Source organism: Populus nigra, chromosome 16, assembly GCF_951802175.1.
Source record: "Populus nigra chromosome 16, ddPopNigr1.1, whole genome shotgun sequence".
NCBI classification, from domain to species: domain Eukaryota; kingdom Viridiplantae; phylum Streptophyta; class Magnoliopsida; order Malpighiales; family Salicaceae; genus Populus; species Populus nigra.
In genome coordinates this window covers 9096924-9230979 of record NC_084867.1, presented here as the reverse complement: position 1 = coordinate 9230979, position 134056 = coordinate 9096924, and the positions used below count along the sequence as shown (strand labels likewise).

Below are 134056 nucleotides of genomic sequence, written 5' to 3'. Positions count from 1 at the left end.
GAAGTTACGAAGCCAAGTTTGAATACTAAAAAAGTATTGAGTCCATTTTTTCTGGCAAATATTAGAGACTGAAGTGCACAAATAGGGGAGAGATTAAGCCTTTTTTATTTTCTTAATCCCTTACTTTTTTATTTAATCCTTTTGCATTGAGTTTTTTGTTTATTGGACTTGATTTGTTTTTCCTAAATATGGAAAATCCCATAATATTGAGAGAAAAGAATATGACGTGTTTGATACTCGAATTTACAAAATAAAATAGAATTTTATTAGTTTAAAATAATTAAGATTTGAGAGATCAAGTTTGAAAAAATAAATGCTAGGGATTAAAAGAAAAGGGCAGGGCAAATTAGACTAGTGCGCGAGTGGGAGGTACTTCTCGCATTTAAGATCTTCATATTAGAATGGTGTGCGGTGGTGTTAGCGACTCTTTTTTCTTTTCTTTTTTCTTTTCTCTCTCTTCTCATGATTTGAGCTAAGCCTGTCAAAATTGAAAGGTATACTGCCATTTTTTTTTATCGAATTTGGACCTCAATTTTTTAATTTTTATTTGTTTTGTTTTGAACCTTTTGTTTTATTGATTTTTTTAATTTCATCCATTAGTTTTTGGTTTCAATTGATTATTATATCAAATTTGATCATTATTTTTTTGCTTGATATTTGTTTTGAATCCTTTTTTATTTGATTTGTATATCAACTCATCTCTCAGAATTTAGTTTCATTTTATTTTTATGTGAAATTTAGTTTCTATTTTTTTATTGCTATTTGTTTTGTATAATTTTTTATCAATTTTTCTTCAATTTCATCTCTCAATATTTTGTTGTTTAAAAAGTTGACTTCATGATTTTGTTTTGTCTTCTATGGGGTAATCACGACCTCATGATCTGAGTCATGAGTTTGAAAGATTATCTTGAGTTGACTTTGATCTGTTTTAGATACTTTTTTATAATTGATTTTTTTTTAATCACACCATTCAATATTGAGTTTGTTAATAATTAGACTTCATGATTTTTTTTTTACTTTCTCTTATATGAGGTTATCTCGATCTCATGTATTGAGTTGTTGACTTAGCAAATAAACACAAGTTGACTGAAGTTTTTTTTTCATTTATTTTTTTAACTGAATTTTTTTAAAAAGGTTTTCTCTTCGTCATTGAGTTATTTAAGAATTGAGATTTATACTTAATTTAATTATTTTTATAGGGTTATATCAATCTCATAACCAAATCATGAATTTAGCAAGCTGACTCGAGAGGAGTTGCGTTGTTTTTTTTTCATTTTTAATTTTTTTTATATATAATTATATTTTTAAATTAACTAAGCTTATTGAAACTATTCAAGTCAATCATTCAAGTCTTGGATTTTTTTTTACTTCCTTAAAACCATTAGCATCATTAATCATCTTTTTTTTTTATGTTAGGAAAAGTTTGGTCCTACTCGCGATGTAGTACAACCCACCAATCTAGTTTGTTTTCTAAAAGTACGTTTCAAATAAAAAAATATTAAATTTTGTTTTGTATTTTGATTATTTTAAAATGAAAAAGGCTGAAACCCTAAAATTTTCTAAACAAAAGTATGAAATTAGTTGATTTTCATTTAAAAATATATTTTTACAAAAACACATACATCATATTGCCAAACATACATCTAGTTTTATCTTAATATATTTTCAACATATATATGACTTCATTATTTACCAATTTGTAAATCTATCATGATAATGAGTCTTAACAAAAAGATATTCTCCAATCAACTTTCACTCATTACAACAAAATCTCTCCTTAATCAAATATAAAGAAAATTATTTCATATAAGAATTAATACATAAAAGATCATTTTTCTTGTATCTTCTTTAGAATTTGATATTTCTAACACGATAGCACGTGGAAATGTATTTTCATGTGTTCATATAATATGATGACACACCCTTTTTTAGATAAATTGATTAACATTATAATTTATAATTATAATTATATTATAATTATTACAATTACAATTACAAAGAAAACTAAATTTTATTTTGATTTCATTGTGCACATAGAGAGAAAGGATAATTGATTTGTATTGCTTTCCTCTTTAATTGTTCTAAGGAGATGTGGCCAAATGACCACTATAATCTTTTTCTCTTTTTTCTACTCTTTCACTTTTTCCTAATAGTCACCGTATTAAACTTTTCTTCTTTCTTTCATCTCCTCATCTTACCTATCTTTCCTCTTTAAACCAATGATGTGGTTTCTCTTTTACCAACAATCTTTATCACAACAACAAAGTCAACTCCCTTATCATCTCAGACTCTCTCTCTCTCTCTCTCTCTCTCTCTCTCTCTCTCTCTCTCTCATTCACACACACATACATACAAACACAACCACAAAATCAAAGCAAGAAAGTTTTTTTAGGTCATTATCCAAGCTTTTTTTTTTGTTTGATTTTAATGGGTGTTTGTTGATTTTTAGGGTGATTGGTTTAATTTTTTCTTTTAAAGTTTCTTTGTATAGGTTGATTAGAATGCTTAGTTTTAAGGGATTAAACTTTTTTATATATATATATATATAAAAGGGAAGAAATGTGCTTGTTTTTTTATTTTATGAGTGCTTACTCATAGCTATGAGGTTTGTGATTTATCTTCTTCATGTTATTTGTTACTTGGTTCTATTATTGGTGCTATATTGTCTTCCCTGAAAATTTTTCCCCTTTCCTTACTTGGCAAGTTTTGTATTGGTTCTTTTGTTTCGGAGCTCTTTTGTTTCTTTTTTTTTTAATACAAGGCTATTGTTCTTTAGGACTAGGGTTATGATGTGCAATGTAAGTCTCTTTTAATTCTTTCTCATTGGTTATTGAGTATGTATGTTGTTTGTTTTATCGTTGGCTATGTTTATTTTCCCCTTATATCTTTTTAGTTCAATTGTGTGTTATATTCATTGTTCGTTGTTTGAAGGCTTATTGAATGTTTTCTTTTTTATGTTCTTTTCTTTGTTATGACATTGATTTTTTGTTTTTTGGATGCATATTTCAGTGCTCTATATTTGCTCTTGAAGATTTTATGGCTTTGTTTTTTTTTCTGTTTTTTATTTTTTTTTGCTTCATATTATTGGCTTCTAGGTCATGGGTGGGTTGTTTATTTTTTAAAGATTCAACATGTCTAAAGATGTTTAAGGTAGGGGTGGGGGTGTGGCTATTTTTTTTTATAGAGGTTTTTGTTTGAATAATAACCTTTGGGATTTGAGTTTGTTCAGTTGGTTGGTTATTTTATGATTCTTAGTAATCCTACACCGGTTTGTTGGTCGATCATGCAATTTTTTTATGAATTATTCTATTTTACATTTAAAATCTTTTTTCTTTCGCGAATCTTTTTTTATTTGTGTTTACATCCATTTTCAACCTTTATTTTTGGTACTCTTGCTTTTAAATAGAAGCTGTCATTTTCAAGTTTTATCTTTTAAAAATCACTACCTTAATAAGATTTAAAATCTCTACCATTTTTTTAGTAAGTTGTAAGATTGTTATTTTAAGGGTACACAACTACTTTAATAAGTTAAATATGTTTTTTTCATTGTGTGTTTATGTCTATCTTACACATTTAAACTTTGATTTCTTTCTTGATGAGTCTTGGCATGTATTTATAATGCTTTAGAATCTTTCCCTTTGGTTTAATAAGGTTGTTCATAAATAGGTGGTTATCTGACTTATGATTTCTCAATGTTTATTGTTCTTTTTTCTTTCATCTTTCTAGGCATATTGTTTAGCTGTCTAATAAGGTTTTTTTTTTCTACCTTTGTGGTTTTAAAAAGTAGTTTTTAGGGTTTTATTTTTATGTGGATTGTCATTTTTATATATTTGTTTTTTAAGGGTAGTAATGTTAAAGTTATTTGCTTTCATGATTAGTTTCTTCATTTTATAATGTGCCTATTACATGTGGTTTTTTTTTCATGTTTACATTTTTTTGGTGGGTTGAGGGCGTTGAATTCTGTAATAGCGAGTTAGTTGCATGATATAGTTTTATTTTTTTATTTATTGTACATTATACATTACATGCTTTATGGATTGCATATTTAGTTTTTCTCATCATTTTTTCTAATTTTATTTTGTTCAACATCCTTAATATTACCTTTTTATTAGGGTCATTAGAATGTGTTTATTTTGCTTAATTTTTTTTTGTTGTCATGGCAAGCTTGACATGCTCAACTATGATTTTTCCTTTTCATGTTATTACTAGGTTTAAATGACTTTTATTATGGTTGATGTTTATGCCAATTATTGTCAGCTGGTCTCTTAGGTCTGAATGACTTTGCATATTATAAAAACATTACTTGCTTAATATTATCCTCAAGTTTGCACCCTTTAAGAGAATTATAAGATAGGTAAGACATCTATATATCTCATTATAAAGCATATCTTGGGCTTGTCAAACCACCTATTTGGATTTTCCATGATCTATATATTTTTTTCCAATACTAGGATTTGTGACTTACTTCATCATTTGTCATGACCAATCAACCCTTTTCTTTTGAGGCACTTCCTTTCTAATAAGCCCATTATGGTTTGAGATAACAAATATTATATTAACTTTAAGGAATAGATCATCATCCACTTTTATCATCTTTTTTTAGAACATGAATGCATTCAAATTCTAAAGCTTAATTTCTAAATACTACATAACTATTAATGTCGTATTTCCAAAAGTCATGCCATTTATAATATTATTTCCTTTTGATTTGATTAATGATGAAGATTATGTGATTGCTAAAGAGCTTAGTTTTCACCCACACATTAACTAATCAAGATCTTTTTAACTCTTTTGATATTAAAAATGTACTTATTATATTTAATTGCTTTGAAAACTTTGACTTTTTTGTTACCAGGTTTGGGAGCCTTTTTTGATTTTTTTTTTAATATTGTGATCTTAAATGGTCTTTCATATTTTATTTCAGTGACTGATATGAGTTGCTATTAAACCTCCTTATATTCTTTATGAGAATCTAAATTAATTAGTGAATAAACATTCACGACATTGTATAAATAACCAATAAAGTAAGTCCCCCTTTGTGGTTTCTCTTTTACCTATTTTACTAGCATTTTCTCATAATGGGCAATATTATTTGTGAGGGTATATATGTCTAAATACTTGATTCCTACAAAACTTTTCCTTATATTTAACTACATTCTCACTAGCAATAACTTCATGTATTTTTACTTAAATATAACTATAGTGAATTTAGTTTTCAATATCTTAAATTGTAAGACATAGTTTTCTATTACCTCTTTTAGGTCCTATACTATTTTAACCAAGTCAGATAATGTAATCTCTTATATTATTATATAAAAGTGTTCATGAAAACGAGTTTCATCTCTTTCTAACTATTGATCGAGTTGGGTGGCAATGTGGAGTATTAGTGAAAAGCTATTTTGGTTACTAATAAACCAAATGACCTTAGCTTCTTGAAAGGGTTGACTGTATTATCACTATATTGATTAGTAAATTAGTGATGTGCTTTCTTATTGATTGTTTATCCTTTTAGAAAAAAATATTTGAAATCAATAATTTTTATTTCTCTAGTGATCACGTACAATCTATAAACCCATTTAGAGTATAAATAATTGCAAACAAATCTTATTGTTCATCATACTTTTAGTCTTATCTTTTTTAAATGTTGGTTTAGTTATGCTCTATTTATCTCTCTTCTCTGTTACTGATATATAGAAGGGAATTGTTGTGCTAGAAGATTGAGGTTTCCTTATTGTAAAACAGGTTATTGGGTATAGAATTGCCTAGTAACAAGTTATGCTATTTGATAAAAGCTATGCAGGGCTAAGTAGTTGGCTTATGGTTGTTTGTAAGCTTGAGAAACACTTGACCTATCAAGAGTTATCATGCTAGGGATAAGCTACATCTTTTATTGTGTTTGATATGCTAAAAAATACCTTTTTATAAGAGGTATACTCAATCCATACACCCTTAATAGAGTGCTCGTTATTATAGAATCCCTAGAATTTTCCTTTTAGAAGTGTATACTTATGTTATAAGGTATTTTCTAATAAAGTTCATTTTGTAACTTATTCAACTAATAAGATATGGATGCATGATTCGATTTACTACCACTATGTTGTTATGACAGGTTATGATAATTGTTTTCCCCATATCTATTTAGAAAGCTCTCATATCAACATTAGAGGGGGAGCCATTTTCTTCTTTGTCACTTATCTCTCAAAGATATTGTAGAGAGAAACACATGCAAATCAATTTTTGAGAGTTTCAGGGAGGTTTGAGTGAAGACAGGTCAGATTGGAAGCTATGGGATAAAATTAATGTCAAACTTTAAACTGAAATTAAGATTCACAAATGAGAAAATTTGAGGTGAATGTCTTTATGGAAAATGTGGTTAGTGATGTTAGATTCCACATGAAACAAATCTTACCCTATTTAAAGTTATATAACTCCAAATATGGATAGAACACTGGAGAAAAGTAAGGTTGTATCTTATAGGGCAGATTCATACACCATTATATTTCAATGAGTTTAAGTGTGTAAATGACAAAATTAGGTTTAACCATTTTCACCAAAGTTGTGTATTTGTGTCTTAGCATACTAAAAAAAAGACCTCGTTTAAAATGGAGTTCAACAACTCTGGTGAGGAGTAAATAAACAATGTTGTGATACCTTGTTATAAATTGTTAAACATAGTGAGTCTAAGTATGAAATTAAAAGAATTATTTTTTATACAAACAATGAGTATTTGGATTGTAAATAATGTATTAATAGAAAGTATTTGTATGGTTCAAGAGGGATAAGATCTTCTGTTGATGGAGCTCACTCGACTGGAGGAGAAGGTATGTAGAGTCTTACCTATAATTTTATGATGTCAATTAAGTTTTTTGCTGTAACTATAAATGCTATGTATGAAATGAATCCAGATGAATTGTAAATAGTTACGTGAAATAAAAATACGATTGGATTGCTTTCACTAAGACAAAAACCAATGTTATGCTTATTTTCGAAGTTATTCGAAAACCAATGTAATTGAGTTGTTTTCACCAAGATGAAAGACAATATTGTGATTGTTTTCAAAGTTGTTTGGAAACTAATGTGATTGGGTCGCTTTCGCCAAGATGAAAGCCAATGTTGTGATTGTTTATGAAGTTGTTTGGAAACCAATGTAATTAGATTTCCTTCTTAAATATAAAAGCCAATGTTGAAATTGTTTTTGAAAGTTGTACGGAAATCAATGTGATTGAGTTGCTTTTGCTGAGACAAAAACTAATATTGTAAAGTCTTTAAAATTGCTCGAAGACTAAATATGTTTTGGTTACTTTTACAAACACGAAGGCCAATGTTATGTTATTGCCTAAGCTATTTTGAGAATTATGGTAAATTGAGTTGTTTTTGATAAATCAAAGGTCAATAATAAGTCGTTATGAAATATTTGATAACTATGTAAATCGAAGTACACTAATGAACTTGAACTTGAGAGTAAGACCTTACTCATGTCGAGTACAAATATCTTGGTATATTATTATTGTGAAATTTATAACTATTATTCATGAAACTTTCTATAGGGTTGGATAATAAGAATTGGTGCTCTCACTTTCATATATGTTTAGAAGACAAATTATATTATAATACGAACTTATTCTTAATAAATTTTTGTTACAAGACCTTTTCGTATCGGCGAACCTAATTGTTAGGTTATAGTTGGCCTTTAGATTCAGAACTTATATTGTACATGTAAATAATTTTGTAGACCTAACTAAAAGCTCTCTCTTACTCTCCCTCCTTCTTTAATGATATTTTCTATCTATGTTTGGAATTGTGTATGAAATCCATATATAAAATATTATTATGCAAGTTGGTGTATATCCTTACATGATTTTTCCATGGCATGCATTAATAATATAACCACGTTGTATGTTGGACATTAATTTTAATTCATATAAAAAATAAACAAACAAAAATAAAAGGTACACATAAATAGTAAATGGATTAATTAGAGATTGAGTAAGGTAAGCACAATATATACATTCATGGAAGAAAATTTTAAAACATGTGGTTAGATTGTACCTTTTTTTTATAATTCAAAATATAAGCGTATGAGACTGGATTTATTACCCTTTTAGATTTTATTTATAATTAATTTTTTATGGGATTAACATAATGTAATTACTGAATGGTACAAGATATAGTAAGGGTTGGAAGAATATATGGGGTTGATTTTTGGTTGAAATGATGTGAAATAAGGTCTAGGACAATTGAACCATGTTTGTAATAATGACTTGTAACATGGAAAGAGTAGTTGATAACTTGGTATGTTAAAATATAGAGGAAACTCTGTAAAACTTTTAGTAAAATTGTTAATAAATAATGGAGAATGACTACATGTATAAGTGTAAAAAACAAATTGTCATAATAAAGGCTTATATTTAATGGAAATGTGTAAAATTGCTGTAAAATTTCATGTTTTAATATCCTCTTTTTGGCGGGGTGTTACAATATTTTCATAAGCAACCTTGTTGGTTGACTGAAATTTACCACAACTAGTTGTGATCATCATAGCACACAATTTGATATACATAATATATATATATGTATGGTTACGTATGGGGTATTGATTTATCAATATAGTCATCTAAGGTTAGTGGTGATGACCCTATTAGAATCAATAAACATAAAGGACTACATAAAGACACTAGAAGTGTGTTTAGATGTAATTTTGTGTTATAATGGTGAGTTAGACAATAAAGACCCATCTTTGGGCACGTCTGTCACTAGTTGATTCTCTAAAATCTAAAGAAATAGTAGGCTCTTCATAGTTAAAAGGCTAGCATGTCTTCGTTGCTTGTGCAAATGATGCAACCATATTATTCAATAGTTTCACCCACATTTAACTAGTGTTTTGCCTATGTTTTATATATAAAATGCCTTGATATTCTTTGTTTTATGTTTTGAAGGCACTTTTGGATGAAAGATGCAAAAAGGAGTAAATTGGAGATAATTGGCAGATTTGACCTTCAGTCGATGTTTTGTGCAGAGCGTGAGCTCTAGAGGTTGAAATGAAGTGATTCCAGTGGAATTAAAAAGGTAACATCCATACCTTTCTGGACATCTAAGGCAAGAAAATAAAATAAGGAAGAGCATGGAAATCGCAGCCTTCAAAGTCAAATCTCGCAATCTGCCAGTGTTGACCTTTGGCCATTCCAACTTGAATATCTGGAGCTAAAGAAGTCCAATTGATGCAAACTCAATTTTGTTGGATTCATGACTCAAAGTTATATAAACGCTCAAAATTTCAGCCAAAAAAGATGTCATATGAGGGAGATATGATTTTTCAAAGATGACATCTGAATTCTGCCAGCAAACAGGTTTCGTGAAGAAACGAGTCCAAATGACATTCCGAAGCATTTAAACCGATATCCAAGTTTTTATTTCAGCAATTTAGCTCCTCTAAATCAAAGCTTGAAGATTTCATGCAAGGCTATTTCTCCTTTTTAGGAAAATAGTTATTGAAGTACTTAAATGTAAACAGTCTACTTAATGGAGGACTATTTTGTAAAATAGAGACCTAGGGTTTCCTAGGATATAAAAAGAATGAGAGAAGAGAAGGGGAGCAGCCAGCCAAGGAGAGAAAAACACCCCCTTCCTCTAAGAAACCCTAAATTATGCATTCTTTCTTCTTTTTGATTAGTTGTTCAACAAACATGCAAGGCTAAACACTTTTTCTTGGTTGCAAGGACACGGAAACCTTCGGATTTCAAGAACTGTGAGATTTATTTTACCTTTTCTTTTCAGTTTATATGATGAATATGTTTGTTCTCCTATGCTTATTTTTCCTATGATTGTTTATTTTAATTGCTACAGCGGACTCTAAGTTATTATTGTAGACAATCTATTGTTAAGTTTGATATCAAAACCGGAGTTGTGGTATATGAACTTGTGAAGCAACTGAGTTTAATAATTGTGGCGGATCTACGTTATTAATCTTAGGGAGAACATTCAATCAAATCAAACATAGACTGCGGACAGTTATGTTTTCTTGATTAATCAACTTATCTAGTTCTTAAGGCTGCCATTGAATTAAATTACTAGTGCGGACACTGTGGTTGTTTGATGGTTAGGGCTAGTTATACGGCGGATCCGTTAACTAACCAATGTTAAGAAGAGATAAATATTCAGAATATAAATTGATGTTTCGTTTCCATGATCAGTTCTGATTTCTGTAGGTGGATGTGTGCTTGTGACCAAGGTTTGTTCTCTTGATAATTTTCTGATTTTATTAAATTTAGTTTGATAGTTTTCTGTTTTCTTTTGCTTTAGCCTAGATAACGTCCAACCCCCCCCCCCAAATTGCATATCATCTAGCATAAAAATCTGACTTGAATCTTCCTCGTGGGATCGACCCCTTGCTTGCTCTATACTATCTTGTGTGTTGTGTTTGAAGCTAGGGTAATTAATTTGTGCGACCGCGACATCGCAACAAATTTTGGCGCCGTTGCCGGGGAAGTAATTTTAGTTGATTCTTGTGCTATTATTTTTATTTGCTGTGATTGTTATTTCTTTTTCTGAAAAAAAAAAACAGAATTTTTGTTTGCTGCGGTACTGTTCATTACGGCAGCGGTACTGTTCAAAACAGATTTTTTGGTGGAATTAGGTATCGGCCATTTGTTTCCTGAAGGGAAACGACGTTCTAAACAGGACTAGTGGTAATCACTAGCCCCACCCTATCGAGGCCAAATTCCGCTGTTTTCTAGGGTTTTTAGGCAGTTTTTGTTTTCTACCGTAGGATTTTCGTACAATTTGCATTGTTTTCGATCTCTTGTGTGGTTGGTTTATTTTGAATTTTCTTGATGATTTATACCAGTAACCCGTTCTACTAATCAAATTCAAGTGCATTTGGATCTCGAAATAGAAAAAACTTTACGCAGGTTACGAAAGGAAGCTCGCCTTAACACCATGGCTGTTGCACGACAACAAACACTCAAGGAGCTTGCTGCTCCTAACGTGGAAAATCAGCCATTGTGCATAAACATCGACAATAATGTAAACTTTGAGCTCAAATATGGTTTTATACATTTGCTACCAACTTTCAATGGTCTTGCAGGAGAAGATCCTTATACTCATCTCAAGGAATTCCATATGGTTTGCGTTGGCATGAAACCGAATGGAGTTGATGAAGAACAGGTTAAGTTGAAAGCTTTCCCTTTCTCTTTAAAAGGGGCAGCAAAAGCATGGTTTTTCTCTATTCTCCCAGGTTCCATTGGAACTTGGAATTCCATGAAGAAGATTTTCCTTGAAAAGTATTTCCCAGCATCTCGAGTTGCCAACATAAGGAAAGAAATATGTGGGATTCGACAATCTCATGGAGAGACACTTTCCGAGTATTGGGAAAGATTTGAGCAACTGTGCATTCAATGCCCTCATCATCAAATACCCGATCAGCTGCTCATTCAATATTTCTATGAAGGATTGATGCCTACTGACCGTAGTATCATTGATGCTGCAAGTGGAGGGGCATTGGTAGATAAGACACCTGAGGCTGCACGCCAATTGATCTTAAACATGGCAGCCAACTCGAAACAGTTTGGCACTCGTGGAGACTTCGCAAATAAACGAGTAAATGAGGTAAGTATTTCTAACCTTGAAAATAAAGTTAATGATCTTACTTCTCTTGTGCGTTCTTTGGCTTGTGGAAATGTGCAGCAGGTGAAAGTTTGTAGCATATGCTCCTTACAAGGACATGCTTCGGATATGTGCCCAACGATGCAAGAAGACTACATTGAACAAGCTCATGCAATTGATGGAGCATTCAACGGACAGCCCCAGCGTAAATATGATCCCTTTTCCAACACGTACAATCCCGGATGGAGAGATCATCCCAACTTACGCTACGGCAACCCATCCCAACAAGGCAATCAAGGCCGACAGTTCCATCCCCATGGATTTCAGCCCCAACAAAATTATCAAGCAAGACAACCCCTTCCATACACAAACTCCAATGTTATGGGGTCATCATCCAATGATGATCTTCGTGAGATGATGAAAACTTTGGCTTCTAATACTGTTACCTTGCAACAAAATGTCATGTCTTTTCAACAGGAAACAAGGTCAAGTATTCACAACTTGGAGAAGCAAATGGGGCAAGTAGCTTCAAGTGTGGGGAAATTGGAAGCACAAATGAATGGAAAATTGCCCTCCCAAGCATTGAATCCAAAAGAGAATGTTAGTGCGATCATGCTGCGAAGTGGGAAAGAACTTGAAGAGAAAAGTTCGAAACAAATTGAGATGGAGGAAGAAGAAGAGATAGAAACTGAATTGAGTACAAAAAAGAAACATCCTTCTCCTCCACAAATTAAAACCACGACCAACACTCTAAAGATAAGTCCTCACTCAATGAATTCCAGTTTTAAAACAATTGCACCTTTTCCTGTGAGTTCTTCTAGGTCAAAGAAAGAGGACAAAGAAAAAGAGATTTTAGAGGTTTTCAAGAAAGTAGAGCTCAACATTCCTTTGCTTGATTCTATCAAGCAAATTCCCAAATATGCCAAATTCTTGAAGGAGATGTGTACTACCAAGAGAGCTTTCAAACTGAAAGGTCATGAAACGGTAAGTATGGGTGAAGTTGTATCTGCTGTTGTTCAAAAGAATCTGCCTTTGAAACAAAAAGACTCGGTGCGTTTACTATCCCATGTGTTATTGGTAATGCTAGTTTTAAAAGAGCTTTGTGCGATTTAGGTGCATCCATTAGTGTTATGCCTAAACATGTTTATGATTCTCTTAGTCTAGAGCCTTTGAATAAAACTAGTATTGTAATACAACTTGCGGATCGTAGTTTTGTTTACCCACTTGGTGTGATAGAAGATGTCCTAGTCAAGATTGATAGTTTGGTTATTCCATGTGACTTTTATATTCTTGATATGGAACATGATTCTTGTGATTCATCAACCAACACTCCTATATTGTTTGGGAGACCATTCTTGAAAACTGCCAACACAAAGATTGATTGTGGTAAGGATACCTTGTCTATGGAGGTAGGAGATGAAAAAATTGAATTTAATTTTCATGATGCAATGACATATCCTTATAGCAATGTTTATTCTATCACATGTTATGACCAAGTTGATAAGTGTGTGCAGCAAGTTTGTGATTTTGATAGTGAGGATGGATTAAGCGTAGCTTTGAGCTATGGCTATGATTTTACCAAGATAGAAGAGATGGACAGGTATATATGTGTTCCCCAAAACATGCATGAATCAGCATTGACTTTGCAAGCTTTGCAAACTGTTCCCCATGATGCAGGAGTCATTCACCCCATCATAGACAATGAATGGGTGGCGCCTATCCTTTTAGTGCCCAAAAAGATTGGAATTACATTGGAAGAAATACGAAATGATGCTTATGAGAATGCTAGGATTTACAAAGAAAAGACTAAGAATCTTCATGACCGAATGCTTACAAGAAAGGAGTTTCATGTTGGAGAGAAAATCCTTCTTTATCATTCGCGTTTGAAACTTTTTCCTGGAAAATTGCGCTCTTGTTGGATTGGACCCTTTGTTGTTTCTAATGTTTTTCCTTATGGTGCAGTTGAAATTACAAGTTTAGAAACCAACAAAGTACTCAAGGTCAATGGGCATCGCTTGAAACCTTTCTATGAAGGTTGGACGACAGAACTCACCGCTTTTGCGGAGTTAGCTGAACCAATCTATGAAGAATAAGCATGCAACATGTCGAGCCAATGACATAAAACAAAAGCGCTTACTGGGAGGCAACCCAGCACAAAAAAAAAATAGATTTGCTTTCTTTTTCCCTTGTCTTTTATTTTTCGCATTTTACTTTATTTTTGTCATTCTCCAATATTCCTTTTCTTTTATTTTAACATTGAGGACAATGTTATGTTTTAAGTGTGGGGGTATTGGGAGAATGTTGGTTTTCTAATGTTGGTTTTCTAATTTTGGTTTTCTTTGTTATTTTTCAAAATAAAAAAAAATTATGTTTGATCTTTTGAACTCCCATTGGTTTTTGAGAATATGAGTATTATGTATGAGAATTAGTTGAGATAGATGAAGATATAAATCGAATGAAGGAGTGTGCATGCAAGTTTTAAGGTTTAATTGGTTTAGGGATTGACTTTGAGAATATGCCATGTTGACTTTATAGTGTTATACCAATGCAAGCTTTTGAGCCTTCAACATTATATTCTTTGATTGTGCCTTCTTTCAATGATATGTATCTTTAGAACTTGCTTCATATCTTGTTGAGATTACATTCATATTACATACATACATGAAGATGATAAAGGCATTAGGAATTTTAACCATTTGAGCCAAAAAGCCAACCTAAAGCATATTATCCTTAGTAAACCCCTTTTGAGCTTGTTTATCTTTTCTTTGCTTTATCCATGTATAAGCCTTAACTTTATATATGTTTTCCTTTTCCCTTGGCCAAGGATTAGTAGAGCATATACTAGTGATATTTCATGGAATTATGGTTGGAAATTATGTGAAAAGAAAGAAGAAGTGATGTTTGATGAAAAGATGGGCAAAGTTGCCAAAGGTAAAATAAAAAAATAAATAAAAAAAACAGAAAAAAGAAAAAGAAAAAGAAAAAAGTGTTCCTTTATGTTCTTAAGATTTTATATTGAAAAAGCTTGAAATCAAAAGAAGTTAAGCATTGGTGATTAAAGATGGAAAATTTATGTGCTTCGATGGAATATCTTGTTTGAAATATCATTTTTCAGAATGCTCTACTTTCTTTGGTTTGAACCTTTTTCTTTTACTCTCTTTTACCTCACCTTTACCTTAGCCCCATTACAACCAGAAAATAAGACCTTTTGATTCATGCATTATTTGTAATATGTTATTAATGGAGATGAGATTGAAGAGCAAGCTTATAGTAGAACATATTCATTGATTGAATTTGAGAGATTTAAACACATAAGCCCTAAACACGTGAGTGTTGGAGTGTATATCAATGAGAGGACCTATCACTTTGGCATGGTATAGATTTCATTTAAATCCCGACGATTAATTAAGTTTTGAAGTTTGCATGTAAATAAATTCATGAAAATTTATACTCTTTATCCTTCTTAATTGTGTTCTTGTTTATAATGCATATATTCTTGGATATTGATGGGAGATTAGAAGATTAGTCATAGTGATTTCATTTAATTTAACTTCAATTTGGTTTTACCTATCCTTTCTCGAGGACGAGCAAGAGGTAAGTGTGGGGGTATTTGATGCAACCATATTATTCAATAGTTTCACCCACATTTAACTAGTGTTTTGCCTATGTTTTATATATAAAATGCCTTGATATTCTTTGTTTTATGTTTTGAAGGCACTTTTGGATGAAAGATGCAAAAAGGAGTAAATTGGAGATAATTGGCAGATTTGACCTTCAGTCGATGTTTTGTGCAGAGCGTGAGCTCTAGAGGTTGAAATGAAGTGATTCCAGTGGAATTAAAAAGGTAACATCCATACCTTTCTGGACATCTAAGGCAAGAAAATAAAATAAGGAAGAGCATGGAAATCGCAGCCTTCAAAGTCAAATCTCGCAATCTGCCAGTGTTGACCTTTGGCCATTCCAACTTGAATATCTGGAGCTAAAGAAGTCCAATTGATGCAAACTTAATTTTGTTGGATTCATGACTCAAAGTTATATAAACGTTCAAAATTTCAGCCAAATACGATGTCATATGAGGGAGATATGATTTTTCAAAGATGACATCTGAATTCTGCCAGCAAACAGGTTTCGTGAAGAAACGAGTCCAAATGACATTCCGAAGCATTTAAACCGATATCCAAGTTTTTATTTCAGCAATTTAGCTCCTCTAAATCAAAGCTTGAAGATTTCATGCAAGGCTATTTCTCCTTTTTAGGAAAATAGTTATTGAAGTACTTAAATGTAAACAGTCTACTTAATGGAGGACTATTTTGTAAAATAGAGACCTAGGGTTTCCTAGGATATAAAAAGAATGAGAGAAGAGAAGGGGAGCAGCCAGCCAAGGAGAGAAAAACACCCCCTTCCTCTAAGAAACCCTAAATTATGCATTCTTTCTTCTTTTTGATTAGTTGTTCAACAAACATGCAAGGCTAAACACTTTTTCTTGGTTGCAAGGACACGGAAACCTTCGGATTTCAAGAACTGTGAGATTTATTTTACCTTTTCTTTTCAGTTTATATGATGAATATGTTTGTTCTCCTATGCTTATTTTTCCTATGATTGTTTATTTTAATTGCTACAGCGGACTCTAAGTTATTCTTGTAGACAATCTATTGTTAAGTTTGATATCAAAACCGGAGTTGTGGTATATGAACTTGTGAAGCAACTGAGTTTAATAATTGTGGCGGATCTACGTTATTAATCTTAGGGAGAACATTCAATCAAATCAAACATAGACTGCGGACAGTTATGTTTTCTTGATTAATCAACTTATCTAGTTCTTAAGGCTGCCATTGAATTAAATTACTAGTGCGGACACTGTGGTTGTTTGATGGTTAGGGCTAGTTATACGGCGGATCCGTTAACTAACCAATGTTAAGAAGAGATAAATATTCAGAATATAAATTGATGTTTCGTTTCCATGATCAGTTCTGATTTCTGTAGGTGGATGTGTGCTTGTGACCAAGGTTTGTTCTCTTGATAATTTTCTGATTTTATTAAATTTAGTTTGATAGTTTTCTGTTTTCTTTTGCTTTAGCCTAGATAACGTCCAACCCCCCCCCCCAAATTGCATATCATCTAGCATAAAAATCTGACTTGAATCTTCCTCGTGGGATCGACCCCTTGCTTGCTCTATACTATCTTGTGTGTTGTGTTTGAAGCTAGGGTAATTAATTTGTGCGACCGCGACATCGCAACAGCAAACTATTCATTTCGAGCAATAGAGATGAGTTTACTTATACTTTTTTAGAGGCATTTTTTAATGGCTTCTAGAATATATTTTGAATTTTTATCCCATTAGTCATGCCAATCTTTTATGTTGTCAATTAACTATACTTAGAATTGAATCTTCGACGAGGCAACAACTACCTCTAACCAAGCAAAGTGAGGATTCTAGACCTTGGACACTCAGTAAAGGTAATATATACTTAAAACATCGATGTGCAAAGAAAACACGAGTTATAAAGAAGAATGAAGGAAATTTAAGTGTTGAAAAATAACAAAGCATTAAGAAAAACAATAAAGGTGATAAAACCATCCAAGAAAAAAAAACTATTAGAATTTCAAAATTCTGAATATATAGGGTTAATCATCATTTAAAGTAGTATCTGACTTTATTTATATTATTAAAAACTTTGGATCCTACTTACATAAGTAATTTTAATCCTATTAAAGCAATCATATTATTCTATAGTCTTACCCATATTTACCTAGTATTTGTTCATGTTTTATATATAAAATGTCTTGATAATCTTTGTTTTATATTTTGAAGGCACTTTTGGATGTGAAATTCGAAAAGAAGTAAATTGAAGATAAAATTCAAACCATATTCCAACCTGTGTCGAATATTGGCAGATTTGACATCTGATCGATGTTTTATGCAGAATTTGAGTTGTAGAGGTTGAAATGAAGTGATTCCAGTGGAATTAGAAAGCTAACATCCATACCTTTCTATGCATATATGGAAAGAAAAATAAAAAAAAAGTAAAGAGGATGGAAATCGCATCCTTCAAAGACAAGTCTCATATTTTGCCAATTTTAACCTTCGGTCATTTCAATTTGAATATCTTGAGTTAAAGAAGTTCATTTGATGCAAACTCAATTTTTTTGGATTCCTGACTCAAAGACCTATCATCCTACCAAATTTCAGAAGAAAGGGAGCTCATATGAGAAATATGTGATTTTTCTAAGACAACTTTTAAATTCTGCCAACAAACAGGTTTTGTGAAGAAATAAATCTAACTTACTTAAATGTAGATTGTTTACTTTGGAAATGACTATTTTTATATTTTTTTAGGAGAATACAAACGAATTGGAGGGATGTGGGGATTAGGGTTTCCTATCGAATAAAAAAGAAAGAGGGGGCGGCTAGAAAGAAAAAGAAAAACTCCACCCTTTTCTCTTATACCCAAAATTATGCTCTCATCTATTCTATTCATTAGTTTTTCAATAGAAATGCAAGGCAAGTTATTTTTCTTGGTTGAAAGGATATAGAAACCTTCGGGTTTCAAAAACTGTAAGATCTATTATATTTTTTTTTCAATTTATATGATGAGTATGAATGTTTTTCTATGTTTATTTTCTATAATTGTTTAGTTTGATTGTTAAAGCAGACTGTAAATTATTATTCTAAACCAATCTACTGCTAAGTTTGCTATCAAGACCAGAGTTGTGATATTTGAACTTGTGAAGCAATTAAACTTAATAATCAAAACCAGAGTTTTAATCTTAGGAAAAATGTTCAATTCAATCGAACATAAATTGCATACGGTTAAGTTGTCTAGATTTATCAACCTATTTACTATCTAGTTCTTAAGGCTGCCATTGAATTAAATTACTAATGCGGACATTGTGGTTGTTTAATGGTCAACGTTAGTTACACTACGGATCGGTTAACTAACTAATGTTAAGAAAAGATAGATATTCAGATTATAAATTGACGTATCATTTTAGTGATCAATTTTGATTTTTGTAGGTGGATGTTTACTTGTTTATTTAATTTAGCTTGATTAGTTTGTTCTGTTTACCATAGCATAGTCTAGATAACCTCAAAACCCCCCAACTTTGAATAATCTAGTATAAAGACCTGAACTAGATCTTCTTCGTGAAATCGACCCCTTACTTGCTCTATACTATCTTGTTTGTTTAAGTTAGGGTAATTAATTTGTGTGACTGCGGCATTGCAATAAATTTTGGTATCGTTGTCGAAGAAGTGATTCTAGTTGATTCTTATGTTGTGATTGTTATTTATTTTGTTAAAAAACAAATATATATAAATTCTAGCATAATCTTTGACTTGTTATTAATCATTATGTTGAGGACTCGCATTTTGAATAGGAATATATATGCTTGGTTATGCACACATCCATACTTCATTGGTTGATCAGTTCCTTTTGAGCGATTGTGACTTTTAGTCTCTTGGTGGGCTAGTTAACTGCTCCTTCTATTCTACTACTTTTTTAGTTGATACTCTTTCACCTCAGTCAATTCTTCTTATTCATGATCAATTTTAAGCTCTCTTTTCCTATTTTGCAATGAAAAATCTTTGCTATCTACCTTGTGTAAACAGATTGACAAAAAGAGAGGGAGACACAAAAGTCATAGATTTAATATTTATTCATCGTGCAAAGGTTCAAATAGGTGTATTGAGACGTAATATGGAAGAGACAACAAGAACAAAATCTCATGGAGATTAATGGTTCATTGTGCAATATAAGGGTTTTAATAGGTGTATTGAGATAGAATGTGTGGAGAGATCATCCCACCCGTAGCCAATGGTATTTTGTTGGAACTCGATTCAGGGGCAGGGTTATGTAACCACGGGAAGGAAAGAAAAGGAGAGAGCGTCCCACCCATAGCCAGACTTTATGGAAGCAACAGCCCCAAATGCAGGGGTTGCAACGTTGCCTGATACTTGAGCATCAGCACGCCATCATAGCAGTTGGCTTTATTAATATGCAATTGCTATAAGATTGGGTAGACCAAAAACACAAGCTATAGAACCAAGATAAAGATACTTTGAAATGATTTAGGTTTTAATGCGCAACACCATGCCCATTCTTATCACCTAACGCCTCCAAAAACATGAACCTGCAACACTTGGCACCTGTGCTTCATAAAATCACGGGAACAACCCTTGACCTTAAAGATTTTCGAGATGCATTCCAACTCTGGATCAGATTTCTCCGATTATAGTGGTTCAAAAGTTTTAATTTGAATCAAAGTCCTCAAAATTGAAACCTGAACAAAAATACAAATACAATTTCCATAATGAACCATCCTCGCAAAGCTTCAACCAAACTTACATGACACAGAAAAATTGAACTGTAATAACAGCTACCTCTTATCCTTAAAGACAATCCAACACCAAGAACTGATGGCACAAAGGCCAATTTTCAAACATGATAGCAGGAGCAATATTTTTGAACAAATAAGGGCCACAAATGGGAAAATGTCATAAACAAACCTATATTAGTTTAGAGTTCAGACACCATTATGCGAAGGTAGTAGCAAAGTTGGGTAGAACTCGGTGTGTAGCAAATAATCTACACCAGGTTAAAAAATAGAATAAATTAAAAGGAATACAGCATCCAACTAAACCATATGCCAGAGCAAGAACGGCTTGAGCACCAAAATTCATGAACCAATCTGCTTACATGTACGTCTTTAAAAGAGAATGAAAAGATGAAGAAAGATTGCTTAACAACAAAGCACATACAAAGGGCTCCTAATTCTCAGAATGGTTGGAAAAGGATGATTTTGCATCCAGCAGTATAAATTGTCAATCCGATAGACATATGGACACCAATTTCAAATGTCTGGGCAACATGGTCACAGAATGCAAGTTTTCCATTGGTTAAAATATCTACAAAGGGGACGGTGAACTGAGCCACCCAGTACAAATTCAAGAATATAACACTTAATGACCCTGGAAAGATTCCTTTTTTAAGGTACAACGGTACATCGACAGGGTGGTGGTTGGAGATTGAACATCAAATAACTCACTTACCACCCATCCTTGAGATCACAAGTTAGCCGATCTTTTGGAGTTAGCCAACATCCAACCAGGAGAACTGTAATTGAAAACACAACGAAAATATAAACACAATTACTTGACCTGTGAACAGGAGCCTAAGTGCAACTCATGCCCAAAAGAATGCAAGTTAAAAAAAACATTTCCCCCTCCACTTGATCAGAAAAGAAAAGGCTATAGCACAGCTTCAAATCATGAAACACAAAGAGCACATATATTTACAGAACATGACAAAAACTTACAGGTGGATCACTGCATTGTGTCATTATTCATCCCTTCTGCCAGGAGGATTGCTTATAACCATCCCATCCACCCTCTGGTTCCTTCCTCTTAAGAAAACCTCCACTGGTCGCCTGATACATCCTCGATAGCTCCTCTGCATGGGCTTGTGAACTGGCAACAGACAGCTGCCTCGATGCAAGAGCTGAGGTCTCATTTCTACCTTCAATATCTGCACCTAGAGGCCCGGAATTGAGATCTAGACCCTGCCTTACCCATTTCCTACTGCTCTCCACAGCACCATTATTGTTACTGTCTGGGAGGTTAACAGCATAAGGCCTTGGATAATGGGATGAGACCACACCAACTTGCGCTACTACTTGAGAAGGTACTGTGGGAAAGCAAAGCCTCCCACCAGATGATGAATCCACATACGATGCTGAACCACCTGAAAATGTAGCTGAGGGAAGAGGGAAGCTGGTCCCAAAAGGAAAGACAGGATACTGAAAAGGAGTAGATGGAAATGGCACTGCTGGAGAGGACGACAACACTGCTCCCCTGTAGACATCAGGATTAAATGGGTTGCTGCCAGTAGAGGAAGCCAAGATCCGTTGAGGCCCACCAGTTGCAACTATAGGGAAAGGCTGCTCTCCTCTATCATGCAAGATAGATTGGATTGTGACAGCAGGATACGGATTCCCTTGAGGAAACCAGGACGGGAAGTTTCCCATTTCTGTACTGTTCATTCGAAGGCTAGAAATGGATGGTTGGGATGGCACAACGTTTTGGGCATGCCGCCCAAGTTGTGATGGTTCGGCACTCACCTCATCGACAAGAGGGCCATCATTCAAATCAAAGTCCCAGCAACCACCAACCTTTCCGTTTAGAAAACCACCAGATGATTTGGCGGGATGTAGTGGGGCATCCAGCCTCCGGCCAATGCTTGTTAAGTGATTGCCAATATCACTAGCTTCATCTGCTCTATTCAAATCAAGATCAAGTCCCCCAGAGCTTCGAACAGATATTGAACCCATCAGTGCATCACGTGCACAATCATTATTCTTTGCAAGGTCAGAAACAGAAACTGCCTCCTGAGCAGAACTTCGTGAAGCCAAATCCTCAAGGATTCTTTCATCAGGAACATTCAAGTCAATATCTAACAGGGGGCGACCAGGCTTGGAAACCATTGCATCAGGTAGTGAGATATTAGCTGTACCTAATGGAATCTCCAAAGATTTTCTAGGTTCAGCTGGCCGAAATGCACTTGTGGCTGCCGATCCCTTCCAACCAAGCTCCCGTCTACTCTTAAGTAAATCCTCTGGTGGAACAAAGGGCCCTTTTGCAGCGGCAGCTACTGTAATGGAAGCAGGAAGCCCACTAGACACAGAAGAAACAGGTAAGGGCAAAGGGCTAACTAGCTGAATCGCAGAAGAGCATCCAGGTGCTCTCAAGTCACTCGACTCCCCATATTTCCCATCATCAGAAATAAAGCCTTCATTCAGATCAAATTCAACTTTTGCTTCCAGATCCGATCCCCCTGTAGCAGATAAAGAAGAAGCCTCAGCAGCATCAGATGTACATTCCTCAGTTTCATCAGCTCCAGTGCCAGCCAACTTCGACTCTGTTGACCTTACTATTTGTTCTGGTGCCTGAAAAAGTATGGGTGCTGCCTTGTGGGCAGCTGGTCTGGTACTACATTGCTCATCGACCTGATTACCTCCCAGGCTCTCCACTTTGCACTCACCTTCATGATCAGTGGCAGCTGATGCTGTATTACTTTCATTTTCAATTTTATTTTTCTCAGTAGAATGACCCCTGCCATCAGTTTCACCAGCCTTCACCTCATGCAAGTTTTCAGAATCCATATCCTTGCCAGAACTAGAAGGTTGGAGCACTTCATTAATTGTTCCTTTTGCAAAATCAGACAGCATAATAGCAGGTGGTGCTGGCTCTGCCTTAATAGAAATGTTCAGCTCTTTATTTATATTTTTCTTGTTCTCAGCATCAAACTCTACACGATGGTTTGATGATGATCCTTCCATTGCTTCAATCGCAACTTGCACTCCTGTATTGTTGATATCATTAAAGACAGAAGAACCATGCAACTTTTCTTTGTCATCAGATATGCCACCTACATTTGATCTGCCACCATCCTCTTTCTCCCACGGTTCTTTGCCCCCACAATTTGATGTTTTCACTGCTGTGCTAGCAGAGGACACAGCAGCTACTAATGTTTCCTCTGATTTCAAATAACTTTCTAGGCATGGTTTGGCAGTTTGCTGCACATCCACATGGGAAGAATTAGGAGGTCCACTGAGCTCCCCTGTGCTTTTTTCTTGCGAAAACAGAACTGTTTTAGCCTCTGTGTTCTTGGACAGTGAAGTACCATCAGTAATACCCCGCTTCTCATCTTCATAATCAACACCATCAACAGGCTTACCTTGGCTTTGAGCAGGATCATCACATGGAGATGATTTTGCTCTCAAACCACTTGGCACACAGGGATGCTCGATAGGCATGTTTGTCCTTGGAGAACCTGTCGGTGAAACCATATCAGACTTGGACATCTCCCCAGCAGCTACACTAGCAAGGAGATTCATACCAACATCATCACCAACTGACATTGATGCATTTCCTTCAGAGTACTTTGCACAACTTTCAATCAAAGCATTCATGGAGCTGAAAGAAGCATCATTCAACTTCCCCAATTTATGTTCACACACAGTTGAAGTAGGTGTAGCTTTTGAGACTTCACCTGATTTTCTACCATCATCACCTATCCGACCATGCTCTTCATCAGGAACAGTGGCAGGCGACCCAACTCCCTCATCTGATCCGGTAAGCACCTCTTTGAAATCATTGCTTTGCCACGACTCGGTCTTAACATCAGATGTAATATTAGCTCGATATGAATCATTTTTTTCCTTCAAATTATGATCAAACTGGTCATGCCTCTCCGAAATCACAGGAGAAGAAGCTCTGCTATTCATGACTGATGCGTCTTCGAAAGTTCCTCCACTGGAACTTTGTGCCGGACTGCGACCTCTATTGGGAATTTTAACAATAAATTTATGGCCATTCCCCTCTGTCATGGGAACATCAAGTGCCTTCTCACATGTCAAACTGGAATGTGACAATTTTTCTGAACCTGAATTTCTGTGCAAAGAAGAATTTCTGCTCGACCCAGTTTCCTTTTGGACACCAGATAGAGCTTGGCCTTGAAAGCCATTGACTGATTTACGATGCCGCAAAGAACCAACAATGATCTTACTTGCCGTCATTGAACCAGCAGTCGAGCTCCTTGCATCCTCCTTTCCAGAAAACCCCCCAGTTTTGGCATGGTCACTGGAACAGGATTGACTATTGTTGTGGGACGGGCTAGAACTGCTGCTTTTCTCATCCCTTGCTACTGTTGGAGATGGATCGGAGGCAGCACTCGCACCAGTGTTTCGGGGTTGTGCTTCCTTTGAGTTATTACCCACTGATCCAGGTGAAGTTGTCGATCTTACGGGTCCAGGGGATGTTGATGCGGACTTGGTAACAGTATCCCCCTGTACAGCCTTGACTGAACCAGTTTTCGAAGCAGAGAGTTGCACAACTGAGCTCTTCATTGCAACCTCAGAGGATACACCAGATTGTCTGTTCCCACCATGAGGAGCTTCAGAAAGACGTGATCTAGCAGGCCATGGGACACCTTGGTTAGAGGCAGACTTTGCATTTGCATCCATTTCCGCCTCAACACGTTTCTTCCATGTGTCAACTAAGCTCCTCGCTTTCTTCTGTATTTCCAAGTTCTTATGGGTGCGCAGAAGATTCACAGATTTGCCAATATTACACATTTGCAGAGCATGAAGATTTACAGGGAGCTTATCGAGTGCCTGAAGTAAAACTACCAGAAATTCCTCAACTGATTTATCACCATCCTTGGGGCTACCATCACCAATCTTCCCTTTATGGACCTCCTGCAGCCATTCATCAAACACCGGCAAGCCTCTAAGCTGCACAAACTGATTTAGGCATTCAAACTTATCAGTGGCTGCTACCACACCAGCAAGAATTGACCGACCAACCAAGTCTATTTTTTTCTCATTTCTCTCAGGGAGCATTATATGCACCAATTTCTCAACCCCTTCAGAATCCACAAGTCCTCCTTTTTCTGTAAATTTAGAAACCTCAGATTTCCACATGCTTTCTGGTCTACTATGGCCAGAATCCCCATCATCCATTTTTGTAAAGCGCTCTCGTTTCACAGGCTCAGAGCCCTGATCGCCCCGTTCTCTTTTCTTTCCCTTACCATAAGAAGAAAAGGATGAAACACTATTCTGTACACTATCTGAAACAGGTTTTAACTGAGATGTTGATGTTGGTCCATTCACTGGCTTTGGAGAGCGTCCACCTGGTTGCACTGTTACATGCATTTCTAAGCGTGTCTTATCCAATAAGTGATCTACTTCCTCTTGACGTTCCTGTGAAAAGAAAAGGAGGAGAAGGATTAATTACCAGAGTATTGACAAATCAAAGCAAAAAGTCAAGAAGCACATCTACCACTCACATTAATATAATCCTGATCAGTTAGCCACCATAAACACTTGTTCGTAACGTCATAAACTCGCCGGCACACAAATGAGCAAATCCCTGATGGAAGTTCAACACCTTTGGGAAGGAACGCAACTTTACACGGATGGAGTAATGATGCAGCAGGAATTTCATCCTTATGAAAGGAATAGAATATTTCGTTTGGCACAGCTTCCAAAAGGATGCCTTTGCCAAGCTTTACTTCAGCAGGTCGATAAAGCCAATTTACACCTAACTTTAACTTGTTCTCTTTACCGTTAGTCAGCCAACGAATTATTCCAATGAATGGCGGGGAGTCCTGGGGTGGTTTGAACAAAGCACAGTCTCCAACACTGATCTTGCGTCCATCCTGTTAGGGGAAAATACAAAATGGGAGTTTTGGTGAACTATTATGCAATTTGTATAGTAAAAAAGAACTAAACAAAATTGCATCATCATTTCAATAAGAATAAATAAACATTACACAAATACAGAGATGCAGAACTTATCAAAACAGACCTTTGGCAAAACAATATAATGGAATATCATTACTTGATTATGCTATCTAATTATTCTAACATTTTGATCAACATTTATAATTTTGTGGATTCAAAAGCTCCAGCTTCAGTAAATTGATAAACCATCCTCTCTCGGTTTCAATAATTAAGCACTTAACAAAATCAAATCAATAAAGCTAACTCAACATCGTTCAGTGAAAATTCTCATATGAAAGCCTGAAAGAAGTCATCAAGGGCGATAAAGATTTAATTGAATCACTCTGGTTTCAGCTTGTATACACAAGGAAAAAAAACTTTGAATGAAAAAGAAAAAAAAACGTTTCAAAGGAAGAAAAACTGATTTTTTTGTTCCAAGTAATGGTGGGCAGTTAAAATTAGCACACGTGTGACAGCAGAGAGTGATGGGAATTATTGCATAAACTCACAATTTTGGAAATCATCAATTATTTAACCAGTTGAATTTTAAACCACCTTACCCAAAAGTCTCTAGCCCAACCAGATATCACATACTATGATATTGGATTTCAAGAAAGAAACTTCTACAACAGTCACACAGCCCCTTCCTAAACTATTTAGATACTAAGAAGGCCCCAGGGATCCAATAGCATAACAGCATCCTGTAATTAAAATTTTCACAATCAACAGACACAAACAGTACAGACCCCATATCAAGAATTCCAAGACAAATCTTTGCAAACCAAACCTTAATGCCAAATATACCTGTATACAGCTTAATGCCAAGCCAAACCTTAAGCTATCTAATGCTAAAAATTGTATAACACCTGCATACACTCTAAACTCATGTAACCAATCACAAATCCATATTTACTGAAGCTATCTTACAAGAACTGAGGTAAAAATAATTTCAACAGCTGGTACAGCTTTTATCCATAAGAGTAATGGGACTGAAATTAAAACATGAAAAAAGGGGCATGCTTGAAGGTATGGGGGTATGCTTTGGCAATTTAGTCAGCGAAAACATGAAATATAGACAATTTAACCAATTAACCCCAAGAAAATCCACAACTGACAGTTTATATATTTATGTATCTTTTGCACATCATGAACTTGTTGATGAATTGCAACACCAACATATCTCACATTGTATCCATGCTTACAGGAGCTATACACTCAGAATTAATACTATTTTGAGGATGAAGCTAACTAGCTCAACAAACAACAGCACATGTATCACCTTTTTTACTATAAACCATATACAAGCCTGACTCTTTTTTTAATTCATAAATCCAGGAAAAAGATTTTCCACCAACCCAATTTTGCCCAAAGTTGAAGAAACGTCCTTAAAACATAAAACAAAAGAGAAACCCTTCGATTTCGACACACCAATTTGTGCCTATACATTACAAAAACCCCATAATAACTCAACACCTCCCAGAATACCATACAATCAGTGTAAGAATAGCAGCATCAGCACCAAGAAACCCTATAAAAACTCCATATACAATCAGTGTAAGAATAGCAGCATCAGCAACAAGAAACCCAATACAAACTCCATGAATCATATATCGCCAAAGCACAGTCATGGAGTCTCAATGTCAACACCAAGCAAAGAAAATCAAAACTCTCAAAGTCGAGCTCATCTCCCAAAAGTTCCTATATCACACAGGCAATTTTCCCATTGCAATCGTTTATCCAAATCATCCACCAATACAATCCAGATAACATAGAATTACAATAAAATTGATCCAATACCCCCTCTCAATCCCACAAATGTACAATAACCCAATTAACCCTCCATCCTGTCCCGCCAAACAAACAAATCAAAACCCCAAAATGTTAAATAAAAAAAAACCCCAAAAATTAAAACAGGAAAAAAAAAAAGAAATACCTTGAAAAACGAATTAGAAACATCATCACCAGCTACAGCAGAATTACCACGTGTGGGACCTGTCCACATGTGCCGATGATCCTTTTTCCTCTCCTCACCTTCCCTTCCATGCAGCATAGCCTTGCATTTTCCCCCTCGAGTACCATCAATCCACCACTCTCCTTCCAAGAAATAAAACCCAAAATCCAAACTTTTTTCTTCGCTTAATCAACCGATTCTATATAGATCCGGTAAAAGAAACCCTAGCTTCTTCAATTCACCATTAGCTAATCTAAACCCTAATTTCTTTTTTTTCCCTAATCGAAAATAACTGCGATTCCTTCCACCAAACGATCCAATTATATCTCCGGATCCGTTAAATTGAGAGAAAAACTCGAGACCCCGCTTCGATTTAGAGAGAGAAAATCGAGAATCTAGAGAGAGAGTATCGAGGAGAAATAAACCTAAAATAAGAAAAAAGGGAGAGAGAGAGACGGCAAAAGGATAGGTGGAGTACTCCTCGCGTACTTGGTAGAGCAGAGGCGGGCAGATTGGGCAGGGCTTCGGGTAGTTTAATAATGTGTTAATGTTACCTGACTGTGAGGGAACTAGGATTTTTAGAGAACACCAGTGGTGGTGATTATTATTTATCAATTAAAATATTAAAAGAAAAAACCTGACTGTTACTGTTAACTGAATTTAAGGGATGGGAAGGTATTTGTCTTTGACTTTTTTTTTTCCGGCCTATTTTAATTTATTACTAAATTTAAACGTCGGGTCAGAGATATGTATGGCATGGCAGGTTAATCACTTAAAATTTGTTTTTTTTTTTTTTCCTTTTTTCGGGGGGGTTTGGGTGGGGTATGATAGGGTTACATGGAGGGTAGGTAGTTGGATTAGCTAATTTTGTGGAGGGTATAAGTGGAAATTCGGGTGGTCGGGGGGTGCAAGTCACATGTGGGCAAATGATGAAGAAGTTAAGGTTGTCTTGAGTTGTCCCAACACAAATCGGTTAAGTAAGAAAAGGATGATGTAAATGTTGTGTTTTTGTCAAGAAAATGATTTTTCAGGTTTCTACGCTTTGCTTTTTGCAAGCCCCGTCCATCCTTCTTCTTCTCTCTCTTTTGTCAGTAAGTACAAGTCCGGTCTTTGATTTTTATTTTTTTTTTGGGTTCCGTCCACCGGCTCCCAACCTTTTTCCGACCTATTTTATGTTTTTTTAAAAAAAGAAAAAGATTGTGGGTATGCTTCGGCCACCGGTGTAAAAGTCCAAAAAAAAAGAAAAAAATCTTTGGATTCATAGATTGTGTGTGGAAGGAAGTCATTCGATTTGAAAAATCCTACACCATGTATTACAGGATGTTTGGTACAAGATTAATACTATGCCTAAGCTTGCCAAGTTGCGTGCGTCAATGACTTGGACATATCATTTTCATAGTGTATGAAATCCGTGGGTATCAAATCATGTTGTCCTTTTCACATCATAGACATCATGAACAGCAACTTTCGAACGGTAGGGGATGGCAACTGTAACATGGTCATGTTTCTATGATATGACAACAACCAAAAAAAAAAAACTAAAACAAAAATCAAATTTATTATGGCAATGGAATATATTTTATTATTCATTGCTATAATATAATTATTATTTTACTTTTATATTAAAAAAATAAATTTTTTGGTATTGAATGTATTTATCAGTGTTTTTTTTAATTGTTTTTTAAGCATGGTAAAGTTATCTAATTATTTTCCAAGTCAAGAATTCTAAAACTAACATAAACGGTTCTTTTTATTTTTTGAAATACAATAAAATGACAAGTTTATCCTTTAAATATAAAAAAATTTAACTGCGTCCAGGGGCCTTTTGGTCTTTTCACTTTGTTTTTTTATTTGTTATTATCAGGTTCATCGAGGGCAATTTAGTCTTTTAATAGGGATTAATTATTATATAAATAGAAAAAAATATTGACGATTGTGGCGCATCCTTGTGGCCATATATGCCTTGATGTCGTCTCATTTGAAGTGTCATCGCTTTCTTTTGCTGTTGGTACAATGAGTGTCAATGGAGGTGGGGCAGTTTATCGCCAGCGGGGCTTTCTTTTTTTTTTCCTTTTTTCTTCTCCCCTTCCCCGAAAATTACAAGTTGGTCATCTTTGTTGTTAATATGTCAACTTCACTTCTTATTCTTTTAATTTTTAATTTTTATCATTTTAATTCTCTGAACCTATATGGAAGTCAATCAGCCAAGAATTCCAGATTTTTAACAGTAAATATAGGGAGAAATTTGTTTTAGAATTTAAAATGAGAATTGGTTTTAAATGGATTGGATTTTCAACTGCAGATATGTACGACAAGTTTTTGAATTAGGGTAGATAACAAAAATATTTGAAAAAAAAAGAGGAAAGAGAAGCTGTAATTTCTATAATTACAGAGTTTTTTATTTCTTTATGTATTTTTTTACTTGTTGAATTGCTATCAAGGTTGTTAAAATTGAGTTTGTGTTTGAGAAATAATTAGATTATTTATTAATTATGATTTGCTAGTTTTCTTATTTTAGGGCTACGATGTAGTCAATGAAATTTTGACATGAGTTGAATATGGTTGTATTGAATATCCTTTGTTAATTACAATTGGATGATTTCAAATTTTATTCTTGTCATGAATTGCATGCTTAAAATGTTGAATGAAGTAATGAAAATTAAAGTTCAATGTTGGTTCATGAATTCATCAAACCTTAGTAGTGTGGTTTAGAAATAAATACAGAATTTTGCGACCTACATTTAAGAATTTCATAGAGTATAATGAATTTTTATTAATTTTTATCATCACGACAATAGACATAAGAATAATAGATATAGGTGTTATACCTTGAAATAAGATATCACATAAAAGAGAGAGAGAGAGAGAGAGAGAGAGAGAGAGAGAATTTGGTCATTGTAATTAGCAAAACATTAATGCAAGCAACCATTTAAACTCATTGAAGAAATTTAATTGGTGAAATCAAGCCATAGGAACCTTTCATATTTAATTTTTCAAGTAGAAAAATTTGTTGTCAATCACAACAATTTTTGTCTAAATAATATAAAAGATTTTATATATTGGTACTTTAATCTCCTTCTTATGAAAATGATACTCTTTTGACATATTCTATTTATCATGACCCATGCATTTGTGGTAGAGTCTAAGGGTCATCATTAATCTGGTATAAACTTTAACATGCTCGTATACAGTAAAATTTGATATCAACATATCATAAAAGTTTGTCTTACAGTATACATGACTAACTAGTCCTGGATTTAATAGCTAGTTGTTTCCTAAAAGCATAAGTACTTTATCTAATTGGATGTTTGGGATTGATTGTTGACATATAGAGTTCAGTTTGACAATGGTTTATGTTAAACATCTCTTTGTCTTATATATCACTCTATTTAATAGGATTTCCTTCATCTTCTAAAAGATTGTCTTCATGTTATACGAGTTTGAATGGTTAGTTTATGATTGGCTTTATATTAATTGTAATGGAGAGTTTCTCTATTACTTGATTTTTTATAAATTCTTGTCGGACTATTTAAAAAAGTATAAATAATGAGAGTTTTTTATATAGAGAATATATGTTTCTTCATGCGTGTATATGGCATGTTAGACATGGTTTTAATGGCTACAAATTAGCCTTTACTACTAATAATTTTAAAGATATCAATTAACCTATTTGGTTAGTGTCATGGATTCTTCTATAGCAAGGATGGGTAAAGTTTAACATATATGGAAACTTTCTGGGTAGTCTATTTTGTAACCATCTTGATACTTTATAAAGGTTTTTTTTTTTATCAATATTGGTTGTGCTATTATCATGGTGGAAAAAATATAGGGCTTCTGGCGAGCTCTTTTATTAACTAAGAATGTTGGTTACTCTCATCTTATTTTTAAGATGAATTTTTTAGAGGTTTTAAAATGTATTTATACTATTTCTCTTTTTTTCTCTCATCCTAGTTTAATGCTTATTCTTGAGATTCAAAATCTTTTTTATAGAACATAACAATCTCAAAGTCTCAATGTTATATGGAAAAAAAAACATGACAAAGTCTGGAGTAAACTTATGAAGATATCAAGGTTTTTCCATAGTAGATTGATGGGCTTCAAAAGTTAATGAATATGAGCTTTGTTAAAGGTTCACAAGTTCATAAGTCTCAAGTATTATGCAGGAGACCCTACAATGCTTAAATTAGTAAAGATATAGAAGGAATGTTGCCTTAAAGGTTTTATATGGTATATAATGAACGAGAAGAGAAAGTGTTATTTATGTATTAATAGTCCTCTTCTTTGTCTTAATAATTTATGAGAATTTATATATCTATGAATCATACTAATTTGCATGGAGTAGAGGGTAAAAGAAAGAATATCTGAGTGAAATAAATCTAGAGGTTAACTACTTTTTTTAATTGTTTAAAAGAAGTTTTTATAAATTTAGATTCTAACCAAATCTCAAACTTATGATTTTTATCAAAAACTATACTTGGAAATAATTTATGGTTAATTAATCTTCATATAGAATTATAATTCACATGATTTAACATGTCATACCACATATCACAAGACTCAAGCAAATAAAAAGAAGATGCATTATTCTTTTTATATAATTCATATGACCTTCCCTACACAACTTAAAGGTTGATGAGTTTCTCATATATTTGTAAGTAGAAAACATCATCTTCTCAGCTCATATATATCTTGTGACATCAATGTCAACCCATTATTACTTATGATTATTGATCATGTAGACTTTGAAAATAATAATAGATAAGTTCATTTACAAAAGTTTATTTATGAGGTGATCAACATTGTTGACATTGGTTTAAGCAATCCTTTTTATTTTCCCTTAGTGACCCTTATTTATATAATCATTGGTCAAATGCTCATTCTTATTGCAGATAAAGCATTTTCCATTGAACATCTTGGTGATTTATTTGTCTTTCATAGCAAGCTTTTTCTTTTGATTTTAATTGTGGGACTTCACCATTTGTGCTATAATATTTGCTTTAAAAGAATTAAAAGAGATGACTTTTTTTTTGACAATTTGTATCCTTTCTCATCCTTAACCTTAAAATAAGGTCTTCAACTCTCATTTCCTTGTGCTTATGTTTAAGGTAGTTCTTGAATTCTTTCGTGGTAATTTTTCAATGATTATAGTCATTTAGAGATTCATTAGAAATATACCTTCATCATGTATATAATGCAAGATGAGTTGAAACTCTTTAACTTGGTTTATCATTGTCTTTAGGTCAACATCTTGAAATCCAAAAAAATTAACTATGAATTTCTTTATTCCAGCATCTTTATAGCCTTGTAATTTTTGTTTAAAGCTTCTCATAGTGTCCTTACACTCTTGATTGAACTATACACATCATAAAATGTATTATCCAATCCATTCAAGATGTAGTTCTTACACACAAAATCAGTGTAATTCCAAGCATCCACAGCTACGACTGTAGTGGGATCAGATTCATCATCTAATAGCTTTGATGTTTTTTCAGTCAAGAATTGTTAAGTTCAAGGTGGTCGGATAAAACATCGTTTGTTGTCATCTTTTGAAGTTCAACCTATTCAACTTTTAAGGTTTCTCATTGTGCATCACCGAAGGTTGTGGTGGAATCCTCATTACCGAAATAATACTTGTCGAAGCAATAGTGATTGCGGTAATCAAATTTTGAGTAGAAGATATGATTAAATCTATAAAAAATAATAATAATCAAATATTTATGAATAAGTTTGGGCTCTTTACATGCAAAAAAACAATAACAAAATAATATGCTTGTAAAGCAACTAAATAAACACTTTATAAAGTTCATAAAGGTAAATTCAAATCATGCACTAAATCCTTATAAATTCATTTAAAGATTTTAAATAAGTTGCATGAACATATCAACAAGTTTGCAAAACATGTAATATATATATATATCAACAAGATCTTTTTTTTTAACATATTAAGCAAAAATCATAAATGCTCAATATGCTCATCTAAATTCTTACTATGAATATCATCAAAGTAATCAACCACAAATCTACCTATGAATGCACACTATATACAATTCATCAATGTCATTAAATTACTATGTATAATAGTAAGACTAAACAATATGACAAATCATTTAAACAATCCATATTTAAAGTTATTTTTCCCTCCATACCCCTTTTTCATCTTAATTTGATGATAATCAATTTTCAAATCAATCTTACTAAACATACAAGATTCATGCACTCATTAAAAATATCATCAAGTCTAGGAATAAGATCTCTATACTTTACTATACTATTATTAATTGCATCATTTATCAATGGCAAACCACTATGAATGTCATTAGAAAATATATAAGAAAATTTTAAAAACAACTTAGAACCTTTATTAAAGAGCCTTAACAAACTATGATCGACCTGAAATTTTAACCAAGATAAAAAAAAAAGATATCTGAAGACTTTTGGCAAAATTTCAGCTTGATTAAACAGTTGGATAAAAAGTTATGTTTGTTGGTGTAAAGCTACGTAGTAGGACAAATTAAGCTCAAATCCTAATTTGATTGTCCTATATCATCTTCAAAATCCTGTAACAAAGATATAACAATATTGGGAATAAAAAAATCAATATTATTGGTGTTAAAATATGTCTTCTTATACACATGTAAAATCATAAACATGTTAGAAAAATAAACACTCTTGATCTCACTCTTTTTTGTATAGAAACTTAAATGTTTACCGATATTTTCTACACTATTTTCTTTTCTCATCCTCATTTTCTTCTCTCTATTCTTGGCTTCAATTGACTTTTTTTCTCCCTTAGCTAAATCTGAGTCTTTTCTCCTTTTTTGCTATTTCGCTAAGGCTCACTTTATTTTCACTCTTTAAACTCACAATCTCGTATGATTAATTCTCACAATAAAACTCATTTATCTCATGTTTCATATAATTTATTAGGTTTTTCATTCTAATAGTATCATTATGCCTTTTACCACTCTATTCCTATATTTTGGTTCTTCAAAGTAATTTAGCAATTTATCAAACAATTAACCAAACTACGCAGTGATTTATTTTATATTTAAAGACTCAAGAATCAAGAATTATTCAAACTTTTCAAAACAAAACTTGAGGAAAAACTTACTAGTGGCAATGTAAATTTGTGTGAATATAATGATGAAAATGAAGACATAAAATAAAAGCAAGAATTATTATTAAAAGACAATGAAAACTATGGAATTCAAGAAAATAAAGAAAACATCTTAAAAAAATCAAGAAACTAAAGAAATTGATGCAAGATAATTCTATTCTACCTAAATTTGCAAGAAATTAATCAAGATCACTAAGAGTTTCCAAGATAAGTTTTGATTAAACCCTAGTTCATGTAGGATCCAAAATTTATGAATTGCGTCTTCATGAATCCTTTCAAGATTTGCAATTTTGATTTTTTTTAAAATAGATGTCAGATTTCTCAAGTCACAAAGATGAACATAATTTTTTGTTTTGTAAGTAGTTTTTCAGTAACTTCAAGATTTTTTCCCTATCAAAAACCGATTTTCTTCTTCTTCCTTTTCTTTTAAATTGAAATAATTAATCAAGAATCAATCTTTTTTTATAAGTCAAGGGTAGAGAAAGAAACCAAGAAAAAAAAAATTAAACCCTAGATATGGTAAGATCTAAATAAAACTCTAGAATTACTTGTAACAATGAAAATTAAAGATATATAACTTGAAATTAGTCTTGCTATGATACCAAACTAATGCGGAATTGTCTTTTAGATTGCTAATTTGAGTTTTGAAGAAGAGTTTGCAACTTGATCCAACAAGAACCTTGCTTTGGAGAACCAAAGTTATATGCAATTGATCACCCCCACCCTATGCCTATAACGATACGCGAACGAGAAGTATATATCACGTCGAAGTTGATCAATCATTCGAAGAGTTTGCAAGTTCAATGAAGAACTTGATTCAACCACACAAAGAGAAACAAAACATATAATATGCGACAACTTTAGAGAAAATCTCATAAACTAAATAAAAATCTTTGCATAGAAGTATTTATATGTAAATCTTAAAACTAATGGGTCAAACATGCACTTAATTTAAATAAAGCCCAAATTAATTAAAATAAGGTTTAAAATAATAAAAATAAATAAAAAATAGTCTAAGATTATTTTTCATCATTTGCCGCAAATGATATTGAAAAATACCCAAGATAAATAATTGTTGAAGAATCCATGCTAGTAAAAAAGCCTAATGCTTGTAAAATAAGAATTAGTTTTCGGCCAATTAATTCTTCTTCTTTTATATGAAATTATGATAAAATAAGTAAGCTAAAAGTTGTCACATAAGTTCTCCATAGCATTAAAGACTTCTTATATTAAGTGGAATCCATCACTCTTAAGAAAACAATTTTTTTTCACACTTTGTTGGTAGGTTTTAGGTTCAACTTCAAACACATCGTTCTCTCTCAAACGGATGAATCGTATAGTAAGCTTACCATATGTCATTGAAAAAGATACAGATATCTAGTTTTCAACTAAATTAGAATCGTATTAAAAATCCTCTTGTAGCTCCATTTATTATCCGAAAAGTAGATAATGGTTCATACTGACATATTTGAATCCTTTTAACCCAAGCTTTTTAATTTAGCCCATTAAACTTTTTTTGGATTCATTTCATTTTAGATCTTAGAATAGATACAATAAACATTTATAATGGATCATTTGATATCATAGCCAAGATTGTATCAATATGTATGTATATATGTATATTATTTTTAGTGTTTCAACTTGTCTATGTTTTTGAATAATTGATCTGTTAAAATAAAATCTTGTTGGATTTATATTTAACTAAGTATGAGAGTTTTGGTAAAATTCAATATTTATATAAACTTAATATTTAGTTTTTCATTGGATATTTAAACTATCAAATATTAATAAATATAAAAACAAACATATATTTTTATTAACGAGGAAGCCTCGAGCTGGTGGAGGTATAACATCGACTGCTCAAAATCTTTAAATTGACCTTTATAGCTTTAACACATAATACTAATGTTATAAAATATATCAATGCTAAATAACATAAAATAAGTTTTATAAATCATTCCTAACTTATATAATACCCTATTGGGATTGTTATCAAAACTCTAAAAATATTTAAAAACAAGCAAGAATAAAAATAAAACTCAAAAGTAATATAATAACATCATAATTCATCAATTTATTAAAATACTTAATTATTCTTTTTGTAGGTTATTTTTCATCATTATCATACATTAGTTTTGACTTATTTGGGTACAGAATTCATAATATTTACATTATTTTTTGAAATAAAAATATAATAAAAATGATCGATATACAGTATAAATAAAATTGATCTATTATTTAGATAAAATAACTCAGAACTACTATAACAATGATAGTAATTTGTGGTGAGAAAATTATTGCAATTTTGTAATATTAAAACGTAAATATTAGGGTATGATATCTAATGATATATTTAATTTCCATGGAATATTTATCATATAATCAATGTAAATCAAGTTTTTAAAATTGAAACAATAAAATATTTTTTTAATGGTAAAAGTAAAAATTCTTTCATCTTTTTTGTTTCTTTTATTTTTGTAATAAATAGATGGAAATCCCTTAGAAAAAATTGAAAAGTTCAAAAATTATACTTCTTTTATTTATTTATTTTATTTTAGAGTGGTGATGACTAGTTTGTGTGAATAAGAAATCAAACAAATTATATGTTAAAAAATTTACATAAAATTATTTATATTTTTTAAAAATAATTTAATAAATATTTAAATTTATTCATGTATAAAAAAATTCATAAAATCTGTTCAAGGTATAAAAAAGGGACTACAAAATAGTTGAATAATACTTTTAGAAATCACATTCTATAAACCTAGTAAAAAAGAAAGACAGGGAAAACGAAATAAACAATCTACTGGCTTTCGAGGGGGACGGCATGGTTCCTGTGATCTCGGGTCTAAGTTGAACTTTGGGTCATTGGGCTAATCTAACAAACTTTCTGCTGAGCCTTTTTGAGCTCATGAGCTGGACCACTCAGCCACCAAACAATGGACCTTTGAGCTCATGCTTGTAATTATTGGGCTTCCTTCATTCCATTCAATTTCAGCGCTACACCTCCTTTCCCAGAAATGAAAAGACGAGACCCTTTCTCCTTTTATTATGGCACGTGTCAGGACATCTACAAAACTCAAACAAGGGGAGAGAGTGTGGAGAATTTTAGGTGCTCTTGCAAAACTAGCCTCGGTGCTCGGGTTTTGTCCTGATAATGATTTTTTTATATATAAAAAGATAATATTTAGATATTAAAATAAGATTAAAAAAATATAAAAAATTATTTATGACAAGCATATATCAATACTAATTAAAATTAAATTAATATGGGATATAATATGTTAAATTTATACTTCAGGTTATGTGACTGCAATAATCAATATAAAAAGAATTATAACTTTTTTTTTAAATAAAAATTATTAGTTTTTAAACTCATAACGGAAGTCATTGACTTGAAGCCTCTAATATTGAAAAACCATGTAGTTTATTTTTTAATAAATTAAATATTAAAGGATAAAATTGAAGGTAAAATAAAAGAATTTCAATCATACAAAAATTGAAAAAAATAGTAATTCAAAAAATAAAAATAAAAATTATTATTACTATTATTACTAATAAATAATATCATTATTATTATTATTATTATTATTATTATTATTAAAATTACTATCATTATTACTACTACTACCATCAAAATTATTACTACCATCAATATTATCATCACAACTATTAATATCATAACTATTAATATTATCATCATCATCATTGTTACTGCTACTATGAAAACCACTACGATTACCACTATTACTATTATTATTATCATTACTAACTTAACTATCATCATCATTATTATCATCAATAATATTATTATTTTCATTACTAATTTTTTTATTGTTCTTATTATTATAATTATTTTCATAACTATTATTATTATTATTATTATTATTATAAACATTATTATTATTATTATTATTATTATTATTATTGAAAAAATAAAAACCTTGAACTTGATTTGAAGGATAAAACCGAAAACTATAAAATTTTTAACAAAAAAGCCACAAAAATCAATAAGAAATCAAAAGAAAATGGACCAAATTGAAATCATTATTATTCTCATTGAAAAAATAAAAAAATCATAAACTTGATTTGAAGAGTAAAATTGAAAGTAGTAAAAACTTTGACAAAATGATAAAGAAAAAAAAGAGTGAGATTCAAGTAGAAGGACTGGATCGAAATATATTGTATATACAAATTAGAAATTTAAATTGAAAATAAATAAAATTTTAACAAAAAAATGACAAAAATACTAAAATTAAAACTAAAAAGATTGAATTTAAAATACCAATAACAATAAGGACTATAGTGTTTTTCTGGTGATAAAAGAGAGAAAAAAAGAGTTACACACGACAAACTATTTATATTAACTACACGTGCCACCTATTATCGAAGAGAAGAAAGGAATAAAAAGATACAGCGGAAGCTCAATTTTTTTTTTATCATTGAGAGTTGTCACACACGCTGTCCAAAGGACATGATAGCTCTCACACACCTAGGTGTGATGTGAATGCGCTATCAACTTTTCTTAATTAAAAAATATTATTTTAATATTAAATTACAACATAACCCTCAACCAAACTAACAATTAAAAATTAAAAAACATTAATACCCCTAATCCATATAAATCAAATCTCTTTGATCTAAAGATACATGTGTAATTGCATTGTGTATTAAAAATAAAAATACCTAAATACTCACTTTCACTCGAAATAATTGATTTTGGATATTTTAGTTATTTTATTAATGATTAAAATGATGAATAGATGAAAACACATGGGACATGTATCTTTTTTTTATATTTTATCTATTACACTTTTATAATTTATATACAGAAATATAAGTTGTCTATTTCTATTTATAGAAATGAGAATTTGTGTTCCATAATTCTAGCTTTTGACCGATTATATGTTATGACTTGATTTCCACAGCAGGTTAATGAGCATTGACTGATTGTTGGCGTGATCTTCTTTTGTTGAATGTTTAGTTGTAACCGAAGGAGTTGGCATGATCCTTTACATGATGTTGGCTAGCCTTGATGGAGGTCGGCTCAGCTTGGCACAAATCAGTCTGGGTTAGCTGTCCCTTGCTCGTTAACGACTCTTAGACTAGAAGACAGCTGCGATCGTCTGCCTTTTCTTTTCAATCAATTTTTCGCATTTTGATGGCTTTGGGTCAGGTGTGCTACTTGGATTTGGCTCAAACTCTCTTCCTTGCTCAGCTCTCAGCTTCTCTTTTGGGTTGGACTCAAGTTGGAGCTGCTCTTCCAATGCCCAGGACAACAACATCATTGTGCATTTAATGCACCAGCCTCTTGCGCTCGCTTTGGGTCTTCCCTGACATTGGGAGAGATGTTATTGTTTGGTAAGAATTACCATCTTTTTTATTTGGGACAATGGTTGTGCTTGGGTTTTGGTTTGTGTATTACCTGGGTTTTGTTTTGTGGTTTGCTGTTAGTGGGTTTTGTTCTTTTCATGTCACTTCAACATAATTTTTACGTGCCTTTTGGGGTGTATTTTGGCTACTCATGTACCTAGCCTATTAGGTTCTTTCTTATCAGATTTTGAGGTGGTCTTTAGCAAGTTGGCGGTCAGCACCTGGACTTCCCAGGCTCCTTTTGCCGCTCTCTGCATTTCAGCCTTCGTTTGGTCTTGATTCTTTTTGCATTTTGTTGATTTCTCTTCCTTGGTTGAGGATCATGTTTGTTGTGTTGTTTCTTTATGTTGTTTTTCAGGCCACAGCTTCCTCATAAATCGGTTGTGTGTTGTTCGCTTTGGTTTGCAGGGGCTGCTTAGTTTGTTTGGTAAAATGTGAGTAGCTTTTCTCAGCTTTATTTCTTTTTAGGCTTCTTGGCCTTCTCAACATTTAGTCCTGGAAGGTTTTCTCTCATTCAATTGTTGGCATCTTATCCATGTCAATCAGTCCTAGCCATGTCATATTTATACGAGTTGGACTTGGATTTGGTTCGGTGCTTGGGACATTATTGTCAGTGGTTTGCTTAATGCTTTGATGCTTTCCCTCTCCTTAAAATTGCTTGGGACAAGCCCTTTGGGCCCTGTAATTTAGTTGTTGTCTCTTTTGTTCTTTATAAAAGAATAGATTGTTTTGTTGGCATATCAAAAGAACTTATCAAGTTGGTTGTTGGTGACGTATGTCGTAGATTCTGTTTGTCTTTTGAGATTTGGTTGATAAGTTCATGGTGCCAGTGTTAGTGCCTGCAAAATTGCTGGGCTGTTTTTGGGTGACTCTGCTTTGTCTTTTATATAAAGGGAGATGTGAGTGAGATGATGTTGTTGGAATTTCTTGTTATAGGGATCAGAAGGATACCGATTTCCTTTTTTCTGTGTTGTTTGCATTGGTTGGCGAGAAGAAACATGTTGGGAGGATTAATGTCTCTTGCTGGACCTTTGTTTTCAGACAATTTGTTGCTTTTTTCAGTCTCTTTCACTGGGAACACATTTTATAGATTTTGTATCGGTTGTTCTTGCTCTATCATGGCTTATCAACACATTTATCTCTCTTTTGTTTAACAAAGGGACACGTAACCATTAAAACAAAATTGAACTCTCATATTTATTTCACATTCAACTTTCATTCTATGAACATTCCATTTCCAAGTCAATCTGTTAAATGAGAACAAACTATCATAGTTTTCTGAACACATTTACCTCTCATTTGTTTTAGCTATGCTTGGAGGGAACTTTGCCGCTCTCAGCCTTCTGTGATGCTGTTATTCATGTTCTTGGTAGCTTCTCTTCCTCATTACTTCTTCTTCCTCCTTTCTTCTTCAAAACTTATTGATGGCTTTCATCGTCTTAATTGCTGCAGTTGCATACCTCGACTCACTCTATCAAACTTGCAAGCAACTGCTCTCAAACCCCTCTCAGTTTCAGTTATTCATAATTTCCAGAGGTTTGCTCCTTTTTTTGGTGTTCTTTGCCACAGTCAGCAATGCTTTTGCATCTGCTCTTTAGTTTTTTTTTTATATATATTTTCTAGGCTTTCTTCTTTGACTCATTAAATTAATAAGAGAGTTAGTAGTTCATGGGAACCCTATGTTCGGTTTACTTGGGCTATGTTCTTTCGAATTCTCAATTCTTCATTGATTTGCTCTCGTATATGGTGGTATTTATCACAAGTCACAGCACCGAAACTATTTTTTTTTAAAAGAAAAAAAATGTGAAGTAACAGCTGAGACACCCACTCGACGCTAGTCCCAAAATAAGTACCATAACTTTACAGCAAGCAAATGAAATGCAGTCGGTCACAAGCTGAATATATGATGGGCACAAATGACCGTTCTTTCGAGGAGACGGCTAGATTTTTGCAGTCTCTGTACCTTAAGAAGAACAATGCAAAGTCTTAATGAAAATAAATGCACAATGATAAGTGGGGCAAGAAAAAAAAAACCCCTTTTATCATTTACAATTGAGGAAAAAACGAAAAATATAACTCTTTATCTTCACTTGCTATAAGGCTACTGTAACCCTATGTTGAGTGAATGTGGTTTTTTTTGACTAATTAGCCTACCGTCGATTCATGGCGGCTTCAATCCTGCTGTGAAAGCAACTTGGATAGACTTGTGCTTGCTTTTCCATGATAGACAAAAAATTAACATCACCTGATATTTACGGCACTAGGGCCTAGATTTTTGTTTCGTCTTAGACTATGTCTTTAAAAAAAACACAGTTTCACTCTTTGATGTCAATAAATCAGTGGACAAAGCTCGGATTGAATCCATTGATGGATTTTCTTTCAAAGAGGACCTTGCAGTCCCGTATATTGCTTTACTTAAGTAGAGAATAGCTGTGTTCCCTGCTATCATTTTATATTCTGGTGATTCATGAAAAAAAACTCATGAGTTTGTTTTCAAAGACGAGGTTCAAATCTTTGAGATTTATGCTGGTTTTTCCTTTGACAACAATGCCATTTTTAAGAACTACACTAAATGTTTTACAGGTGCTTCTGAATAAGTAAGCAAATGGTCAATGCTGGATTATAGAACAAGAATGGAATTGAAGAGTGCTAATTCTTATTCATGGAATTGTGTTCTGTGGTTTCGTTGCTCTATTATGCAGTGAGAAACTTTTTTTTTTTCAGTTTCTTACTTAATGATTCAATTTTCATTTACAGGACGTGTAGCTAAGTAGTCATGCATATGCTGGATTTTTTTTTGCAGCTTGTGCTAAAACTCACTTCCTTTGACAGTATTCGGCTTAATTCTTGCTAGCACTGTTATATCCAACTCCTTTTAATTTATTGCGCACCTTTTTGTTCAAGAATCATTGGATAACAAATATGTTTAATTAAAATAGCTTCATATTTTCTTTTTTCACTTATTATGCAAGCGTTCTACGAATTCCATTTCACTTAGAGATACTATTGCTTAACCACTGCATTCATTGCCTTTTAATGAAACTAGATATCGCTTGCATGCTATGAAAGTTCTTCCTTTTCCCCCTTTGCTATGCGATTTAGGTTTCATGAATTTGAAATTGGCGAGAAAGCCTGTGGCCGTGCTCGGGCTATCCAACTTGTACATAAAATTAAAACATGTGGTGTTTTTACTGTTCATAAAATAATGTTTATCTTCTAATATTTTATTGTGATTATAATAATGTAATTTTTATAAATTCTCAATTTGATCCTTGAATTTTATTTTTATTTTTCTTTTGTATAATTGAGCCATTTTGAGATAAAATTAGAGCTCAATTGCATGTTTTTTTTTATAAGGAATGGTTGAATTTAAAGAAAAGGGATTGAAGTGAAAAAAATGGGTAACATAAGTGGTGAATTAAAATTTTTTGTTAAAAACTCATTTAAGTCCCTCATTTAGAGATTAGGTGATTAGTTCCTTGAATTTTACAAAATTCAATTTTGATATTGAACTTTATTTTATTTATTTTTCAGTTTTTTTTGGTCGGAGGATAGAGTAGATTGTTGGATTCTAGTTTAGAGAGAAAAAAAATGTTTATTGGTGAGAATTTTGGTCACCAAAACAATTATTTTTTATGTTAAATGGTTTCATATTATGAGGGGAGTTAAAATTATGTGTTTTTTTTTACCTTGAAAACACTTAAAAAATCAGATCTAAGCTTGAGAAGTTTTTTTTTTGTTTCGGGTAGATTTCGGGTTTTATGGTGATTTTTTATATTTTTTATGGTCATGGATTGGTTTAACAAGGTCTCTAGAGTGTTTTCTAGGTGTTTTGGAAAAAAAAAAGGTTGAAAATGAGTTTGTGGGTAAAGAAAAAAAGGACTTCTATTTTTTTAATTTTGATTTTTTTTAAATAATGCATTGGTTGATAGTTGTTTTAAATAAATCTTGGGTTTATGTTTTAATTAGTTTGTGATGATTTTTTAATGATATTGAGTGTGTTTAGTTTTAAAAGAGATATGTATGATTCATTTGTGATTTTTTTTTATTTTATATAGATTAAATTTGTTTTTTTTTAATATTGATTTTTTATTAGTTTTTTTCATATGTGCAACCTTGTATCTTTTTTTTGTTTTTATTCAATAAATTTTATGTGTGTCGGTTTTTATTATAAATTTTATTTATTTTTCTCTTACAAATTTATTTTGATAGAGAAATTCATTAAACACAATAAAGTAAATTACTGGTGATGCGATGTTAAATATTTTGATCTTCATTTGTCGCTTAATTTTTTACAACATCCCAGTATTATGTTGGTGATTTATTTTTTTGATCGTATATTTTTTTTTATCATGTAATTAAATAAAAAATAATTTTGAAAAAAATTATAATCGCATTGTAATTCATAACCCGGTTTATCGGTTTGACGAGTTCAACCACTGGTCAAATATGTTTTTTTTGTGTCTCGTTAATTGCTTTTAATAGTTTTTTTTCGATTTTATCCTTCAATATTAGATTGGTTAGGAAATGAACTGCATGATTTATTTATTTTTATTTTATTTAAGGTTATCATTGTCTCAAATAAGTTTTTAGTTTTAGGTTGGTGTTGAATTTTATGACCATATATTTTTATCATACAATTAAAAAAATATCTTATAAAAAAATTATTAAACTCAATGGAGTCCATAAATTTTAAGTATGTCGGTTTTTGTTTTTACTTCCATAAATATCTTCAAAAATTATAAAAAATTATCCTTCAATATTTTTGTTTTTACTCATTAAATTTTTAAGTACGTCGATTTCTATTATAAATTTTATTTATTTTTCTATTATAAATTTATTTTGATAAAGAAATTCATTAAACACAACATAGTAAGTTATTAGTGTTGCGATGTTAAATATTTTGATTTTCATTTGTCGCTTAATTTTTTACAACATCTCAGTATTAGGTTGATGTTTTATTTTTTTATTGTATGTTTTTTTCTTATCATGTAGTTAAATAAAAAATAATTTTGAAAAAAAAAATTATAATCTCACTAGAGTTCATAACTAGGGTTACCTGGTTTATAGATTTGACCAATTCACTCACTGGTCGGATATGTTTTTTTTGGTTTTATGACCCATTAATTGCTTTAATAGTTTTTTTTTGATTTTATCCTTCAATATTGGATTGATTTTGAAATAAACTGCATGATTTTTTTTTGTTTTATTTAGGGTTATTATTATCTCAAATAAGTTTTTATTTTTAGGTTGGTGTTTTTATGACCATATGTTTTTATCATATAATTAAAAGAATATCTTATAATTATTTTTTATTAAACTCAATAGAGTCCATGATATTATTTGTTAGGGAACTAAGATCGATCTAATATGTCTTTATGAAAAAATTATCATCTTGAAGTTTTGTTAAAAGTTAAGTTATGTTTTTACTAGTCATCAAGCCTGCATCTTGATTCATGAAATCAATCAATTTAATTTAAGTAAGTTTTTACACAATTTAATTTGAAACTCTAACAAAAAAATTAGACTACAAGATTTCAAAATTAACTAATTAAACTATATTTAATAAGAGAGTCAAAAAAATCTCTCCGTGCTCTTAATAATTTTTTTTTTATTTTTAAAATCTTATCGAACCCGTAGTTAATCACGGCAAAAAAATCTATCCAAACAAGCAAGCCAGTAACAACAATAAAAGCTGAAATATGGGAATTCGTGGACTCCGAGGCAGAACTGGAAAACTCTTCCACTCAGCAGAAGCGGGCTCTATCAAATTTATACACGCCTCTACTCTAAAGCCCTACGACCTAAATTGGCCATTGGTATTTAATTAATGAATTTGTGGTTAAATCTTAGGACTCAAGGGAGACAGAATGCACCGTTTAATTAACCACATCTCCAGAGAATCAAAAGCGCCAGGGAATTTTGCTAAAATCGTGGGCCCCCCCAGCAGGAAATGGGGTGCCCCCTGAAAGCGACGCCCACGTTATCTCTTTTGTTTTCTTCTTCATCCCCTCCCTCCCTCCCTCCCTCTTTCTTTTCACTCAATTATCCCAGACTTTTGCTCATGGCCGTGTCTTATTGTGTCGGTTGTTATTCTTAAAGTATTGAAATAGTTTTTTTTTAAATTTATTTTTAATATTAAAATAATAAAAAATATATATAAAATATTCAATTTCTTTTAAAAACATTTTTGAAAAGGAAAAGTAATATTGCTTTAACAGTCTGTTTGGAATTGTGGTAGTGGTTGCGGTTTAAAGTATTTTTCATTTAAAAATATATTAAAATGATATTTTTTTATGTTTTAAAAATTATTTTTAAGATTAACACGTTAAAACGATATTAAAATATATATATAAATAATTTTTAATAAAAAATTAAATTAAATTTTTTTTAAAATATTTCAATTGCATTCCCAAACACGAAATCTTTCATGAAAACACATCATTACCCATATCTGCTGCCATTACTTTATTTGGTATAGTTTTGCCACCATCACCATGCCACCTTTTTCTCGTTCTAATGCCCTTAATTAAGGTTAGGTTTGGATTTGAAAATCACTTTTGAGGCTCCTACCAATGTTATCTTGACAGGCCTCCAATGGCGAGCTAAAGTTGATAGAGAACCTACAAAGATTGTCCCAAGAAGATGACAAAAATTAACCAGATCATCACGCGGCTGTGTTACCAAGAATCGTCTCCCTTTATTTTTACCCCTCCAAAAGATCAACAAAAGGCGTCCATGGCAATCAATTTGTGTCCACCTAAAGCAAGATAGCATGATTGAATTTGAAACAATCAGTCGATCAGGTGGGTGCAGGAATTGGATAATTAACGAATGTGAAGGCTTGTCTCTTTGTTAATCATCAATTATGCAGAAATTAACATCCTAATCTTATACTTGGCCAATAAAACGCATCAAAGATCACCCAACTCTTGTGGTTTTCAGTGTTCCCTTTTCTTGGTTTTCTTATCTCCCTTGTTCCCAAGAAAACAAAATCATGTTTCTTTCTATCCATGGCCGACGTAATGGCTAAAGGGAGTATCTGGGAATATCATAAATCACCTAATAGCTTGTTTATGCTCTTGGAATGCAAAAACAAACAAGAACTGACTGCAAAAAAAACACAGCTCTGCAGCTCTGCAGAATGCAGGCATGTTTACTATAAATCTTGGTTACTGATGCATAAAAATAATGCACATTGTCAGTGCTTAAATTCATGTGAGATTCCATTGTCAACGCGAGGAACTAGAGATAGATTATGTATAATAAAATACTCAGCAGCACAGAGCATCACAGTCATTCTATTTAATTTTGGACAACTAAAATTTTTTGCAGATAGCAAGATTTGCTAAAATCCACGCTCTCTCCAAGTGCACAATAAATTGCAAATTGATGCCCAGGAGACGGTTAGATTCTAATGGAATGGGAGACGTAGAAGTAAGAGAGAATTAGCTACCAGGTAATTAAATTTTTTTACAAAAACTAAGTTGGCTCGTGTTTTATCATTTAATATTAAATTGGTTAGAAATTAAATTTAAATCTAGAATATTATAGGTTGTAAATTTAAAAAATTATTCCAAATTTAAGATATTTATCCAGATTTGTTTTTCTCTTTTTTATGCACATATATTTTTTAGTTTCATTTTTCTACAATTATTTAATTGAAAATTAGGTTCTATTATTTTTTTAATTTATTTTATATAGGATTTTTTATTGATTTAAAAAATAACCCGAGTTATCTCATATCTTTTTATTTATTATTTTTTTGTTAAATTTAGTTTTTTTATATAAAATTTATTTTTGAATTAAATTAAATTAATTGATTGAATATAAATATGAGATATTAACTTTATAGTATCTTATTTAGTTTGCTTTATGAGTCATTGCTCTGATAATGTAATGGCACTAGAATTATCTTGGTGATGGGGTAGTGTTTATAACGGATCAACGATGAGTCTTTAATAAGTTTTAATTTTTATTTCTAAGTATGTTATTAAAAGCTTGTTTTTTATAATCAAATATTGTTAATTTTATTTATTATCAATATTTTTTAATTATACTATTAAATTAAACAAGTTTATTAAATTTATTAAAGTTAATCTCAAATTATTTTATTTCTCTGAAAATATCGGCATTGTCTAGATTTTTTTTTTACGGTAGAAAAGATTAGATTTAGCCATAACATGACTAGAACAACCTAACTCGCGTGTGACTAAAGTAAGCTTTTAAGTCATCAGTCCAATCATTAATTTTTTCAAAACATAACATATACGTGTACAATTAACTCTATTCACAAAATTACTTTAAATTTTAAACTCATCATCGAATGTAATTTTAAACTCTATTAATCACAATTAATTCTATTAATATTTTATCATCAATATTTTTTTTAATTATATTATCAAATTAAATAAATTTATTGAAGCCAGTCAAGTAAATAAATAAAATCTGAAATTATTTTATTTTTTAAAAAATATTAACATTGTTTAAACATAATTTTTTATAATAGAAAATATTTTTTCTAGATATGAAATTGAAAGCTAATTTAAAAAAAAATTAAAAAAAATAAAATTTAAGTCAATTAAGTTAATATGTTAAATTTTTGGTTCAGATCATAAGAATAAGATAAATTCATAAAAAATAAATTAAAAAACATAATAAAATCTAATCCCAAATAAATTGATTTAAAAAAAATATATATTATAAAAATATAAAAAAATATTTTATAACGAAAATTACGTAGAGATGAGGTCAAGAATGCTAGTCGGTGCAGAGCATCCATGAATTCAAACAGGAATCTTCCGGCCCCCACTCCATCCATCCAGCTCTAAAAGCTGTTATTCAAGTTGCTCTCCTTGCTTCTTTCTTAATTTTCATCCCAAACATCTTTTACATGTTTTCTGAAGATTGGATCATGTATCCAATAATGAGATCATGAAATAAGAATAAGAGCACAAGAATCCAGCCGAGAAATTGCTATCAAATTTAACAGTTTTACCGACGGTAAATCCCGTCGGTGTTCAGTAAACAGAGTTTAACAATGGATTATGTCCTCACAATGAAGATGGTCATGAAGTCCTTGACCCTCTCCTCTTGAAGAGCAAGCCAAAACGAAACTCATTGCCTCCAGGGGTGCCGGAAACAAGTGAAAATGTTAAAAGAGTCTTGTGTATTAATACGCAATTAAGCACTAACTCCAGCACCAAGTCTGCAGACAACACAAATCATGCAGATGAATATCGTAACAAAATCAAATCTGCTGGAAGTAATCTTCAAAGTAGAAGACAATATCCACACCTTTAGTTCATCTGGTGTAACTGTAGTTTTCCTTCTCATTTCTTTCTACGACTACTCTTCCTAAAATCTCCTACTTACATGAATCGACCACCTGGTTTCTCTCACCATCCATTTCCTGATCATATTTTTCTCTTACGCAAGGCATCAAACAAGCTCCATGTGCATGGTTTGTTGGATCAAGCCCCAGACTAATTCTCTCCCTTTAACTTTATCGGCTCAAAGAATGATTCCCTTCTTCTCATTCTTAAAATCGCTTACATAATTCTCTTTTGTCTGGATCTATATGGATGATATTCTAGTCACTGGCCTACATAATGAGGATATTCACAATCTTATCCACCAGCTTCATACAGGATTTGCTTCCAAGGACCTTGGTAGTTAAGTTTCTTATTGGGCATTGGGGCGTCTCCCTCCTCTCATGACATCATTCTATATCAGCACCGTTAAATTACTGACCTTCTTCACAAAACCAACATGCTTGCTGCCAAATCAGTCTCATCATCCATGGCCTCCACCGTCAAATTATCATCATTTACGGGTGCACCATTTTCTGATCCAACCTTGTATCGCAACACAACTAGTTCTCTCCAATACCTCTCATTTACTCGTTCAGACATCTCTTATACTGGAGGCAAGGCCTGACAATTCATGTATTCTCCATCTGCTGATCATTGATGCTGTTAATGGAATATTACAATTTCCATGACTTTTATTTACCGTATTGTCCAAATTGTCCCCAGCCTCCTCCAATAATTTAACGTTAGGTGGAGGACACCTAGACAGCACCCATAGTGCTCTAACTTTTAGAGGCCATTCTCGTCTTTACACGACAACAACGTGTGTCACTTATCAAAAGCTTTACACTTCCTAGGGAGTCAATTACTATTAAAGAATCACATAACAAGAATGGGTGACTTTGTTTTTCTTTTTTTAAGGTGTTTTTTTGAATTGTTTTTCTTGACGAATTATTAAATTGATTTTTTAAGTTTTTTTATGATTTTAATATATTTATATAAAAAATACTTTTATAAAAATACTCTACATTACATTACTAAATAAACACTAATAATAACCATATATAATCACTAACATAAAAAAACAACGCAATTCTTATTAGTTTTTTTTTTATTAATATAGATATTTAGATTAATTTTTATGTATATCGACTAATTTTATAAGCTCTGAAATTAATGACTATGTAAGCTTCTAGTAACCATTAACTTAGTTGATTGGTTGATTGGGTTAGAATTAATTTATATAATATTATTTTAAAATTTTTTAAATTAAATTAATTTTTAATTAAATTGACTGAATTTTTGAATTGACCAGTCAGGTGGTGTAGATTTCACAGAATTAACTCCTATTACTTCTTTATAAAAACATGTTAGCAAGTGATGAATGAATAATACAGCATTAAATAAAGTTAATTGGCTAGAGAGTAGCTCCTTCGGCTTCTATAAATAAATAAATAAATGATAAGAGAGAGAGAGAACAGAGAAGCTTTAGCTAATTGTAGAGAGAGGGAGAGAGAGAGAGATTGTAGTAATGTCATGTTATTTACACTCTGCTGTTTCACACCATCCACACTGTTTTTGATGGATATTACTTTCTACTTTATAATCAAATAAAAAAAGGCGTACGGGTTTTTTTCTCCCTTTCATCTTTTAAAGAGAAGAACACCTTTTTTATCCTGTGGAAGGGTGTGGGGTACGTGATTAGTAATTTTACTTCAGATTCTTGATTTTTGCTTTCACAGACAGGGGAATAGCCATTGTTGAAAAAGGCACCTTTTCTTCTTCACCTTTGTCATCTTTTTTTTTCCCTTTTCTTATTATATACTTGGTGGGTAGTAAGTAACTAGTAAGAGTTGAGTCACTCATCACTGGTTCTTGCCGCTGCTCACATTATTGAGTTGAGTACTGTTTTTGCTTCTCTGTGAGATTTGGGATCTGGGTTCTTCTTCTACTTTCTCACTTATCTTTTGTTGCAGTTTTTCTTTCTTTTTAAAGAGAAAGAAGGAAAGAAAGGAGTGATGGCTGGAGGAGGAAAGGCTGAGGAGCCACAAGCACATCCACCAAGGGAGCAGCTTCCTAACATTTCTTATTGCATTACTAGTCCACCACCGTGGCGTGAGCATTCTCTTTCTTTTTAGAATCCTGTCAATGAATCTATTTTTTTTAAGTATAATTTGTTATCTCTGAATCTTGTTTTGGTTGAAAGTTGCTTTTTTGAGCTTTCTTTCTATCTTTATCTTTATGGTATATACTCTCTTTTCAAAAGGCTAAGTGCTGTTTATGTTCATATAAACTTAACTCCTTTTTCATTCAAGATTCTGGTACACTAACCACCTTTTAAACAAAAACTACTTTTGTATTTAATTACATTGTTTTTAGTTTCTTGGGCTGTTTTAATGTTTATTATCTGTTGATTTTTTTTTTGCGATTTCCATTTTAAGGAAATCTGTTGAGCTATAAGAGGATCTGTTCTGTTCTGTTCATTTTTTTTCCTTCAGATTTATTTTTCTGGTTGTAACAATGTTTGAAAATGGACAGGGTAATTTGGTTTTCGATTATTTTCATGCATTATTCATAAGGGTTTGCTTGCATTTGATTATTTCAAAATTGTGCGCTGCAGCGGAAGCTATCCTACTTGGTTTCCAACATTACCTTGTGATGCTTGGAACTACTGTTCTCATTCCTTCTGCTCTCGTTCCTCAAATGGGAGGTGGAAATGTAAGACCAAGGGAAAAATAACATTATACTGATAGTTCTTGTCTATCTTAACTAACTATGGTGATCTTGAATCTTACGACTTACGTGGCAACTGTTGTTTTTGTAGAAAGAGAAGGCCGATGTGATCCAGACACTTCTCTTTGTTGCTGGTTTGAACACATTGCTCCAGAGTTTGTTTGGCACTCGTTTGCCTGCTGTTATTGGAGGCTCTTACACCTTTGTCCCAACTACAATTTCAATTATCCTTTCTGGTCGATTTAGCGACGAAGTAGATCCTGTTGAGGTTTTATTTCTTATCTATTTTCTGTTATATAAGGTTGTCTTGGTTTGGAATGTCAAGTGACACCTGTCTATTAATGATATAGAAGAGCTAGTGTTAGTTCCCATGAAACCTTTTGTTACACTGTATTTCAGTCATTCATGTGAGAAACACAGAGTGGGCAGGGGTATATTATATACATTTACCTGCTCCCTCTCGCCACTTTAGCCTTACTGATGAATATCCCATTAGTAACTTGATGAGGACTTTTGATGCCTATACAGAAGTTTAAGAGGATTATGCGTGCAATACAAGGTGCTCTCATTGTTGCTTCTACTCTTCAGATTGTTCTAGGTTTCAGTGGACTTTGGCGTAATGTCACGAGGTTAGTTCGGAACCTGAACTGATGCTTATATTTTGGCAGTGTTTGCACCCTGTTATCAATTGCATTTGATGACAAGCAGATATAATTATTGGTTAAGATATAGAATTCATCATCTATGTATTGTGAGTCAACTGAATTTATGAATCAAGGAACCCTGGCTTATCACGTAGCCCTGTTACATCTTTCTGCCATATTCGATGTTCGCTTGGGTAAACTCTGCATCAAAGTATTTTTTTTTTTGCAGGTTTTTAAGTCCACTTTCAGCTGTTCCTTTGGTAGCTCTCGTTGGTTTTGGGCTGTATGAGCTTGGTTTTCCTGGCGTAAGCTCCCCTTTTGCTACATTTTCATGCACATGCGTATTATGTTTAAAGATATTGTTACCAGTTGGGTATTAAGTTTTACACTGAAATGTTTAGGTTGCCAAATGCGTGGAGATTGGCTTGCCAGAGCTTATCATCTTAGTATTTGTTTCACAGGTATTTATGTTGATGTGTTCTGGATGCATTCTTTGTTGCTATTTTGATCATGCCGTGTTCTGTCATCTCTTGCTTTTGTGCATATTATTACTCTATTAGTAATAGTTGTTGTTAGGATGAGATAATTAATTGTCATTGGTTGTTTGCAGTACATGCCTCATGTGATAAAGTCAGGAAGACATATCTTTGACCGTTTTGCTGTCATATTCGCTGTGGTGATTGTATGGATTTATGCTCATCTGCTCACAGTGGGTGGTGCTTATAATGATGCAGCGCCAAGGACACAAGCAATTTGCCGTACTGATCGTGCTGGACTTATAGATGCTGCACCATGGTTAGTCATTGCATCTTAAAGCAGTTGCATGACTTAGCTTTTACTTCTTGGCTTATCCTTTATATAGTGGATATTTTTTGTTTTTTTTTGGTTTACAAGGGAACTACTCAAATTTTAGCAACCCAGGAAACCTACCACATCCTGCACCATTGGACCACACCCAGTGGTGTTACACAGTGGATCTTTACTTGTCATTCTTTCCTCTTTCTAGTTTAAACTTTATAATGTCAATGCAATAGTCATGCCTTATGATGACCTGGTAATCTCTCATCACAATGGTCTTAGCTATTACTTGTAAATCCTTGTTGGTTTGATAATTGAGGTATTTTACTGCATAAAGAGTAAAACCGGTGAATAAAGATGTTGAAGACTGTTTTTTACCGATTCATTTTATCTAGTGGAAAATAAAAGTGTGAATTGACTACTCTTTTCATTCATTTCCTCTATTAATGTGCTTGGTTACCATGTCTACACATGGACAAGCTGATTTTGAAAGATGAGTTAGATGGCCCATCATTGGGGACCTGCTTAGATATTCATTTGCATTGGTTGTCATTGTCCAATTGGGAAGAGCTTGTGATGCAATTATCTGATTCTGACTAGAATAAATATGTCAAGTTTTTTCCTTGACTGCATTCATTCTTTCCACATTTCATTGGACCAGACAACTAATTTGGGTTCTAATTGGTATCTGTGAACTAAGAGTTTGATTAAAGCATGAGTTTGCTTTAATGTAGTATAATATTGTTTTTTAATCATGTCTTAGTATCGTGAGATGACATCAACCATTCCTTATTGGAATTATGGGTTTTTCAGGATAAGAATTCCATACCCTTTTCAATGGGGAGCACCTTCATTTGATGCTGGTGAAGCTTTTGCCATGATGATGGCTTCCTTTGTTGCTCTTGTAGAGGTTTGCATTCTTCCATTCGTATTTTTACTTCTCCCTCATGCTTACCATTTGCCATTGCTTTAAACTAAGAATCGAAGTGCATCGTGCAACATCATCATAACTATTGTCAATTTGCTGGTATTATTTTTCTCTTCATAGATATTCTATTTCAACTGTCAAGTCATTTTCCATACCTATCCCATATTGCTATACTAGTGGTACCGTACAATATTAAATCACATGATTGCTGTAATGTGGATGAGCTGACAATTAATGCCGTTTATGTAAATAAAACTTCTCTGTGAAATGCACAATTTCCACAATTTCAACATTGTTTTTTCAATGGTTTTGTTATTTTCTGGTTTTTCTTTTTTGTGTATGTGGTGGATTTTAAATATTTATTGTGTGGATTATATGGGTTGCTTGATACAACTGTTATCTAAATTAATCTTGGAAGTTCACTGAATTACTGTCCTTGAATAAGCAGTCCACTGGTGCATTTATTGCTGTGTCAAGGTATGCAAGTGCAACTCATATGCCACCTTCCGTTCTTAGCCGTGGTGTTGGCTGGCAGGTAATAAAAAGATATTGGCTTCTTTGTAATTGAAACTGAAAATTTAAGTTTCTTAGTTCTGAAAGGTTGTTTTTGTATTTATGATAGTGTAAATACTTGTCTTAATTTTCATACTTTGCTGTGGCATGCATCAATAATTCCTTTTGTCACGGGCAAGACAAAGCTATTAAGTGATTTGCTTCATGTCCAAGATTTGTTTGAGAAATGTTATTCCTAGCCACTGTTATGTGCAGTGATGTACGCTTGCGCACTATTCTAAAGTTTTGTTGTGTAGAGGATGGAAAAAAATGGTGTTAAATGTCAAGTTTTTAAGGGTGAAACAAAGTGTCAGGTAGTGAACTTCTATGATTTTTTATAGGAGTCTTAAAAATTATGAGTGTCAGTTGGCCCAATAAGAATCAAATCAAATCAAAATTTAAACTACAATTATTTTAAAGAAATATGTATTGGTTGGTCTCCAATGCAAAGTGTGAGCGCTAACTTAGAGAAAGTTAAAATATAAGAGATGACTGCCCCCCATGAAAAGCTTTTACCCCTCCCTACTCTACCAAACCCAATTATAGGAAGTGAAAGTCCCTAGGGTAATTTTCTCCTCCTTTACCCTCACATGAAATCCATCCTGAATAAGAGCAAGATAAGGATGTTAATATATAGAACTTGTAGCTGTATATTCCGGTGGTTGCTATGTATTCCATGTATAAAGAACAATGACGATCCAGATGAATATTGAGTTTCTTACATTGTTAACATTTTATTTCTGCTTTAGGGAATTGCTATTTTGCTTTCTGGGCTGTTTGGAACTTCAACCGGATCTTCAGTATCTGTGTAAGACTCACTAGGAAAGCCTTTCCAGTGCATGAGCATTTATACATTCAGATGCAGTAACTTCAAAATTGACTCGAGCTTTACTGTGTACAGAGAGAATGCTGGTCTCTTGGCCTTAACACGAGTTGGCAGCCGAAGGGTTGTCCAGATATCTGCAGGATTCATGATTTTCTTCTCCATTCTTGGTAAGTCAATATGAGTTTGTTCAATGCTTTCATATTGATGCATGATTCATCTTTGTTGTTGGTATAATGTTAACTTCTATCGGTCAACTTTGCGTTGTTGTGCAGGAAAATTTGGGGCAATCTTTGCTTCAATTCCAGGACCCATTTTTGCCAGTTTATATTGCCTTTTCTTTGCTTACGTGGGTATGTATATCATAATATTTTGGTTCACAAACAGCTGTGAATCTCTCTGATATATTGTGATTGGTTTTGTTTAATGATTTGTCCTTTTCACTATGGATTTCCAGGTGCTGCTGGTCTTAGCTTTCTTCAGTTCTGTAATCTCAACAGCTTCCGAACAAAGTTCATATTAGGCTTCTCTATTTTCATGGGCTTATCTGTGCCACAGTACTTTAATGAGTACACTGCAATTAAGGGCTATGGTCCCGTTCACACTGGTGGAAGATGGGTATGCATGAAAAATTTCAACCCTGATCTGTCTTGCTTATATAAAACCTATGCCAGTGGCTGATAAACATCTTGGTTTTTTTCTTCTTCTTTGGCAGTTCAACGATATTGTAAACGTTCCTTTCTCATCAGAAGCATTTGTTGCGGGCTGCTTGGCATATTTCCTGGACATCACACTGCATAGAAAAGATAGTTCAATCAGGAAAGACAGGGGTAAGCACTGGTGGGACAAATTCCGATCATACAAGGGTGATACAAGGAGTGAAGAGTTCTATTCCCTGCCCTTTAATCTAAACAAATATTTCCCATCTGTGTAATTTAATCAGCAATAGTTATGAGCTGTTCTTAATCCAGTATATTAGTTCTCGATAGCTCCTTTTGGGATTAAAAATTGCAATGCTCAATGCGCCTTCGTGAATCTTATCGCACGCTATATAGCTGTATAAGATAGTCTCTCCTTTCATAGAATGACTTGAAAACATTCAATTGAATTTGTTTTCCTTGTAAAAATCCGACCGTTGACGAGGACTTGAAGTAGCAATGAAGCAGTTTTGTTGCCTTTAGTTCCCTTTTCATTCTGTTCTGTAGTTGCTTTTTGTAGACACAAGCACACTGATTGCATGTACCTAACTGTAACATTGCCATGGAAATTTGCTGTTTCCTAGATTTCCACATATTTCATCAGAGGATTGATTGTTGATTTCATGTGGTGGAGTTAACTGGATCGAATCACAGAGACGACTAGGACGATCCAGTTAGTGCTATGACTTTTATTTCTTCCTCTCTGGGGTCGTGGCATGCATTTAGGCTGGTGTTCTGGAACTAAACTAAGACAAGAAGAGGGACAAGGAATAACCATGATCAGCTACAAAAGACTTGGCCGCTAGCCGAAACCATTAAATTTTGTTCTACAGTAATTTTCACGAGGGTAAAACACAATTTGTTCACTCTTAAAATGCAAAATATGAAAGAGATTACCATGACACTACTGGCTGTTTCTGATTTCTATTCCCTCCGTTGTCCAAACGACTGATTATTAGTCATATCTTGTGCCGTTTGCTTCGTGCCTGTGTTTAGCTGCTGACTCGTTCACATAAAACATCTCTTATCAAATGAGAGAGAGGTCAAGTAGATAAGACAATTCCATCTTTGACAGAAATTGGAATCTTCCATATTTATTTGATGACAGCAGCCCAAGTTCGATTACGTTGACAGGGGAGATAGAAGAGAAGACGTATATGAAATTATGCTTCACAGTGGTATTTAAGACAAAAATAATTGTTTTTGTTATAATGGATAAAACAAAATAAAATATATAAAAAAATCTATTTTATTCTTAATATATATTATTGTCAAACTTTTATATATATATATATTCAACTTATATTGGGTATTGAAATTAATAATATTACAATAACCCTAGTTATAAAACTAAAACTAGCTTGGTGGGTTGACAAGAAACTGGGCCGACTCGAAGCTTGGATTGGTTTGACTTTAAGAAAAAAAATAGAGAAATGATTGACTCTTTTTAATTTGATAAAAAACCCGGATTGACCTGGGATATAACATAGGTAAAAAATTTGTAGATTTTTTTTGAATGTTTTTTTGTCAAAACAAGGTTGCTTTGATTATTAAATTTTTTTGGGTCAACTCTGTGACTTGAACCTTGTCTTAAGTCAAATCCCGAGTCAGATTTTAAAACTATAATAATATCCACTTTTATCCATATGTTGACTTGGGTCAACTAGAGTTGACCGTCCCGACCCATGACCTGGGCCTTATCTTGATCCATCAATTTGGATTTTAAAACTATGAATCTATGATAATAAAAACTTTTATCTTTACAATGACTCGAGTCAAACCGGCTTGACTTTTCTGATCCATGACTTGGGCTTTACCTCGGGTTAACTCACGATCAGGTTTTAACACTATGATAATAATCACTTTTGTCCTTATGTTGACCTGGCTAATTATTAACCCCACTTGTGACTTGAGTTTTGCCTCATATTGACCTCTAAATTGAGTTTTAAGACTATAATAATAATTATTTTAATTCTTACGCTGACTCGAGTCAACCCGACTCGTGACCCAGGCTTTACCTCTGATTGAACCCCGAGTTGAATTTTAAAATTTTGATAATAACCATTTTTGTTCTTACATCTCTTAGTTGAATGATTTTGGAATTGAGAGTTTTTTACAAGGATATTTTAGGAATAAAAAAATAAAAAATATTGTCTTTGAAGACATATTCTCTTTGTACCTTCTGTTTTGGACGTACTTAAATTCACTCTAAAATTATCCTAGTATCAAATTTATTTTTATCTCTATTTTTGTCTCTTTAACTAAACACAGTTTTATCTCTACTATCTCCGTTACATATGTTCCAAGACAATAACCAAACATTACACTAGTATGAGATTATTATGTTATTATGGTGGTACTATTATCAATATCGATAATAGTATCACTTACAATAGAGAAAGTACGAGTGTTTAACTGCTAAATTAGACATGTCGCTTGCCAAACTTAAATATTTTATATATTGAGGCATTGGGTGAAATTTTTTTTAAAATTAAAGTTGACATTACTTGGAGGATGTAGGTTGAGGTATGGCTAAATCATTATGTTAGTGTGTCTATTTCTAGTTATGGAAGTGGTTGGGTTGACCATCAAATGTATGTTGCAAATTTTAGAGCTCTACTTGGATAATAGACCTAAACGAGAAAACTCCTTTAGCATGGAGTTCATTTGGGTCCCAAGCTATACTTCAAATGACCATACAAGCATCATATACAGCTGGTCCATCTAGAATAGGTGGTGATGTAATGAACCAATCATCAAAACAAGAAATTATGGATATGAAAGCTCGATTGGGTATGATAAATCCTCTATATTATTATGATGACTTTGAATCAACTTATGAGGAAGCTAATTGTTATGTTGACAACACAGTTGAGGAAGACAAGTTAGCTAAGCTAATAAGTCAATTCATGTGACTTATTCCTAAATGTGAGGATGTTAATGGGCTTGGTCAAATGATAAGTAATGACTGGATTTTAAGTCGTATAGAATTTTAGGCTTTACTACTAAATTGGAGGTTGGACAAAACTTTTCGAAACAAGTATGAATTAATTAGTGGTACATAAAGAATTCATGATTACAATACAAGGAATAATGTTCAACTACAACTTATGTATAATTACAATGTATATATGGACCAACATATTAATGTTATTTACATGAGGGTATCATAATAATTGTGATTAATTTGAGATTTAAAAATTAAAAGGGCAATACACATATCTAATTAACACAATGGTTATACAATGCCATCGTCAAATTAACTTAGATTTTATTGCTAATATGATATAAATATTAATATTGTGACCATTTAAGCTACTAAGCATTGAGATTGTGAGTATGATGTTTCATATCACAAGATATGGATAGCTAAACAAAAAGTATTGGAGCTATTGTTTTGTTCAGATGAAGAGATGAATAGTAATTAAACATGGTTTTTAGATTGACTTTGCTAATATGTCACCAGTAGGCAGGGGCGGAGGCATGTTGAGGGCTTGAATGGGTTATAACCCAGGTCAATATTTTATTAATATTTTTTTGTATTAATATTAAATAAATTTATATTTAATTAAATTAGTTAAAAAATATTTTCTCCATCAAATCTGTTATTTTTTTTAAAATTAAAATCTACATTTTTTTTAGTTAAGAGAGTTAAAGTCCAAAATCATATCCCCCTCATGCTAGATTATTTTTTGTTTTTCTTCTTTTATTTATTATACGGTACTATTTATTATATAAATTCATAATTCTTGATCAGGTTATCAGAAAATACTGAAATTTTGCGCAGAGCCTTCTAATATGATACTTTAGCTTGGGTAAAAATTTCATAAGTTTTGGAGAAATTTGAAAATTTGATGAAAAATCATAATTTGACCAGTTTAACATTATTGGATGTAATTTTTAATTTGACCATCAGATTGAGCTGAAATTTTATGAGGAGCCTTCAAATATATTAAATAAAATCCGGTTAAAATTTTAGATTGAAAGAAGCTTGGAAGTGCTAACAAAAAAAAAAAGATCGTCAAATAGTAGCAAAAAGATTCATTAAGGATAAAATGATTATTTGCCATTAAAAAATAAAACAAATAAGTTCTTCCTTCCTTTTATATGCTGTCGACTGGGCAGAAGCAGAATAGAAAAAGAAAGAAAAGAGAAAGCGAGAGAGAAAGAGAAAAAAGTAAGGGAAAAACATAAAAAAAATCTAAGGAAAAAAAAAGATGAGAGAATAACCTCGTAAACTTACAAAATCCAACTTATAAAACACTAATCTAAGAAAGAATCAAGTGAAGGAAGGAGGAATTGAGAGAGGAAAAAAAATTTAATTACTTTGTTTTCCAATTGATATTAGATTGTTATTTTATCCCGGTTGAGGAGTTATTATAATATTAATTCAGATTCTATTATAAATGAATTTTATTTCACAAAACATCAAAGGATGTAACTTTAATAGTGAATTTATTTTTACTTTTACTTTAATTTTGTACTTTTAAATTTATTTTTTTAATATTTTAAGTGGTATATTTGAATTAAAATTTTATTGTTAACTTTATAAATTTATGTAAATGAGTTCATAAAAGATATTAAAAAAAATTATATTTTATTTAGCAGCTCAGGACAGAAAATGTTTTTGGCTCCGCTCTTTCCAGTAGGCATTTATTGGTCTGCACTTGATGAATTTGGAATGATTGAGCATGTAGAAATGATATTAGCAGAGGATAAGCCATTTTCATGGACGGCAAAATGTTCATGGTTCCGTTAGCGCAGGCCATCCACAATATAAATTATTAGATGTAGTTAAATGATGTATTTGAATATTATGAGAATTGGTTTAATTTATTAATATATAAAATTAATTGAGTACGTATAATTATGAATTGAGTTAAAATGGAATTTATGTTGAACTGATTATGTGAATTATGAATTGTGTTGAATATAACTTTTCGAGTTTGTCATTTTTGTTTTTTTTTACTGGGAGTTGAAATGCCGGAAAAAGGCTCCAGTCACGCATGCGAGATTTACACGTGTAAATGAATTATGTTATTTCCATGAATAAGTTTTTATATAGTTGTGAAATTTAAGCTAAATTAATGTTTTGTATAAAAAACTCAGATTACGAGAGGGGCAACAAGTTTGTTGTTGTGGATACTGCATATATTATTATTATTATTATTATTATTATATCTTCCAAGATGCTGCAAAAAGTAGGGTGAGAAAAGGTCAAGGTTAGTTGCATTAAAGCTGGTGTTAATTCTTGAAAAAGCAGATGCTTTTCTTGGTAATAATGGCCACAAGAAGTAGATGATGATTACAGGATCTTACTGGCACTTTACAGTTAAACAATACACTCAGGGAATTCTTGGAAAAACAAATCTCTATCACATTCACCCTTGCTACTCATCTAACTTTTGGATTAATTTTTGATCTGTGATCAGCCCCACTTGATACATGGATCTTCTTTGCAAACAACCATGGTTAACAAGATCTTAGCAAGAAGATTATTGTCGTCCATGGCATGCATGTATACTACTTACATAATTGTAGGACGGGGAAAGAGCATTCTCTTGATTTTTAATTTTCTTCGTTTACCAAACACAGAAATACAAATGGCAACTAGCCTTACTTCTTGGTTTTGTGTCATGATATCGTAGTTGAGTGCTTGAAACTAGAAAGAAACAAAAACCATCCACTAACATGAACCCTAAAAACACTCCGTGTGTTGTTTGGTGGGGTGGGAGTCAAGCGAGGCCTAATTTGAATGTATCATAAATGCCAAGGCATTGACAGCAGGGACCTCCAGGAACAGACATCCCTTGTTTCTTTACTATTTCAATTCTTGAACAGGAGGAGTTCAATGCTTACTCGCAGAATCAAAGCATAAAAAAATGGTGGAAAAAGCAGGCGTTTTCCATATTATATACGAGGCTTGACAGATTCGTTAAAACCAGAAGTCTTAGATATTTGATGCTCTAATATTTAATGCTCTTTCTGCTCAGTTCTACGAAGGAGTCCTTCTCCTCCTCTTATTCTCTTATTAAAAAAAATCAAATAATTGAGTATTAAATTATATTATTTTACCTCTTTTTTAAAAATCGATTCCACACACAATTCTGTCTTCAGCTACATGTAATCTTAAAAGACAAATACAACTAAAAAAAAAACACATTGATTGACAGTATCTGATGTATTTTCTTAATGTGTGAAAATCTGATAAGACTCCCTCCATGGAATGTTTCAAGTACTTGCTTCTGTACCCTTCATGTTTTTGAACCAAATAGCTAGAATTAGAAGCATGATACCTAATTTCTCACATGGCTACTTCCATTTTCACATAAAGAATTGGTTTATATGTACGATCTGGGCAGCCAAATAAGGTGTTATATTAGTGGAAAATGGAACCATATCTGTGGTGTGCATAACCAGAAAACTAAGCTCATCATTAGGGTTTTCATGTTTGTAAAATCTTGCAGAGGATTTCGTTAGTAAAGTATGCATCTCCCTCACATGAATATGCCATCCACCACACGGCAATTTTTCTTTAATCTCAAATCCATGATGAAGGCTTACTCTTGTGCACTCTCTGACTTATAATATGGTAGGCAAAGTAATAAATTATGAGGATGAAAGATCTGCGGAGAGAAAGTAGGCATGGACAAGAGCCAAGAGGATCCACTGTGCTTCTCTTTCCATATAGTATATACTAATTAATGAACTCCACTTCCGAGGTAGATGCTGGACCTTAGTGTGTATATATATTTTTTTATGTAAAGTTCGCTCTGCCTAGCTAGATCACATGCTCCATACACAATCATTACTGATCTACAATTACAGGTTCGAAGATTAATCTGGGGTAGCTAGTGTTCGAAGATATGAATTAAATATAATTTAGTACATGGAGAATTGTCTTTGAATTGTTGAGAAATACTTGATTGATGTATAAATTAATCTGAAAATATATTTTTCAGTGAATTAAAAAACAAAAATTAAAATTTGAAGAAGAAGAACGGGAAGTGCAACAGACTGAAAGTTAGGAAGTGAAAAGAGGCAAGTGGCAGTCAGCAAAAACCAGATTTATATCACTATTCTTTGTGATAAATAATTATATGTCCGCCGCTTAATATAATTACTAAGATCTTGGTGGTAATGAGATTGGAAAAGGAGTGGCCTGATGACTTTGTCAGTCATCAGATTATTTTTTTCACGACAGAAAATCTCTCAGGCCAGTGAGCTCCCACCATTTGATCAGCATGATCCATTGTTTGTTCCCAATTCCAGGAACCAGGCGTGGAACCTCATCATGCACCCCTCTCTAAACAATGATATTGTTGAAGTAAGTAGAAAAAATGGGGATTTTCTTATCATTGTGTATAAATAGAAGTACAGTGGCTTTAATTCCATACATGAAGGTTAAATCATGCGCTACTCAATTCCAAATCTACGGATGGTTTGCAAGCACCACTGTAAAAAGTAAGATAACATTAAGGTTATATATAGTTAGACTCACATTATGAACTCTAAAAGTAGGAAGGTCACTATCAATGGGTTATTATTTTTCCTAGGCAAAGCCATGCGTATAAAGAGGAGGGGAGGCAACTAAATGAATAAGAAAAAGAAGAGTGCAGCAATAAGTTTCAAATAGCTTATTTTTTTCATGAAAAAAAAACGTCAGAAAATTAAATTACAGATCACCAACCAAAGGTTAAATCATACACTACTTACATCTCATAATAATTTGTTGAAATGTTTAAAAAGTTTAAAAAACCTAGATGTGTTTATAAAAGATTTACATGACCATTAATTATCCTAATTGTAAATCTATATTATCGCAATTTACATGACCATTAAGATTTACATGTGTCTATAAAAGATTTACCTAATTGTAAATCTATATTATCACAATTATTTGGTTTGTGTGGATTTTTCACAATTAGCCTATGAGGCCACGAAAAAAAAATGATTTTGATGTCAATAGATTTCTTTTAATGTGGAGAGTTTATCCTAGGTGTTCCCCCCCCTAAACTTCCCTTATATGGTAAATTTGAGCTTGCAATCAATTTTGGTTTTGACTTGATTGTGGGTGTTTGAGCTATTTGTTTTTGGGTGTTTAAGGCCATGTAAATATTTTTCAAGGTGTTTAGGATGTTTTTTAGATTGAAATATGGTTGAAAATGAATTGCTTTAACCAAAGATCATCGAAATCTAGCTAAGACAAGTGACACATCGCCTACTATTTCTGATCCAAAATTTTAAGGGGTAGATGATCTGTCGTTCATTTTTTTTTTAAATTAAAACATAATTATATTTTATAATTTTCTATGCTATGAAAAATGAGTTTAAATATTTTTAGATATTTGATGTACACTGAGATCAACTTTCTTTCCCCTTCTTATTTATAATAACATTTATATTGTCTATATAATACATATAATTATTATATAATATGATAAGATGCATGCTATATTGTAATAAAATAACATATACAATATTATTACAAAATGATAGAACAACATCTTTTTTTTTTTGGTAATAATCGGGGCTAATAAGCCCTTCTAAATTGAACGAGTAACAGTAGATCCAATCAGGTCATAATACAATAAGGGATAAAGCCCCGACGGTGGTTCTTCTAACACATCTAATCCCCTGGCTAATAAATCCCTAGTTAGCTCATAATTTGCCAACCAATCGGCCACACAATTGGCCTCCCTATACACATGATAAGTTGTTACTTCCCAATCCCTCCCTAACATACCTTTAATCTGCATAATTATATTATAATTCCTGTCCACTCTCACACTATCTTCATTAATGAGACCCACTACAACTTTGGAATCGGATTCCAAATCCACCCTCCTAAACCCTCTATCCCATGCAAGTTGAAGCCCAACATAGACCGCCCATAACTCTGCATTAACTGACGAACAAATACCAATATTCCTTGCAAATCCCCCTATCCACGCTCCCAAATGGTCTCTAATCACTCCTCCAGCACCTGCCACTCCTGGATTTCCTTTGCTGCATCCATCCACGTTTAGCTTGATCCGCTCTTCTTTTTATAGAACAACATCTTAAATGTTAATCTAATATATTAATAATATTAATAATATTAATATATTGTTCTATTAACAAATTCATTACCCCTTAATTATTCCTGATATAATTATGGAATATCTTCATTATGACATAATCAAATTCTATTAAAATTGAAAAATAATTCAAATAAAAATAAGAAATTTATAAAAACTAAAGTTTTCAATATTTTAATTACCATATTATACATTTTCAAATAAATATTTTATTGGTAAATAGTATTTGAAAACAAAAAGACATTATTGAACAAGAAAAAAATCTAAGTATATATAACTAAATTTGTTTATGAAGAAATAATTTTAATATATTTCTAAATAAAAAAAAAACAATTAAATTATCCTCCTTCCAAGCACTGATAAATTATTATTTTCATTTGCTTTTTTCTCTGTGGTGGGCTTCCAAGATGAGGTACAGGTCATGCAAAGATTCCTTCTGTGACTGGCTTTTTACTTCAGCTTTTTTTGAGGGCATAAGCAACTGAAAACCCTTCACCTTCACCAATCCATAGGATACCAAAAAGAAAACGTAAACAAAATGGAAAGATGTTTCTTTCTTTGCCAACTTAGAAAGGAGCAAGCAGCCAATTGCTTTAACAGAGATGGCCATATCCTCTCAGTCTTTCACCTTTTATGGGCTATACACAGAGACACCCACCCCTTTTCTCTCTCTCTCTCTCTCTCTCTCTCTTTCCTGCTTAAAGAACCAGATGATGACGAGACTGGCCGGAATGTGGCACAGGCGACACGCACTCATTGCGTGTCGAGCAGTGGAGGGGAGATAAAGGGACTCTCTCTTTACGTGGCAAGAGGGACCCGCAGTCTGCACACGAGTGAATGTGAAGTTCCTTCACGCTTCTTTTGCTCGTTCACAAAATTTCACGCCTATTGATTGCACTTGCTCTTGGGTCCGGTCCGGTGGCCACCGTGCATCTTTCCTCTGCCGCCTCGGTTGCTTTTCTGCCTTCTTTTTTCCTCTGTCACGCTCTCACAATGGACGTGTTTGAGTTTTAAAATGAGATTAGCTAAATTAAGCTCGTAATTTACAATTTGTGGCCTAAATCATACAACCTACAGTTGTTCTTGCGAAAAAGGAATTTGTTTATAAACAAAAAAATTAAAACTATGAAATTTAATTTAATTTCATAAGCGACTTGATCTTGGTTCCAAATTGGCTCTCAGGCACTGTTAGCCGTGTAGCTCACGTGGCAAAGAAAGGGGTGGAGGATTGCGAATAGAAAAAAGAAAGAAAGAAAGAAAGAAAGAAGACAAGAAAGGTGGGAGGGATTGATCAGACTTTTATGTTGACAAATAGACACAAGTCCACTAATACTTTTGTAACGGTCGAAGAACAGCTTAGGTAAAGCTTTAACTTCATGGCTGAAAACATGTTGTAAGATAATCAAGTGACGTTTGGTCAGTGCACATCAAAGTCACACCTGGTTTGTTTGTTCAAAAGTGTGACAAAACGGATCCTCATGGTACGGCATATCTGCAGGCCATGTCTCCATTTTCAACTCATCCATAACTTCACCCTCCACACAGCACAGTGAAAATCAAGCCGAGGGAGGAAGGATCAATTTGCATTTTAAAAACGTTTTTTTGTTTTTTTAATTTTAAATTAATTTTTTTTATATGTTTTCATATTATTTTTTATATATTAATGTCAAAAATAATTTTTTTAAAATAAAAAATATTATTTTAATATATTTCTAAATAGATAATACTTAAAAAAAGAACTGCTATTATATTTTCTTAATCATCCTGAGTTAGTGATAATTTTTTTATTTTTACTGGCTGTATTTGTTGGTTTGGAAGGGGGACCGAAGTATGTGATGTATTTGTCTTTAGGGTTGAAAATCACCTCTGGGCCCACTTCCCTTTGTCTCTTCATCACCAAGCCAATCACGCCTCACCACATCATTCCGTGTGAGAAAAATCTATCAAATTATGCTAGGTTAAACTATTAAACATCCCCTCTAATTCAGGGCTCTATCAACTTCTCCCTTAATTATTTAACAAAATTATATAATATGTGGGTTTTTTTTTTTTGGTTGTTGCACTGATATATTTTACTATGAATTGCTACATTAAAATTTTTATTTTTCTATTAGATGGAAAAAATGATATGTAGGGGTAATTTAATCTTTTCTTATGGCTTATTAATCATTAAAAGACAATAAAATTATATTTTTATCTCTGAAGTCAACAAAAACTAGAATTGTCGACCAATATTATTTTTATATTTTCACAAATATTAAAACAGTAAAAATACTTCTTTGTCCATAATGTAAAAAAGCTAGAGCTGCTCAGCAAGATTTTTTTTTGTTTTTCTCTTATTAGGCTATAATTAAAATATGTTTTTGCCCTTAGAAAAGATAAAAAAAAATAAAACATGCATTTATGGTTGTTTTTGTCATTTCATATGAGTTTATTTGTAATTTACAAGGTTAAGAGGGGCGTTTTTATGTTTTTATGTTGAATTTTTAATATTTTATTTTGAAAAGTTGTTGACGCGTGTTTAATACGCGTAATCACATGGGTAGCGTGGGCATCCTCTTTCTCTTTATGTGATGCGTGGTGGAGGTTGATGGATGATTTATCACCGATAATTATTTTTTTCTCTTTTTTTTTTCTTTACTGGAGGAAATACATATCAATCCTTATTTCTTTTTGTTCTTTCAATAATATTTAAATAACTATTATTTAAATAATCATTATTAACAAACCACACACTAAATCCACAGCATAATTTTTTTAGTATTATGATTATAGTTATTTTTTATATTATTTTTTACTTTAAAATATATTAAAATAATATTTTTTTATTTTTAAAAATTTATTTTGATATCGTGTAATAAAAAATATAAAATAAAATAAAATAAATTTAAATTTTTATAAAAATATTTTTAACCAGAAAAAAAAAAACAAACAATACCTTAATTACCTTGATGTAACGCATTGCGACTAGGTGTAGCCCCCCGAACTATTACGGACCATAGAATAGGAAAAAGCCAAGGCATAGATAGATAAAAACACTTCAAAATTGGTGGGTCGGTGCTATAAAGCCAACTATTTAAATTTCCACTCCCCTCGTTGCCCCTCTTCATCTGTCCTCCTTTTCTTCTTCAAGACACATTCTTTGACAGAGAGAGTGAGCGAGAGAGAGATGGGGAATTGTCAAGCCATTGACGCTGCAACTCTAGTGATTCAACATCCAAATGGAAAAATAGAAAACTTTTATTGGCCTGTGAGTGCTAGTGAGGTCATGAAGACGAACCCTGGTCACTACGTTGCTCTTCTTCTCTCCACCACCTTGTATGATCCAACCAATAACAATGGGGAATGTCCCAACAACGGCACCGCTAACAATAATTCTCTGAGAGTGACGAGGATTAAGCTTCTCAGGCCTACTGATACTCTTGTTCTTGGCCATGTTTATAGACTCATCACCACTCAAGGTTTGTCATATTTATAGTCTATATAGTTTGCTTGCTTAATTTTCGAAAGAAAGATCTCTCTCTCTCTCTCTCCCTCCCTCTCTCTCAGTTTTTGAAATTAAGTAGTCTTATTTTCTTTTTGGGGTTTTGTTTTCTTCCAGAGGTTACGAAAGGGTTATGGGCAAAGAAACAAGCAAAGCTGAAGAAAAACGATCCAGAATCAGAAGAGAAACCTGAGAGGGTGAAAGAGAAGCAGGGATCAGGAGTGGATACAAGAGCAAGAAGATCTGAACAAGAGAAGAAAAATCAGGTGAATTCCCTTTGCGTATTTCTTCAGATTAACATGACTAGTTGAAACTAGAACCATTTTTTTTGTTAAGAATGATTCACACACATCCTTCATGATTAAGGACTTACCTTCTAGTCTTGCTTGATGTTTTCATCAGTCTCTTAATTGTTTTGGATGCATGAAAACTAATTTTCCAGTACATCTCAGGTGACCGTTAAAAAAGAAAGAAACAGACCAAGGGCAACAACATCAGCTAACTCTGCTGCCATGGCCAGATCAAGAGCATGGCAACCCTCACTCCGTAGCATTTTAGAGGCTGGCAGCGGCAGCTAATTGTGTCTCATCATGTCCTTCTTCCATGCTGCATAGGATCAAATACATGGGCTCAACAGCAGAATCCAGGCTTGCTTTAACCTGCAAGATTTAATATCAGATAATCCATGGAGGCAGGTAGCTACTAGGACAAATTAAAGTAAATCTTTCTTCTAGTACAGATTTGGCTAATGTGGGCATACTTTGTATAGCAAAAGGAGGCATCTCAAACATGGTTGTAACTCGAGGAACTCCTCTTTTGAAATGAAATTGAACTTTGTTTCAAAATTTAATAGTACAATAATTTTGGTGGGTTTATTGCTGTGTTCGTAGTGCTGAGTAATTAATTAATCAATCAAATCAAACATCCAACCCCCAGAAGACAGGAGAATATTTTGTAATAGAGAATCAAATAAATCGTTAGATTTCTCATGGTTCATAATTGATCAGATTCTAATGGCGTGGGCTATAATTTTTTTCCCTTTCTCCGAGGGATCTTTGTAAGCCAACTCAGGAACATGCAAATCACACCGTATATCACCGTATATGGGATGAATCTCAGGCAGAAGTTAACACCGTATAACTTGACTATATACGTCCTTAACCATTAGGGTTAGTTCATCCTGCAAGATTCTGGCATATTTTGTATGCCATTGATACCAGTTTTTATTAATACTGACGACTTATGCTGCTGGGATTCTTCAAAATTCTCTGACGGGCTTGATACACTTGCAATAAATAATCCGCGTATTGAATTTTGGAATAAAGTAAACCAGATCTGATCGAAATTAAAACAGTTGAAACAGTACCAAGCATTTTTCGTAGTCAAATATGTGATCGATGGAAACATGATACACATATTCCAGCACTTCGCCAGCTATTTAACGAGGAACTAATTTCTCAAAAGAAAAAAAAAAAAAGGAAAAAAGGGAACAAAAACAGTGTGGCAAGAAGCTTAAAAAGGAACATTCAATGCCCCAGGTGGTGCATAATTAAAGCCGATGTCAAATGGGCTGGTATCTATAGAATATCCAAGGACTTTGGAAATTTTAATTATCCAGAGTCCAGAGACATTTTTTCAAGGTTGAGGTGGACCGACAGCAATAACCAACTGATTAACATGGAAATTATTTAAGAGATATGAGAGGAGAATGTCCCTTCGCGGCTTCACCTACGACCTTAATTACTTGGAAATAATTAACGACGATATCACCTACTTTTTTTCTTTTTTTTTTGATTCACGTGGGGTGTCTGGGCCAGCTTGCGCGCACCACGACTATTCCCCACGGCTCACTGGACATCCTGCAAGTCCAGGGGCAGGTTAGACACCGCGGGGGTGACAGGCGTGCACATAGAGGGTCGAACCCGGGACAGGGGCGGAACAAGTCACACGATTGATCACAGCAGCTAGGCCCTCAAGTGCCGATATCACCTACTTTCACCTTATTGGTTACGGCCATTTCATTGTGGTCCAAACAAAAATAGGTTCTCTCACACGACATGGCATTGACAAGCACAAAACAATATTCATGAGTGTGAATGTGCACGCAAGAGAGATAAATTTTAAAAGAGTGGGATGGATGCTAATAATTCAATGGTTTAGTCTTTCAGTTTAATATGACGTCTAAGCTTGTCATGGAGGCCCTCAATCATGGCCCTTGATTCTGGTATGTTTGTTTTTGTTTTGTTTTTGCTATAATACAAATTTTTACAACAAAAAAATAAATAAAAATAATAAATTCTTGTTTTTATTTTTATTTTTTATTTTTAGTGATAGTCTTATCACTAAAAGCAAAAACAACATAAAAAACAAACATACACTAATTTGATCCAAATAATAGCTCATTGATCAAGTTAATAAATTATTAGTTCAATTAGTGGATTTATTTGTCGTACCATCAATGTACTATAATGCATTTTTTATCACACATGTAAAATGAAAAAGAATAGTTAAATGGTAATTACATAATTGAAAAGAAAAAAAAAAGAGTAAAGATGTTAAATTCAAGCCCAACAAATTACAATTTTCTCTTTTTGTTAAAAAAAAAAATCTTAATGAATTGTTGACATAGCTTGTCCAGCCAACCAAGTTTTACTAGTTCTCATTCAATCTAATGGAATGTTTTGTATACTTAGTCTTCGACATCAAATCAAACTAGTTGCATGGACAAATCACTTTGTTTATAATCACATTAATGGTTTGGTTCGGTTTCAATAACATTGTTGAAAAATGAATTGCTTTATTGGAATGCTTGTACAACTCTTTCAACACTTAGATCACTTGGTTTGGTTTAGTTTGGTTTCAATAATATTATTGAAAAGTGAATTGATTTTATCAGAATTCTTTTACAAGCCCTTTAATTAAGACCTGGCTAATTTAAATGTCGATGGCATACATTGATTTAGATTTCAATGATGAAAAAAATGTTAGTGATATGCAAAAATTGATTCGAAGATATTTTGATGGTTTTAATAAAAGAAAATATTCAATTATAATTGCAAAGAGAGATGATAATAAATAGTATAGGGGATTGCTGATATATTGTTGTTAAGAGTTTATGATTATTCTATCATTTGGAAAAGGCATGACTAGTTTCACCATCTTATTTTCTTGGAGAAAATAATGCAAAACTTTTTGGTATAAACTATTACCGAGACAATGATTATATGTTTGAAATAGTTATCTTCTCCCAAATATATAAAAAGCAGATTGCAGAGTATTGGATTTTCCTAAATATATACATGCAGTAAAAATAATAATTTTAAAAAAATTTGATAGCCCTAAGAATTCTGTTATATAGATTTAGAGTTGTTTAAAGTTTATACGAAGATTACGTGAAGATTAAATATTCTTTTTATCTTTAAGAATTTTATCTTCACTCTAAATTTATTAATCAAATATTTGATGAATATTAAAGATAAATAAGTTTTTATTAATAAATTAAATATATTTACATGAACAAAGTTAATACCACATATAACCAATTAGCTACAAAGTATATACACTAACAATCTATCATATGTACTAAAGTCAATCACTCATATGTGAAATAGCATATCACTCTACTTGATGATAATATTTTTACTGGGAAAATAGCTTAATAAAAGGATTTATGAGATTCTCTTCAGTATGTACTCATTTTATCTATACATCTTTCATTTCTATAATTCTCTAATAAAATAGAATTGTCTAAATATATTTTTAGATCATTGATAAGACTTTGATTCCTTTGCTTGTGTAATGGCTCCATTGTTATCATAATAGAACAACAGTGTTAGAAATCATACCTAATTTAATTATAAACATTTTTATCTAAACAAATTTTTTTGTCTCCTCAAACATAAAAGTGTACCTGACTTTAGTTGTAGAATCTATTTTGATCTCTTATTTGAAACTCTTCCAACTCAGCACTATTATTTAAATTAAAATATAACCAGCCTAGATTTTTTTATTTTCAATATCTTATTGAAAACTAGTATTCAAATAACCATGAATTACTAGTTCATCTTCTCCATGCATAGACCAAAAAAATATTATTAGTTCTTCTCAAGTATTTAAGAGTATTTTTAATTATCTTTTAATGATCTTCACCTAGATTAGATTGATATTCATTTGTTATGCTCAAAGTATAAGATACATTTGATCTTGTACATAGCATTACATACATTATGGATCTTATATCTAAAGTATATGGAACGATATCTCTTTTAATTTGTGTTTTAGGGAACATATCCTTAGAAAGATGTATCTTATATGAAATAGATAAGTATCCTTTTTTGAATTCTTTCATGCTAAACTGTTTTAACATCTTATCTAAATATGTGGATTGGAGCAATACAAGCAATATTTTAGATCTATCTCTATAGATCTTTATTTTCAGTATATAGGTTGCTTCTCTCATTCTTTCATGGAGAAATTCTTAGACAAACAGATCTTTATTAACTAAAATAAATAAATGTCATTCCCTATTAATAATATGATGTCTATATATAATATTAAGAAAATGGTTTTACTCCTACTAAACTTTTTTTTATAAATACAAGGCTCATCCATATTTTGGATGAAATAAAATTGTTTTATTATCTCATAAAAATTAGATATTTCAACTCCTTATAGCTTGTTTAAGTCCATAAATAAATTTTTATAGCTTGCAAACTTTATTGGAAAACTTCTTAGATTCAAAACTTTTAGGTTGTGCCACATACACATCTTATTGAAAATTCTCATTTAGAAATACAATTTTAACATCTATTTAACAAATCTCATAATCATGGTATGCAACTATAGCATACAAAATTCTTATAGATTTTAACATAGTTACCGGTAAGAAGGTTTCATCAAAATCAACATATTTGTCTTTCTTTGTAACCTTTGGTAACTAGTTTAGCTTTATATATTTATATATTGTTATCCATGTCGGTCTTTCTCTTAAAGACTTATTTCCATCCAATGAGTCTTATCCCTTTAGGTGGATCAATTAAGATCCATACCTGGTTGGTGCACATGGAATCCATTTTATATTTCATGGTCTCAAGCTATTTTTTAGAATTAATATCATATATTGGTTCCATTTAATTTGTAGACTCATCAAGTATGAGCAATTCGTTATTTTTCAGCTTTCATGAGAAGTTCATATTTCATTGGTGTATGACATGTCCTACCAAATCTATGGAGTTCTTATGTCTCTTAAGCTTTATGATAAACATCCAACGTTATTGACATAGGTTCAAGTTCTATTTTGATATCAGTTTGTGGTTCTTACACTTCTTCAAGTTCTATTTTCCTTTCACTACTCTTTTCAAGAAAAATTCTTCTCTAGAAAGATAGCATGTTATATTTTAGCTCAACGAGATGATATAAATAATATCCAATATTTTTTTTTGAATATCCCATAAAATTATATTTGTCTAACTTAGCTCATAACTTTTCAAATACAAGACACTTTATATAAGTGTCATATCTCAAAATTTTAAAAATAATAAGATTAGTCTCTCTATTCTATATCTCATATGTAGTCATACCAATAGATTTTGATGTCACTTTTTTGAAGAGGTAAGTAGTAGTTTGCAGGGTATAGCCCTAAAAGAAAGTGGAAGGTTTGTATAGCTCATTATGGAATACACCATATCCATTAGGGTGCAATTTCTCCTTTCAAAAATTCTATTATATTATGATGTTCTAGAAAATGTCTATTATGAGATAATTTTGTTCCTTTTTAGATAATCTTGAAAATCTTGATTGAAGTATTCATCACCCCAATCTAATCAAAATATCTTAATACCTTTTCAATTTGAATTTGAATTTCATTTTTAAATTCTTTAAACCTTTCAAATGATTTAAACTTTTATCAAATACACACGACCATATTGAATATAGTCATCAATGCTAAATCATGTATATCCATTTATGGAACGAATCGTTATTGTTCCATATATATCTATATATAATAGACATAATAATTCATTAGATCTTTCACTCTTTTAGTAAAGAGTGTTCTAGTCATCTTATCTAATAAACAAACTTTATAAGTTTCATATGATTCATAATCGAAAGGATCAAATATTTTTTTTTTATGTAACTTAGTAATTCTTGTTTAATTGATATAACATAGTCTACAATGGCATAACTAATATAATTATTGAATATCTAATTTGTTTTTGCAATTTATATTGAACTTGTGTATTTCAAGATCAGGTATATACTAACCTAGTTAACTCGTTTAGCCTGGGATCCGATTCATGAGATTGATATAACTTTATTGAAAGAAAATTGAAAAAAACTACAAAGCCCAATTAAAAATATTCGATAAAAAAGGACGCAGATAAAATGGACATAGTTAACTCAGGTCAACTTGTTAAACCCGCAACCCATGTAATGAGATCAGTATAACCCTGTATAAAGCAAAACTAAAAATTAAAAAATCTAATTTTTAACCAACCTAATATTGAAGGATGAAATTAAAAAAAGATCAACTAAAAAATTTGGCCTAAAAAATAACTCATGTCAACTAGGGTTAACTCATTAAACCTGTGATTTAGATCTTTAGATTGAAATAAATTTATAAAAAATAAATCGAAAGAAAATTATGAAGCCCCTAAATATAATGTCAAAGGTTGAAATAGATAAAAAAAATTAAATTTATAAGATTAATATATAACCTAGCAGAGAAAAAATAAAATACAAAGTATAATTTCCAAAACAATCTTCAAATTGAAAAAAAAAAAGCACAGAATACTGTAAAAAATGTTTTATGAGTGTGGCAACACTGATTTAACTACAGCCTGTTTTGTTAATTAATTTGCTGCAAGTTATTGCCATAGCATGACCTCTTTATCTTTTGAAGAGCAGTAAGAACTTATTCGACAACAGTCATGAAACTAAGGCTTCTAATAATTTCAACCTAATTCGTTAGGTATTGCACCCTGACTGATTTTACAATCACGATCCAAATCTATTATTTAATTGTTATGAAAAATGAAAAGAGCTTGATTTAATTGTTATGAACATGAATCCAAGATAAGGCACATTGTATACCTTTTAACGGTCTAGATATGTGAATTGTTTAAGAATTTGAACAAACCAGCGACACAAGCACTCCAGAAAAAAGCAAAGTTACAAACAAGACACTGCATCCATAGAAATAAGCTTCAGCTTGAAAATAAATACAGAAATTATAGTATTTTCTGTATTTATTTTCAACACATCTCAGCTTGTTATAAGTTCGAAACTCACACTCAAAATGTTACAGCAACAAGCTGGAACTCCCAAAATGAATACCGTTTTTTTCAAAACATACTACAAGCTTGTTATTGCTTTTCATGCACTTCAGCAAATTGCATCCGACTCTACATGGAAATAAAGCTCTCTGAGTACTTATCACACACAATAGTTTATAGAAAATTATACAGTATCATTCAGCAGTTGCAGTCTCATCCACTGGTGTAAGATGTTCATGTTTGCCGAATTGGCTGAAGTTTCCCTTCTCCTTGAAGAGCTGATTATGATGGTGCCTGCAATACAGACGATGCTCATGGGCTACATAGTTGGAGGGGCTGATGACACAGCCTCCATGAGCGCATCTGAAACAAGCTTTATGATAAGATGTCCCATCAACTGCCACCTGAAAGATGCACAAAGTTCGGGACAAGAAACTATAAGAATAGTTCCCTATTTTTCTTTTTCCACAACATCAAACATTCATTCTTGAGATTTGAGAATCTTAGAAAACAAACACATGGGGTAGAGATTTCACAGACTTGAATTGGAGCATTAATGGAGAACTACGCGATGCAAAGATGTCTATTTGTGAAAACATTTTGAGATAAAACAGAAAAATACATGACTTGTGTTCAAGCCCAAAACTTAAAGTTCTTGGACATCCTTGGTAGCATAGCTTTCTATTTTCATTAGTTTTAAACATGTTGCAAAACAAGCAAAGCCAACAGCTGCAATGATCTGAACAAATTTATTTGCTTAATTTAATGCCTTACATCTTCCAGCCCTAGTGGGAAAAAATGATATTATTCTATCAAAACATGCATTATTACTATTATTAAACCACCCCATTTACCTTTTCGAGTGGGTAAACAGTTTTATTGCAAGAAACACATTTTTCTTGAGTTCCAGCAAACATACTTGAAACTTTGCTGTTGCTAAGGACCTGTGCGGTTTCATTCACAAAAAGAAGCATCTTAATAATCATTTTAAAGATTAATAATCAAATATGAAATGGTTGTAACTTGTAATGAAGTTTCAATACCTGATCGGCAGACCGGTCACCTCTAACAGTTTTCGGAGTGCCTAGGAAAGGGAGATGAAAATAAAATCCCGTGAATGAAATTGAACAAGCAGATGTTACACAGGGTAATGTGCTTCAGGAAAATTAATAACTGGTATTCACCTTCAAAACTTTTATCCAAGCTGCCTGTCATCTTGAAAAGTTGATCAAAGTGAGGCTTGCAATATAAAACACCTTCAAAGGATGAATAGTTGCTCAACTGCAAAGGTGAAAAGGAACATGTTTAGATCAATTAACAAGAAAACATCACAGAAAACACGAGTTTATATCTGTTTTACAATGAAAAAAGGCACCATGTTTTCTTAGGAACCTAATCCCGAAGCTGCCTGAAATCTTTATAATAGGTTTCTGCATATGGCTACTATGCACTAGTTTGACCAGAAAATCCAAGTATGTGTAGTTATCAACATTCTTATTCTGCTATATGTTAGTTCTTCAACCTCTGATTACCTTTTTTTCATCACTCAATTACTTCACATATGGCTATACTATGTCTTTTGATTTCGGGAACAAGCCCCAGGTTCATCCCCCAGAGGTACAAGCAGAAACGTAACTCAGAAAGTCATGAGATTGGAGAATGAATACACAACTCAATTATGATCCATATATGCCTCCAATAAAGATAAGTTTCAATGTATCTTGATTGATGAGGTGAAATCCTTTACAGTAAGTTTTCTTCCCTATGTATTCACACCCACTTCAATTGCAATGAAATTTGCCAATTGCATGCTGATTTAGTTAAACCATGTTTCTGGTGGTACCTAGCAATCAGTATGGCAAAAAAGGAAATGAGAAAAAACTGCCACTGTTGGTTATCTTATCTGTGTTCATGCTGCAGGTCGCATATATATATCAACTTAAATCATTCAGTTAAACCAGGAAACAAAGTTCAATATGAAAACAATATGATTCACACGTTCCAAGGACTAAAGAAACAGACAATTTGCATTTACTCAACCTTCTAGAGGTCCTGCTGTGTCCCTGTACCATGACAATAACTGCATGTATCTCTCCCTGGTAAGCTAATAAAGTTCTCCATATTATGATGTAATATGGCCATAAAATTAACTTCAAAAATAGACACCTCTGTATATGCAAAATTACCATTTTGCTGTTTTAAATTTGATATCTGAGAAATTGTTGAATCAACTATGTGGTTTGAAAATGAACAAAACTCCATTCTTCTCTTCCCAACTATCAAATATACCGACAGAAAACAAAAGCAATGAAGAATTGCTTTTTAACCCATCCCAAGTCATTGTTTGCTTGACAAAGATTTGAAAATGTGACCTCTCTCTCAACCCCACCTCTCCTTCCCTTGACAACCTGTGGGGATACCCGATCACCGCTCAAAAACTGGGGATCCACAAATAAACTTCATGGCCAAAAAAAGGGACCTACATCAACCAACTAGGACAAACAGCATTTAATATCAAAGAGTCTAAAAAACCCCATCTATAGATCATCCAATTGAAAAAAGGAAAGATGAATACATATGCAAAATCATGAACTCAATTACTTGGATCCCCAGAACAAAAAAAGAAAATTTCTATTGTTCGAGTACTAGCTATGGCAATATATATTGGGATAATCACGTTGGAAAGCAAATCAGCTTCAAACAAACAAAAACATCCTTTCAGTTGACATGTATATTATCTAGTCTTGACACGACAAGCAAGCACACAATCATCAAGTTACACAACCTTCTCTATAACCATGTACTACAAAAGTGAAGAAATTGAACTAAAAGGTGACTATAAATATGTATGATCCAGTAAAAGAGGAGATGTCAATATTATATCTGTATCTTTGAGCAGGCTTCTGCATGTAGTTGTGATACACACACACACACACACACACACACACACCCACAAAGGGAGGGTGGTATCAACCTTGAGGGTACCCTTGCAGTGGTGGCATCTAAAACAAGCCTTGTGATAGAATTTGTTATCAACGGTGAGTTGATCCACCAAGTACACAGTCTTATCACATGCTTTACACTTCTGAGTTGTCCCTGCAAATGTTGCCATCGATGATTACTTTACTTTGTCAAATAAACGGGTGATATAGATATTGATAGATGATATCTAGCTAGCTATCTATCTATCTTTCTGATGGATCTTCTTCTTCTTCTCAAAAACCTTCGAAATGATTGGTGGTGGTGATAAAAGGTAAGAGGAGAGGAGTTCCAAATTCTGTGTGCGTTACGCGATTTACAGCCCAGAGAGTTAAAAAGAGAGAAACCTAACAATACAGATACGTATTACTAATTTACAAGTAGACCGTAGACACAATAGAAAATGCAAGGCGTCTTTGTTGGCGGCATTTTGGTCATTTTCCAAAACCAAAGTAGCTGACTATATTACATTATTGCCCTACGTTTCGACAGGTGTCAAGCTACTAGACTTGAGTCATCGACTGTAAGAGAAGCTCTGTGATTTTATTCTTACAAGAATCTAATCTAGTTCAGCACTGGATGGATTCGAACATATCCTGTTTTTTGCTTTTCAGGGCATTAAGTGATAGTTACAAAACTTAAGTGACAGAGAATTTTTAATATTAATATATTAAATTAATTTTAAAATTTTTCAAAACTTTATTCAACCATCAACCTATAACTATACTCTTATTCATACAAGAATCTAATTATTAATATTTTTTTTATTTAAAAATATATTAAAATATTTTTTATTTTAAAAAAATTATTTTAATATTAACATATTAAAACGATATAAAACTATTAAAAACATTGATTTAAAATTTAAAAAAATTAAAACTTTTACCAACCACCAACCTAATCATAGTAAGGTGTTCTTTGAATCAGCTTTCTTTTAATTTTTGGAATTTTCAAAAGAACATCACCAATACTAATTTTAAGTTTTAGTCGTTCGCATGTTAATTTTAGCAAACACACTTTCCTTCAAAATAATAATAATAATAATAATAATTCTATTAACAATTAAAGAATTTATCTTATTTAATTCTTACTGTTATCTCTTAATAATGCACAAATCATTATATTTTTCTTGTTTGAATTTGGATTTGACTACTTATTAGTCCCATAAACTCGTAGTGCATATACGTTGGCAACCTTAATGATCCAAAAATAAAAGTCTGCTTTTGCAAAGAAACGAGGGAGAGTGGAGTTCTTGCATGAGCTTTTCTTGAATTGTGCGGACATTCCAAGAGGCTTGCAATGCTGGTGAGAATTGCTGATAATCTTCAGTTGACTTCGGAGTTGAGCTATAGCCTTTTGTAGATAGTGTCTCTGTCTACCTGCCTTGATGTTCTTTCAATGAGGCTGTTGCTGAACACATCATGTGGATTCTTCTGGTGATGCTTACTTCAGTATCAGTTAGTATCTGTGGAAGCTGCTACGATCTCTGAGTATCATGTCAACCCTGGTATTTTACTTCATTTCAATATGGTGATCCTTGCTAGGGCTGGCACAAAATTGCAAAAGAAGGGCAGGAGATCCTAGAATCTGGAAAATAGAATGACCATTAAATATCATTTCATCTTTGAATTTAGAGTTAATCTTGTTAGTGCTTGCATGACCACGTTAGTCACAACAACTCACAGCACAGGCAATAAGACAAAATTATATATAAGATGCTTAATTTCCCAAATTCAATTTCAACTAATTATGTTCTTGATTGAATGCTTTCTCTATAAGGCTTTGGATTCATCCATGAACCTGCAGGTAAAACAGCATCCTTTTTTTAATTTTCTAACTTTAAGTGTATAGATAGTTTCTATTTCTTCAGTTTTTTTAAAAAAAATTCTCTGTTCCTTGGGATCCATTCATGTAGCTTACCTTGCTTAGTTCAGTCATTGGCTATCCTTTGTGTTAGAACTAGGTCCTCCATTGATTCTAATTGTGAACTTGGGTTTTGAAGGACTTCTGCCATCCATTTTCCCTGTTATGCTGTTCTCCGGCTGATGAGCTTCAGAAGTTATTATTCAAAGTGGAAAGTAGATTAACTATGATTTCCAATTAGATTAACTATGATTTCCAGGCTATGTCTGCTTATATATGTGTGTGTGTGTGTGTGTGTGTGTGTGTGTGTGTGTGTGTGTGTAGCAGATAAGAATACATAGTTACTCTTGCTTCAATATTCAGAAGCAAGTCCTCTTCTCTTTCTGAATTTCAATAACAAAAGTAGCTTTTTTCTAAGAAAACCTTTTGACTTCTTTGGTTTCTTACCATTTTACCTACTATAATTGTACGTTTGACAGTGTAAAGTTTGCAGTCCTTGGTTATTTTCTGGAGTGATAAGATGAGGCGGTGTCTAAATTATAGGCTTGCTGTGAGCTTTTCCTGTTCTTGTTGATCTCATGCTTGCAGGAATCTAAAACATGGCAAATTTATTACTAAAATCAGATAGTTGCCTCAACCACATAACGAAAAAGAAGTGTAATTTGACTTATTCTTCCTGAAATTTGCAGGATTTTTCCTACCTTTCTCTTCTGTAGACCCTTCAAGGCTCCGCCATGTAAGAATTTATGTTGCTTTTATGTTTTGTCATGTAGATTGTAATTTATACCTTCAAAATACTCCTTTCTGTGTAAGAGGATGTGCTCTTAACTTGTTTAAATTCCTTAGACATTAGAAAATGGAGAGGGAGAAAAAACAGGACGTCTTCTCGCATGTTGCTTACAAGAATGCTCATCTTTAAAAATTAGGAAAAAACTTGAGACTTTTTTTCTGGGTTTTTAAGAGACCCTTGTGAAAGCAACAATCTTGCAGGTGCCCTAGTTGAAAGCAGTCATATGTATCAGCCTGTGCCATGCCGGTATGTCGTCTAAGATGTTTACTGGCCGGGCATGCTCTAACATGGGTGCTTGATAGGAGACTATAATTGTACTGCCCTGCTTGTTCTCAATAGGAAACTGGTGAGAAGCTATCTGAAACTGGAAAGGCTCGCTTCTCTTGTAACCTCAAGTTTCTTTTGCAGTTTTCTTTTAGCATGCCTTGTTTCTTTTTCTCATTTCTGGCTTCTTATTGTCAACTCTGCCTTCAGGCTGATGCTCAAGACTTTGGTAATCACTACATTCGAACTTCGGTAAATTACTTTAATTTGATTATGAATCTTCTCTTGGCTGCTCTTCACAATTATCTAGCATTCCTGTTGATGGCTCCTGTTGACACAATCCACAGAAGCTGCTGTTTACAAGGCTTAGAGGAGCAGATATACCAGAATCCCTAGTGTTGAAATGATGATCTTTCCAGCAAGCTTGCGGCTCCGATGAATACTCGTCTGAAAAAAATCGTCGATATCCACAAATTCAGCTCAAGCTCGTACGCAAGCAATAAAACTTGAATGCTTGAAATTCTATAGCTTTGTTGTGGATTGCCATTTTAAATTCGTGCATTTGTTTGACAAAACAAAATACGACAACGAGATCTTTTAAATATCTGAAATTTGACTTCTTGTTCACGGTTTAATGGTGCCAGATGAAGGATTAGCTTTAATTTAAAATTACACTTTTATTTACCAAGTAAATTTTTTATGGAATTTTCTCTCCGAGAAAAAAAAAAAGGCTATTAAAGCTACATGATTGGATCATTTTAACCAAACTAAAGTAAATCCTTCAATTGTATGTGCTTTGGTCATTCAACAAGGGCAACAAGGATAGAAGAAAACAGATGTACATTCAAATGTCCAAGGGATCCAAAAACAGGCACCACTAGGGTGATTTTTCCATAGGCATGGTATGAAAAAATGACAAACTTCATAGCACAGAACCCAAAAAAACGAAGCTTTTGAGGGCAAGCATTTGATCACAAATGGCAGTTACTACTTATTGGACACTGAAAATTTTGCAAATGGATCTGATGTGCTTGACAGAAACAGAAATCTCAGACACTGAACACCCAATTATGCACTTTTCTTTGCCTCTTTCCGAGCTTCTTCCCGCATCACTGCTTTGACATAAATTTCATAGCAACAGCCTGAAACAAAAACATAGCATAAGATTGCAATTCTTGGTGAGATAATCTATACACTGTGCACATGATCTCCGGTTAACTTTAAGCAATACCATCATTCAAATCTGAAAAGGTTAGTTTTTTTTGTTGATTAAAGTGCCTGCTTCCAACTAAATCCACTAGCAACGCACTGGAAAGTTCAAGTAGAACAACAACTACGACAGCATGACAAGACTCTAATGCGAGTCTTTAGTGTATCAGATTACAGTCAGTCATCATGATATGGAGACATGCACTAACACGAATAAAAGCTCAAATCATCTGACTCGTTGTCTAGATGTGCTCTTTGGATAATTAATAATCATTCCAATTAACAACAATGACATTTACATGCAAAATGTTTGACACTCTCATTTTTTCCAATTCTATACCCACTAATAATGAGGTTTAACCAATCCCAAGGCTTTTTTACCAAAAAACATTTTAAGAACTATGTGCAATTTTCTTCTACTTGTATGAAAGGCAACAACATACCTGCTACAACAACAAGAGTCAGAACATCTCCAGCTCTTTTGAGTCTCCACACACTCTTCTTATGTGATTTGAACCACTTAAGAGCAGGGTCTTCAGCCAAGAGCTGTAAGATAAACAACTTAGCAAACCACTCATAACTGAAACTCCGTAATCACACATTCACTTATTTTTAGCAATTGATTATTTCAAGGTAGAATTGTCTTTTACGAGGTAACTTTGTAATTTTCATGTCTAGAGAACTGCAGGAGATAGTTTTCTGGCTTTACTGGCTCTTTAATATTCCTAGACTATGAAATCACGTTTTAAATCAAAACAGATTGTAAAGAGCACCAGTTGCACATATCCAGCAGTGTATCAATGCCTCCACAACTTTGTCATTTCCTAGGCTATGAGTTTTCTTCCCTAGACCATGATATTAGGTTTCAAAACAGGCTGTAAAGAGCAGCAGTTTAACATATCAAGCAGCTATGCATTTGTCAAAAATTTACAAAATTTCTATATCAAGTCATTAGTTTCTGTACTGTTACTGTTCCACTAGCGAGATCATTATATCCATCTTGCTTCATTCAAATTTGATATGAAAAGCGTTCCTACACAATGCCTGCACAAATTGCTGTCCTTTTTCAACATATTCCTCATATCAAATTAATGGTATTAAAGGGAAGCATCAAGAAAACTGGAGTTCTATAAGAATTATGGAATTTGGTGGATGGAAGATGCAAAAAAACAATCTCGAAAAGAGACCAGCTCATCATGGACAATGACACGGGAGAAAGAATACAAGGGAAATTGAGAATGGGAATGCTTAGAGCATTGGGGACAATTCAGAGAATGGCAAGCAAATACAATACAAGAACAATTAGTGTTATAAAGGTAATACATGCGTGGGAAACTTTGAGTTTCAATAATTAGAAAAGTAGTCTCTAAAAATGCAGACATTGTGGAGAATTTGAAATAAATGAAAGACAATGAACTTGTAGGAAATTCTTCATGAATCGCTGCTAAATTATTAATTACGGAGAGGGTAGTGGTGATATTGTCCTTTAGAAGAAAGTTGACAAATCCTTGAAATTTTCTGCAGAAACTTGAACATATAGCTGCTGCAGAAGAGAGGATGACAGACATTGGCTTACAACATATGAACTAACGGGAGATCTCAGGCACATGAGCAGAAAATTGTCAAGTACTACAGATCGGTGCAGGAATTTAAACCAAAAGTGCAAGGCTCAGTTGGTTGTACCAGGTTATTTGAAACAGGCAGGGCAACAAACCAATTGTACCTGCTGCACAGGCTGAATCTGCAAGAAAAAATCTTGCTTTTGGCAACCCAATTCCAAGTTTCAAGTATTTGCTAGTTCGCTTTAAACACAATTTATTATGAAGGGAGTATTTTCTAGCAATTCAGGAAAAAAAATTGAAAAAGGGCAGGTTTTAATTCTTCAGAAAAAGCACTTTAGAAGTTTTCCCAACAAAATCATATCGAAAAGTGCAAAGTACATCATGGCAATGCCTATGGCTCTTATTGGAAATTAGTTAAATATGATAGGAAAGACAAGATTAATCCCAAAAACTATCGAATCTTTATTGACCGTTATTTATTTATAAATATATTTAGCTCAAGAATTACTCGACTTGACTGATCGCATTCTGTAATTACCAATTCTAAATTTATGGATAAAACAAACCAAGCTTCATTTAGCAACAAACACAGAAAATGGCTGGTTTTACTAACAAAAATGCTAAAAAAGCGAGAATTTTATCAAAATCATGATTTGAGATATGAATAATTAAAAAAGAAAGAGAGAAGCAAGATTACAGGTTTATGATTTAGACAAGAAGATATCAGCATCTCACCAAGTCAAAAACACACACAAGAAAAACCCTTAAGCAAAATAATAAAGGAAATTGGAATATAATTAATGAGGGTGGGAGAGAGAGAGAGACAGCTTTCTCGCGAGGACCAGGTTCAACATGGAATCCGCGACGCGAAATAGAGAGGGCGTCCTGTGTCTTCTGTACAATAATAAATAAATGAATTCATAGACATGGAAAGAACGGAAATACAGATAAAAATCAAAATCAAAATCAAATAAGAAAAAAGACCTGAGATTTAGATCGGAGGTGTGAAGAAATGGAGGAGGAGCAATTCTTCAGTAAGAAAGCCATCTTTTCTTCTCTTTCTCTTTCTTTCTCCTCTCAGCCTGGTCAGTGCATAGATAGAAGAGTTGCTTGCTACTACTACTCCGATTTTACGATTCAACCCATAATGTTTTTTGTTTTTTCAATTTTGCCCCATTATATTCACCATTGTTGGAATTGATAGTTGTTTTTGCTTAGGGGTTTGAATAATTTCCTATTCTTTAATAACAAGTAATTTGATTTCTAGTCACTTGCCAATTCCTAGTTACTTGCCACGTCAACACAGGCATCTAAAGAGTGGGTAGCAAACATTCTCCTAATTTGTTTGCGTTTACCAATTCTCAGTAATTGGTAATTGGTATTGGAGCCATGATATAAGAGCCCGGTTGAAATTCCCTAAAGCAGAAATAACAAAGATACAACTAAAAGCATTTGGAATTCCCTAAAGCAGAAATATCAAAGAACAACATGAGTGCAGAAGGGGAGAGAGTCTATGAACGAGCATATTTGCTTGTACTCTGATGTAATAATCATTGAGAAGATTTTAAGATCCATGACACATAAGTATGATTATGTGATGTGTTCTATTGAAGAATCAAATGATTTGGATGTTCTTACCATCGATGAGTTATACATCAATCTTCTAGTACATTAGCAATGTATGGAAGCTCATGTTATGAAAAAACAAGCATTAAAGGTTACTTTTGAAAAATATTTAGAAGAAAGACGACGAGGTCATGGCGAACTTCAAGAATAAGAAAGAGAAGGGGGCAAATATAGTTTTTACAAGTTTGCTATTGAACTTGGTTGATCTACCTAAAAGGATAAAACTCAATGAATCTAAATAGATTTTTAAGAAAGAGACTAACATGAAAGGCAATGAACAAATATACAATACAAGCTTTAAGGAGCAGGAATATTCAATTTTGATTGTATAATCAACAGATTTGATTTCATAAAAAAATATGTATAAACCTTGTGTTTACAAAAGGTTAGTAAAAGTGGTATTATTTTTCTAATATTATATGTAGATAATTTATTATTATTATTATTATTAAGAAATGACATATTTTTACTTTAATCAGTAAGGTTTTAGGTGTCAAAGAATTTCTCCATAAAAAAATTAAGAAATTGGAAGAAATAAACTACATATTGGATATGGATATTTGTAAAAATAGATTTAGAAGGTTGCTTAAATTGTTATAATTCACACTGAAAGTATGGAAAAATCTAAGATTGGATTCTTATTTATTTTGCATGGAAAACCTTCATATAAAAACATGTGTTCTAAGACACAAATTGAAAGAGATATGATGAAAGTGGTATCCTATACTTGGTTATAGGATCTATTAATGAAGAAGACAAACTAGAAATTCAAAATTATTTGAATTAAGATTTTTGTCAATGAAATGTTGGATATATAGTAAATATTAGATAATATATGTTATACTCTAAATGGTAGTGCTTTGAGTTGGAAGAATTTCAAATAAGAGAGCACAACTGATTCTACAACTGAATAAGAATACACCTTCATATTTAAAGTAACAAAGAGGTTGTTTGGATCAAGAAGTTCATCAATGAACTAGGTTGATTCCTAACATTGTTGATCCAGTTCCCTTGTACTGTGATAACAATGAAGTCATTGCATAAGCAAAGAAATCAAGCCCTCATCAATGATCCAAACAAGTATTTAAGAAAATCCATTTGATTTGATAAATCAATGAAATGAAAGATATAAAGATAGAGCAAGTACCCACCGAAGAGAATTTAGAAGATCCTATTACTAAGTCATTATCCATACAAAAGTATTAATGCTACATAGAGCAATATGGTATTAGATATATGAGCGATTTTCTTTAGTGCAAGTGGGAGATTGTTAGTTTAATATGTTTTGTAGCCAACTAGTTGGTTACATGTGATATTATTATATTCATGTAAATACATATTTATTATAAATAAAAGCTTAATTTATCTTTAATATTGATATAACATCAGATTAATGAATCTAGAGTAAAGATAAAGTCCATAGAACAAAATTGCTATGCAAAAAAAATTATAAAGTTGTTATAATTATAAGATTTCTATTGGATCAAAGCATTGTTCCTAAAATATTAATGGTCGATGCTCTCTTAATATTAGACATTCATAAGAATTATAAAGATTGATACATATTATGTTCTTTTCTGTATGAAAAGAAGTCGTTGTTCTCATAAGATGAAGTATAAAAGATACCTAAAACTAATATACAGGTGCTTGATTTTTTTGAATTTGATCCTCATTCTTTTAATTATTATTTTTAGCCTTTTTTGAATTGATTTTTCTTTTCAATTTCACCCTTCACTTAAAAATTTGTTTTTGTTTTTGTTTTTTATTTTGATTTTTATTATTTTAATTGTTTTTTATCCTTTTATTCAATTAATTCTTCTTTTCAATTTCACTCCTCAATCAAAAATAAAATTTATTTTGTATTTCAATTTTGATCTCCATTCTTTTAATTGTTATTTTTTGTTTGAGATCTTTTTTTGTAATTGATAGCTTTTTTCCAAGTTAATCCTTCAACATTTAATTGGTTGGGAATTGAGTTTCGTGGTTTTTCTAGATGGGGTGCTTCTAGTCTAATATCTCGGGTCACGAGTTTGAAAGCTAACACAAATCAACATAATTTTTTTAAAATTTTAAACTTATTTTCTTTATAACTTTGTGATTTTTTATGATTCTTTTCTAACAAGTTATCCCGATCTCATGATGTGGATTTTAGGTTTGGAAGGTTAACTCGTTTTTTTTTCTCCAAGTTACAGGTTTGTCATGCTAATTCAGATTGACTCGAGCCCTTTTTTTTTGTTATTTTCATATAATTTCATCCTTCCGTATTTAATGGAATAAGAATTGAGCTACATTGTTTGTTTCTTTTTACAAAAATATTTATTATCAGGTTATCATTATGATTTTTTTTTAAAATTTAGTTCATTTGTTGTCATTGCATATTCTTTATTCTGTTATTAAAATAAAACCAACTTATTTGACTCATTTTGGTATATAACTCAAGTCACAAATTTTCTTCTTAATTTTTAAAACATATTTACGCTATCTAAATATTATTTTTAACTAAAAAAAACCTTGTGGTGTAGCACGGGTACGACTAGTGTGTATATAAATGAATTTATATATGTAATATATTATTTTTAATAATATTAGTGTTAATATATGTCTAACATTAAAAAATCATAAAACTATAACTTTATTAGTTCAAGCCTTTTTTTTTTTTCGTTCTTTGTTTCATGACTGCTCCATGTTTATGATTTATGAGTTATATTATTTAACTTGGATATTTTATGCTATTTTATAATTGATTGTATTTATTATATTAAATTGATAAAAAAAACTAAAAATAAGTCTTTTAACATAACAAATGAATATGAAAGATCTAACTCATGACAAAATTGGTGTTTAAAGAACCAAGAACTTCTTTATATTAAAAATCAAATAATATTTTAATTTAGATTTTGTTTTGATTTTTGCAGGTTTGGTTAAACAAAAACCAAACTAAATTTATCAAATCTGAAACCGCATAACAAATACTCGCCCCTCGATTTTATACATTTGAAAATTGAAGTCTAGATTCGAGCCTGGCGTATTTAGAAGTGTGGTTGCGGTTGTTTTTCAAAGTGCTTTTTACTCGGAAATGCATCAAAATAATAATTTTTATTTTTTTAAAATTATTTTTGATATCAGCACATCAAAATTATCTAAAAACATTAAAAAAATATTAATTTGAAGTAAAGAAAAAAATAAAAAAAATTAAATATTTTTAAAAGCACTTTTGAAATGCAAAAATAAACAGAAATGTCCATACATTATAATAAAAAAATAAAAAAAAATTGTTAGAATAAAATAAAACGCAATAGTTTACATGAGCACAATTTGTACTCGTCTCCACGATAACTTTTTTTTAAAAAAAATAAACATTAAAAAGAATTGTAAAAGTAAATCCCAAACCATGCTTGCAAGTATTATTTTAATACGAAATTATGGGAAAAACAATAGTTTGGTGCTTTTCTTGGACTTTTGAATTTAAATTATAATTGGCTAACATTTCATACAATTTATTAAAAAATTTAAATATATCAAATTGATGAGTAATTTTACATGTCCGAGAAGTTCCGGGTGATATCCTAATAATTATTTTTTTGAATTTATTAAAAACATTACATACAAATTGAAGAGAAAAAATACTTAAACAAAAATATTCTTATTATTTATTTATTTTAATCACGATTCTATTTTCTCAATCTTTCATTCTACAAGAAATTTTTCTCAAATTGATATCGAAAAACACCTTTAATGTTGCATCGAGCAGGGAAAAAAACAAAAAAGAGGGAAACTTAGTCAATAAATTGTGGACCACATATAAACAAGCGGAGCGGACGGTGGGCACGTAAAGCACAGACGAACGTAGGAAAATAGTAGCAACGCAGCAGGGAAGGGACGGGCAGTCTTCTAAAATTCTGATCTGTCGCCAAAAAGGAAAATAAATTTCTGCGTTCCCTTTCGAAGCAACAAAAATGGCTATGGCATTGACAAGAGCATCGTGCTGTTCTCTTGCAAGACAAAGAAACCCCCTCCGTTCTATTTTCCTTCGAAACCCTCATCATCAACGCATCAGATTTCGTCATCCTCTCCAAAGCTTCAAATCGTATCCAGCTGGTTGGTACTTTTCACTCTTTTAACTCATTATCCCTCTTGTTAATCCCTTCTTTTTTCCTCTTTCACATGATCATCTCAACCATCTTCACTTCTACGTTAATCTAGTTGATGTAATATTGCTCTTGTTATTACAATTGCTATGTTTTTTTTCTTCTTAATCTGCAGGATTTCAACATCGAGTTCGGGCAATACATGAGGCAACCGTCGAGCCTATAACTAGCAACAAACAAAACGAGCCTCAGCCTCAGAATTGGAACATTAAAATGCTTTACGATGGAGATTGCCCTCTTTGCATGCGTGAGGTCAGCTCCCTCTCTCTATCTCTATATATATATTCTTTGCTATCTTTACTCTCTCTTTTTTTTATGGTTTCCAACTCATGTAATATTTCAAGCTTGATTATATTAATGCAGCTGTTGACTGGTGTTGCTTGATGATTTCCTTATACTATGTTATGCATGTTTAATTATGTTGTCAGGTTAATATGCTAAGAGAGAGGAATGAAAGCTATGGCACCATAAAGTTTGTTGACATAAGCTCAGATGAGTACTCACCGGAGGAGAATCAAGGCCTGGACTACAAAACTGTATGTCGATCAACTATTTTATCCTTTTTATTTTTATTTTTTTTCATTTGAGAACTATAAGCTTCCAAATAAAACCTAGTGATCCTCACATGTCTAGCTACAAAAGTCGAGATCCTGCCCTGTATTGTTTGGCTTGATTGGCACTGATTATTCGGTGAATCTGAGGCGTGATGCAAGTCTATGTCTATCTGATCAAATATTCAAATGTCTTTTGAGCTGTAGAAAACAACATAACTAAATATCAACAACTTATTTCTTGCACTTTAGAGGAACACTTTTTAGTGACGAATGCTTTTTGTTGCGCAGGTTATGGGAAGAATCCATGCAATCCTTTCTGATGGAACTGTGGTCACGGATGTTGAAGTATGTCTTTATCAATTCTTTATGTTGGATTAGTAGTGCTGCTCTGCCCTTCTTATTGTCAAATCTTAATTTCTATTTATCATATAAAAATGTGGTGGGGTTTGGGAAGTTTCGTGTAGGTTTATGGGTACTGTAAAAGCTATAGACATAGTGCTACTGCCAGAGATTAAACTTAAGCATGGCCTATCCGTGAAGAAAAATCAGATTTCTACTTTTAGATAAACTTTACACTGCTCTTGGAAGGCCTCCATTTAGGCATGTATCCCTTTCAATTATCTGACAAGTTGAGTTGGTCAATATCTGAATAGACTAACTTCTGATTCAGACCTTTTGCATCCGCTATTGCTCTGTAACTAATGGTGTAGATTATAGATACAATAACAGAAAATGTAAAACTTGTGATATTGACAATTTCTGCAGGCATTCCGAAAGTTATATGAAGAAGTTGGTCTTGGATGGGTTTATGCTGTTACCAAATATGAACCTGTAAGTGTCATTCTTCATGATACAGATGGATGTAAGGGTCTGCTGCTTTCATTCCAGGAACATGTTCTTTTGTTTTTTTCTTACTAATAACTAAAAAACCATCCCATTTGCAGATTGCTACAATAGCTGATGCTATATATAGTGTTTGGGCTAAATATCGTCTGCAAGTTACAGGTAAATACTCAATGCATTTGCCACTCTCTGTGAGTTTTGGCTACAGTGATCTCTGTTTTCATTTTCTTATTCATTGAGCATTTAATGGAAATGGCTTTGATTTTAGGCCGACCACCTTTGGAGGAAATCTTGGACACTCGAAAGAAGAAGGTAGGAATCTGCAGCTGGATAAATTTCTTTGATTCTATTACCACTCACTTCAAATTTTGAATATGTTTTCCATGTTTTTTTTTTTAATTATTTCAACTTGTTTACAAGAATTGTTGATCAATGATACAACAAAAACACCAGATAACTGGTGTGTTCAAAGATAGTGGATTTATCAATCCGTTGAATACTATAATTAAAGAATAGGGTTTATTGACTTGAATTTCTGAATCAGACTTCTTCAGACATTTTTCTTGTCCAATATATAGCTAAACCATCCAGAAACCTAGACTGCAGACACTTTTGAGAAGTCATGGTAGCTGTATCTTACAAATTATCTCACATGTATCATTTATGAATCTTCTCTACTGTTGTGTGCCAGCAGTCCTTACTGTCCTTGATTCACTTGGGAGAGAACCCATAAATGTAACTCTCTCCCCTAAACGCCTGGTGAATTTCTTCTATGACGGATAGTGATTGAACCCCGTGCTAGTGCTTCGCTGAACCAGTTTTGAGGTGGTGTATTTGAAAATATTTATGTGAAAACCTGGAATATTTCTATCATCTAATTTTTTTATCCATTATCTTGACATGAATAGTGATTATTTCTCTAATTGGGTTAGCGAAGTGGTTCCGCATGTACATGGCTCTCATCTAGGAATGATCAGTTGCTTATATAAAACATACCTGGTGAATTTCTTCTATGATGGATAGTGATTGAACCTCATGCTAGTGCTTCACTAAACCATTTTTGTGGTGGTATATTTGAAAATGCTTACGCGACAACCTGGAATATTTCTATCATCTGAATTTTATTTCTCCATTAGCTGAACATGAATACTGATCACTTCTGCAATTGTACTTAGCAAAGTGGTTCCACATTTACATAGTTCTCTTCAAGGAATGATCAGGTGGTTGTATAAAACATATATGGTGCTGATACATGGACGGTCTTTTTGTGTTCTTGCAGGATGAAATATGCAATAACAACAATGCTTGTAAGATGTGAACTTTGTTCAAAGGTGCCAGTGATCAGGATTTTGATAGAATATTTCATATTCATGTAAATGCTTATTGTGTCATCTTCTGAATCTGGCCTTCATTTAATCTCATAGCAACACTAGCCAAAACCTAAGACGAATGTGTCGGATGAATACTTTCTACTTCTGCTTCTACAAGCTTCATTACACAGATGCTGCCATTGTAAATTTTGAAACTTTTGTTTGTGTTTTGTATACAGAGCATCAACACTTTGCAAGCACATTAATTTGTTTACAGATTGCTACAATCCAATAGCTTTAAGATAAACCTCAATTCTGTGGAACTGCAGGGCACAACCCACAACCTTTGCATAAGCCAGTATAAATAGCTTCAAGATTGTGTTCTTGCTTTGCAGAATCCCTACCATGATCATCCTAACTCCCAGAAGATATTATTCATTGTCCTCAGATAAGCCACTTTCAAGTTTAGATGTACGCCTTTTTTAGTTCTAATATCTATTTTTTTTATATTTTTTTGTAGTGTTTCTACTGAAATCATTCGAAAGAATGGGTAGTTTCAAACTCTGCTTCTGTTACATATGAAATCCTAAGGTAGGCCTAAATGTGCATGAAAATTTGCATGCTTCTAGGTATCTGGTATTATGAGCTCTCAGAGCTGTTGATGGTAGTTGTCTCTCTCTCTTATTTTTCCTTTATTCACAAGCGGACACGCCCCTGCTGATGCTTGTACGCTCCTCAACTTGCCATCAAAAACAATGTCAATACCAAATCTCATGGCATGATCGATTTGTTTTTTTTTTGCAAGTGAAAAACCCTCTAAAATGAGTGTCTCTGGTAAAATATCTGATCATATTCATCAGCCAAACAAGTGAATTTTATTTGATTCACCAAGCAATACCAATAGCTATGCTTTTTTCCAGTAGTTATCCTTTCTTCCCTTCCAGCAACTTCACTACAAATTCATTGATATTCATATCAGAACTCCCACCTACACTAACAGCGCTCCTTGCAAGCTCTCTCCATTTGTTAGCATTCCTCTTAATTTCTTCACCATTCTCTCCGTCCATGACTCCTCTTATGCACTTCTCAAGCTCCTCTCTTGTTACGATACCCACTCCATCTTTCTTAGCTCTCACTCCCACCTTCCATACATCCTCCACAAACTTGGCATTCATTGGCTGGTCACTCCTCTCTGTCACGCATACCATTGGCACACCTAGGCCTAACCCCTCTAACGTTGAATTCCATCCACAATGAGTAACAAAGCAACCGATAGCTTGGTGAGCTAGCACCTCCAGTTGATTGCACCATGATACAACCATACCTGTCTCACCTACCGAGTTTAGAAACCCAGTTGGCAACTTTTTTTCTGATTCCTTCATGACCCATAGGAAGGGCCTGTTGCTTGCTTTCAAACCCCATGCGATTTCTTCAATCTGTTCAGCTGAAATGTTTCCCATGCTTCCGAAAGACACATATATCACTGACCTTGGTGGTTTTGTGTCCAGCCATGTGAAGCACTGACTGCTTGTTGGCTTCCAAAGACTAGCCCCATAAGCTCTATCCCCATCAATTTGTTGGTCAAGGTAGGCAGATGGCACCATCGGACCGACCATCACCAGTGGCCACTTTCCTCGCATGGCCTTTACTAACTTTTTCACCGTCAGAGTAGCAAACAAACTAGAGATTAATTAGCTGTTTAACAACTTGCTGGCATATCGAATGAAAATTTAAACCATAAAAAAGAAAAACATGAAATTATCTTTGGTTCTGACAAGGAATGGTTGAACTCAAACTTATATTTAAGAGTTTGTTGTCTTTTCTCCCTGACAATCTATGATGTCTTTCCCTTAATTAGCCTCTCTCCAAAAATCATTATATTTTAAGTAGGTTGTTTAGTTAAGCGCTGAAGCTATATGTGAGCATGCATAGAATAAAATACTGTTACCTCAATCTCCAGATCTTCAAAGGAATTGCAGAACACCCAGTCATCTTCATTTAAACTGTGAAATTTCTCCATGATTGCTTCCAAATAAGCAGTCTGACTTGTTGGTTCTGCCAGAAAACTTGGCAAATCGCAACAGCCTAGCGGAGGAAGGCCAGGCAGGGACACGGTCGCTGTTTGTTGCTTCAAAGGCAAACTCAAGAGGCCAAGATCAATTCGCCAATACATCGAGCAGACAGAAGCTGAGGTGGTCATGAACGCAGCAGCATATATGCCTAAGTCTCTAGCCACATCAAGAGCCCAAGGCAGCATGGAATCATACACAATACAGTTAACAGGTGAACCTGAGGCTTTGAACTTAAATACGAGTTCAGTCAAAGTTCGTGAACCAACAGTTTTGAATGACTCTAAGTAGACATCCAAACTTGATGCTTGCTTGAAGCCACCTTCATCAAAGCCATCAGAGATGGGTTCAACGCCTACTGTGGGTGCATCTATTGAGTTGACAGTGTAATAAGTGGTGGCAAGAGTGGCCTTGAGCCCTTTGGAAGCCAAGCGCTTAGCAAACTGAAGGAGGGGGTTGATGTGGCCTTGAGCTGGATAAGTAAGAACGATGACATGACTTTTTTGATTGTCCATCACCTTAATTTGTTTTTGTTGCTGCTGCTAGGTTATACTTAGTGGCTATTTATAGGCCTTTCTTGGGGTATGATTTACTGTTCGACAGTGGAAAATGGCGGTTCCATGTTGAAAAGTGGAGCCATGTTGCTGTTGGCATTTTGAAAGAAGAAGTAGAAGAAGGAAAGACGCATTTTAATCTAATGGTTCCGGACCCAAGAGGGCACGGTGTGAGTGGTTCGGCGCTCTCATTCCCTAAGAAAAGTTAGGGGTTCGACCCCTCCTTGTGTATGAAAACACTCTCTTGAGAAGTACTTTACCTTTCTGTGAGCCAACCCGATACGAGTGTGAATTAATCTGGACCAGCATTCAGGACACCACGTGGTTTATACCAAAAAAAAAATTATAATGGTTCCGGGTCCTACACGCATGGCCCCCTTCTCTCTCATTGGAAACCTTAAGATTACCTTATCACTACCCGCCAAGATGTTAACGAAGCACTTGGAAATGGAGATTAAGCAGTGATCTTAAAAATTCTAAAATTTAGAAAGGAGACATGGGAGAATGGTTGATAAGAATTGATACTAGAAAAAATAAAAAATGAAAACAGGAAGGACATAAAGCAAAGCGTCAAGGATACTTAATTGAAAAACATTTTTATTGATACGTGGAGATGATATGTTACAAGCTACGTTTCTGTTTATATATATATATATATATATATATATATATATATATATATATATATATATTCAAAATCTAAATTCAATAAATACAATTTATATTTAAATCTCAAGATAAATTAATTGAAATTATATAATTCAGATTTCAAACATAAGTAAAAAACATGGAAATTGACCCGATCGATTCAACCGGTCCAAAGATAACTTAGATCACTAGTAAAAATATAATTTGACTAAAAAAAATTCAAAATAATATCTATTTTTTAAAAAATTATTGATACGAAAATATATTGGATTGACCCGGATCATGAAATCATAAAACAACTTAAGTCTACTAGAATTAATTCACAAAACTCATGACCTAGGTCATGAGACTATAATAATTTTATAGAAAACACACTGAAATAAATGACAGAGTTTAATTCATAATCAACCAAATATTGAAGATGTTGAATAATGTAACTGGAAACAAAAAAAGTTGATTAAGAAAATGGATAAAACAAAACTTGAGTCAATTGGGTTAACTCATCAAACTCATGACATGAGTCATGAGATTAAAATAACCACACAAAAAAAAAAGCATAATGAGTTATGAAATTCAATCTCCCATAAATCAAGTGTTGAAGGATGAAATTAAAGAAAAAAATATTTAAAAGAAAACAAAAAAAAATTATTTGGCCAAAACAGAACTGGAACATTCTAGGCGAATTTCCAAAACGAGCCAAGATTTTGAATGAAATGAAATTTGTTTTGGTTTTTTTTTTATTTTTTAAAATGCGATATATCGGTCATTCTAGACAGAACAGAATGGAATTGACAACCTTTCTTTTAGTAGTTTTTTGGCACGCAAGATTAGATCAAAATCAATTTAACCTAAAAAAATGTAGTCCGCAGGGGATTCTTTGACATTGTTATTAAATTCAACCCAACAGATCAAACTTAAAAACTCCTAACTCAGTTTTTTGCCTAGCCTAGATTTCAAGTTAAATCATGTGAAAGTTGTCTCAACATGAAGGGGTTAGAGGCAGCCTAAAAGACCGTCAAAAAGTGTGGTTTGACTTTAAAAAAATCATGATGATGTTTTTTTAATATAAAGGCCGCGACATATTAGATCGACACAGACTTCGTGACTTAACTCGACAAATCCCTTGCCCGAATTATAGACTCTAATGGGTTTAACAACTTTATTTTTTCAAATTATTTTCTACTTAATGATACGATTAAAAAAAAACGCTCGTAAAATTGAGCACCAACCAAATATCAAGATGTTTTTTTGATATGTGTTAACCTCATAAAAAGCAAACTAAAACAAATTAAAAAGACCAATTCAAAATCAACCAAATATTGAATGGTTCATTGAAGAAAAAAATAGAAAGAACTCAATCAAAAAATACAAAATGAAAGATGGAATTAAAAAGGAAAAGAAAAATTATTTGATCAACCTGACAAGTCAACCTTAAAATTTTTCAACCCAATTCCTTGTCTCTTTCAGGTTTCAAATTTACCCATATAAGAGTTGATTTTATATGACTCAATTAACTTAGTAAGTTCAAAAGCAAACCAGTTAACTGGTAAAAAGCGTGATTTGACTTTAAATTTTTTTCAAAATAACATTTTTTTTTAATATTAAAACGGTAAGATGTTGAATCGACCTGGATTTTGTAACTTAACTTGCGAAACCCTCAACCCATATCAATGAATCCAATACATTTAAAAATTTTATTTTTTGTTAAATTATTTTTTTATTTAATGATATAATAACAAAAATAAAACAAAGTCTCAATTATTCTATGTGAAAGTGAAGGAAAAAAATAATAAATATGATCCATCAATCTAAAAACTTCATCAAAAGGTAAAAACAAATTGTTGATGCTCCCATGAAAATCATAAAAATCATGACAAAATTAAATAGTAATTTTAATATCATGTTAAGCTTTTTTATTCAATCCATTTTAATGAAAAAAAAATTAAAAAAGAAAAGAAAATATAAAAAGAGCAATGTGCATGGCCAAGGATCTAGGATTGTCAAGCCTTGCCAAGAGAAATAAGGGCTCTTGCTTGTGGGCTTGCAAGGCCAGGTTCGCGTGTCTAATTGTAATTTTTAATTTTTTGCTCAAGAACGGACAAGTCATCTGTTATATATATTTAAAAAAATAAAAAGAGAGTAAAATAACATGTCATTTGCTTGCTGGACTTGTGGTTTGAAAATCAAGCTCGGATATTTTGGATCCAAAAAAACCATTTTTGACCTAACAAACGAGACTTGAAAGATTCAATATTTACTTCATTAACAAATGCACAGATACAAAATGATAATCCACAAGATAGCTACAGAATCCCAAGCATACCAGTGTCTTTGCTTGCATTCGAGCTTCAACTCAAGGGGCTAAAACCAGTGACCTCCTAGTTTCAAGCACCACATATACAAATTTACAATTTAATACAAGGATAGACATTTCCTAATTCTCCACTCAGAGCTAGGGTTTTAAAAACCAGCTGCATCTACATCTATGGAAACTCCATCTTGCCTCCACGACTGCAGGCAAAACTATACTCGCGGAAGCACTGACTAAATACATTTGCAACTGTGAACTGGTGAGGTTTTTTTGGCCCATCACTCTAATATCTATGAGTTTCTCGACCACAAGCTCTTTTTTGTAGCCACAAGCTTCCTGACGGAGAACCATTTCAACACGCAAGAGATCTTAGCCCATCTCCTCTGAGCCTTGTAAACAGCAACAGCCGTCGAGCGCGCCAACAGGAAGCCATCAACAGCACTTTGCAAATCAGCTTGTGTTTCTAAACTGAGGTTCTGAGACTGAAGATCTGTATCAAAAAACCGCAAATGTTCCTCGTCACAGAAAGCTTGAGCCAAGGAATCAGTGTCACAAATGAGGGAGTTGGAGACTTGGCCATTGAAGTTCAGAGTCTGGTCATATCTAAGACCCATATTTTCAATACCCTGCAAGGCATAGTCATCCAATCCATTCACACCCCCAACAGTATATATAGACGACATGATATCTGGAGAAGATGCACTTGGTTGTGCATAATCAAATCCACCTATCTTTTGTGAAGCCAAAAACTTGCTTCCACTAGAATTTTCTGTCTGGGGTGAGCTTGAGGTGTAAGCAACATCAGACAATTGTGAAGAGCCACCCACCAGAGACGCTTCATCATCAAAAGATATGACTTGCTCCCAATGTTCAAATGCAGTGATTACCAAGTTTTGACCATCAGCCTGAAGGCAGAGTTGAGTATAAGAAGCCACAATTGACAGACAGAAACAAGGAGTGAAAAAAAAAAAAGAGTAAAAATCAGTTGGAAGGTTATAAGAGAACTTTGCCTTTTCGGTTTCAGACAGCTTATCAATAGGAACATACTGGCCTTCTGAAAGCAATCCCATAACTTGTCCAACAACATTAAAGACTACACCAGTTTTCTGTTGTGAAACAGGAGGGCAATACAAGTATATTATCTTATCAAGCACACAAGTTCGAGCATGCTCCACAGTAACTTCCCACATCTTAGCAGACATGCCCGTGCCAAGAATCTGCATGTAACCCCACAAAAATGTAATTTTTATGCTACTCCAAGACTATGGAAACAATCATTTAAAGCAGTCGTTGTTGTTGAAATTCTTGTAAGGTCATAAAACTTGAATGAGACAGACAAAACAAGAGGCATACGGTACGTTATGTTAATAGTTTCTGATTCTCCTTTATGATAATAAACAAGACGTCGATGGTGCAGTTCCCAGAGAAAATGAAGAAAGATGATTAACTCAGATGGACACAAAGTGTCCACCATGGTTCAGGAAAAAAAAATAAAGCAGACCAGTTGGATGCATATTTGATGGTGTTACATTGACATGTCACAAAAAAAATATCAAGCAGAATGGTCACAACTTGGACATTGGCAAAGTATCAAGTTTATCCCTAGTCCTTAAAATGACAAGCTATTTTAGTTGTCCATATGAGAGGTAGTTTTTGTTTTTAAGAAGTTTCTCTCGGTTTTCTAAAGTTGAAGATAAAAAAATTATGAATGGTCCCTCTTAAAAGCAACAAACAGATAAAATGATGAGGATTGAACCAGGTACCCAAAAGCTTCAGTAAGAATACATCAAGGAAGTATAAATTATGCAATGTTTATGATAAAAGCAGTAAATTCTTACATGGCGAAGCCTTGTAGGATCTATAAAGAGAAGGATCAGAAAATCCTTCACAGTATTGATATTCTCCCGACTCAAACGCTTATGGAAAGCTCCATCTTTGCCAATCTTCTCTAATCTCCAAACCTCATCAAACAGAGATGGGGGATGGTGCTTCTTGTACACTGCAACCAATTGACAAATGGTTAAGAGTACAGTTTATTCTCTCTGTTTTATGTGTTTTCCAAGCTGATAGCTCTTTATCCTGATAACTTAAGTATAAACTTCCAATGACATGTCCAAATCAGATACTTCAGATTGCCAATTTTATTCTTCACTTCCATCATTTCATTTTCTGCCTCATGTAATCAACAGCTTGAGCGTGTAATGCAGAATTACAACAACAACAACAAAACTCGCAATTTTGAAATGATAAAAATTTTGTGCCACGGGCCAAGATTAAAAACTTTATCCTTGGCCCCAGGCAAATGTGCACAGTTCAAAAAACAATAACTCACTTGTTTATAATAGAAAAGGTTTTAAGATTTTTCATTCAGCATGCAGATTTTTGGGGGTTGAACACAAGTTTTTATTTTTGTTAGATTCAAATAAATTAAAATATCAATCATTTTCTGAATTGGCTACTTATATGGGACCATGGAGTGTCGGTTTTTTTCTGTTGATCTGCTGTACCACAGTTTTCACAGGGTATAATTATTGCGTCTCCACCATCAAAGAGAGTTCACGTTTTCAAAATGAAAGTATCTTGAACAACTCTACTCAGAGTATCCTAATCCGAATTTTTTCAGACACCATTTCAATTTCATAGTTTGAGCCTTTTGAGGAAAACAGTAAAGGAATGCCATAAACAAATACACACACTCACATTCTCCTCGGTGATCCCTGACGATGAAGGATTCTGTCTTTGCTTCCCTTATGCTAGTGCCATCAAAGTTGTCCACAGCTCTTACCCCAAGCCTGAACTTGCGGCTTCTTGTCCAGCTTGAATTATCTGTAAATGAAATTTCACCAACCAAACAAATCCCCTCTTTAAGATTGAGGAGTACATCTCCAGTAAGAAGGGGTTTCTTTCCTTCTCTCTCTCTTACAATGTTATTCTTAAATTCTTCAGGTGTCCAGTTCTCAGCCTCATCACCATCAAAATCACCCTCAAGAACAACAATTTCCACTCTGGAAGAAGATTCGGGGCCAGAGTTGACAATTTTCCCAGTAAGAGTATCGACCAAAACCACTTTAATTGCAGGACCTTCTTCTCCTTCAATACGAGCTCCAGTGAACACTGGAAGTGAGAGGTTGTTTGCGAACTGCAGTTTTAAGCTTCTTGATTCAGAGGAATCTATCCCTTTCCCAATGCTCCTGAAAAATGACGGATGGCCACACAAAATCCATTACAAGGGTAGTGGGGATCACAATCTTCTGAGTGCACATATTTCTCACTTCTTCCTATTACCTTCTAATGGATACACAAACCACTCAACACCTTCAGGCCATTGATTCTTACCTTTTCATGTTAGCCAAATGTTTCCTTAGAGCTAATTCGACTTCCTCCTTTACCTGTAAGAGAATAATACAAAAGGTGCATTACCACTTTTATATGATCAACTATATTCCTTATATATAAACTACTGCTACAAGATGTGGGAGATCAAAAATAATGTGAACTAAGACATTATGTTCCATTTGACAAACCATTTGGTTACTTTTTAATCATCCAAACAGATAACTAAGAGATAACATGTCATGCACAACATTCTTCCAATACTTTGGAAGATTTATAGATGCAAACAGGAGAGGGAAAAAAAAGGAAACATCTTAACTTGTTAGCATTCATCATTCAAAACACACTGCATAGGTTTTTAAAGGATATATTTCATTCTCAACAGACTAAGCACAGTAACAAGACTTGGAAAGTTGCTGAAGAACAGCAATACTATATAATATAGAAAAATTCTTAGTGATAGTAAGATGAACTTGGAGAGTTAAAATGAAGGTAGAAGAAAAGGCCTGAAGTAGCCAATGGCCTCTTCTACCATTAACAGAGACTTCAAGTCCATTCTATGTTGGACCTCATTTTCCTTCTCTTATTCACAGCACTCATTAACCAACTTGAAACAGACACTCCAAAATTCAGCTTATTAGCCTTAGACACTTCGTTTCACCATGATTGACAGCTTATCCCGAGAGAAAGAGACAAGAAAGAGGTGGTGGAAGAGGGAGGTAATAAACAATCTTTACAATTTGCAACCGCAACTTGTTAAAATGCACTTAGGCATGGGGTTCCTGCTGTTTAAATCTAACAGATTGAGAGAGACACCATTCTGGTGCTAAATAGACCTCTTCTAATCTTTAGAAAAAGAAACTTCTTTAGTAACCGAATGCTCAATAGCTGGAGAAGGCAAGAGCAACACAAACTGGGATAATTTGATCAGAACATATCATTATGGAGGGAGTTGCGACCATCAGAAGGGGCAGGGTAGCTTAAATATGCTACTCTAAAGCTTCCATTAATAACAACTGGAAGTATGCAAGCTGCAAATTATGTCAAATGGAGAATGTTATGTTTGAAAGGAATAAATTGATGCCTTCATTTGTATTGAACATTATTCAAGCTCGTAAAATTCAATGAACTATGCACCATCTATCTATGCGATACTAAATGGAAGGTCCAAGAGCAAAACAGGAAGATTCCGAATACAACATCAAAGGTCAATCAACTGCATGTGATATAGAACATTCTGCAATACCACTGATAACGAAAAACACATACCACCCTACGTATCAATGGCTCCAGAATTGGCTCTAGCAAATGCTGAACTGATTGCACTTTAATCACCTCCTGAACCACACTAAACATCATTAACAAATAGATTAGAGACCAAAATGCGATAAGGGAAGAAAATTTCAATAAGCACTATAATCATATCCAATAATTCTACCCTCCGTCCCCCCAGGTGGCCCAATAAAGAGCCAGTTAAGGTGTCCCTCATCTTCAAACTCTGCCTCGTGGTTTAATTGACATGTAATAATGAACAAACCACATTCATGAGCAATCTCTCAAGCAAGAACCAATACAAACCCAACAAAGTTCTCAAATTTTTTTCAAAAATTATCTTAGCAAAGCATATTCACCAAAAGACAACCAAACAAACTTCGTTGTAAATCCATATTTCCACATTGCTTCCACAATCTCAATCATAATTCACAACCCAACAACAATACTCAACAAAAACCCACTTCACTTTCAATCCACCAACAAAAAAAAAAACCTCACCTTTTCAAATTGAACTTCCTCCTCTTTTCCTCAGGACTATTATTCCCATCAGAACGAGGCTTACCCTCCTCCGGCTGCCTCTTTTGTGCCATAATCACACCCCACCACCACCAACAACAAGAGCAAAGCAACAACCTTTGTTGTTGGTTTTATGAAACAAAAACAAGAAGCAATCATTAACAGAAGATGGCCAAGAGACCACCATGCGGCACAGCAGAATAAGATGATAATATAGTGTGAGTATTTATATACAGAAAAACACAGAGCTAAGCTAATAAATGATAATGAAGGAGTAGAATCCAAAAACTCTCTCTCTTTTTCGTTTTTTTATTTTATTCTCTTGTGGACTTATGCATGCATGTATGGATGGATGTTATGCATGTATATGTACTCCTACATCCATTGAGTTTGGCTGCAGAACTACTGCTAATCAATAGTCATTCTCCTCCTCCTCTCCTTCTTTTGCTCTTCTTGATACAGTGTTAGTGTGTGTAAGAATCGAAGAGAGAGTGTTTTGGTCTTGGTGTGGGGTCCACAGAAAGCGCGTCGTTGGAACAGGGAGAAGTGGGGTCGTTTTCCTCCCATTCTATAAAGCGCGTGTGACATCACGCTATAAAATCTTATCTTATTTATTAGATTATTATTCACGCCTCTTCTGTTTTTATTTCTACTCTTTCTCTATAATTTCCTACCCTTATCAGCTACTCCTTAAAATCTATTTGTTTTTTCTTTATTTATTAGAGAAAAAATTAAAAAAATAAATAAAAACAGTGAACATGTCTTTGTTTAGTTGATGGGATCCTTCGTTATCATAAGCATGGTGGAGGTTTTTTCAAATATATACACAGAATTTATATATATTAAGAAAATATTTGGGAACGTGATGCAAATCATATTTTTTAAAAATTAATTTTTTTATGTTTTTTGGATTGTTTTGATGTGCTGATCTCAAAAATAATTTTTAAAAAATAAAAAAAATTATTTTGATGCATTTCAGCATAAAAAATATTTTGAAAGCAACCGCAACTATACTCCTAAATAAAAATACAAATAATGTTATTGATAATTTTTTTATAAATTAAATCTTACAAGGTACATAAAGGAATATAATAAAAGAAATCATAAAAAATACTTAATCCTAGACGACCAAATAATTATTTACTTTTCTTGAGTTATTTAATTTCTTGACTTTTTCTTTTATGTTTTATTTTTTATATATTTCTTTAACACAATTCAATTCCTTGATTTATTATTTTTATTGATCAGAAAATATAAAAAAATATTTACTGAGAGTGCACAATTTGTTTTTTATTTCTTTAAAAAAAAAGGAAAATCTCTAGCCATAAACTACCATTCATGGCTAGGAATGGAGATGCGACTGCGTGGGACTTTTACATGTCTCATGCAGAGCATGGCCATCACCAACACGACACAGTTTTACGCTAAGGGCTAAAGGGCTATAACTGGCCGAACCCAGCTAGGTTTTGTTTCTTCTCCTCTAGCCTTTTTAGATACACTGTTGAATACACACTGAATATTTTTTCGAGTCCATCGTGGATTATTGGACCACTTTTTTTAAAAACACCTCTAACGCACATCTTTAATATTGAAAATAACTTATCGAGTAATTATCAATTGACCTCATAACAAATAGATTTGACTAGTTTTTTTTTTATTCGTGATGTCGTGGAGCTATGTTAAAAATCTATTTTTATTTGATTTTTTGTATTAATGAAAATTATTATTCTTATGAACTTCGATGATTTAGATTCTCAAGTAAGAAAATATATTCTTTAGTTCAAAAATTTTTTTATTCGTGATGTTTTGATTTTTTTAACTAAAATGAATGTATATATTTTATTTTAAATACATTTAAAAGAATTGATAAAATGATTTTAAAAATTTATCATGATTAAAACTGTCAAAATTAAAATTCTGAATAAAATGATCGACTGTCTAGCAATACCAAATGAATCAGTCAATTGCTTGTTCATCCGTGATGACCATCCAGAAATTCTGTAGGAACCAGGCGACTGATTGTCTTAACTAATATGAACTAGCTGATCGTTTTATTTGTCAGGGGAACAATAACGACTATAAACAGCTTGTTTTTGCTATAAATAAACATGTTAGCTTGTCTGATTGCAGAATTAAGAAAAGAATCCAAACATATATCATATACTAGATATTTTAAGAGTAGAAGCCCTTTAAAATCATCAATCCTTAATCACACTCATATTTGTGCATTAAAATCTTTATAATTTTGCACAAGAATATAAATTCTCGTTCACACACCACTTAAACAATTTTCAATCCATTAAGTGTTATTTAGTGAGATACAAAGATACTTAGATTTTCAATTGTAAAATCCACACTATTGATAGTGTAATTCCATGGTAACAAAATCACATTTTATAAACTTTTGATACTGACAAGGTATTATAATTAAGGGAAGATCTTGAAGAGAAAACATCTTTAAATGGTATAAAAAGTTTGATATTACTTCATTAAGTGACAATTATACTCTTTGACTTGGAATAGTAAAGGAATACAAATCTCAAGCATGATTTGGTACTTGAAACGTAAATATAAACTTGCTATTAAAAACCAAGTTTGCAATTTTTATTTTTTTATTTTAAATATTTTAATTATACTGTTAGTAATTGTATTTATTATATTTAATTAATTTAAATTGCATTATTTGATAATATTAATAGAACATCTAATTTTATCATTACTTTAATCTTATAACAACACTTTTTTATACAAGAATTTAATTAAATTAACCAACTCAAGAGACTAACTAGTTAATAGAAGATGAATAAGATTAAATTAATCCTAGATCTTTTTACGTGCTCATAGCATAGCTTTGCTATGATGTCTCTAATAATAACTTCCAATCCATAGCCCTATATTTGTGTGAATCTTCAGGAGCCAGCCGATAGAGGTGTCGCTTTGTATTTACTAGATTTGTCTGGAAAACTTAATCAAGTTATTTAATTAATTATCCATTAATTCATAATGTTTTTTTTTTTCTTGATTTTGGCATGGATCCAAACTACGCAACAAGCATATTGGATTGATGATGGGCTTTAGCCATCACAAGGCTTCCGACAATGTATACTAATACGGCCAATATTCATACTTTGTCTATGGGATGCATTAGAGATGGCTTGGGGCAGAGCCTGCAAAAGGAAAACCTAATTCAATTTACAGGTAAATTGGAGCAGTTTATCTGGCTCAAATGCGACAGTCCAAACATGGATGATATGGCGTGTTTCTAGTTATCTTGATGGTCATTTCAAAATTAACTAAAAAGGTTGACTTTGGTCCTTTTAGTTGACAACATATCCATGTTATATTTCTTTAATTTTTTCAAAATTTATTTTTGATCCAAAATTTTATTTCTCTTATTTTTGGTTCCTGGTTTGCGGCGAGAGAGATAAAGCCATAAAGCCACTAGATTTTGATGGTAAAGAAAAAAAAATATCAATCAACAACGATTCTAACCACCAAAATAATTGATCTCAGTGTCTACGAATTCTGAATTTAGGTTGTTTTTTGATCAAACAATAGTTTAAAATGATTTTTTCAGATGTAAAACATCCCTAGTTTGACTTTTTTGTGACATCTGGTTGTTGGAATTTGGGCAAAATAGATAAGACATTGCTTGCTATTTTTTTAATAAAAAAAATCAAAGGCAGTCCATGAAAAATAATTTATTTTTTAATTTGATCATTCATAATTTGGTCTTTGTTAATTTTTTTTACTTATCGTTTTTCAATTTTATTTTTTAATATTTTATTGATTTTTAATTGGCCAACATAATTTGTTTTAGTTTTATATTTGTAGGTTTGTCATGATTTTAAACAAATACCTCAATATTTAATTAGTTCTTAATTTTGTATAGATTATAGATTTGGTTTATTTAGGTAGAAATCAGGTTTTTATATTTTTTTTTTAGTTTGAGAAATGATTCTTGATTTATTTAATTAAGTATATGCATCAACTTTTTTGATTTATGATTGAAATTTTCGTGTCAATAAACGTAAAAAAGGCTAGCATATTTATTTTTTTTGTTTTGAAAAAAAAATATATGTAACCTGCGGCAAAATACATGAAGTTGCTTCACCTTTACTGTTAGAAGCAAGATTAAATAATAAGGTTGGTTTGGTTGCTTAGTTTTTTTCTTTCTTTCCCAACTCAAAATTTATTGTTTGTCTTTTGTCATGTTGATTTTATAATTACTAAGTTAGTTTGACTCGCTCTGTTGTGAGTCAGATTAAAACAAAATTAAATATAAAAAAATATTAATACACTTCTAATATGTTTTCTAGCTTTAAGAAAAAGAATATTGTATTTAATAAAATAAATCTAAAATTATATTTACTAATAAAAAATGCTAATACTAAGACTAAGTTGAGAAGTTAATAGATAAATGTAGATTAAAAGATGGAAGGGGCTCTTCAATATAATTGTTTTATCTACTTACATGGCGATAAGAAAAATGATAAGAGTAATAATCTGAATTCTATTTTAAAAAATAATTTCCAAGTATAATCCCTTTTTTATTAATATGTTTTTTTTTTAAAAAATATAGATATTCAAACTATGTTGTTTTTTCAATAAAAACTGAAAGCCATTAGAATAAATATATAAAAAAACAAATGATTTTAAATAATGATAAAAGATATCCTTTTAATCTAAACCCCATCATCTTATCAATGCTCTCTCTTTTTTTCACTTTTTTTAACAAAATAATTGTTTTTTTAATAATAGCTTATTAGAATCATAAATGTAAATGTATCAGAAAAAAAATGTTTTGATAAACATGAATATATTTGAAATGAAAAGAATGATATAATGATAGGGCGTTGTCATATAGAAAATTTTAAAATCTATTTTTTTTAATTAGACATACGATAATTAAAAAAAACATTTTCAAAAAGACAAAAAATAAAATTATGGAAAAAAAACTGTATTTTCTTGTCAGAATTTTTATTCATGTATTTTGTTTTTATTTTTTTGATGAAAAAATACTTTAAAAAATAATATAATTCATTGAATAAAAAGTAAAAACAATTCGTAAACAAATATTATTGATAACTATAATGACTTGACTTTATTTCTACAGAATATTCATGAACACAAACATAAAAAAAAAAAAAATTGCATAGCAGGTCACGTATAGTAATTAATGAAATGATTGCTAACATTATAAAAAAAAAGGTTGGTATCTTATTTGAAAATAAATGTCAAATTGAATGATATCTAATGAAATAATATCTTAAATATATCTTTTTTTATTAAATTGTATTTAATTTTGATTAAACTTTAAGAAAAAAATAAAAGAAAAAAATCCATGAAGGAATGTAAAACAAAAATTCTTCTAATATTTAAAAAATATTAGAATATTATTTGAGAAAAAAATCAAAATTAAATGGTATATTATGGAATAATATCCTAAATATAATTTTAGTTATTTTATATTATAAAAATTTATTGAGAGGTGATAGAAAACTTAAGAGCCCTAATTTTTTTAACCTAAAAACTCATTTTCAATATTTTTTAACCTAAAAATACCTAATGGATACCTATCTATGTCAACCAATTTCCCACATCAAAAACCTTTAAGTTAGCTAAAAACATAAAATAACATAAAATAAAATTTCTAACCCTGATCAACTAACGACATGGAAATTTAAAATTATTTTAATGACACTCATCTCGTTGAGAGAAATACATCGATACCAAATTCACTTTTTCTATTCTCAGAACTAGGCCAATTGACTACTTGTTTTTTTTTCGTAATTTTTCAACGACTTTCCCTCTCTCTCTCCCTCTAAAAATAACCATGTAAATAAAATGTAGGACTAAAACTCGAAAGACTCTCCAATAAATAGGGGTAAAAAAATAAAATTTTAGGTATCAAAATTTCTTAAAACTGTCTCATGAAAGGTAAAAAAAAAAAAGGAGGAGAGAAGGTTGATTTTTTGATTCAGTGCAAATTTAGTTTCCATAATTAAAATTTTTTTAGTAACAAAATTAAATTTTATCTTGTCAAATCAAATATTAACATAAAATCAAGATGTTTTTATAATACGGTTAAAACTCTATAAAAAATTAATCGAGATAAATTATCAAGCCTAGATTTTAGAGTAGAATAAAATTGAAAAATCAAAAGTTTGAAATTTTAAGAACTAGAAGAGCAGTATTCGAATACACACCACACTCTTATATCTTGATCACATATAGTTTTCCTCAACTCAATTTGTTTTCATTGTAATAAATTTATGATATTACAACCACCTGGGCTCCCTTCCTTGTTGTTAGGTGGACAGTCCGACAAGTAACGGTTACCACATCAATTCCATTAAAAAGAAATTCAAAAAATAGGCGTGTCTTGTATTTATATGAGCAAATGCTTTATTATTACCGTCTGCTTCCCCGACAAATTCCTTTTTTGACAGTTGACAGAACGGAGAAATTGTTAGATAGATCAAGCACTCCCCAGCAGTAAGATTCTGTTTTTTTTATATATTTTTTAAAAATGTTTTACAAAAAATTATGTTTTTTTAAATTTTTTTTTGATATTTTTAGATCATTTTGATGCACTAATTTCAAAATAATTTCTAAAAAATAAATATTATTTTGATACATTTCTAAGTGAAAAGCCCTTTGAAAAACAACCGCAACCACACTCTCGTGCAAACACTAAATAAGTAAATAAAAAAAATATACAAATAAAATATAATATTTTTTTTTATTAAAGATAAATCTGACACGTCTAAACATAATAAAATGACATAATTATTTAAAGTTTTATGATTTTTCTTTTCTTTTTTAATTTGAATAAATCTTGGAGTGTCTAATTATACTATAAAAGAAAAGGAGGTTGGTTGGATTAAAAGTTTGAAGGGATAAGTAATTATAAGCATAACAGGAAAATCAAATAATTAACAATTTGACTTTATGATAATGGACAAATTCTGAGACTATCGCCAGAATCACATGATTTTGTTATGTATCTCTTATTTTATTTTATTTTTGATTTGTCTAGTCGAGGATGGATCTCTCCTACCATTATATGATCAACGGCCTCTGTTGGGCTCTTGCTTTTCTTCTTTTGTGTTCTGTTTTAAATCAAAACAGTAGCTTTTCCAACCGAAACATTAACCAGAATGGTTATGTTTTAAAAATATTTTTGAAAAAATTTAAAATTAGTTTTATTTTTATTTGTTTTAAATTTTTATTGTTTTGGTATTTCAAATTATTTTGACGTGCTGATACCAAAAATAAATTTTTTAAAAATAATAAAAAATAATATTTTAATATATTTACACGTAAAATATATTTTAAAAAATAACTATAACTACACTTCAAAACACGTATAAAGCACAAATGTAACAACGAAATATTCTAACAAATTCAAATAGAAAGAAGTAAATCAATGTCCTAATCACACATTCTAATACCAAACAACCATCCAACTTCCAGGAATCTTCCTCTTGGCTGAAATTAATGGTAAAAAATAAAACAAGCAACCATTTAATTCCAAAACTATCCTTTCTTGACGCAACTTGCATTAAATTTATTTTTTAAAATTTTATTTTTTAATGATTTTAATGTTCTAATATCAAAAATAATTTTTTTAAATAAAAAATAAGTTTTTTAAAAAGTATTTTTAAAAAATAATTATTAACCCCCTGTCGAACACTAAATGAAAAGACAGATGTTGCCAACACAAACCTTGTGGGTTTCCCGTCCGCGTGAATTAAGAACGACGTATCTCCAGGCATCGATGCTGATTGTGATAAAAGATGACAGGTAAAACATCCCCAGCCATCACATCCATGAAAGACAATAAAGATTTCACCTTTAATTGCAAAAAAAAGGAAGGAAAAAAAACGACCCTCTTTCCAGGAACGTTCTCCGATTGAATATTTTTGCAGCAAACAAACAAGTCTGGATCATTTTGGAGAGCAGGAGAGGAGCTTTCTTCCTCCAATAATTATTATTGACACGCTACCCATAATATCGTACGTTCTAGTACTGTTACTAGTGATCCGTGATTAGTAGAATCTCTGGGGACTGAGATTCTTTCATTTTCCTCGGATTGACTTTTTTTTTTATTTAATATTTGCTCCTATTTGTTAAACTTATACTATTAAATTCAAAATAAATTAACATAATGTTAGCACATGCTCAAAACGATGAAATAATAACAATTTACTATTTTTTTTCCTCCTCTGATTTGCATGCCTAAATCAAAAGAGAGTAAATTATTATCACATCCATATGTTTTTAATAAAATAATTAGCTAATCCCTTCCATTTTAAAAAACAAATTCAATGTTGTGTTCCGATGTATTTATATTTTTTTAATCATGCTGTTATTTTTTTGTAATAGTTAATCTTCTTTTTAAAATATTATTTATTTGTAATCAAATCTTGTAACATCATTATGAATTTATTTTTTTAAAATAGTCAATGAACATATTTGAAACCAGATTAAAGTGAGGTCTATTGTTATGGTCTCAAAACTGTGTTCGGGTTACAGGATGATTGACTACGAAATTAACCTGAAAAGAATGATGTTTGCCAGATCTTTTTCCTTTATGATCTATTTTGAAAATATGTGAAGGGCTCGTTTAAGAGAGAACCCAATGATCTCAATGCAAATAAAAGTTTGAAATTTTTCATTGCCTTTTCTCAACATTCTAGTTTATAATATAAAGAAATTGTTCAATAACCAACTCCTACAAAGTAGGTACCATTACTGCACTATCTAAACCAACAATCATAAAAATAGGAAATAACAATAAAAATTAAAATGAAATCTGCGTAAAATCTGCAAGCTGGAGCATAATCCATTGCTGGCTAAACTCCCATCTTTAAGCTCCTACTTTTTAGCCACGCCTTTGATACACTTGCCCTTTGGCAAACTTCTTGTCCACGTGGTTGCTCATAACATCACCGCCCCCATTAATACGACACTTGTCCTCAAGTGCAAAAGAAGGAAAGCAGTTGTGAAGAGAGCGAACATCATCCCAAGAAGAGTCTGCAGGAGATAAGTCGTCCCAATGTACTAAAACATGGTGCTGATTATCAATTGAATGAGAATTAAGAATTGCTTTCGGTAGAGGGTGAATTTCGCCTTGGGTAAGAATAGGTAAAGTGGGTTCAATGAGAACTGAAGTGTCATGGGAATTAAAGTGCCATGGAAAGGTTTAAAGTAGGACACAAGAAAAACAAGGTGTAGCTTGGAGGAGGAAGGAAGGTCTAATTTGTAAGCCACACAACCCACTTTGGCTAAAATAAGAAAGGGGCCATAATAACAAGGTGAGAGTTTAGTGTACCTGTTGGAAGAGAGACTAAATTAGTAGTGAGGTTGAAGTTTAAGTAGAACTCGATCGCCTAAATGGTATTGAACATGACGATGTTTAGCATCATACCTTGCCTTCATGGAATTTTGAGCTTGAAGTAATCAGTTGTGAAGGTCTTCGAGCACCACATCACTTCGAAGGGAGTAGCTTTAAGGGAAGAGTGGTAGCTAGTGTTGTAACAATACTCCACCCAAGACAACCATTGAAACCAGCGGCGAGGACTGTCAATTGTAAAGCAATGTAGATACATCTCGATAATGTGATAGACAACCTCTGTTTGTCGTCACTTTGTGGGTGATAAGCAGAGCTGAAAGCCCATTTAGTTCCATTCAACCATAACAATTCAGTCCAAAACAAACTCGCGAACTAATCACGATCACTCATAATAGTCTTAGGCAAGCTATGAAGTTTGAAAATATTATCAAAGAATAAGAGGGCCTACACTCACATCATTATATGGATGAGCAAGGGGAATGAGATGTACATATTTTGAAAAACGACCTATCACAACCAGTAAAAGAAACTTCTTTTGAGAGGTAGATAGTCCCTTAATGAAATCTACAAAGATATCCAACCATATCTGAAGCGGAACTGGCAAAAGTTGGAGAAGTCCTATAGGATGCAAGGGTTCAGTCTTGTGTTCTTGGCAAGCAAGACTTTGCCGCACAAAAGCCTGGATAGAAGTCTTCATTCCTTGCCAATAGAAATCCTGGGCAACACGATGAAGTGTTTTTATGATATCCCTCATGGCCACTATTATGGATAACCAAGATAATGGATGGAACAAAAGGAGAATCATGTAGCAATTAAATTCATCACTTAAAAAAAAAGCAAGCCATCCTTGTACTCCCAAGGCCCAATAACTTCGCCTTGCTGTATATTTTGCTTTAATAATTGTAATTGGTTTGAATTTTGAATCTCGGTGCGAATGGAATTAAAAAGAGTAAATAGAGCATTGAGAGTGAAGCAAGACTGGGTTGGTCCTTTAAAGCGGCGAGATAAAATATCTGCCACTTTATTTTGTTTGCCCGCATGATATTCCATTGCAAAATTAAAACCCATGGGTTTATTTAGCCAGTGTTGTTGTGGTGAAGTAATGATGCGCTGTTCCAGTAAAAACTTGAGGCTATAATGGTTTGTCTGGATAAGGAAGTGACGCCCTCATAAATATGCTTGCCAATATCTGACTGTTTTGTCTAAGGCAATAAGTTCCATTTCATAAGCCGAAGGACTTTTGTAACGAAATGCAAGAGGTTTGCTGAAATACATAATTGGCTAAACTTTTTGTTGTAACGCTGCTCCTATTCCAGTATCTGAGGCATCACATTCCAAAATAAACAGTATGGTAAAGTTAGGTAGTGCCAAAACAGGGGTGCAGGTCATAACAATTTTTAATTGCTCAAATGCTTGAGTTGGATCCTCTACCTATTTGAATGAATCCCTGCGTAACATAGCTGTAAGGGGACTTTCAATTATGCTATAATTTTGGACAAACTTCTGGTAATAGCCGGTTACACCCAAAAAACCACGTAAGCCTTTCACAGTGCTCGACTTTAACCAATAAATGATGGCTGTAATTTTGCTTTTGTTTACTATAACCCCTTCTCCTGATATAATATGGTCGAGGTTGAAGACTTGAAGTTAAGCAATGAAACACTTGGATCTTTTGAGAAATAATTGACTAGTAGTAAAGATATTGAAGACAAACTGCAAGTGTGCTAGATGATCTGCCCAGGAGTGACGATAGATAAGAATATCATAAAAAAAACAATAATGAATTTCCATAGGTATGACTGAAATACTTCATTCATCAAAGCTTGAAAAATGCTAGGTGCATTGGTGAGACTGAAAGGCATAACCAAGAACTCGAAGTGGCCGTGGTGGGTGTAAAATGCTATCCTTTCCATGTCTGTAGGGCACATTCCTCACCCCTTGATCAAACTACTTCGTGTGTGTTTGATATTATGATGTAAAATGTTTTTTTTAAATGCTTTTCAACTGAAAATGCATCAAAACGATGTTGTTCTAAAAAATAAAAACTATGAGAATTATTTTTTCAATTTCATCATTGAACATTAGATTTACTGGTCATTAAAATTCATAATTTGCTTTGATTTATTTTTTATGGAGTTATCCTGATCTCCTTATCTGATTTTAACAGTTAGCCCGGGTTGACATGGGTCATTGTTTTTTCTCTTTATTTTATTTTATTTTCAATATAATCCTTTAAAATTGAGTTGATTGAGAATTGAGTTTCATAATTTATTTTTTTATTTACTTTCTATGGAGTTATCGCAATCTTATAATCCAGATAATGAGTGAAACTGATTGATTTGAGTTTTTTTTTTGTAGTTGATTTTTTTTCCGTCTTATCCTTCAATATTAGGTTGACTGAGAATAAGGCTTCATAATTTATTTTAATGTGCATCTTACAGGGTTTTCCTAGTCTCATGACCCGAGTCATGAGTTTGTTTTGTTGATTTGTGTGTTTTTTTGTGTCTTTTTAAAATTATTTTTAATCTTATCTTTCAACATTGAATTGATTGTGAATTAAACTCATAATTTATTTTGATGTGCTTTTCATGAGGTTATCCTGATCTCATGACCTAGGTCTAAAAGGTTAATCTAGGTCGACTCAGCTTGATTTTTCATTTTTAACCCAAGTCTTTTTAGTTGAATTTAGTTTTCAACTTTATTTTTCAATATTAGATTAATTGAGAATTGTGTTTAATATTTTTTTTAACTTGCTTTCTATAGGGTTATCAGGGTCTCATGACCCAGGTAACAGATCTGACAGGTTAATCCAAGTTGATTCGAGCCGATCTAATATGTTGTTATTTCAATACTAAAAAAAGATATCATCTTGATTTTTTTTAGTTAAACTATATTTTTCTCTGTCATCTAAGTCATCTTTAAATTTATCAAGTCAATTAGATTACACTAAATCAATCCCTGTATAACTTATTTTTTTCTACTAAAAAATATATTAACAATGATATTATATCGAAAAAAAAAAATTCTTAATTTGCCTGAAGCATACCACGTTCAATTATCTAGCAATTATCTAGGAGTTGGCTCAGCTGACTATAATACTCCATACAACACGGACCCCCCTCTCTTCTAGTGGTAGGCATGACAAACATATGACCGTGGAGGCACGTTGATTTTGAAAAGGACTATATTGGAATTATCTTTAGATGGAAAGTTTTGCATAAATTTAATAGAATCATTGGACATCTCGAATTCCTCCAAGACTAGCCATAATAACACCCTTGTTATATACTCTTCCACCATAGCAATTCCTTCACAATAAATTGCCTTCATAAATATATTAAAAAAAAATATTGGAAGGGGAAAATCTTTTAGAAAATTATTTTCTAGATGTTATATCCAATTTATTTTTATTTAACCCATCTTTAAGAAATTATAGCGTCTTCAATCTTTCATTTCATTATATTTTCATCTTTGAAACTAATAAAAATATATTAAATTACACATAATCAAGTTCATACTTGTATATTCAAAATATCAGCAAGAAACGATAAAAAAAATAAAAAGATTTAAGATTTAAGATTATAATTAAAGTTTTATAACTGAAATTAAATACACTAAGTTATACGATAAGTTATTCCATATATATATATATATAAATGTTCTTTGAAGGGCTTGTATTTCTCAATTAGTTTTTATATATAGAAAAAAAGAAGAGAAAAAGATCGTCTATGAGCCTTCAAAATCCAACTTGGGCTATAATTTGTGTCAATCTAACTATATCTAAAACTAGGCCCATCTTTCGTAACATCGAAAACCAAACACGGCCGGCCGTTTGCTGAGATGAGCCTAGCTGGCTTGTTTTTTTTTTTTTTTATACACAGACAACCACTATTCATTAGGGTTGAGCCTGCGCTTTTCGCTCCGCTTCATCTTAGAGTTAGAGATTGAATTAAGTCCATCTTAGAGCTATCATGGCCACTCAAATCAGTAAGAAACGCAAGGTAAATTCCAACAAGATTTGATTTCTCCTCTCTAATGAAAAAGAAGAATCTGATGAATTCGTTTTATAGTTTGTTGCGGATGGAGTTTTCTACGCAGAACTGAACGAGGTATTGACTAGAGAATTGGCTGAGGATGGATACTCTGGTGTTGAAGTTAGGGTTACTCCCATGCGCACCGAGATCATCATCAGGGCTACTCGTACCCAAAATGTTCTTGGTAATCTTTTCCTCTTCCTCTTCTTCTTTATCAATCAAATGGACAATATTTTATTCAGATTCTCTGTTATGTTTGTTTAGGTGAGAAGGGAAGGAGGATCAGGGAGCTCACTTCCGTTGTCCAGAAACGTTTCAAGTTTCCCGAGAATGGTGTCGAGCTCTATGCTGAGAAAGTTAACAACAGGGGTCTCTGTGCCATTGCGCAGGCCGAGTCTCTTCGTTACAAGCTCCTTGGAGGCCTTGCTGTTCGCAGGTATCTTCACTTTTCTGGTGATCTATCTACGCGTTGGTTTGCTGTCTACCTGCTTGTTTTGCTTTCTTATGAATTCTCTTGTTCTGCTCACCAAGTCATCTTTACAGCGAGTTGGGTTATTTTAAAATTTCCATCTCGTGTCTGAGGGTGACGATATTTGTTAATGCCATCAATTTCTTATAATCCAAGGATTGCAACTGTTGTTCCTTGCACTGAACTTCTGATGGTAGATGCCACCTTTTTATGACCAATCATTATTGAGTGAGCCTTGCAGATTAGGAAAACAATTTTCTGGCATGTGTACCCTTATAGCTACGCTATTATCGTTTATATCACGTGCAATATGATCCAGTGCATTGTTATGATGTTTTTTCTTGAGTAATATCTTTTCTGCCTTTTCTTTTTTTGTGGAAAAGAATGATTGTCGAGTTCAAGAAAGTGTTTTTTCGTTGTTGATCATTACAGTTCCTAAAACTATTGTGGATTTTGACTTTATTAATGTCCTGTTGTGCACGGAGAGCGTGAATGTTTCATGATTAGATGCTTTTTCATTACATTAATGGAATGGACGATTGTACTCATCAGCACTGTATTATATACACATTTGGTTATCTTGTGAGCCTTAGGGTTTGTAACAATGAGGAAACAGTGCTCAGATAAATTGTATGCAAGAAATCTGTCTGGCTTCTTGCTCTGCTATTAAGGGCCTGGAGTTCAGATTTTAGAACATTTTTCTACATCCCTGTTATTTTATTCTCATTAATTGGATGTAGACATTTGTACACGAATGACCTCACACAGTGCAGCAGGATTGAAAAATCTGTTATTTTAGTTTGTTATGTTGCTTTTCTTTTGTTCACCATTCTTCGCTGCCCTTGTTGCTATTTGGCGGGTGCTGCACTGTGTGAAACTCTTCATCTCTGTAGTTGGATCTGGAATACAACTTTCTCCTGTTGTTCCCTTCAAGTGCCTTTGTGTTTGAATTTAGGGTTTTATATTTGATGACTTCATTTGGTTATCAGATTGAGTGAGGGACATGAAAATGTTTATTAATCCCCTACTTCTCAAACACTTCTTTATGCTTTGATCTCTTTAAATAAGATAAACTGAGTTTGCATGCTTGCATTTTGTTCCCTTTGGAAATTGTGTTTGTGGTCAAATTTTTGTTACTTTGACAGGGCTTGTTATGGAGTGTTGAGGTTTGTAATGGAGAGTGGGGCAAAAGGATGTGAGGTATGCTTCAAGATTTTGGTTTCTTGTTTTTTTTTTTCCGGCATTGTGGCAGTTATTTGAAATTTTGATTCACTTACATAACGACACAGGTTATTGTGAGTGGAAAGCTTCGGGCACAGCGTGCCAAATCCATGAAATTCAAGGATGGTTACATGATATCCTCTGGCCAACCTGTTAAAGAGTATATTGATTCAGCTGTTAGGCATGTTCTTCTTAGACAGGTCAGTTTCTTGTCTTGTGTCTTGTATTTCTCTTGCAGACTATCATGCTCTACAATTCCAGCAACTGATGTATTTGCCCATTGTTTGCAACCTCAATGGTTGTAGTTGACCATTGTTTGCCTTATTCTTATTGACTTTTTTTTTTGTCTGATTGTGTGTGTTTTCTTTATAACCTTCTCTGGCAACAGGGTGTGCTTGGTATCAAGGTCAAGATCATGCTTGACTGGGATCCAAAGGGCAAGGTTGGGCCAATGACACCATTACCTGATCTGGTCACAATCCATCCTCCCAAGGAAGAAGAAGAGTATGTTCCACCATTGTTGACAACCAATATTGAGATCCCAGTAGCATAAATCATGAGCTTGGATGCTTTCTTGTATCCAAGAATAGGTTTTTTGTTCCTAAATGTGGGGCGGAGGATCATAGCTCTACTTGTGTATGAAGGAAGAGTTGGTTTTTGCTTTGGTCCAATTGACTTCTCAAATCTGTCTCAAAACGGTAGCAATCCAGGATTAGTCCTGGGCCTTTTTGTTTCGTTATTGCTTTGCAATGATTTAACCAATGCCTTTGTCTCAATTTTACTCCAGAATGTTCCTTTTTAATCAATGTATTTTTATTTACGTATTCTTGAAATTCATTTTGATGGAAAATTCTGCTAGGTAACAAATAGTGTTTGTGGGTTTCTTTATTTTCTGTTCATCTTTTCAAACCTTTTAAAAAGGTAGCCCCTGCGATGAAGGGATTTGTCCCAACAGCTGGCGAATGTCTGGGTAAGTTCGATGATCCCCGTGAATGTATTATTATTTGATGATCATATCAGGAGTTTTCAGTTTGGTTTGATTTTTGATAAATAAAACCAACCAACTCGAACTAGAACCCGATTCAAACCAATTTGTTTTTGGTCCAGTTTGGTTTTGTTGGGTCGTAAGTTTTTTTTTATACAGTTAAATTCAAATTTTAGCCTCTAGACATGCACTGTTTTAGTATTCTTTACCATTAGTATACTCTTAGAGCTATATAGAATAGAATTTTAAATACATATAGCATCATGGCTTCGATCATTCAAGGTTCTTTTTCTTTCACCTTTTGATTTGTTGGCTTGATCTTCTAATCCATTTATTTCTTTAGTCTCAACGACTTGTACAGAAGGGCTGAAGAGCTGCGTTCCTTTAGCAAGCAGCGGAGAGCCCGACAGCCTAGACCTGACAAGATGGAAGAAAACCAGCCATTAGCATTCAGCACCCTTTCAGAATACTATTCACAATGCTAACATAATTAAAATTGCGCAATCCAATTGCACAAATGATTGAAAAAAAAGCAACCCATTAGTTAACCAAATACCATGCAAAAGCTTTTGATATATGCTGATACAAATCAATAGATTAGAAAACATGCAGCTATGTTCAGAGAGTTTTTTAAATGATCAAGTTACATAATTATTGACAATGCTAGCTGTGGGTTCTAAACACCATGACTAGCCCTCAATATGGTGCTAAGAGCTGTTAATTTATGACTGCTAATTAGATCAGTCCTAAATCTTTTTACAAAATGTGCAGGCAGGCTGCCATCTGCTACAAGCATCTTCATCTCATGCACATGGCAGGGAAACTGAACGTCAAAAGATTACCTACAATGGTGCTTAGACATCTGGAGCTACACAAGTCTACAATTGATAAGGCAAACATCACAACTGGACTGCTCACCCTACGGATTCACCATCCTGCTTGAGCAATTCCTGCAAAAGATCGACTCGTATAACTACTAATTAAATACTTTAGCCAAGCATCACTGTCAAATGCATGTGCACACGGCAAATTTTAAAACAAATACTGTCTAGTTGCTATTGTTATTTTCATCACCAGCAGACCATAGGAGCTTAAGGATGTGTTTGATATTACGGTAGTTTTTATAGTTGTGGTTTGAAAATAACTATTTTATAAAAAGCACTCGTAGTTGAGGTTGGTTTAATAAAATATATATTTGGTTAAATCTGTAATTGAAATTATGATTGAACAAAAAATAATTTAATGTATTTAGTTAAAAATACTTTTCAAATTAAGGTTATAAAATAACTAAAAATATATTATGTTAGACTTTATTTAGGAGTGCATCTAAACATGATAGTGTTGTTGAATCCTAGGAAACATATTGAAGACAAACCTTTTGCACCAAGTGAGAATCAATAAAACTTTATGTAAAAAAAATTGATTCTTAATAACAACAAAGTTTGATAAATTTTAAAGTGTTTCAATAAATATCTTTCTTTGGTTTTGTTTTAATTTATTTAAAAATATATTGTGTGACTAGTATTCATGGTAGGACCTTATTTTTATATAAATTGCAAGTTTAATATATACTTAGCATGCATGCTCTAATTTATTGCATGATTATAAACTAAATACATATACTCTTGTCTAATTTTATTTGTTAATTTTGGACAAGTGGAATTTTTTTCTTGATACTTCCATACTAACTAGTTATTGAACTTTACAAAAATCCCAATTATACTAATTTTAATGAACCCTATGATTGATTTAAGTAACCTGAGTTCAAACTAGTAACCTGAGTTTAAACTTTAAAGTGACATAATTATTATATTGTCATCGTGTTAAATAATGACACATTATAACTGTCATCGTGCTAAATAATAACATATTATGAATAAAAAAAATTCAAAGAATCACATTAGGGAAAGTTCATACCTTTTCTTACAAGTTCTTTTTTTTTCCTAGATGGATCATGTAACTTGGGTGGACAACCTTTTAAATGTATGGGAAGAAATTTCAAAATCTAGTGGATATTATGCTTTTTGTACAACAAGGCAATCCAAGCTTAAACACATGAGAACTTTTTTCAACTATATTCATTTAATCTTAACCAGAGAAAGTGGGTATTTGTTTTGACATTATAACTTGCTTTTCAATGTGTTTTTTAAAAACAATTTGCTTGAAAAGATATATATTTGATTTTTTCGGTGTTTTTGGATGATTTTGATTTGGTAGTGTCAAAATTAAAAATTAAAAAAATATCATTTTGATGTATTTTCAAATGAAAAGCATTTTTAAAAAAGCACTCTACATCGTCATATCAAACACACATGAAGTAGTTTGATCAAAGGGTGAGAAAAAATAAACCAAAAACCTTATTAAACTAAGAAAACCAAAAATATTAACCAAAAAAATCAAACTAAGGAAAAAAAATGAATGAACCAATTAGAAAACCTAAAAAATCTGGTTTGGTTCGTTTTGGTTTTAAAAGTCTGAAATTGATTGAATTAGATCAAACCAAATTGGTTTAACCAACATTTAACCCTACTATATAAAAGGCTAATAGATATATAAAAAAACTCTAAAATTAAACTTCACAAACCTTTGGTCACCTCCTCTCTCCTAAATGTCTTTCATAGTTGTCCCCTTCATTACTTTCTTGTTCTCTGGTTCTCTCTAGATCTCCACCTAAAATCCAACAAAACCATCACAACTAGTAATCTATATTTGTCATCTAAATAATCTCTCATTCTCTTTCGATCTCCAATAGTAACAATCCTAATTGGTTCACCACTAAATCAAACTTATCTCTCAATTATTGCTTTAGTTCATTAAAAGTAAGTGATTTTAAGTGATGGGTTAATGTTGATTTTTTAGGGTTTTAGAGGTATTGAACATGCTTATGCTATTTGAGACATTGACCGGTTTTGCCTTTTTTTAAGTTTTGGACAAAGGAAATCTATCCAAAGTTAGGTAATCAATTTTTAACTATGTCTTTGTTTGTTGTTTCTTTTTCAAAGCAATTAAAATTTTGTTTACATTTTTTTCTAATATATTTTTTTACACAAGTAATGTAATATTCCTAAGGGAGCGTTTGAAAAGGCGGGCCAACCGCATTTCCAAAAAATTCAATTTTTTTTGCTAAAAATTATTATTTTTTTGTATGTTTTGGATCGTTGTGATGCACTGATCTCAAAAATAATTTTTTAAAAATAAAAAAACATTATTTTGATGCATTTCAGCATGAAAAACACTTTGAAAAGCAACCGCAACCACATTCCCAAATAGGCAAAACAAATGTTGGGCAAGCTTAATCGGGAATTTATTTCTTTTGTTGCAAGATTTAGGGAAGAAATTTTCTAGCCCAGACTTAGCATGAGAGGTTTTTTTCTATCATATAGTAGAGTAAAATGACATTTATATTTAGAGTGGATAGCTAGTCTAACCTTGATTAATTTTCTAATGTTGCTGAAAAATTAATTCTACTTACCTCTAATATACATTAATAAGAAAATTTTTTGAATTTTTTGACTTTATAACACATGTTTGGTTGGTGATAAACTAAAAATTAACAAACCCAAGAAACCCCTCAAAAGACCTAAAAACTCTCCCATAAATACATGGGCCCAGGCAGTAATCGAGGCTTATGTTGGGCATGCTGCCCAGCCAAGAGGAACAAGCTCAGGCTGCTACTTGGGCCTAAGGTAGGAATATGTCCACATTTGGCGTGTCATATCACGCCCACCCTTGGCACACTCTCAAGCTGGGCATGCCTTATCATGCTTAGCTTGGGTACTAAACGCCAAGCTAGAACCCTCATGGGTTCGAGCATGCACCCAAGCCTAGCTACCACAAGCCCAGACAACACGTTTAAACCTATTTTTTGCCCCTATCAGGCTCAGTCAAATCGCTTGAGTCCAATACTCCTTTAGGAATTTTTTCATGATCTCATGCGAGTCCTTCATTAATTTTTTAGGACCTCACACGTCTCCTGAAATTTTATATTAATCCAATACGTATTATTTTAAATAGAATACAACTCAAAAAACCACATTAATTTATAGAGGTGAAATTAGTCTTCAGCCCCTCCTCTCCATAAAGAACAAGACTCATGGGATATAAATATCTTATGAATTCACCAAGTTCAAGGTTCCTCGATAATGGTGCTAAAATTTATTGCGATGTCGCGGTCGCACAAATTAATTACCCTAGCTTAAATAAACAAGATAGTATAGAGCAAGTTAGGGGTCAATCCCACGTGGAAGGTTTAGTTCAGATTTTTATGCTATATGATATGCAACTGGGGGGGTTTAAAGTTATCTATGATATGCTATAGTAAACAGAAAGAAACAATCAATGCTCAATAAAAAAAAACTGAAATTTATCAAGAAAACAAATCTTGGTCACAAGTAAACGTCCACCTATAGAAATCAAAACTGATCATGGAAACGAAATGTCAATTTATACTCCGAATATTTATCTTTATTACGTTGATTAGTTAACAAATCTATTATATAACTAATCCTAACCATCAAACAATTACAGTGTCTGTATTAGTAATTTAATTCAATGGAAGCCTTAAGAACTAGATAAATTGATTAATCTAGACAACATAACTGTCCGCAGTTCATGTTTGATTTGTTTGAATGTTCTCCCTAAGATTAATAGTGTAGATTCACCATAATTATTAAACTCAGTTGCTTCACAAGTTTATGTACTACAACTCCAGTTTTGATAGCAAACTTAGCAATAGATTGTTCACAATAATAACTTAGAGTCCGCTCTAGCAATTAAAATAATCAATAATAGGAAATAAGCATAGGAGAACAAATATATTCATTCATCATATAAATTGAAAAGAAAAGATAATAAATCTCACAGTTCTTGAAATCCAAAGGTTTCTGTGTCCTTATAACCAAGAAAAAAAGTTTAGCCTTGCATGTGTACTGAACAACTAATAAAAAAGAAAGAAGAATGCATGATTTCGGGTTTTTAAGAGGAAGATGCATTTTCTCTCTCTTGGTTGGCCGCCCCCTTTTCCTTTCTCTCTTTCTTTTTATATCATAGGAAACCCTAATCCCTTTTCTGCAAAAATAGTCATTTTCTAAGTAGACAATTTACATTTAAATAGTTCAATAACCATTTTCCTAAAAAAAATAAGAAATAACCTTGCATAAAATCTTCAAGCTTTGACTTTTGACTTAGAGGGGCTAAATTTTTAAAATAAAGACTTGGATGTTGGTTTCGATGCTTTGGGATGTAATTTGGACTTGTTTCTTCATAAAACTTGCATGCTGGTAAAATTCATATGTCATCTTAAAAAAATCATATCTCTTTCATATGAGCTCATTTTTTTCTAAAATTTGGTAGCTGATAGGTCTTCGAGTCAGGAATCCAAAAAATTGAGTTTGCATCAAATAGACTTCTGTAGCTCAAGATATTCAAATTGGAATAATACGATATTTGACTTTGAAGGCTGCGATTTCCATGCTCTTTATTTTTTATTTTTCTTGCCATATATGTATAGAAAGGTATGGATGTTAGCTTTCTAATTCCACTAGAATCACTTCGTTTCGACTTTTAAAGCTCAAGGTCTGCATAAAACGTTGATCGGTGGTCAAATATGCTAATTATCTCCAATTTACTTCTTTTTGAATCTTACATCGAAAAATGCCTTCAAAACATAAAACAAAGAATATCAAGACATTTTATATATAAAACATAAGCAAAATACTAGATAAATATGGGTAAAATTATTAAATAATATGGTTGCATCATTTAGTAACACTAGAGTTAGAAATATCAACCTTGTTATTTACTAATGTCAGAGTCATAGATATCAATCCTGGTATTTACTGACATCAGAGTCGAAAATATCATTTTTAATATTTAGTGATGTTAGAGTCAGGAATCTTAACCGGATATTTACTAACATCATATTTAGAATACTATAGGCAAAACATGATAGCATAACACAACAAACCATTAGTAATTTAAGGCCCTGTTTGTTTGCTGGAAAGTGAATTCCGGGAAAGTGAATTATTTTTCGATGTTTGATAGTGTAATGGAAAATAAGTTAGAAAACACTTTCCAGTGTTTGGTTATGTTATAGAAAATAAGCTGGAAAATAACTTATTAATGTTTTATTTTTCTTAAATTTATTAAAATAATGAGGAACAAATCTTACAAATTAAAAAGTTGAATGAAAATGAAATTGAAAAAAAATATAATTTCATAAATTATCTCAAATAAAATAAATAATAATCAAAATAATAGAGATCAAATCTAGAAAATAAAAAAAATTGAAAGATGAAGAAATTAAAATAATAATAATAATTAACATTTCATAAATGATTTCAAATAAAATAAGTAACAATCAAAAGAATGAGAATCAAATTTGATAAATAAAAAATTTCAATTAAAAAATGATAAGGGAAAAGCAAATAACAATTATAAAAATGAGGATCAAAGTTAATATAAAAATTAAATTCTAATGGATAAAGTTGAAAAAAAAATATTCAAAACAAAATATATATAGCAATCAAAAGTTTGAGGACAAAATTTGATATATTCATCAAATAATATGACATTTTTAAATTTTTCACAACTTCCAGAAAGTGTTTTTCGTTGACCGAAAAGTGTTTTCCGTTAACCAACTTTTCTAATGGCAAACAAACACAAGAAATTTTGGAAAGTGGTTTTCCGGAAACCATTTTTTGGGAAACAAACACAGCCTAAGATAAAATCAACAATGCAGCTTACCTTAGGTAGGATGTTTTAAGGGTCATAATATCTTCTCTTTAGTGTAACTAGTCTCGTACCATATAATCTCTAAAGACTAGTTAGGGTTTTTTATGACCATAATACTAGGGAAAGACTCCATAAATAAGGCCTTTCTTCTATAAGAATAAGATGTTAAATATCTGTTTTTTTCCCCTCTAATTCTTAAAGGTCATCGTGATGTCGGGTGTGACAAAATGATGAATCCACTAGGAACTTTTAGATTAAGCTTTTCTTTTTGTCTTTATATTACTATCTTATTTGTTGTGTTGTTTTTTTATTTTCTTGCTTTTATTGTTTTAACATGCATTCATGTTTATATGATCATGCATCACTTTTGAGAGCACACACCCTAAACTTTAGGATTGGTCGGGAAGTAACGGTATCCTAATGACTTTAGCTTGAACAAGACTTGTGAAATCATCCAACTCTTGCTTGATTATTTACTTGTAAGTGGTTGGTGTGCCGATATGATATTATTCAGGGCCTTTATTTTCACACTCCTTGTAAGCCTTACATTGACCTTTCAAGGACAATCACTAAGCATGCGAGAGACTTTTTAAGACTAGATATTAATCTACCCCTTGATGCACTTAATGACTAGAACTTATTTATTAGGTTGTGCCAAATATAATCTCATTATGGCAAGCCCAACATATGACATCTTGGATTTCAAGACCATTGGTGACAAATGGCCTCCACATAGGAATTTTACAAGAAACTTGAGTTGTTACAGTTGACAAAAGAGAATTGTCCTGAATTGGAAGTTGAAGTACTATCATAAGCTTGAACTTAAACAAGACTGGACAAGGATCTCCTTATTGATATGATAATGACATCAGGTTTCTAAAAACCATGAATAGCGAACGTTGTCACCCCATGAAAGACGAGTCCATATTTAATATGCATTTTTCTTGTTAATAACAACATCACTTTTGCATCTTATATTTACTTTGTATAATTGCATGATTTTTATTTTGTAAATTGATATATAGGTCTCCTATTAAATACCTATAACACTCACTTGAGAAGAAGACAAATGAAAGAATGAAAAAAAAAAATTCAGGTGGAAGCCCATCACAAAAAGAAGAAGAAGAAGAAGAAGAAATTAATCTTAAGCAATAAATTATAAGGCTTACTAGTCTAGTTGAAAAACTTTAAATTCATAAAAGGACAAATGAGGCTTCACAGGAATCTCAACACGTTGCGTGTTTCATATATACTACAATGAAGGAATCTTAAAAACACAAAGTAATAAAAAAAATACCCTGAAAAATTTTACTGAATTAAAAAAAAATGAGAGCAATTAAGGGAAATAATGAGATCAATTAAAGGAAATAACTTGTATGATTATATCATACGGAGATTGCTAAAATTTGTAATATTATCATTTTAAATTTATTAAAATAATATTAATATTTCATATTAAAAAGCTTGTATTAAATATAAAATCCCAAAAAAATTTCAATAAAAAAATAAATCAACACCACTTTTAATTTAGATCAAATATCCCCGTTATGAATGTTTAAAACAAATTATCCAAATCACTTTAATCTGCAATTTCATTAATTTGAATACATCTAATAAATTAGTCAACAGCTAGGCAGTTCTTTCAACTGCAATAGCCTGGCACCCAATTAATGTCTCTGTTGTAGCGTCTTTGCCGAATTATAAATTTATGCAGGGAAACTTTAAACAGCAGCGATAATGATATGCCATGAAAGAAGAGGGAGCAATTAGTCATAACCACCCACCATTGATTTTCACAAACACCACTTTATAACAACTCCCTACCAAACATGAAATCAAACGAGAAGCACAAAAGCTAATATACAAGCACTATCCAGCATCCCTTGAATACATAATCATTTGATTAAACAAAAGCTGAAAGAGAACCCAGTTTCCAGCTGCGAATATAAAAAGCTACACAAAGCCCCTGGTTCACAGGCCTATGGACACTTGGTCTTGTTCCCATGGGTGGTCATGTCAGTATAGCATGTTCCACATACTTCTCTGTTCCCTGAGGTCCCAGGCGGCACACACTTGCACCTTACACAGCAGGTGCCACATGCCCTGGTGCACACATTAGGCCTTGAGTGAAGACTGCACCTCTGCTTGCATAACCCTCCACAGTCTGAAGATCAAAGGAGAAAGAATTGTCACATAAACAAGACTGGAAAAGGGTAATCAAACATTGCATATACCGTGGATCAAATCAATTTCTTTATGCAACAAGTTGGAGAAAACAAAGTATGGTAACACCCTTTAGCTCCTAATCCCTACCTATGTCTTGCATGAGCCTCCTGTTTCCACCTCTCACAACAAGCTGGAAGAACACCCACAGAAGCAGAAACAGGCCATTAGCAACAGCATTAGTTAGAAACGTTCAGCCAGAAATACTGAAAATGAAAGCAAACATGTGAAGTAGGGGATGGTCATGTCTTGCCTGACCAACATGAAGTATTCCGGTATCTATCTTGAGATCAGATGAAACCTTCATGTTATAATAACATGCAAGAGAAGATCATGGTTAAAGTTAAATCACAGTACTCCTTAACAAAGCCCCAAAAACAGAGTAATTAACCCTGTACCTCTGCAAGGCAGAAAACAAAAACCATTAAAGCAAGAAGCGAACGCACTGCCATGGCTAGCTAGCTGCCACTTTCTTTGAATTAAGCAAATTGTAAGGTGCACTAAGAAATGCTGGCATTGCCATGCACTTTATAGAGGTCTTGTGGACACTTAATGACTAAACTAGTCACGTATAGGGTTTGTAATTACAATATGACCTGCATGGCTTACGGGATCATTTCATCGCCGGGCCAGGTGATAGGCATAGCTCCACGCAAAACAGCTTTAACGTGAGCAAATCTTGATGATGATGTTATAAGGAAATCACTGTAGCTAGAGGTCCCACGGAAGCTGAAAATATGCTAAAGTTTTCTTTCTCAACTCAGGGCTCAAAAGTCATGCCTGGTCTCAAGAGACGACAAACAATTAAAGCATTGGTTCATAGGAGATGAAGCTGACCCTGCTAGCTGGGGTGTATAAGGAACTGGCAGGTCCGTACAACTCTAGTAGGATATTTGATTGGTTGCTTTTTGAACTCTGGATTGATGATATCAGTGATCCAGCTGGACTCTTTATGGAGGCCAGCTAGCTGGCTTGCATTTGCATCGTTGAAAATCTCAAGACACAACCCTTGACGTTTGCAGGTTTAGCGTGGGGTCGAGAGTAGAAAGAGTTGGCTCTCTCTTTTTTCTTTTTTTTTTCCTCTTTTTCCAGCAATTGGATGACAAGATGTTTACCATGCTAATGTCATTTTCTGTTTAATGTACCTAATTATTAGTGTCAAATTTTAGTCTGGGAATTACAAATATTGGAATAATGTAAATAAGCATAAAAAAACAAGAAAATAAATTCTATTGTTATAAAAAACTATATTCTATGTACATGAGGTTAAATATACAAATAGTTTCAACATAAATAAAATTTCAAAATTCCACTATCTAGAAAACTAACTCATTTTTTTCTTTGAGACTTATTTTTTAATAACTTAAAAAATTAGAATTAATTATTTTTTATATTTTCTCTGTCTTACTTTTTTTCTTGGCTTAATTTCATCATTTCTCATACATCTTTCATATATAGTTTGATGCAAATCATATGAGATTTTTTTATTAATTATTTTTAAATGAATAAGTTTTTTATGCTTCTTTATAATGTAAAACATCTTTGAAGGATGTAGTATTTTTTAACTCTATTGTTGTATTAAGATGAATATCCTCACTACTCTATCTGTGTATAAAAAATCTATATGTACTACTATTTTAAATCTATTATTTTTCTTATTGTTTTCATCATTTTTTTTCCTCTAAACTAATAAAATCATCTATTTTTTAGAATTAACTTCAAATTTATCGATGAATCATCTATTTTAGGGATCAAAATTATTTTTTATTAAAATAAATTGCAAATAAGCTTAGAAATAAATATAGACAATTAGTAGCATGCATAGAATAAATTTAGGATAAAATATATAACAAAAATAACCTTTCATTTAAAATAATATAGTAAAAATAATATCAATTATTTTTATACATAATTAACTCAAATAGCTGAATATACAATACTAGTTCTATTAGAACTCTTATTTTTTTTAATTGCTAAATGAAAAATCTATTATTATTATTATTATAACCTCAAAAAGCCTCGTATTCATCACAGTGTGACACGATACATCGTGGAAAACATGATGAAATTGAAAAGCTGCCTTTACTAGCGCCCTGTTTGTTTGCTGGAAAATAGTTTTTTTTGGAAAGTGAATTATTTTCTGATGTTTGGTAGTGTAATGGAAAATAAGTTGGAAAACACTTTCTAGTGTTTGGGTATGTCATGGAAAATGAGCTGGAAAATAACTTATTAATGTTTTATTTTTCTCAAGTTTATTAAAATAATGAGGAACAAATCTTACAAATTAAAAAGTTAAATAAGAATGAAATTGAAAAAAAATATAATTTCATAAATTATCTCAAATAAAATAAATAATAATAAAAATAATAGAGATCAAATCTAAAAAATTGAAAAAAATAAAAGATGAAGAAATTAAAATAATAATAATTAACATTTCATAAATTATTTCAAATAAAATAAGTAACAATAAAAAAAATGAGGACCAAATTTGATAGATAAAAAATTTCAATAAAAAAATGATAACAAAAAAGCAAATAGCAATTATAAAAATAAGAACCAAAGTTAATATAAAAATTAAATTTTAAGAGATAAAATTAAAAAATAAATATTCAAAACAAATTATATATAGCAATCAAAAGTTTGAGGATCAAATTTGATATAATCAGCAAATAATGATATTTCTAAATTTTTTCACAATTTTCGGAAAGTGTTTTCCGTCTAAATTTTCCAGAAAAACACTTTCCTGAAAATAAAGTCAAATTTTTCTTTGACTGAAAAATGTTTTTTGTTGACCAACTTTCCTAATAGTAAACAAATACATGAAAGTTGGAAAGTGATTTCCTGAAAATCACTTTCTGGAAAACAAACACAGTAAAAAAGAAAAACACTTTCCTGAAAATTAAGCTAAATTTTTTTTTGACTGGAAAGTGTTTTCTGTTGACCAATTTTTCTAATAACAAACAAATACAGAAAAGTTTAAAAAATAACTTTTTAAAAACTATTTTTTAGAAAATAAATATTGCCTAAAGTGAATGTGAAAGGAAAGAAAATACATGAACAGCAGGAAGGTAGCTTTTATGTCAACTTGTTTGATGAACAGTAACGGTACTGGGTTGTTCTGATAATTTCACTACCATGCTACAGTTAAACATTGGAATTGCAATAAAAGTACTCAAACTAGTCACTTTGCCCCTAGCAGATAATTTGTTTTTCTATCACGGAAAAATAAATATAGATATTATTAATAAGTTTTTCACATAAAAAAAATATAATTACAAATTGAAAAGTTAATATTTAGATAAAATAAAATAAAATAAAAATCATATATTAATAAATAAAAATAAAGTTGTTAACAGAAAACCACATATAAGATCTGAAGTTAATTTTTAACATAATAGAAAATTGAAACAATATTACAACTACATTTTACTATATCATTATTTTTTTAATTGAGAAATATAAAGATATTATTTATGCTAAAAAAATAATTTTTAAAATATATGAACCAACAAAATAAAAAAGAGCTCTTAATACCAATCAAATTCTAAAATTAAAAGATAACCATTTTCATAAAATTAAAAGATTGGAAAAGTATGATATTTAACTCCAATTTTTTTCTTTAATTTACACCTTTTTCTTTTTAATCTTAAAGGTCACCTTTTTTTTTTACCAAGAACAAATAATTTTTATTTTTATAAACACACCATGAAAGAAATTTATAGATAAATTAGAATAATCTCTTCAAAACATTAAACACATACAAATTAATTAAAAAAAACAACAATTACTTAAAAAACACAAAATAAATAATCTAAAAAATTAGAGAGAATGAGTATTAATTTAAATATAAATAAAAAACTAATTAAAAAAAATACATATAAAAGGGTATCAATTAAAATAAAAAAAAAAGAGATCAAGATCTACCAGACTTGGTATCCTAGACCTATCCATCTGACCTATTTTGAAAAGAGTCCGTGCTTGTAGGCCTTCTTTATTTTATTTGAAAATGAAGTGGATGAATGTTTACCCAAAATTTTCAAATAATAATAATAATAATAATAATAAGGCAAGTGACATATCATTTGCCTTTTTAATTTCTGACCACTAAAGAGGTGGTTGGAAAATCAAGTAAGGTGTTTTTTTTACTTAAAAAAACTGACTTTCAACCAATTTTCACTCCAAAACACTTAATAAAATGTAAATAAACCAACCCAAAACTTTTAAAACTCGTCTAAAAAAATCCAAACCGAAAATCTTCATCCAAGATTGATCTTTTTTTTTTTCCAGAAATTTCAAGGGGAAAAAACGTCAATAGAACTCTCTATATTAAATGAAACTCATTGACTCTAAAATGTATTATTTTTATGGTCGAAATTGGTATGAATTGATACTTTTTTTCTATCACTAGAATTCAGTAACTCTCTCTATTCTCTTCCAAACTAGGAATCTATAATTAAAAAAAAAAAAGTTATGAATCAAAATTGAATTTGTGAAAATTACCAGTAATGAATATTTATAATTTAGAAATTA

The 134056-nt window shown here is 32.3% G+C and overlaps 10 protein-coding genes and 2 long non-coding RNA genes across 17 annotated transcripts; 5 read left to right on the top strand and 7 right to left on the bottom strand.

The window, feature by feature from the left end:
- Positions 1-20472: 20472 nt before the first annotated feature.
- Positions 20473-28322, bottom strand: LOC133675332 (uncharacterized). Its single transcript, XM_062096681.1, has 4 exons — positions 27815-28322; positions 25446-25817; positions 20917-25359; positions 20473-20714 (listed from the first exon to the last, which is right to left on the bottom strand). The coding sequence occupies exons 1-3, from the start codon at positions 27929-27931 to the stop codon at positions 20944-20946; spliced, it is 4905 nt and encodes a 1634-aa protein (XP_061952665.1). The 5' UTR covers positions 27932-28322; the 3' UTR covers positions 20473-20714; positions 20917-20943.
- Positions 28323-49286: 20964 nt separating this feature from the next.
- On the bottom strand, positions 49287-50307 carry LOC133675174 (uncharacterized). Its single transcript, XR_009835363.1, has 2 exons — positions 49620-50307; positions 49287-49530 (listed from the first exon to the last, which is right to left on the bottom strand). It is a non-coding gene; the product is annotated as an uncharacterized LOC133675174 (long non-coding RNA).
- An 807-nt stretch (positions 50308-51114) lies between these two features.
- Positions 51115-57291, top strand: LOC133675804 (nucleobase-ascorbate transporter 6). 3 transcript variants are annotated; one of them, XM_062097289.1, is made up of 15 exons: positions 51115-51326; positions 51610-51748; positions 52254-52351; positions 52458-52634; positions 52895-52995; positions 53240-53315; positions 53412-53471; positions 53621-53805; positions 54622-54718; positions 55185-55271; positions 56038-56096; positions 56190-56281; positions 56387-56464; positions 56569-56729; positions 56827-57291. In XM_062097289.1, exons 2-15 carry the CDS (start codon positions 51652-51654, stop codon positions 57043-57045), a joined length of 1587 nt encoding a protein of 528 aa, XP_061953273.1. In that variant the 5' UTR covers positions 51115-51326; positions 51610-51651; the 3' UTR covers positions 57046-57291. The 3 variants fall into 3 exon arrangements, with proteins under 3 accessions (XP_061953273.1, XP_061953270.1, XP_061953272.1); XM_062097286.1 differs by having other exon boundaries at positions 51115-51402; XM_062097288.1 differs by lacking the exon at positions 51115-51326 and adding an exon at positions 51392-51530.
- An 11676-nt stretch (positions 57292-68967) lies between these two features.
- LOC133675580 (uncharacterized) lies at positions 68968-70218 on the top strand. Its single transcript, XM_062097001.1, has 3 exons — positions 68968-69350; positions 69491-69639; positions 69826-70218. The coding sequence occupies exons 1-3, from the start codon at positions 69059-69061 to the stop codon at positions 69949-69951; spliced, it is 567 nt and encodes a 188-aa protein (XP_061952985.1). The 5' UTR covers positions 68968-69058; the 3' UTR covers positions 69952-70218.
- Positions 70219-76543: 6325 nt separating this feature from the next.
- Positions 76544-80000, bottom strand: LOC133675343 (LIM domain-containing protein WLIM1-like). The gene is made up of 5 exons (XM_062096696.1): positions 79622-80000; positions 77832-77928; positions 77691-77731; positions 77502-77591; positions 76544-77051 (listed from the first exon to the last, which is right to left on the bottom strand). The coding sequence occupies exons 1-5, from the start codon at positions 79757-79759 to the stop codon at positions 76842-76844; spliced, it is 576 nt and encodes a 191-aa protein (XP_061952680.1). The 5' UTR covers positions 79760-80000; the 3' UTR covers positions 76544-76841.
- Positions 80001-80826: 826 nt separating this feature from the next.
- Positions 80827-83163, top strand: LOC133676162 (uncharacterized). 2 transcript variants are annotated; one of them, XR_009835552.1, is made up of 5 exons: positions 80827-81432; positions 82179-82225; positions 82480-82625; positions 82754-82795; positions 82891-83163. It is a non-coding gene; the product is annotated as an uncharacterized LOC133676162 (long non-coding RNA). The 2 variants fall into 2 exon arrangements; XR_009835551.1 differs by having other exon boundaries at positions 80827-82225.
- Positions 83164-83366: 203 nt separating this feature from the next.
- LOC133676161 (succinate dehydrogenase subunit 7B, mitochondrial-like) lies at positions 83367-86539 on the bottom strand. The gene is made up of 4 exons (XM_062097768.1): positions 86299-86539; positions 86140-86208; positions 84196-84298; positions 83367-83685 (listed from the first exon to the last, which is right to left on the bottom strand). The coding sequence occupies exons 1-4, from the start codon at positions 86359-86361 to the stop codon at positions 83612-83614; spliced, it is 309 nt and encodes a 102-aa protein (XP_061953752.1). The 5' UTR covers positions 86362-86539; the 3' UTR covers positions 83367-83611.
- Positions 86540-90766: 4227 nt separating this feature from the next.
- On the top strand, positions 90767-94055 carry LOC133676349 (uncharacterized protein At5g50100, chloroplastic). The gene is made up of 8 exons (XM_062098015.1): positions 90767-91038; positions 91204-91340; positions 91517-91624; positions 91931-91987; positions 92408-92473; positions 92587-92647; positions 92754-92797; positions 93765-94055. Exons 1-8 carry the CDS (start codon positions 90897-90899, stop codon positions 93801-93803), a joined length of 654 nt encoding a protein of 217 aa, XP_061953999.1. The 5' UTR covers positions 90767-90896; the 3' UTR covers positions 93804-94055.
- Positions 94056-94647: 592 nt separating this feature from the next.
- Positions 94648-96696, bottom strand: LOC133676348 (UDP-glycosyltransferase 74B1-like). Its single transcript, XM_062098014.1, has 2 exons — positions 95744-96696; positions 94648-95447 (listed from the first exon to the last, which is right to left on the bottom strand). The coding sequence occupies exons 1-2, from the start codon at positions 96377-96379 to the stop codon at positions 94719-94721; spliced, it is 1365 nt and encodes a 454-aa protein (XP_061953998.1). The 5' UTR covers positions 96380-96696; the 3' UTR covers positions 94648-94718.
- A 2608-nt stretch (positions 96697-99304) lies between these two features.
- LOC133675886 (calmodulin-binding protein 60 A-like) lies at positions 99305-105000 on the bottom strand. 3 transcript variants are annotated; one of them, XM_062097423.1, is made up of 8 exons: positions 104881-105000; positions 104484-104618; positions 103980-104058; positions 102714-102766; positions 102078-102568; positions 101216-101376; positions 100388-100594; positions 99305-100282 (listed from the first exon to the last, which is right to left on the bottom strand). In XM_062097423.1, coding segments are annotated over exons 1-8 (1743 nt in total). In that variant the 5' UTR covers positions 104883-105000; the 3' UTR covers positions 99305-99667. The 3 variants fall into 3 exon arrangements, with proteins under 3 accessions (XP_061953407.1, XP_061953408.1, XP_061953409.1); XM_062097424.1 differs by having other exon boundaries at positions 104484-104976; XM_062097425.1 differs by having other exon boundaries at positions 103980-104048; positions 104484-104975.
- A 12703-nt stretch (positions 105001-117703) lies between these two features.
- LOC133675304 (small ribosomal subunit protein uS3x-like) lies at positions 117704-120419 on the top strand. The gene is made up of 6 exons (XM_062096644.1): positions 117704-117863; positions 117933-118080; positions 118161-118332; positions 119511-119565; positions 119655-119786; positions 119975-120419. The coding sequence occupies exons 1-6, from the start codon at positions 117834-117836 to the stop codon at positions 120137-120139; spliced, it is 702 nt and encodes a 233-aa protein (XP_061952628.1). The 5' UTR covers positions 117704-117833; the 3' UTR covers positions 120140-120419.
- Positions 120420-129069: 8650 nt separating this feature from the next.
- LOC133675557 (snakin-2-like) lies at positions 129070-130082 on the bottom strand. The gene is made up of 4 exons (XM_062096976.1): positions 129925-130082; positions 129780-129827; positions 129617-129659; positions 129070-129467 (listed from the first exon to the last, which is right to left on the bottom strand). The coding sequence occupies exons 1-4, from the start codon at positions 129976-129978 to the stop codon at positions 129283-129285; spliced, it is 330 nt and encodes a 109-aa protein (XP_061952960.1). The 5' UTR covers positions 129979-130082; the 3' UTR covers positions 129070-129282.
- Positions 130083-134056: the final 3974 nt, after the last annotated feature.

What these genes read in the sequence shown, in the direction of transcription:
- LOC133675580 (XM_062097001.1), top strand. Translation starts at nt 69,059, where the DNA reads ATGGGGAATTGTCAAGCCATTGACGCTGCAACTCTAGTGATTCAACAT. An exon ending in TAGACTCATCACCACTCAAG is followed by an intron (nt 69,351 to 69,490) that starts GTTTGTCATATT and finishes GTTTTCTTCCAG; the next exon opens with AGGTTACGAAAGGGTTATGG. An exon ending in AACAAGAGAAGAAAAATCAG is followed by an intron (nt 69,640 to 69,825) that starts GTGAATTCCCTT and finishes AGTACATCTCAG; the next exon opens with GTGACCGTTAAAAAAGAAAG.
- LOC133675557 (XM_062096976.1), bottom strand. Translation starts at nt 129,978, where the DNA reads ATGGCAGTGCGTTCGCTTCTTGCTTTAATGGTTTTTGTTTTCTGCCTT. An exon ending in TTGTTTTCTGCCTTGCAGAG is followed by an intron (nt 129,828 to 129,924) that starts GTACAGGGTTAA and finishes TATAACATGAAG; the next exon opens with GTTTCATCTGATCTCAAGAT. An exon ending in GAGGCTCATGCAAGACATAG is followed by an intron (nt 129,468 to 129,616) that starts GTAGGGATTAGG and finishes TTTGATCTTCAG; the next exon opens with ACTGTGGAGGGTTATGCAAG.
- LOC133675343 (XM_062096696.1), bottom strand. Translation starts at nt 79,759, where the DNA reads ATGGCAACATTTGCAGGGACAACTCAGAAGTGTAAAGCATGTGATAAG. An exon ending in ACTGCAAGGGTACCCTCAAG is followed by an intron (nt 77,929 to 79,621) that starts GTTGATACCACC and finishes TCACCTTTGCAG; the next exon opens with TTGAGCAACTATTCATCCTT. An exon ending in CTTGGATAAAAGTTTTGAAG is followed by an intron (nt 77,732 to 77,831) that starts GTGAATACCAGT and finishes TCCCTTTCCTAG; the next exon opens with GCACTCCGAAAACTGTTAGA.
- LOC133675304 (XM_062096644.1), top strand. Translation starts at nt 117,834, where the DNA reads ATGGCCACTCAAATCAGTAAGAAACGCAAG. An exon ending in GGAGGCCTTGCTGTTCGCAG is followed by an intron (nt 118,333 to 119,510) that starts GTATCTTCACTT and finishes TTACTTTGACAG; the next exon opens with GGCTTGTTATGGAGTGTTGA. An exon ending in GGCATGTTCTTCTTAGACAG is followed by an intron (nt 119,787 to 119,974) that starts GTCAGTTTCTTG and finishes CTCTGGCAACAG; the next exon opens with GGTGTGCTTGGTATCAAGGT.
- LOC133675886 (XM_062097423.1), bottom strand. An exon ending in AGCCATTGATACGTAGGGTG is followed by an intron (nt 102,767 to 103,979) that starts GTATGTGTTTTT and finishes ATTCTCTTACAG; the next exon opens with GTAAAGGAGGAAGTCGAATT. An exon ending in CATTTGGCTAACATGAAAAG is followed by an intron (nt 102,569 to 102,713) that starts GTAAGAATCAAT and finishes GTCATTTTTCAG; the next exon opens with GAGCATTGGGAAAGGGATAG.
- LOC133676161 (XM_062097768.1), bottom strand. Translation starts at nt 86,361, where the DNA reads ATGGCTTTCTTACTGAAGAATTGCTCCTCCTCCATTTCTTCACACCTC. An exon ending in CTGGTCCTCGCGAGAAAGCT is followed by an intron (nt 84,299 to 86,139) that starts GTCTCTCTCTCT and finishes TTTATCTTACAG; the next exon opens with CTCTTGGCTGAAGACCCTGC. An exon ending in GACTCTTGTTGTTGTAGCAG is followed by an intron (nt 83,686 to 84,195) that starts GTATGTTGTTGC and finishes TTTTTGTTTCAG; the next exon opens with GCTGTTGCTATGAAATTTAT.
- LOC133675332 (XM_062096681.1), bottom strand. Translation starts at nt 27,931, where the DNA reads ATGCTGCATGGAAGGGAAGGTGAGGAGAGGAAAAAGGATCATCGGCAC. An exon ending in TTTCTAATTCGTTTTTCAAG is followed by an intron (nt 25,818 to 27,814) that starts GTATTTCTTTTT and finishes TTCCCCTAACAG; the next exon opens with GATGGACGCAAGATCAGTGT. An exon ending in CTGATCAGGATTATATTAAT is followed by an intron (nt 25,360 to 25,445) that starts GTGAGTGGTAGA and finishes TTCTTTTCACAG; the next exon opens with GAACGTCAAGAGGAAGTAGA.
- LOC133676348 (XM_062098014.1), bottom strand. Translation starts at nt 96,379, where the DNA reads ATGGACAATCAAAAAAGTCATGTCATCGTTCTTACTTATCCAGCTCAA. An exon ending in TTGAAGATCTGGAGATTGAG is followed by an intron (nt 95,448 to 95,743) that starts GTAACAGTATTT and finishes ACGGTGAAAAAG; the next exon opens with TTAGTAAAGGCCATGCGAGG.
- LOC133675804 (XM_062097289.1), top strand. Translation starts at nt 51,652, where the DNA reads ATGGCTGGAGGAGGAAAGGCTGAGGAGCCACAAGCACATCCACCAAGG. An exon ending in TACTAGTCCACCACCGTGGC is followed by an intron (nt 51,749 to 52,253) that starts GTGAGCATTCTC and finishes TGTGCGCTGCAG; the next exon opens with CGGAAGCTATCCTACTTGGT. An exon ending in CCTTTTCTTTGCTTACGTGG is followed by an intron (nt 56,465 to 56,568) that starts GTATGTATATCA and finishes ATGGATTTCCAG; the next exon opens with GTGCTGCTGGTCTTAGCTTT.
- LOC133676349 (XM_062098015.1), top strand. Translation starts at nt 90,897, where the DNA reads ATGGCTATGGCATTGACAAGAGCATCGTGCTGTTCTCTTGCAAGACAA. An exon ending in CTGTGGTCACGGATGTTGAA is followed by an intron (nt 91,988 to 92,407) that starts GTATGTCTTTAT and finishes CAATTTCTGCAG; the next exon opens with GCATTCCGAAAGTTATATGA. An exon ending in ATATCGTCTGCAAGTTACAG is followed by an intron (nt 92,648 to 92,753) that starts GTAAATACTCAA and finishes CTTTGATTTTAG; the next exon opens with GCCGACCACCTTTGGAGGAA.